Here is a 144,179-nt window from a genome sequence, read left to right as displayed (position 1 = left end):
ATTTTTTACGGTTGAATCCCAGGTTTCTTGATTTGATCGTCCGTGAACACTAAGATTGTTCGACAGAGAACTAAAGTCGTCGACATAGCTCAAAGAGTAAGCAAGCTGAAGTGGCAGTGGGCTGGCCATATATGCCGTAGGACTGACGATCGCTGGAGCAGACGGGCTCTCGAGTGGAGACCGCGCAGCGGAAGACGTAACGTGGGACGCCCTCTGGCTAGATGGTGCGATGACCTCCGCACGGTGGCCGGCAAGAAGTGGATGAGAAGAGCCATAGACCGGGCTCAGTGGTGTAGATTGGGAGAGGCGAATTTTTCTAATGAAATACGTACTCAACAAATGTTCACGATTGACTTCCACGGTGAAGGAATAACATCGTGTAATAAAAATCAAATCCGCAAAATTATAATTTGCGTAATTACTGGTGGTAGGACCTATTGTGAGTCCGCGCGGGTGGGTACAACCGCCCTGCCTATTTCTGCCGTGAAGCAGTAATGCGTTTCGGTTTGAAGGGTGGGGTAGCCGTTGTAACTAAAACATGAGACCTTAGAACTTATATCTCAGGGTGGGTGGCGCATTTACGTTGTAGATGTCTATGGGCTCCAGTAACCACTTAACACCAGGGGGGCTGTGAGCTCGTCCACTCATCTAAGCAATAAAAAAAAAAGGCCTATGTGCAGCAGTGAACGACTGTGGGCTGTTGATGATGATGAACAAACACTAAGAACACTGTAGAGCAGTTGTGGCCAACCGGTAGATCGCGATCGACAGTGTCGATCGTGGCTATTAGTTCAGTTGATCGTGGCAAAACAAAATATAGAACAGACTGCGCAACGTAATCACCAAATGCTTCACGCATCATCTTCATATTGTATCATTTGTTAATGACACATTATTTATGCTCTCTTCTACACAATAGTTCTCTTTTATTATATAACTAGCTGACCCGGCAGACTTCGTAGTGCCTCAATGAATAAAAGACCTAAACTTTTGTATAAAATAAACTTAAAACAAACAAAAGGAATGCGTCCGACGGGGGACACATCAAAGGAAAAACAAAATTGTTATTTTTATTTAATTCCGAGCATTTTCATATTTATCTACTTTTTAAACCTTCTCTGAACTTCCGCAAATAATTCAAGACGAAAATTAGCCAAATCGGTCCAGCCGTTCTCGAGTTTTAGCGAGACTAACGAACAGCAATTCATTTATATTTAAAGAGATAGATTTTAGATTTATTTTAATATTTTTAATAAAAGAATATATCCTACTTATTTGTATACTGAACTACATTGTTTCATTAAAATTCAAGAAAGGTCATTGGTAGATCGCGGAGTTTTTCGTCAGTAGACAAGTATATCTTGGTTCTAATAAACTTGACTACCCCTGCTGTAGAGTATTCGTCGAGTCTGAAATAATTAAATGACATTGAAAAAAATGTGAGCTACTGGAGCTTTTGGACTTCAACAACGTGAGTAGGTACTGTCACCCATTTTCGGACATAAGTTCATAGTTGTATTTATTTCCCTTGCTATTCACTGGTAGGCGAAGAGGCTATTCCAGATACACCCAGATGGGTAGATGAGCTCACTCACGGGCTCAACTTGAGAGAATAAGCTAACACTAGCCCTAGAAAGAGCAGTGCTTCACTGAATCTACCATTGGATCGGAATCGCGACCCACTTAGAAGATCCGGCGAGAAACTCAGTAGGCTAATAGCTGTACAGATGCCGAATGAACCTTCAGAATCGAATATTCACTTAATTAATTTTTAATCAATTATTAATTATCATTAATAAATAAAATAACGAACACTAGGTTCGGGGTCGCACTAATGCTGCGTTTTCATCGCTGAGTGAGTCTAATCGCGTCCGCCTGTGATCAGAACGCGGCTGATTACTGCCCAATCGCTGCGATACTGTACCGGTACCGCTTGCAAAGTAATACTTTTTTATGTATTTTTTATTTTTCGTTACCAAGCCTTCTATTATGTATGTATTTTAGAGTATTTTTAAAGATGTTATGTTATGTTATCCTATAAGGCGTGAAAATGCTAAAAAAATACAACAAAACGGACTGACTCAGTGGTGCAGTAGTTAGCGGCGCCGAGGGTCGTAAGTTTGATTCCCACATTGGACAAACATTTTATAATAAACAGGATTGTTTGCTCTTTCTTTGGCTGTTTATTATTTATATATGTATTTATTTAAACATATATAAGTATGTTTGTCAGTCTCTGGTAACCATAACACAAGGAACTCGCAATTGGGACCGGAAGACCGCGCGTGATTTGTTCACAACCATTGTTTTTATTGTTTATTATTATTAAAACCCTTATTTAATATTAAACGTTATGCAACTGATTTCAAGTGTTTCCCGAAGCTCATGAGATATTGTTATGCCGGTAAGGGTAATGCCGTCTATCGCCGAATAGTGGAAACACACATCAAAAAACTAGGAACATCGAGAACGCTCGGGAAGTATAACGCCATCTATTGTCATATAGTGGAAACACACACCAGATTTACTTGACTTGGCCAGAATGATCTCAATAAATCTAAGGAGGTCGTATGGACTATAAAAGCGTTGCATATATGGCATGAAGTCAGTCCGTAATCGGATCTACTCGAACTGAAACAGCGAACGGATCACCTGAAGCGAAGCGAAATTCTAAGAATTGAGAATTTTAAAGTGTTCTAAGTGTTAATACAGTTTTAATTTGTACTTCGGTAATTTTTTTATTTATCCCGAACCCCAGCGCGTAACTATATCAATGCGACCAGCTACCACAAGAAGCGTCCAAGTTTCAAACAGCGTGTTGGCTGTACTACGGCCAGTACGCGGCAGAAGTAGTGGTAGGACCTCTTGTGAGTCCGCACGGGTAGGTACCACTACCCTTCCTACTTCTGCCGTGAAGCAGTAATGCGTTTCGGTTTGAAGGGCGGGGCAGCCTTTGTAACTATACTGAGATCTTAGAACTTATATCTCAAGATGGGTGGCGCATTTACGCTTACATTTATTTTAAGGTATACAACTAGGAAAACCCTGTGTGAACTCATTTTATTTACTTTAGGAGTATTACCCCATATTACCTGGACTCGGCGTAGCAGGTCTTCTCACCATGCTGGATATGATATTAGTATGACCGATCACTAATCAAAGCGACGTCCTTATGATCCGCACCATGATTGATAGCCTTCATACTAATCGAGGGTTATAAAACTTGCCAACATCTGCAGCATCTGCATAGAAAGGGCAATTTTAATCATCTACACTATTTCACGATTTATTTTTGTTCCACTTCGAACGGTAAAAGTCTTATGGCCGATTTTGTTTATATCTCAAAATGAATTCTCATTATCGTTCGATACTGCACATATGCAAACTTATCTTTATAATGACTTTGGCCTGATTTAGGCTTTTCTCAATTATCTCCAAGCGTATAATAGGTACATACGGGTCAATATCGCGGATCTTCTCAGTGGGTCGCGATCCCCCGGTGGTAGATTCTACGAAGCATGTCTTTTGCTTGGTCTAATATTAGCAAGTTCTCCCGGGTTGAGCCCTACCGGTTCACGACTAACTGGACTTTAGTCGTCTTAGGTTAGTATTATAAGGTCTTTTCGAACACAAAAGGACACGAGAAAGTTTTTATTTAAGACGAACTCAAATATAAAGTAAGAAGGAGAAAGTAACAAGAAATAGATAGTTCAAGCAACACAAGCAGGTACACGAAACAAAAAGCAATACTTAAAAAAGGGCGTAGCAAGAAAAGATAATACGGGATGCGCGCTTGCAAGTCAGTTTTCGACTGGTGGTGGTGGATCGGTAAAAATGCGACGACCGGTTCATCTATGCACCGATGTACTAGCGAAATATTATCGCCGCCGTTATACTGCAGTTATCGCCCGACTTTGCTTGTAAATTTATTTTGTTTAGTGTAAATAATGTATTGTATGATTGTGTGATAAATGAATGTGTTGATATAAAATAAAGTATGTATGTGTTGTTGTGTAGTGTAATAATAATAAAATATTATAAAATAAATAAATATTTGTGAGTGGGTGACATGGACTAAACCCCTTATGCTACCAGTGATTCAGTGTCAGAAAAAAGAAATCGAAACATAGCGTAAATTAGTGCAATTAAAAAACTTCATTAAAAAACAAACGTAGTTATCTTCTGTCGGTACAACCCCTAACTAAAGCGCATGTAACCCCGCCTCGCCTCGTCTGTAACGGGGTACGTCGATAAAAACCATCGTTTGATTATGATCGTCCTTTGATGGTCTGCGTCGTGCTGAACTACAGATGACCGATTATCGGTTCGTTTGAATCGTTCACGAACTAGCCGGACAAGCGAACATGCGCGTTCACTCATCTAGGAGCTGTTGTTTCGGTCACGTGAGCCGTGTTTTTAATACGCTTTCATTAGCTTCAGACGTATGTATGTATGTTAGTATGTAACGGAATTCAAATCGGAAAGTCAAATTCAAAACGTCGAATTAACTCGAAATTTGGTATAGTCATTATTAATGACCGATGAAAATTCAATATTTAAAAAAAAATTGAAAAAAAATATTCCAAAAATATAAATTAAACAAAAAAAAAAAAAAATAGTAGTTAAAAAAACTAACAAAATAAGCTTTTATAGAAAATCCAACTAGAAAATAGAAAATAAATTTTATTTAAATTTTAATTAAAAATAGTGTAAGAAAAAATGATTTTATTGTAAAAAAAGCGTGGGGTGCATGGTTTAAGTAGCTATAAATATTTTATGAACAGATATGAGTAGAAGGGTTATTTTGATAATATCGTGAAATGCACCCCACGCTTTTTTACAATAAAATCATTTTTCTTACACTATTTTTAATTCAAATTTATTTTCTATTTTTTAGTTGGATTTTCAATAAAAGCGTATTTTGTTAGTTTTTTTAAACTATTATTTATTAACACGCCTGTATTAGCTTTTATGTTTGTTTGCGTGTAACGAGATCTTTGAACGTAATTTTCATTGACTCCAAGACGTCCGATTAACTTATAAATTCGCACACGCATCTAGAACTAACTAGAGGTCCCGCAGTAGTCGAAATTCGACTATAATTAATTGGAATTGTAAGTTTGTACACTACTATGATTGTATTTTATACTTCTATAATCACAAATTTCGCCAAGACTACACTATAAAAAATATTAACAAAGACAAACAATATTTAATCTCAATTTGACAACAGACGTCAAGAACAAAAGTTTGACAATAAATAGTATGCATGCGTGTGTGCGTCAAATACATGGTATGTAGTGTGTGTAATGTTTTCTTTATTTATTTAATGTATCTTTTAAGCATTATTTTAAAATATATTAGCATTGTGCACTTCTTCTGTATATTCTCTAGAAGTGTGGAAAATTTCATACTCCTCCGTCCGCGCAATTTTCGTATAAAGGGATACAAAGTTTTTGCTTCACGTATTAATATATAGATTACCATACAATAAATTCATAGCTTCACCCTAATATTCTGATCGGTATAGAGATGATAAAAAAGTGAAATTGTTAATTCAGCTTACTGTTTAAGCATGTGTTTGTTTATTTTAAAACTACATTCATTATTGTGCGGCTTTGATACCTTGATTCAGGGAAGCACTGCTCTTGCTAGGGCTAGTGTTAGCAAGTTAATGTGGCAAATAGAAATCGACGCGACGATAAATTATGTTTTCCAAAATCCAAAACTACATTAAAGATTAATAGTATATTAGGTATGAGCGTTAGGATATTTAATAAACTACAAAAGAAATTAAGAGACCTAGACGATTTTCATTTTAAGAAAAAACTATAAGATAATCTTATCAGTGAAAATTATTATCACATAAATGATTTTCTTAGGGACAACATATGACATGTCCTTCTTCAAACGAGTCTTGTGGATAGTATTAAGCGGTAGGCAGCGGCTTGGCTCTGCCCCTGGCATTGCTGAAGTCCACGTGCGACGGTAACCACTCACCATCAGGTGGGCCGTATGCCGGTCTGCCTACAAAGGAAATAAAAAAAATAAAAAAAACATTGAAAATAAATGGATTTTTTATTTATAGTTGAATTATGGATGAATGAAGAGACCACTTCGAATAAGCTTTTTATACTTTAAATTGTTTTATATTTATGTATTAAACTAGCACACTGTAAAAGTAATAAATGTTATTTACAATATATTTTTTTTTGTTTTCCTTTCTCTCAGTATTTATGACAAGACTAGATTTAGAAAATTAAATAAATAGTGATATAGATTTATGTTGCGTAATCTTTCAGATATTACAATAACTATCTGTCGTATTCGCGATTTGTTGTCTGCAGATGGGAGGGAGACCAGTCCACCTAACTAAACAACGCTAATTTATTTACCATAATATAATCAGTTAGATCGAAATAGTTGCTGCCAGTCGGACCGGGCTATAAACCTGGACCACCTGTTTAGCAGGTGCGCCAGCTGCCACTAAGCACGTGAAACCTGCTTAGGTTCAAATATAGATTTTACTGGTAGGACCTCTTGTGAGTCCGCACGGGTAGGTACCACCACCCTGCCTATTCTTGCCGTGAAGCAGTAATGCGTTTCGGTTTGAAGGGCGGGACCGCCGTTGTAACTATACTGAGACCTTAGAACTTATATCTCAAGGTGGGTGGCACATTTGCGTTGTAGATGTCTATGGGTTCTAGTAACCACTTAACACCAGGTGGGCTGTGAGCTCGTCCACCCACCTAAGCAATAAAAAAATATTTGCTGGTACAAACTTCGTTTCAACACCACTACCGGTTGATGTATTTGAGAAAGCTACGTCGCAGGGAGAAGTAATCAAATCGTAACAATAAGCTGCTAAGGTACTGAAAAGTTACCGCTAAGTTCAACGTCTGAAGGGGCACAAAGCCAAGAACCTCTCGTCTCGGAAGTCGGCTAAAAAAATGACATTATGATTATGTCAACTCGGTCCGTGACACGCGAAAGATCGAAAGCCCACATCGTGCGGAGTCGGTAAACTCAATTACGTGCGCCTGTGTGCTTCGCGTACAACGTACGTATGGAACGAATTTCAAGTTAAACACCCTCCGATGTACGAAGGAGGATAACTGCGAAATCATTATTTTTGCAACTTTCTTTTTGTCGTAGCGCCATCTATCGAAGGCACGGGAAAACTTCTCAACACAAACGGGAAACTTTGGAAGGCGATATACGAATAAACTTTTTTTTTCCTTTCTTTTCTCTCTACCTATGCTGATAGTCTTAAGAGGTTATATCGGCGTTAATCTAGCGTATAGGTGAGGTCTCGGGGCTCAAACTGGAGGTGTTGCTAACACTGGCCCTAGCAAGAGCAGTGCTTCGCAGAATCTACCACCAGATCGGAAACGCGACCCACTGAGAAGATCCGGCGAGAAAGTGGGCTGTATCTATCTGTCTGTCTTCTTAGTGGGTCCCGTTTCCGATCCGGTGGTAGATTCAGCGAAGTACTGCTCTTCTTAGAGCGTCTCTTAGGGAATAATTTCAGGGATCCGTAAGCTCACTCCCCGGTCGGGGTGAATCCACAATAGCTAATTGACATTACTGGCAGTAACTTAAAATAAAAAAGGTTGACTTTCATATCTGCTATACTGATCCTGAAAAACTTGTAACCTACCTAACCTTTTCTAGTGTTTGTACTTAATGTTACCTTAATAATATACCTAAGTGCTCGCAAATTAGCACACTCGCATACCTATTTTATAACAATTGCATTTATTCCTTCCTTTTATTATTCTTTCGCAGTTTTTTAGATGAGAAGATGACATCAAAAAAGTGGCGGGAACGACTTGGATGAGAAAAACGCAGGATGTAACTTTATGGAGAATCCTTGGGGAGGCCTAGGCTGTACCGCAGGACGTTCAAGAAATCGGTGTCGAATAATAAAACTAGATAATAAGTTATACTTACATATTTCAATTTTTAATATGTTGGCAGAGTGGTCGTGGTCACCATTTCCGATGGTGGGGCGTTTCACCAGACGTTGCCATTCCTCTCGTACCGCGGCCATTCTTGTACATTAGCTAACGGGACCCCTTAGAGCTGCCTTTATTTGGGCGGTCGCTAGTGACCTACTTATTAAAATAAGACGGAAAAAAGAAAACTTATAATAAATTACATTGTTAATAAAGGCTATCTTTATCTTTGTTCTTGTGCTCGGTGGTATATAACCGAACACCTTAGTCAGCATAATTGGCGTCACGCGTTAACTTTGTTCCCACAAATCGTCAGTGCACGATCAACAACCGCGCTACTCGGGTGCATTCATAATTTTAACATTTCATTGATTTATTTAATATTTTAATAATAAACATTTTTAAGTAGCATTTTTTTAATTCCTACCTATGCTGATAGCCTTGAGAGGCTATTTCAGCTTCACCCTAACGTATAGGTGAGCTCACGGGCCTCAAACCGGAGTGTTGCACTAGCCCTAGCAAGAGCAGTGCTTCACAGAATCTACCACCGGATCGGAAACGCGACCCACTGAGAAGATCCGGCAAGAAACTCAGTAGGCTGTATCTATGGGTTAATTCTCTCGTTGAGCCCTTCGTCGCAAGCAACAGGTTCGACGAGGACGGTGACCGGTGCTCGTGGTACCTAAAAGCACCGTTAATGGATCGGGAGGATCCGTAATTCCGTGTTTTGGGCAACGTCGACTGTTTACCATTCGATTTACAGGATCGGGTATGTAGTTTCCAGCGGCCACGACAAGAGGGTTCTCATTTCGTGCCGCCCTCTTAAAGTATAAACAATATAATCTTTGAATAACAAACTGACACTACACCCTACAGCCGGTCTCACAGACGCAACAATTATCACACAGAAGTGCAAATATTGCAATAAATTAATTATAAACTAATTTGCTGATTCCTTAGTTGTGGTGTTTCCTCGTTAGCCCGCGCTCCGTGTCGCCGGGGTGGGATCCGATGCGAATTCGTCGCGGCCTTGACGCCGGTCAACGACTGCACCGTTTTTACGAAACAACACGAAAAAGAGCGAGACGCACGCTAAATTATCAGTGTTGCCGTGTTTTCGTGAAAATTAATCTACAGTTAATGGGTTTGATTTGAAGAAATACTGTCGTAGCGTTTGTGTGACGTTTCGTTGCATGATACGCTACATATCACTGGTGGTAGGAGCTCTTGTGAGTCCACACGGGTATCTACACGTATCATATCTACCACCACCCTGCCTATTTCTGCGGTGAAGCAGTAATGCGTTTCGGTTTGAGGGGTTGGGCAGCCGTTGTAACTATACTGAGACCTTAGAACTCATATCTCAAGGTGGGTGGCAGCATTTACGTTGTAGATGTCTATGGGTTCGAGTTAGCCACTTAACACCAGGTGGTCTGTAGGTGGATTATGGTACATACCCGCGAGGACTTACAATCGACTCTACCAATACAAGTGATTACACAAATTTCGATTCTATTTAAATTTTTTACGCTATATTTTTCCATCAGAGTGGAAGGCGTTTGTGAACACGTGGAAAGTACATATTTTTTTATAAAAAATAGTACCTGTTTGCGGGATTCGAACACCAACACAGTGGTATCACTCGATATACCTATATAAATACACCGGGCTTCTTATCATTTAGGCCAAGACGACTAAATTCTTTTTTTTTATTGATTGGATGGATGGACGAGCTCACAGCCCACCTGGTGTTAAGTGGTTACAGGAGCCCATAGACATCTACAACGTAAATGCACCACCCACCTCGAGATATAAGTTCTAAGTTCTCAGTATAGTTACAACGGCTACCCCACCCTTCGAACCGAAACGCATTACTGCTTCACGGCGGAAATAGGCGGGGTGGTGGTACCTACCCGTGCGGACTCACAAGAGGTCCTACCACCAGTGAAATACATACATAAAACAATAAAACATAAAACATACATAAAATATTCTACGCCTCATATGCCTAACAAAAATTTCTCAACAATCCAGTTATATTTTTAAACATAGCAACCCATAAAATTGCAGTCCGTCTGTTCACACGATAAAATATAAAGCCACAATTTTTATGTGATTTCATGTTTGTAGATCATTTAATGTATATTTACTTAGTGCAACTAAATTATATTAAAATATATATTGTAGGGCTTCGGTCGTAATTAAACCGAAGTTATTTGTTTACATAATATATTAATACGCTTTTATTAGCTTCAGTCGTATGTATGTTAGTATGCAACGTAATCTTTGAACATGATTTTGACCCCCTTCAAAACGTCGGATTAACTCGAAAAGGACCGATGACAATTCAATACTAAAAACAAATATTGAAAAAATTGAAATTCAACTAAAAAATGAAAAATAAATTTTAATAAATTTGAATGCATGTTGCACGCTTTTTTTTTACAATAAAATATTTTTTTCTTACACTACTTTTAAATTCAAATTTATTAAAATTTATTTTCTTTTTTTTTTTAGTTGGATTTTCTATAGAAGCGTATTTTGTTAGTTTTTTTAAACTATTATTTATTTTTTGAAATACAATTTGAGACAAACAATGTTCGCTGATGTCATCCGCAGTGAGGGAATAACATCGGGTTGTTTAATTAGATTCGCGGTCCGATAGCCACAATGCCAACTGATTCCTTCGCTATTTAGGTCGTTTAAGAAACTGGTGGTAGGACCTCTTGGGAGTCCGCACGGGTAGGTACCACCACCCCACATAATGCGTTTCGGTTCGAAGGGTGGGGTAGCCGTTGTAACTATACTGAGACATTAGAACTTAGGTATATCTCGAGGTGGGTAGCGCATTTACGTTGTAGATGTCTATAGGCTCCAGTAACCACTTAACACCAGGTGGGCTGTGAGATCGTCCACCCATCTAAGCAACAAAAAAAAAACAGGTTGTTTTAAGAACGACCACATGGAGCTCAACTTCAACAATCGTCACTACACTCTTGGGAGATGGTAGTCGCGTTTTTTTTTTTTTTTTTTTTTTATGATTGAAAGTTTACTGGTGGCCCGAAGGCCTTTCCAGTTTCACCAGGACAGGTGGGCGAGCAAAGGCTCAGCCAAGAGGGGTGGAATTTGCTAACAACTGCCCGAGCGCCTCCGAAGGAGACCTAACAACTCAAGAGCAATTGTTTCGCGAATGAATCTACTACCGGATCGGAATCGCGACCCGCTGAGAAGATCCGGCGAGAAACTCAGCGGGATGATGCATGGGTTAGGTTGCACGTCGACCTCTTTGTCGAGTTCGACGAGTACGGTTACCGGGGTCCCTAAGCCTGCCCCTAGTATTAGAGCTGAAGGCATCTAATGCAAAGGTTATTGGATCTGATGGATCCGTAAGGACGTGACTAGGGCGTCGACGGTGACTGGCTCCTGCATGATCAGGATTCGGGGAGTAGTCAGCGGCGGCAACGATAAGGCGATTATCATGACGCATAGCCTTATCGAAGTATCATTCCGACGCTGACTTCATGTATTTCCGAATTGATTCGAGGCCCAGGTCGTCGTGTAGGTCAACATTCCTCACGAACCACGGAGCCCCGACAGCTAACCTGCAAAAGCGGGATTGTAGGGATTGGAGGGTGTCTATGTGTGTGCGGGCCGCGTGAGCAAACACCACACTCGCGTAAGTCATGACGGGCCTTATGCAAGTTTTGTAAAGTGTCACCTTGTTCCGAAGGGACATTTTACTCCGCTTACAGATCATGGGGTAGAGTCTACCGAGAATAAACGCGGCACGGTCACGGACTGATTTTATATGCGGGCGGAATGTCATCGATGCATCCAGGGTAACGCCCAGGTACTTGACCTTCCTGGCCCAGGGTATGGGTTGTCTAAAGAGAGTAATCGGGGGTGTGAGATTCCTCCTCCTAATCCGGGAGGAAATCCGTGTGGAGCTTCCCCTCTGAAATAGCACCGCAGTACTTTTCGCTGGGTTGATGTCTATGCGCCATTTTCGGAACCACTGTCCTAGGGCTAGGGCTGCGCTCTGAAGCTTCTTCGCGATTAGGGACTTATTTCTACTAGAATAGTAAACAGTCGTGTCGTCGGCGAATAAAGCTAAATGGGTCGGCGGCGACCGGGGAATATCGTTGACGAATAAGCTAAATAGGAGGGGTGAGAGGACAGAGCCTTGCGGGACTCCAGCTGTGAGAGGTCGTGGGGAGGAGCGGGTTCCCTCGACTCGATATCGAAAAGAGCGGTTCGACAAGAAGTCCCGTATGATGAGCACGAGACTATCCGGCACGCCCATGTTGAATAGTTTGAAAATCAAACCGTTGTGCCAGACTTTGTCGAACGCTTTTGCGACGTCGAAGAAGAGAGCTCCCGTGTATAACGGTTTTGGTCGATTAAGCCCCACAAGAATGTGCTCCGTGAGGCGGTGCACCTGTTGAACGCATGAGTGATTTGTACGGAATCCGAATTGTTCATCGATGAGAATGCCCTTGGATGAGACGAAATCTCTGAGGCGCTTGTAGAGCAGACGCTCATACAGCTTGCCTAGAGACATGAGGAGGCTAATCGGGCGGTAACTCGTCGGATGATTTTTTGGTTTACCGGGTTTATGTATGCCGATAACGTCCGCTTCTTTCCACACCGCGGGAAAGATACAGTTCGCCATAGCGGCATTGAAAATAGATGCCAACATCACGATAAGTTGGACGGGTAGAAGTTTAATAACGCGGTTAGATATACCGTCGGAACCGGGAGCCTTGCGAGGACGTAGGTCTTTGATCAAGTCTTTAACTTCCATCGGGGTGACGGGGGTAGTCGCGTGTTTAGTGATGGGTTTCACGACCCATTGCCACTCCTCGGCACGCGTCTGGTGTAACTATACTTGAGACTTTAGAACTTGTATCTCAAGGTGGGTGGCGCATTTACACTGTGGATGTCGATGGGCTCCAGTAACCACTTAACACCAGGTGGGCTGTGAGCTCGTCCACCCATCTAAGCAATAAAAAAAAATCTACAGGAGACAGTTTGTTACAGTCCTGATCTGATTAGTCCGCTTTGTAAGAGATTCGCCCTCCCTACCCGACACCCCTTACCTTTTTTTTATGCCCCTGTCATCACAGGGCATTGCTTCCTGCCTCCGACGTTTTGTCGGAGTCCGTTTTCACAATTATTCTTTCATTCAAGTTCACACTGGTTTTTTTTCTCGCGCTTTCCCGCTCATCCCGATTCTTTCATTCATTAATCGTCTTTCATTCTATCTCTATTACTGACACCCCTTGACTTACGCTGTACCACCAGGCCCTCAATAAAAAGATCTCAAGACAGCAGCCACAAAATCAGCGAAGAAACTCTCAACAAGGAGGGATTCTACAACCTAAGTCCGTTTTTATCGATAGACTAGCTGGTCCGGCAGACTTCGTAGTGCCTCAATCGATAAATTAAAGACCTAAACTTTAGTATAAAATAAAATTAAAACAAACAAAAGGAATCCGATTAGGGACACATCAAAGGAAAAACAAAATCGTAATTTTTATTTAATTCCAAGCGTTTTCATATTTATCAACCTTTTAAACCTTCTCTGGACTTCCACAAATAATTCAAGACCATAATTAGCCAAATCGGTCCTGCCGTTCTCGAGTTTTAGCGAGACTAACGAACAGCAATTCATTTTTATATATATAGACTAGCTGACCCGGCAGATTTCGTAGTGCCTCAAACGATAAATAAAAGACACATCAAGGGGACACATCAAAGGAAAAACAAAGTTATTTATTTTTATATAATTCCGAGCATTTTCATGTTTAACTACCTTTTAAACCTTCTCTGGACTTCGACGAATAATTCAAGACCAAAATTAGCCAAATCGGTTAAGCCGTTCTCGAGTTTTAGCGAGACTAACGAACGGCAATTCATTTTTATATATATAGATAGATAGATAGATAGATAGACAATGTTTTTGTTTCGTTTCATTTTCGTTTGCTAGTCGACTAACAATGCGTTTTTGTTTGTTCGCGTGCGTGTGTGTGTGCGGCGCGCTATAAGCGACACGGTCTGTTTTTAAAGAGCCGCATTTTGAGTTTATATACATCTATAGGTATTCGGTATTCTATTCGACTCACACGAGACGCAGACTCACAATAAGCACATTCAATTATCGACGTTGTTTATAGGACTGGCAACACAGATAAAATGTAACGTAAAAGATGGACGCTGAAGAAAATTAAAATGAGTGATTTAAGTATTCAATTATAGTTTTATTATAATCAAAACAATGACTGAAACATCCAACACAAACATGGTGTCAGGTGTGGGGTTCGAACCCACGCTCCCTCTCGGGAACCAGAGCTTAAATCACAAACAGACGTATAGCGCTTTAGTTGTCCGTGACCACGAAAACTCTGAAATGAGGCCATCAGCGCAAAAATGGCCTAACCCAGATTTTTTTATATTCAAACTTATATGACGTATATATTGGTATATGATTTTAAATAACAAATTTTTGATGCAAAACCGGCCTATCCATAGTTTCACCCATAGATAACGGATAGTTTTGTAAACATTATTTTTGCGCGGATTGTTATTTTTTTGTTTAATCAAATTCAAATTCATGAAAATTCAAACCTAATTGTCTCCATACTAACTATGGTAAGCTTTTTTTTTTCCACAGGAGAAAATCGCCGGATCCCCACCCGCGCGGCAGGTGGGGTATGTGGGAGTTGAACCTCACTAAAAACTCCTGCCGCTCACAACCGGCGCCCTACTTCGGACCGGGCCGGAGCCCAGTCGGAGCTATTGAAACGGCGGGACAGGGTTGACGCAGAGCACATTACATCCATCCCACCGTCCCACGGACGCCGGACCGGCGGCCACCAGCGACACGACCACCGGTTCCCTCGTAACTATGGTAAGCTTAGGCTGCTTTTGCGCTGACGGTCTCATATAGGTATAGAATATAATTTAATATAAATTTGCTTAAAATTATTTTAATATAAATAATTATTTTAGTATAAATTTGCTCGATAGACCCACAGATACATATACGGAAGCTTATCTTGAAAATGTCGTTAGCTAGATTCAGGCATCGGTTAAATATCTGGTGTTCTATGATGACAACCAGTTTCACAATAGGCGATAGGGACGAAGCGTGACCGGATTACACTGGTTAACTTAAAAATACAAGGTCATATCTAACATCTTCTTCATCATCGTTCCCTCACTGCTGAGGATTGCGACCACATGTGACTTTCCTCCACAGTGTTCGGTCATGGGTGTCATTACTTGATACAGACCATCAACCGCTTCCCTAACCAGATCTGACCGTCTGGCTGGCGTTCTGACCACGGCACGCTTGCCTTCTATGCGACCCAAAATTGGGTCTGGGAGACCGCATATGTAACATGCTAATTGCATAATAAATAATAATCAAATTATCATTAGTATTACGAGACAATTTATCAATAGCGATTTCTGATTTATGATAAAGAAAAACTACGTACAGATCATATATAAACTGAAGTTCACTTTCATTATTTCGGCCCACTGAGTTTCTCGCCGGATCTTCTCAGTGGGTCGCGTTCCCGATCGGGTGGTAGATTCTGCGAAGCACTGCTCTTGCTAGGGCCAGTGTTAGCAACACTCCGGTTTGAGCCGCGTGAGCTCACGTCAAGTAGAAGCTGAAATCGCCTCTCAAGGCTATCAGCGTAGGTAAGACAAAAAAAATTACATTATTTGAAACGTCCCGTTTGTGATAACGAAAGGAGTTGAATTGAGTTCATTGATACGCCCGAATTCTTCGAAAAAACCCTTTGTTTTCGCATATCATTTACCGAATATAATGAGTACAGACATCTTTTATCAGCCGCAGCCATGCAAACAACGTGCAAGCCCGATAAATGCTGACATAGGTCATGGTCGGACAAAAATTGCGAACGATAGGTGATTGAACTCTTCGAAGGGCTCAAGTGAAACGAATCCGTGCTCGGACATACAGAGCGACGATTGAAATAATCTATATATTAATACGTGAAGCAAAAACTTTGTATCCTTTTTTAAGAAAATTGCGCCAACGGAGGAGTATGAAATTTTCCACATTTATAGAGAATATAGAGGAGAAGTGCACAATGCTAATTTTTTTTTTAAATAATGCATAAAAGATACCTTAAATCAATAAAGAAAACATTACACACACTACATACCATGTATTTGACGCACACACGCATTCATACTAGTTATTTACAAACTTTTGTTCTTGACGTCTGTTGTCAAATTGAGAATACATTAAATATTGGTTGTTTTTATTAATATTTTTTATAGTGTAGCCTAGGCGAAATTTGGGATTATAGAAGTATAAAATACAATCATAATAGTGTACAAACCTATTATACAATTCCAATTAATTATAGTCGAATTTCGACTACTGCGGGACCTCTAGTTAAATTAAATTCATCTCGGTACTCGTCGCTTAGTATTCCTCTACGTAGGTTTTTGGAACGAAGCTCCTTATGAGACGATGCGGAGGGCTACCCGAACCGGGAAAAAACGTCCGTAACGTAAGATTTTTATTAATAATGCACGCAGTGTACGACTTAACTTAGTAATAGCGTACAAAAAATAACATATTTTTTATCATTCATTCACCACGATCTCAGAGCGTTCGTTTGCGCAATACACTAGCTCTTATGCAAATAACCGTGAATGAAGTGTACCACAATAAGTTCGCACGTTACCGAATGACCGTGGGTTGTTGCGAAACCTCCAGTTTTATTTTCTTTATACCACGAATAGAACTTAAAATTAATATTTTTATAATAAGAAACTGCGTTCCAATCCGGTGTCCCACGACACAACATATCTTTTTTTTTTACTGGTGGTAGGACCTCTTATGAGTCGACACGGGTAGGTTCACCATGCCGTGAAGCAGTAATGCGTATCGGTTTAAAGGGTGGAGCAACCGTTGTGGCTACACTGCGAACTTAGAACTTATATTTCAAGGTAGGTGGCGCATTTACGTTGTAGATGTGTATGGGCTCCAGTAACCACTTAACACCAGGTAGGCTGTGAGCTCGTCCACACATTTTAGCGATAAAAATAAAAACGTAGATACAGGGTAATGTTGATTGCGCGTCATATATCGTCCACAATTACGATTATCACATCATTATAAATCAGTAAGACTATCTACCGAATATTGTTGTGATAACGTACAGAAACACACAGCATTTTCTTGTCAATATGATTACTGATTGTTTTCGTCCAGCTAGTACGGTTATTGTTGTACATTCTTAGCATATGCATTTAAGTGAACTTTGGTAAAATTGTGGTTAGTACTTTCTCTTTTAGTATACCATTGGTCTCAAGAGGTCTCTATTCTCGTTATATCAAGTGAGCGTTATGTAAGTGAGCTCACGGGGCTCAGCTAACACTGGCCCTAGCAAGACTAGTGCTTGGCTGAATCTACCACGGAATCGGAATCGCGATCCACTGAAAAGATCCGATGAGAAACTCAGTCAGTTGTGTTTGTGGGAATAGTACCTAGACACATTGACAACTATAGCTTAAGTCGATTTCACCTAATTAATTATTCCAAATTTGTTATTCCCTTCAGATTCTGTGCATTGTCCTAGTCTGCTAAATTTTAGAACGTTATCGCAACTGCTTTCCATAAGTTCGAATTCCGACTAAGCCGGAAAACATTTGTTCGATAGTAAAATGGCGTTCATAGTCAAAAGCCCTCCTGAAGCGAACCTAACCGCTGGCTTAGCGAAATTCAATCGCTCTAGAGTAACTTTGGTGGACGCGGAAAGAATTGGCAACGCGCCCAAACACTCGACTATCAGTATATGGGACGTTCTAGAAACCATCTTCATAGGCCCTGACTGTTTGCTTTACGACATTTTTGCTTCATCAAACTAATTTGATAGAAGACTGTTTTCTCCACAGCATTTATCGGCGGTCTAAATTTGGGACGAAAGACACATCGGCATTGGATGACTCCACAGTCAAAGTTCTTCAAAGACATATCTTGATCTACGACCGACTTCTCCATTTACAATAATATTTAACAAAGATTAGCGCAATGAGGATACAATACATCGGATATTCATATGAAAATGACGGGTTTCAAATTAAACTATACCTAATTACATTTGTTTTTCTTGTATTGCAACCGTTTATGGAGAGACTTGTACAAAGCCTAAATTTCTTATAAACTATCAAATAATCGCATGTTTCATTCGTGCGTCTTAAACAAAGATTCGATTAAGATTTTTTATAGTCATATATCATACCTTTAACAAGTAACAAAAAGGCTCCTGGTCCTTCGGTCACAGCTTTCCAACTGAATTGGTTCTTAAATATTGAGTGGGTAAGGTTCATTTTTCCGCAGACGAGATCATAGGCCTCTGGTTTTTAATTACAGTTAGTATACCCTTACAATTAATTCCGTTTATTGAATAAAAGCGAATACGTGAACACACATACTACTGTTTTTAATATGTATAAAATTTGTTTTGTAAAAAAAACAGGTTTTATATACTTCTTCTTCTTCTTATCAGCCCACAAACGTCCACTGCTGGTCATAGGCCTCCCCCAAGCCTCGCCACAAAGATCGGTCCTGCGCTGTCTGCATCCAGCGGATCCCCGCAAACCTCAATAGATCATCGGTCCATCTTGTGGGAGGCCTACCCACGCTACGTCTTCCGGTACGCGTACACAGTCCGTTAATGTTTGTGAATATAATTAGCGCCGGCATGTATTAGCCACGCAATCGAACCAAACTATTTAGCGATTAGTATTTTGATAGGGAAATTTAGCGGATCTTGAAGGATGGGATAACACAGAAGTTCCCCTATATACCTACCTAACGTAGGTGAGAACTAAGGAAAGAGTTTGGAGATTCATTACTTTAGTGTTCTAAACAGTTATTGGGAGTTGGTAGAATGACATAAATATATAAAAAAAGCAATTTTAATTACCAGTAGATATGATATGCATACGTTCATGCATGTTCGAAGACAACGATTGAGGACTTAATAGTTAAATACCTTCTTTATTCTGTAACGTATTAATCAAAAATCATTGCCAAAGTCTTCAAAATATCGCCAAACCGTCTCCATAGCCGTATACAAATAAAAATCTAAATAAAGATATGAAATTTTGTTCTATCATTAAATCAGCTAGGACCGGTCTAGGCGGTGTTTGGACGTAGCGTTTTTACCGCGGCAGGTGGCGGATACGCACTCGTCTTATTGTGGTGCCGGTCAACCACCCTGTGTGAACACAGCTCTGCACTATTCACGGTAATGTGGTGAAAGGTATACTAGCTTGATGACAGCACGTCATTTTTAATATCAGACGCAATAGAATGGGTTCATTCGGCTCGGAGTCATTCGATATGGACGTTTTGAATTTTGGTAGGTCCTAAATGATATAGATATAGGTACGATTACGGCCTAGTGGATTTTTATAAGCTGCCGGAACCCGATCTATAAATAAGAAACCAAAATCTTCTATGATTCATTAGACACCACGATTGTTACGCTATATAAATGAGCCTTAAATATTTTGAAAATTATTTTTAACTAGGGCTTTATTCTTTAAAATTTTATGGTTATTTTTAAACTTTTTTGCTTTTATTGCTTACGTCGGCTGGTTTCAAGTCGTTACCCGAGCCCATGGACATCAACAACGTAATTGCCGCAACCAACTTGAGACATTACTTGTAAGTCAGTTCCATAGTACAACAGCTCTCTTAGTCTTCAAACCGAAATGCAGTACCTACCCCCAGTAAAAAAAAACTAAACATTACTTATGTACAACATCACACATTAACTTATACTTAATCTGTGACCTTCCAGCACCGAAGAAGTGGACAGGGGTCGACGGAAAACCATCAAAAAGTATTCTTGTCACAGCGAAATTTGAATAACAAACTTAAACAGCACTTAAAAAGGACGCATCTCTTTTCCGACAACCTTGTCTCAATCATTGTAGAGAGATCCACAAAACTTGCTCATAATGGTCAACTATTGCAATTGCTTCTTGAACGGCAAACGTGACTAAGCGACAATAACTGCTTTGTACATAAATGATAGGCAATTCGATGCGTAAAAAAAATACATTTCTAGGTCTATTAAAATCATTTCAATCCTATAGCTAGATTCGTTAAAATAGATTTTTTAGGTATATCTCAGAAATAGGTATTTCTCAGGTATATTCCAAATTAATTTCAACTTTAAATTAGTCTACTTTTATTTTTTTATTGCCTAGGTATGTGGACGAGCTCACAGCCCACCTGGTGTTAAGTGGTTACTGGAACCCATAGACATCTACAACGTAAATGCGCCACACACCTTGAGATATAAGTTCTAAGGTCTCAGTATAGTTACGACGGCTGCCCCACCCTTCAAACCGAAACGCATTACTGCTTCACGGCAGAAATAAGTGGGGTGGTGGTACCTACCCGTGCGGACTCACAAGAGGTCCTACCACCAGTAAAGTTCACGCATTGTCGCTTAGTCACGTTTGCCTTCCAAGCGTCGATATGTACCTATGTTGTTCTTTTCTTTTGTTACTATGTCGTTACTAACATATTTTCAAGAAATCACTGTTACTTACATTAATATGGATTAATATTTCATCTGAAATAAATTAATTTAATAATAATCATTTCTTCCTGCCAAACTTTCGTTTGGAACAATAATGAAACGGCAATGAATAATTTAACATTTCGCATCGGCCCAGACGGCGAACGCGCCAACGGCTATTAATTTTAAACGCTTAATTAAATACATGCAAATATATAACTGTTGTTACAATTAATTAATTCAAAAATGCATACTAGCCATCCGTGGCGAAAAAACATCATAAGACCATTGACCTTAGATTTGTATATTAAGCACTGAGAGAACGGAACATGTTAGCCCACTGAGTTTCTCGCCGGATCTTCTCTATGGGTCGCGATTCCGATACGGCGGTAGACTCTGCGAAGCGCTGCTTTTGCTAGGGCCAGTGTTAGCAAAGTCTCTCAGGTTGAGTCCGTGAGTTCACCCAGCCGTAGCTAAAATCGCCTTTTCGCATTAAAAGTGTCCACAATTTCCAAAAATATTCGAAATTGAGTTAACATGCGTAAACATTTGATGGTATGTCAAATTGTATGTCTAAGTCGTAAGCAATAGAAAAAAAAACAGTGCAAAAAACGTATTATATACCACATCCTTCAATACCATATTCAATGTAACGCGTTCGGAAATTGAAATGCTAAATCTATATATATATATAAAAGAAAGTCGTGTTAGTTACACTATTTAAGTATAACTCAAGAACGGCTGAAGGGATTTGGCTGAAAATTGGTTGGGAGGTAGCTTAGGATCAGGAGAAGGACATAGGATACTTTTTATCACGTTTCTGTGGGATGTGACATAAAACGTGGTAACTATAACAAAACGCAACTGACAGCTAAACTTAATATATTCTATGGTTAATTGTGTTAATTCTAATTATATTTCATCCCATATCATCTCATTTCATTAAATTTCATCCCAGTTGATTAATGTCTCAAATTAATCATCTTCATTTCATTTCACTCCATATTATCATTTTTCATAGAATTAAGAAAATAAAGTAAAATAAGACATGACTTAAAGGTCATAGTTACCAGGTCATAAAATCTCTTAAAAAAAATTATAGTAGAATTTTGAAGTTGCCTGTTTGATGTGTTTGAAACACACCGTGTGGCGGAACAAAGCTCGCCGGGTCCGCTAGTTAATAAAAAAACAAAATACTATTAGTGTGCCAAAAAATCCGATGGCATTAAGTGATAATACACACCTAAATCTGTTGAGGTATTCGAAAGCTATAGAAACTAACGTACGCCAACCCTGAATAAACAAAATGAACTCCTTTTAGGATTTAAAAAGTCATTAATAGATTCACAGTTGAAAGCGCGTCGATTTTCATTCTGGGCTCCGTTTTAACTGAGAAAAAAAATGAATTTAAAAAAGAACTTATTTCCGGACCATCGGGCCCCCTCCTAGATTGGCTATGAAAAAAAAGCGTATTGTTTAATGTTGCTACAGAGGGTGGCCCTATGATTTTAGTTAGAATGAGCCCCGCCAATAGACGCGGCCTCTGTCGGCGATAGATAGGGGATGATTTGTGTAAAACAAGCCTCAATCGCTTCATAGATACGTTCAGCGATTTATAGTTACGCTTTATAACGAAATAACAGCTATTTATTTTTGAAAATGAATCAGTATTCTTATAAAACAACTAGCGACCCGCCCTCGCTTCGCTTCGGAAACATTAAAACACACATGAAACCAAAAAAAAAAAAATAAAAAAAAAAAAAAAAAAGTAGCCTATGTTCATCAGGGACAATGTCGGCTTCTAATGGAAAAATAATTTTTTAAATCGGTCCAGTAGTTTCGGTGCCTATTCGAAACAAACAAACAAACAAACAAACAAATCTTTCCTCTTTATAATATTAGTATAGATATAGATTAAGTGCAATCAATCGTGTAATAAAATTGAAACCCGCAAAATTATAATTTGCGTAATTACTGGTGGTAGGACCTCTTGTGAGTCCGCGCGGGTAGGTACCACCGCCCTGCCTATTTCTGCCGTGAAGCAATAATGCGTTTCGGTTTGAAGGGTGGAGCAGCCGTTGTAACTATACTGAGATCTTAGAACTTATATCTCAAGGTGGGTGGCGCATTTACGTTGTAGATGTGGGATGCGAGCTCGTCCACCAATCTAAAAAAAAATAAAAAAAAAATACGCCGTTGATGTGTACTTACATAAAATCGATAAATGTTTAATTAAACACAAACAGAAATACACATCATCTATACTTAATAATAATATATAAATCTACAATGGTTTTTACGGATGTTCCGTTATAACTACTGAACCGTGCATCCGATTGACTTGAAACTTAATATCCGTGTAGAAGATACATGTACTTAATGGATAGGCTAATATTTATATGAGTATTGGACTTCCTAATAATAATGTCAATAAATAATAATGTTAATTTTAAATCCCCAGCGAAGCGGGCGAGTACGGCTAGTTGTTTATATTAATTTTGGACTAACAAAATATTGATTTAATTATTTGTAGAGTAAGTTACTGGACATTTTTGTATTTCCTACAGCTTACGAGCAAGATACATTCGAATCTTGGTCACAACTCTCAATGGACAATAATGCTACAGAAGCTACACTACATACAAAAACTAATTTAAAAATCAACAAAATTTACTTAAAAATTTACAGTTAGTCACTATCAGTTTTTTTCCTAAATTCATTCAGAGCTATACTCAACGTGCAGTTAAAATTTCATTGTACTTACGTAATAAGTCTTGAATAAACTTTTCAGAACAATGACGCGAATGTAAATTTGATTCATTCAGAATGACCCCCGAAATCATGTCTAGGTTTCTATCTATTACCTACCTATTTGTACAGCAACACACGAATTAAAAGATTACTAAGTGACACGCTCGAATGAAAAATCAATTATCTAATTAAAATGGCTACGTACAGATAACTTTATATTTTGCGTTCCCGCCAAAAAGTACACAGAGCATTTAAGAAGGCGATAATTTGATGTTGCCAAATTAAAAAAAAACAAAACAGTAAAAAAAGAACGTTCCGTTCTCCGTAACAGCTTCGGGTTACATCGCTTTTCGCTTTTATGTTAGAAACGCTCCCCTATTCCGCATCTAGGCACCACAATGAACGTTTACACACATTATTGCAGTTTGATGGATTGCTTTATGCATTAATACAGGTCGTTCAACTCTATATTTTTTATTAGCTTCGGTCATACTGTTGTTTTATGTTATGTATTTCGAGGATAAAACTTATTGAGCTATTCATAGCGGCCACAATTTCGGTGAATAAGCTAATTATTATTTTTTAAGTCGTCGTGGCCTAAATGATAAGACGACCGATGTAATCATATCGAACGACTCTGCCGGTGTTCGAATGCCGCAGACAAGTAGGTATCATCTGTTTTTATTAATATATTTACGAACACACGTTCAATAATTACTTACGAAATAAACAAAGAATATCGTGCTCCTTTTTTTTTGCTTAGATGGGTGGACAAGCTCACAGCCCACCTAGTATTAAGTGGTTACTGGAGCCCATAGACATCTACAACGTTAATGCGCCACCCACCTTGAGATTTAAGTTCTAAGGTCTCAGTATAGTTACAACGACTGCCCCACCCTTCAAACCGAAACGCATTACTGCTGCAAGGCAGAAATAGGCGGGGTGGTGGTACCTACCCGTGCGGACTCACAAGAGGTCCTACCACCAGTAATATCGTGTAATAAAATCAAACCCACAAATATCATCATTATAAATGGCGGTTGTTGTCTATACAAAAAAAACAACAACTAAAAAGCCTTCTTCTTAGACTTAGTGCATTACTTGGCAGATAAGTTGACCTGGTATTAATAGGTTAATGAAACCCTCAGACATCAGAAATGGCGTCACCGACCTGAAGACGGAACTTCGGAAACTTAATTTTTTATTTTTGGATGGAGGTTTTTTTTTCCTACCTAAGCTGAGCCTTGAGAGGCTATTTCAGCGTAACCTTAACTAGTAGGTGAGCTCGCGGGGCTCAAACCTGATGACGTTGCTAACACGAACCCTATAGCAAGAGCCGTGCTTCGCAGAATCTACCACCGGATCGGAAACGCGACCCACTGAGAAAATCCGGCGAGAAACTCAGTGGGCTGTGTCTGAGGGTTAATTTACTCGTCGAGCCCTTCGTGGCAAGCGACGGGTTCGACGAGAACGATGACCGGGGATGGAGGTATTATTGTTAGCCCAATTAACTAATAAAGGTGAGAAGAGAGGGATGTGGTTACAACTGCGTATGACGTAAGGCTAAATCAGTCTATTATTACAACACCCATGGAAAAAGATTACATGATTTATCCCAAAATCTTAACAAAAACTTTAGTCGATTCGTCTAGATGTGAACACAACAGATTGTAACAAAATATTAATTAACGCATCGTGTGAAATGTTTTGATAATTATAGCATAAATATATTTACCAATTTTAGGGGGGAGGTAATTAATTACCAGTGATTCTCAACCTTATTAGTCGTGGCACACTTTCAACGCTTTCAAAAATTAACGGCACGCAAAGAAAAGTATAAGCTTAAAAGTTGTTAGTTTACTTTATAAGTGACACAGTAAAATAATTAATGATGATCATTTTTGAATTTCAATTTGCCAGCATACAAATCTGCCGCGGTATAGCGGTTGAGAACCACTGAACTAGGCTCAGTCTTATCTAGGAAAATATGTGCATTCGTATATTGTCCTCTATGAATACTCAAACCATTCCTAAACCTGTTGAAACTTAGTACGTTTGTTGATGGTACTTCAGACAACCACAGTAATATCAAAGCACAGGAGGTGGCACGCGTGTACTTCTAACAAAACTGTTCATTTTCTACCTCGTTTATATATAATAGCGACCCGCCCTCGCTTCGCTTCGGAAACATTAAAACACACAGGAAAACAAAAACAAAAAAAAAAAGTAGCCTATGTTCATCAGGGACAATGTCGGCTTCTAATGGAAAAAGAATTTTTCAAATCGGTCCAGTAGTTTCGGAGCCTATTCGAAACAAACAAACAAACAAATCTTTCCTCTTTATAATATTAGTATAGATGACAGTCACCTGCCTGTAAAAGCATAAATATATGACAATATGAAATTAAAACATAATTAAAATGTTTAAAAATAAATTATCTGTACTTGTTGTTAGCTAACATTAGCCCTAGCAAGAGCAGTTCTTCGCAGAATCTACCACCGGATTGGAATCGCGGCCCACTGAGAAGATCCGGCGAGAAATTTAGCGGGCTGATGTGTTTATTTTTATTTTCACCGACTTTTTTTTTTATTGCCCTTGTTAGCAGACAAGCATACGGCCCACCTGATGGTGAGTGGTTACCGTCACCCATGGACTTCAGCACTGCCGGGGGCAAAGCCAAGCCGCTGCCTACAATTCAACAGACTTCAACACATCGCTATCTTTGCTCCAATACCCTGACCAGTATTAACGAATAGAGAAATGTGAGTATATTGTTGTCCCTATAGAGGTAGTGCCTATGGGCTAGTTCGCGTATTGGACTGTTTAGCGGTGACCTATGCTTGGAGAGCCCAAAAACACCAAGAGTCGACCTGAATGGTTCTATAGGCCATTTTTAGTATAACGACGATGGCTTTGCGTTGCCCAGTCCCCCTGGGTCGGAGATGTAGAGATGTTACTGGTGCGGGTAGGTACCACCACCCTGCCTATTTCTGCCGTGAAGCAGTAATGCGTTTCGGTTTGAAGGGTGGGGCAGCCGTTGTAACTATACTGAGACTTTAGAACTTGTATCTCAAGGTGGGTGGCGCATTTACATTGTAGATGTCTATGGGCTCTAGTAATCACTTAACACCAGGTGGGCTGTGAGCTCGTCCACCCATCTAAGCAATATTTTTTTTTTATTATAGCAATAATTTTTTTTTATTGCTTCACGGCAGAAATAGGCAGGGCGGTGGTACCTACCGGTGCGAACTCACAAGACGTCCTACCACCAGTAACGAGTAAGTACATCCAGTGTCCTACGTCTTCGTAACGGAAACGTCAAGCAGGTGTGACAAGGATATACGCTTCTAAGAACGCTCGATTAAGATCGAGAATCGAAAAACACTGCTTAAGTTTACAGTTGTTGTTACTGTTCACAACGGGCGATCCGTGAGAGATTATTGTCGCGTGTGTCAAATTCGAGAACTGGTCGTCTTAACTTCTACTAACTTCACACAACAAAATAAAATAAATCGGGAAACAAAACTTGTGGCGTAAGTTTAATTTTTATTTTATTCCCATTATAGGCTAACGAGCATACGGCCCGCCTGATGGTGAGTGGTTATCGATGGACGTCAGCAATGCCAGGGGCAGAGCCAAGCTACTGCCTACCTTTAAGTACTCTCCACAAGCTTCCTTTGAAGAAGGACATGTCATAGCGCTCGGGAAACACCAAAGTCGGATGGTACGTGGCAAAAAAGATCTCTGGAAATGCACTGTGGATAAATGCAGTGGCTCCAGGTAGTATGGATGAACTCTACTAATTCCACAATGCTATTCATGAAGCTAAGGATCGCAGCAGATGGAGGGAAATCGTACAGGAGAAACTGATGCAGCGGGGGAGTCATGACCCTCAGTAATGAGGAAAACGACGCGAGGAGGAGGAGGAGTCCGATGGCGGGCGGTGCGATGGTAAAAATGAGATGATGGGATCATCTCGAACAATTCCTCAGAGCACTCCCCATGGAATATACGATACAAAACACAGAGAGAAGTGAAGTCCCTCCGCAATCCCAAAGTTTCCAAAAAAAAAGTTGAACAAACTTTAACTTTATTTCGATTTAATTCACGAAGTTATTTCAAAATCTTATCAAACTCAATACAGTCCTAATTATTACGCAACGGAATCATTAATATCGAATAATTCAAAGTGCTCCGAAAACAGAGTTCATCCGCGGGATAATCTAGCAAAGCTCTCGTTTCCTGATTCCGAAAGCACATTGAGCTTTCCGATCGCGGTATTGACATTAAAAAAAAAACTGGTTCATTGAACTTGACAGTACGTAACTAACCTACAGCAAGACGTAGTGCGGCGGCAGTGTGTGCGTGCGCGTTCGTCTGTGTGCGCATTTCGAAGGTTCATTAACCTCCCCAGTTGGGGAAGTTGGGAATAACGAAGGAAGTCGAGTAGACGGTGTTTTTGTTCGTTTAATATTTTTTCTTTTAAATTAACTAAATGCTCTCATGGATGGAAATTATCATGGGCTTCCCCTAATCGGTTTCAGAATCGATTCTAATTTTTTATTTTTTTTTATTGCTTAAGTGGCTGGACGAGCTCACGGCCCACCTGGCGTTAGATTGTTACCGGAGCCCATAGACATCTACAATGTTAATGCCACCACCCATCTTGAGACATGAATTGAAGGGCTCACTTTTAACAGAACAACGCCTTCGGCTATTTATTCGAAAAAAAACCACGTGAATGAAGTGAAATTTCTTTTTCGGCGTGTAGTATTGTGGTTTTCTTCATTTTTCATCCTTAGATCGGATTGCTCTTGTAATAGGGAATGCTGTGTATAAGAGATGCGACGTCTTCAACATTTATATTAAACAATATAAAATATTTTGAATTATAGATAGAAAAATAAAGAGAAGTAATTAAATGTAGGTACAGCAACTATAAATATTTGGTAAGCCACAAAAAAGCAGCATTGAAATAATTTGGTCGGCATAAAAAGATTTAGTATGCAATTAAAAAAATCAGACAGCAATTCTTGTTCCGCAAATAATTTTGATAATGGTCAAAAAATTAAATCATAAATAGGCAGTGTGGCGGGTAGCCATCATACAACGCAAGATAATTGACAGATGCCTGAATCTCGCTTACGACATTTTCAAGATAAATCGCATATATACAAGTTCCGAACAACAACATTCGGACTGTCGGTCTACCGAGCAATATCATCCGCTCGGTGGAAGATCTTTCCTTTCGTCGTTCAGCATTCCCCAAAGGCCGCTTACTATAAAATGAGTTTGGTTAAAAAAACATTCAGTCCGCAAAATAACTATATGATCAGCAAGATTTCATAATTGATCATCAGAGAAAACATGTCTATATGCAGTATGTTTGATTGGTATGCATATTTAAAACATGGTGAGCAAAATAACTAATTGGATTGCGTTTTTTGTTGAAAAATCGACAATGTACGTTATAAGTGCGCGGAGTAAGAGCAGGCGCGTGACATGAGGAGCCACTTGCGTGCGATTATTGTCATCCGATGATTAAGCGGCGATCGACATGAGAACCCTCTTGTAGTGGCCGCTGGGAATTACATACGACGTCGCCCTAAGCACGTCATTGCGGATCCTCCCGATCCATTAACGGTGCTTTTAGTTACATCAAGTACCGGTCGCCGTCCCCGTCGAACCCATCGCTTGCGACGAAGGGCTCGACGAGCGAACTAGCCCATAGACACAGCCCACTGAGTTTCTCGCCGGATCTTCTCAATGAGTCGCGTTTCCGATCCGGTGGTAGATTCTGTGAAGCACGTTAACAACATCGTCATGTTAACAACATCGTCAGGTTTGAGCCCCGTCAGCTCACCTACTAGTTAAGGTTACACGGATATGGTCTCTCTAGACCATCAGCTTAGATAGGAACAAAAAAAAGCAATCTTGTTTGAAGTCGCATTAGAAGTTTCACTTCAAAAAGTTTTCTTACCAAAAAATATTGTTACATCAAAACCACTCCACGGCATTCGGTGTTCGTCCGATATTTAACCAAGTCGTAGAGTTGCATTTTTGCAATGCACGCACCCACACACGCACACACGCACGCGCGTTCTCGTCACTACACGCCGTGACCGTGTGGCGCGTGTGCTGTGCGTATGACGAATGACATTTTTTTAAGGTTGGTATTGAAACGCTTTATCTCGGTTATGTTGGTAGCCGATATTTTTAGACGGTACTGCGGTCTCTCAGAAATTTTCACGCAAACAAGTATTGCCAACAAAAATATATGTTTCTTGGGTGTTGGAAGTCTTCGTGGCCTAAAGCGATTGCACCGGCGTTCCAATCCGGCCGGTACCAATTTCATTGGGAAAAAATTTTTGAGAGGGAAATTCACACTTATATACGCGCATTTGCGAATAACTTCCACGACAATGAAATATATCGTGTAAGAAAAATTCAAATGGCAAAAATTATCATAATTTGCGTAAATACTGTTCATCGTCACGATACTCGCGTATCAAGTTGTATTTTTACTGGTGGTAGGACATCTTGAGTCCGCACGGATAGGTACCACAACCCTGCCTATTTCTGCCGTGAAGCAGTAATGCGTTTCGGTTCGAAGGGTGGGGCAGCCGTTGTAACTATACTGAGACCTTAGAACTTATATCTCAAGGTGGGTGGCGCATTTACGTTGTAGATGTCTATGGGTTCCGATAACCACTTAGCAAAGGGTAGGCTGTGAGCATGTTTGCCCGTCTAAACAAGAAAAAAAAAACAAGATAGGCTAAGAAAAAGAACTTTTCGATTCAGCTGTCTCATCTGCGAATATTACATAATTTAATAACATTCAAAATCCAATTTTTTTTTTATTGCCTTTGTACAATTAAAACAATGTTACGTTTTACACTCTCCTTTTCTATTATCCGTTTATCGGAGCTTCGGAAAAGATAAGCACAATGGTAATAACAAACCCGAGATAGCAAAACCGTAAAATATTTTAAAATAATAGCTACGGATCGGGAAATACGAAGGAAATATGTTCTTATCTGTTCACAGCTAAAAGTTCGTTCACATATAATCTTAGGCAATCTTCCTTAAATATTTGGGTTCACGAAAACATTAAATTCCAACAAAATACATCATCATTCTCCCGTCCTTCTCCCAGTCACCTGGGGTCGGTGCGACATGTTTCCTCCTTCTATACTCCTCTATCATATACCATTTCTCCGCTCACTCCCCTCTTACTCATATCGTCTTTCACGCAATCCATTCATTTCTTCTTAGATCTACCTCTTCCTCTATATCCTTCCACATTCATAGTTAACACTCTCTTAATAACCTCATTTTCATTTCGTCTCATCACATGTCCATACCATTCTCTGTCACAGGTGCCACTTTCAAACTTCCTCTAACATATTAAATTTCAACAAAAATATTCAAAGAAAATCAACAACATAAAAAAAATGATGAGTATATCGTCAATATAATCGAAGTAACACAGAAACTAGCGGTCGGATTGTGATAAATAAATAGGACCACGTGAGAAGCTGCTTCAAATAAAAAATAATCGAAACTGGGTCACTTAGAAAAAAACTTCTAAGCTACAAATCGAATGGAGAACCTACCTTTTTTGAAGTCAGTCAAAAACATCGTAAAACAACGAAGTGAAGTAAAATTCATATGCCGTTGACATTCCAAGTTCGTGGAAGATAGACAATGGGTGTGCGGATGTCAGGATGTACAGACGGATATCACGCCAGGGCACGTATTTGGGTAGACTAATGGGGGGTCAAAGAAATAGTTTTTTGAAGCTTAAAAAACTTTACACTCAATCATTTGAGACGATAAAATTAATGATAAGTTCGTTCAAAATAACACGTATATTAAAAACAAAAGCAAAAAAACACGCTTAAATAACTAATAGCGACAACAATATGTCCACCTTTCATTATTCTGTTAATACTGGTCAGGGTTTTTTTTTTCGTTGCTTAGATGGGTGGACGAGCTCACTCACAGCCCACCTGGTGTTAAGTGGTTACTGGAGCTTATAGACATCTACGGCGTAAATGTGCCACCCACCTTGAGTTATAAGTTCTAAGATCTCAAGTATAATTACAACGGCTGCCCCACCCTTCAAACCGAAACGCAATTGCTGCTTCACGGCAAAAACAATAAGGTGGTGCTAACTACCCGCGCGGACACACAAGAGGTCTTACTACCAGTAAATGGAGCAAAGATAGCGATGTGTTGAAGTCTGTGAAAATAACGTACAAAAACACATCAGCCCGCTAAGTTTCTCGCCGGATCTTCTCAGCGATCTCAATTCCGATCCGATAGTAGATGGATTCACGAAGCTGCTAACTTTGATATGTCAGTTCTTAGGATCCCAGCCCTCCTGACTAAGCCTGTGCATGCTCACCAGTCCTGGTGAAATAATCCAATAAGCACGACTTACTTTAAATGGAAATAAACAACACGATACGAATATTTCAACATGTGAACTAGCTCATAGATACAATTCACTGAGTTTCTCGCCGGATCAGTGGGTCGTGATTCAGATTTGATGGTAGATTCAGCGAAGCACTGCTCTTGCTAGGGCCGTTGGACCGTCGAAGTAGGAACAGCCCCTTAGGCTACCAAAGACTTGGTAGGGAATTAAAACAGCATGACGGTACCAATCTGTGCGAACTCATAACAATTGTCTCCTTATTGTGGGCTTGACCCCCCTTTTTTATTTTTCAAGTACGGTCCTCATAAACAATGTCTATCACGCCCAAACGGACATTACTCAGTAATTTACGTGTGGCCAGGAGTTTCGATTTCCGGATTCAGTTACCGAACGCATAAGGCTTTAAGTACACGATGAATAAATACGAAAGTATTCGATTACTTCATGATTGTAGATGTTGAAAACAGCTTCTTCAAACGAGACGCTTAGAGATGAGCATTGACTAAACCATCAAGAGAAATAAGTCGGCCTTCGATAGAACGATTCTTAATCGGCTAAGCGACACCGTCTTTCTTAATATGGCGCGAAAAATTCACATGTTCCGCTTAAATGGTGGGGTAATAGTTATGCAATACTAACGGGAACATGATCTGGTCTCGCCGTCATAAACAAGTAATGGCACTGTGAGTTTTTTTTTTCTCCCTACCTATGCCGATAGGTTTGAGAGACTATTTCAGCTTCACCCTAACGTGTGTAGGTGAGCTCACGGGGTTCAAACCGGAGTGTTGCTAACACTGACCCTAGAAAGAGCAGTGCTTCGCAGAGTCTACCACCGGATCGAAATCGCGACCCCGGCGAGAAACTTACTGGGTTGTGTCTACGAGCTAGATTGCATATCGACTCGTTAACGGTGACCGGTGCTTGGAGAACCTAAAAACACCGAGAGTGGATCGGGAGGATCATATAGGCCATTTTTAGTTTAACGGCGATTTTGCGTGTTAGCGGCCCTTCGTTGCATTTGTCGCGTTTGACGAGGATGGTGACCGGAGCTATGCCTACAAGCATCGAGAGTGGATCGAGAGGATTAGAATAAACTCAGCACATATTATAAAGCTGAAGAGTTTCTTTGTTTGAACGCGCTAATCTCAGGAACTACTGGTTTGATTTGAAAAAATATTTCAGTGTTAGATAGCCCATTTATCGAGAAAGGCTATAGGCTATATAACATCACGCTAAGACTAATACAAGCGGAGCACCAATAAAGAATGTTTCAAAATCGGGGTTACTTTTACCTTTTGAGAGCTTCGCTGCGTACGCTGCAGAAACGGTTAAAGTTTCGCTAAAATAATGTATGACAGAATTGTTCCCCTTTAAACGATCTAAAAAAAGTCTGCGACAGCATATGTCTATATGTTAAGGTTGGCTCACTATAACGTTTTTTATGCTAACTAAATTTGTTCTAAAATAAAGCATTATTTGTGAACTAATCCACGCGGACGAAGTCGCGGGCAAAAGCTAGCTTCATTATATCTACAACTACTGCGTTCATATCACTGGTTACGCTAGCGCTGTTGGACTGGATGGACTTTCAACTGGCCCATATATAAGACAGTCCTCCGTACATCTACCCTCGATACCAGATCCTTCTTCTCCGTGCGTCGTCTTCCTCAGTGCCGAGGGTCGTGATCTTTACGGAGCACTTTTGTCAGGCCTATGTTCCCCCATTCCTTCCTATCCTTCGCGCAGTGGATAGCGACATTGATGCTGGAATCCAAGGTCGTCTTAATCTAGTCGGACCAGCGCATGGGACTACGCCCCCTAGGCCTATTTCCTTCCACTTTGTCGATACTAGATAAAAAAAAGATTGCGTGGTTTTTATGAAACCACGGTAAAAGTGAAACTTTTTTTCACATTATAGACATTCAACTAAAAAAATTTGGAATAATGTTCCATTAAGGATATAAAAATCATTAATCTTAATTTAATATTCATACGAAATAAGTTAAATAATAAATTCAAGCACTCAAAATTGGAGTAAATCGAACTATAGGCGCCGCCATATTGGCTTTGGCTGCTCTGACGAGCGCCTTTCAGTTTATCTCTACTCCGCGGCCGACCGTCACGCGACATGCAACACACAGACGAAAAACTTCGAGACGATGTAATAAAAGTTTCACTTTAATAAGTACTAATACTTAAACTTCCATACGTGAGCCAGTATAGCCAGCGCCGTTCGACGAATTCTTGAAAACGCTCGAGTGTATTACAATTAAAAAGCTTCAGTCAAATAGTTAAGTACAAAACTACAGGGATCCGAACAAATTAGTGGGAGGTGTAAATATCTGTGTTCCCTGTAATTTCGAGACGAGTGGAAGCCGTGCATTGGCCTCTAGGACTCGTGGTGTGGTTCAAGTGAAACGAATACAGCGGAAATACTGGTAAGATTTTTTTATTGTTCGGATAAATTAAATGAAGACCCACCTGATGTTTTATGGTTAGCGAGGCCCATAGACATCACAAGGTATCTACGAGTATATAATATGAATACGTGAAGGAAAAACTTTACACCCCTTTTCATGAAAATTGCGCGCACGGAGGAGTATAAAATTTCCCACACTTTTATAGAATATAGAGAAGGAGTGCACAATGCTAATATTTTTTTAAATAATGCTTAAAAAATACATAAAACCGATAAAGAAAACATTAAACACACTACCATGTATTAGACACACGCGCATAGATAATATAGTTTGTTAATTGTTAAAGTCTGTGATCAAGTTGAGAATAGATTAATATTGATTTCTTTAATATTATTTGTCTACAGTCTTGGCGAAATCTGTGATTATAGAAGTATGTGACAATAGAACCATAACAATGTTCAAACTTATAATTTAAATTAATAATTATAATCGACTTTCGACTACCGGGTGACCCTAGATCATACAAATATATCACCACAAATTACCTTAGTGTATACCTAGTATTGTGTTGGGAAATGTCTCTAAAAAAATAATTAATTTGTTGTCTGTAAAGTTGGTTTACGGATGACAGTGTTACGTGTAACGTCAGTAGCAGAACTATTCGAACTGCTAGTTCTGACGTCACGCGAGATGAGAAATAAATGTGTCACAAGCCAACGCTCGGGCCGATCGTGCCTCTCTATCGCTTGTTCGGCGCTCTCGCTTGCACGCTCAGGCTCAGGCGGAACGTGACACCTAATTACCTAAAATATTCTTTATATCGCGTGCCCTGCGAAAACTATTGATGATATAATAAAATAATGTACTACGATTTTGTAGAACACATTATTATTAATATTTACAAAAAGTGTCGCGACAGCATATGGTTAACTATTATAGTTATGCCGCAATAAGTGTTATTTTATTTAAAAAAATAAGACAACGTCAAATATCGTTGAAATTTTTGTTAAAGACCCGGAGCCGGAGCGGGCCACTAGTCTATTTATAAGACGTTATCTTATAAAAAAAATTACGCGATAACTTTTAGTTTTAGGGCTTTTTTTTTGTTTGAATAATTGATTTTAGCAATTATAATCTAGGTGAAACAGAAAGGAATATCACAAAAATAAAACTTTGTGAACGAATGAACACGATAATTTGGAACAAGCTAGAAAACTTAAAATTTATTCATTTCAATTACCTAAATATTCAAACAGTTGCAAGTCCGTAACTCGGACCACAGAATTTCGGTCGCGAAACCCTTTATTTTAGGGGCCCTCGTATTTTGGTGCTCCAATTAGAGGCTCGCTCATTGTGGCGCTGCGAAATTCCGTACATATAAAAAAAAATATAGCAAAATTTGCGTACCGTTTTTTTTGTGTGGATACGATCCAAAAATGGCGTTATCACTCCTGGCACTGTCAATGTCCAAAACCGACATTAACCGTATATCAGATGAGTATTACCTCTTCTTAGATGATAACTTTAAATGAAACAATTTGAAATGTAAATCAAAAGTCTTAATTAAATAATAGAAGGGGCTTATAATATTTTTATTTCTTTTTTTTCTGACCGGGGGCTGACCTCCCTCTCTAGTACCGGCGTCTAAAAAAGGACTCTGTGCAATAGAGGGTAAAGACCAGGATCGAAGAAGGCAGAGGACCATCCATTAAACGATTCTCCTGCACTTTAGACCGACGCCCGATACCCGACCGAAACAGAACAACGGACAAAGGTATTTCGCCGTCAGCACTACGCATAGAATACCTAACAGCAGTAAAAATATTCGGTCACCGTCCTCGTCGAACCCGTCGCTTGCGACGAAAGCCTCGACGAGCGAATTAACCCACAGACACAGCCCATTGAGTTTCTTGCCGGATCTTCTCAGTGGGTCGCGTTTCCAAACCGGTAGTAGATTCTGCGAAGCACTGCTCTTGCTAGGGCCAGTGTTAGCAACACTCCGGTTTGAGCCCCGTGAGCTCACCTACATGTTAGGGCGGCGCCAGGCATCGCCGCCGCCGCCTGCCGCGGCGCAACGATCCGATTGCGTTCGCGGCAGCAGAGGCCCGGCTGCACGGCGCATTCCGCGTCGCGCAGAGGGCATTGCAGCTGGCCATCAGAAGAGCCAAGAACCAACACATGGAGGGTCTCTTGGAGACGCTGGATGAGGATCCGTGGGGGCGGCCCTATCATATGGTGCGCAATAAAATGCGCCCATGGGCCCCCCCGATCACGGAGCGTCTCCAGCCTCAGCAGCTGCGGGACATCGTCTCGGTGCTTTTCCCGCAGGAGCGGGAGGGATTTGTCGCTCCCGCTATGGACGCGCCGCCGGACTACGACGGCGAAGTCCCTGCTGAGGTGCCCCATATAACGGGGGCGGAGCTCCGTGTGGCCGTTCGCAAAATGTGCGCGAAGGACACTGCACCCGGCCCGGATGGCGTCCATGGCCGGGTTTGGGCCTTGGCTCTTGGTGCCCTAGGGGACCGACTCTTGAGACAACTCCTGCCTCGAGTCGGGACGGTTTCCTTCATCGTGGAGGACGGGCAGACTCGTGCTGTTGAGAAAGGAGGGGCGCCCGGCGGATACTGCCGCCGGGTACCGTCCCATCGTGTTGCTGGATGAGGTGGGCAAGCTGCTGGAACGCATTCTGGCAGCCCGCATCATCCAGCATCTGGTCGGGGTGGGACCCGATCTGTCGGCGGAGCAGTATGGCTTCCGAGAGGGCCGCTCAACGGTAGACGCGATCCTTCGCGTGCGGGCCCTCTCGGAGGAGGCCGTCTCCAGGGGTGGGGTGGCTTTGGCGGTGTCACTCGATATCGCCAATGCGTTTAACACCCTGCCCTGGTCCGTGATAGGGGGGGCGCTGGAACGACATAGAGTGCCCCCCTACCTTCGCCGGCTGGTGGGTTCCTACTTAGAGGACAGATCGGTCACGTGTACCGGACATGGTGGGATCCTGCACCGGTTCCCGGTCGTGCGCGGTGTTCCACAGGGGTCGGTGCTCGGCCCCCTTTTGTGGAATATCGGGTATGCCTGAGAGGTGCCCTCCTCCCGGGCCTGAGCGTAATATGTTACGCGGACGACACGTTGGTCGTGGCCCGGGGGGGGAGTTTTGCTGAGTCTGCCCGTCTTGCTACGGCTGGGGTGGCGCATGTCGTCGGCAAAATTAGGAGATTGGGCCTCGGCGTGGCGCTCAGTAAATCCGAGGCCATGTGGTTCCACAGGCCCCGGAAAGTGCCACCTGTCGATGCCCATATCGTGGTTGGAGGCGTCCGTATCGGGGTCGGGGTGCAGTTGAAGTACCTCGGCCTCATTCTGGACAGTCGTTGGACCTTCCGTGCTCATTTTCAGAACCTGGTCCCTCGTTTGTTGGGGGTGGCCGGCGCGCTAAGCCGGCTTCTGCCCAACGTCGGGGGGCCTGACCAGGTGACGCGCCGTCTCTATACGGGGGTGGTGCGATCAATGGCCCTATACGGGGCGCCCGTGTGGGGCCAGTCCCTGGCCGTGGGGGTGGCGAAGCTGCTGCAACGGCCGCAACGCACCATCGCGGTCAGGGTCATCCGTGGTTATCGCACCATCTCCTTTGAGGCGGCGTGTGTACTGGCTGGGACGCCGCCTTGGGTTCTGGAAGCGGAGGCGCTCGCCGCTGACTATAGGTGGCGGGCTGAACTTCGTGCCCGGGGCGTGGCGCGTCCCAGCCCCAGTGTGGTCAGAGCACGGAGGGCCCAATCTCGGCGGTCCGTGCTGGAGTCGTGGTCCAGACGGCTGGCTGATCCTTCGGCTGGTCGTAGGACCGTCGAGGCGATTCGCCCGGTCCTTGTGGATTGGGTGAATCGTGACAGAGGACGCCTCACTTTCCGGCTTACGCAGGTGCTCACTGGGCATGGTTGTTTCGGTGAGTTCCTGCACCGGATCACAGCCGAGCCGACGGCAGAGTGCCACCATTGTGGTTGCGACTTGGACACGGCAGAGCATACGCTCGTCGCCTGCCCCGCATGGGAGGGGTGGCGCCGTGTCCTCGTCGCAAAAATAGGAACCGACTTGTCGTTGCCGAGTGTTGTGGCATCGATGCTCGGCGACGACGAGTCGTGGAAGGCGATGCTCGACTTCTGCGAGTGCACCATCTCGCAGAAGGAGGCGGCGGGGCGCGTGAGAGACGCACAATCCCGCCGCCGTCGAGCGGGGGCCAGGGAGGCGGATTTCGCCCAAGCCCTGGCCCTCTAAGTGTTTCGGGTCCCCCTCACATGTCGGTCTGGGGACCGGCGAGGGGGGCCTAAGAAGACGACGTGCAAGCTGCTCTGCACGCGTTTTACGCAAGAGCATCCGGGTGATGGAAGGCCGGCTATCCTCGACCCACGCTGGTTCTGGCCCAGCGGGGTATTCCGTAGGGTAACCCACTCTAACCGGCGCCATCTAGGCGGGCTTCGGACAGTCTGCCGACCGAGAGGGCTGGTGGTCGTGGCGCCGACGACCGCCAGTCCGGCGTCCCGAGGGGGAGGGTGATGGGAGAGATGTGCTCCGCACTAAACGCTTCACTTTCCCCCCTTTGCCTTGTCATGAGTTCTGTCTCATGCGAGGTTTGGACGTTGGTTGTTGAGCGACAGGAGGTTTTAGTCAGTTCGACTCTGACATACCCCGCCCAGTATCCCCAGAAAAGGGCGGAAGTCCGGCGATTTCCTCCTGACCAAAAAAAAAAAAAAAAAAACATGTTAGGGCGAAGTTGAAATAGTCTCTCAAGGCTATCAGCATAGGTAGGAATAAAAAAAATAAAAAATAAAAATACAATATTTTTTTTGGATTTAACACTTTAGATTCATTTGCCTAACCTATCACTCGATTTTACGAATTGAAGTTTTTTTTTTTTAAATCGGTCTCCAGAGTCCTTTTTAGCAGTTTTTTTTTTTCGTTACTCCTCTCATCTTCGAGTTTGGTTCTCGACACCCTCCGAAATCGACATCCTCGAAAAATTCACTCCTTAATTACATTGTATACCTACGTCTATGGGTGACGTTGCTTTATAACGTATATTCAAGTTGGCAGAATTTGTACTTGTTCCGGTGCTGTTGATCAGAAGAATTAATCTGACGTTAGATTTATTGAGTTGAAGATCGGGAATGGCAACGGTATTTTCGACAGAAATCGCGTTCTTAGACTAGTCTATTTAAAAAAATGAAACACATATAGTCCTTTGATCAAACTATGCCTTGAGAGGTTAGTTTGTGTTTGTTAATAACTAAGACATCAAGGGGTATGTTAATGTTGAGTTTCATGTAGGAATTTATAATATTATTCATAAAGTAGTTTTGAATTTTGATCGAGCGCAAGAGAGAATTCGATATTCTCAAGTTCGTTGTCATTTCGAGGGGTGAAAGGCTGTTTTAAGTTTGAGCGACATTTTTGCAACTTTACAGTAGCCATTCAAAGTTTAAAACTTGGAAAAAATTACCGAATGGTAAACCGTCGACGTCGCCCAAAGTACGTCATTACGGATCCTCCTGATCCATTAACGGTGCTTTTAGGCACCACAAGCACCGGTCACCGTCCTCGTCGAACCCATCGCTTGCCACGAAGGGCTCGACGAACGAATTAACCCATAGACACAGCCCACTGAGTTTCTCGCCGGATCTTCTCAGTGGGTCGCGTTTCCGATCCGGTTGTAGATTCTACGAAGCACTGCTCTTGCTAGGGCAAGAGTTACGTTAATGTTAGGGTGAAGCTGAAATAGCCTCTCAAGGCTATCAGCATAGGTAGGAAAAAAAAAAGAAAAAATATCATGACAAAAGAAAACTTCTTGAGCTATTTGCATGGTGTAAACATAATTGAAGTTCGATTAAAAACAACGATTTGTTGATGCTAATTTCAAATAAAACGGGTCGTTAATTACAAAGAAAAATGTCTTGTATTAAGAAATATCGCTTACCTAAGCCTTCTTTCAAATATCTTATCAATTATAGCTGAAAATGTTTATATGTACGATACAAACCTTCATAAAAAAAGAAATAAACCAAAGAGAATATATTTCATCCGTCTGTCAAAATGACATAAACGTCACAAATACCGCCATTTTTCGTAGACTTAATTAATTCCAGTCTTATAATGTCGTCACGTCGGATAGAAGTACTGCACGAGGCAGCACTGAGTCAATTACTGTCTGATTCTGGCTTGGAGTGTATTAAACCGGATATAGCGTCGTCTGAATCTTCATCTTCACACGAGGACAATGAAGAACAAGGTACTTTACTTTGAGAGCGCCTTATTCGATGCAATAGCAAAGTTTTATTTACGACTATTCTATTTAATATTTTTCTGGAGTTGTTTATTTGAATTGGCTTAATTGACAGACACTCTCAACACGCCCTAAATAATTTTAAAGGATTTTGAATTTCATGAACATTTGTGCCTGGATTGTCTGATTGTACAGGCAAAGGAAACATAGGTAATGCCGTTAAGTATATTTCAATAAATAAAAACATTTTGTAGAAATTTATTTCCCAATAGGTAGGTACGTACATGACATTATTAAGTTTAGTAAAACAAACAAATGTATCGTCACATACATCATTTACATAAATAGGAATAGCATTAGGAGGTACACAGAGAAACTTATACATAATAATAACATACCACGAAATTTTACGCCGCAATTAAATCGATATCGCCAACCAACCCACCACCGGCACCACCCCCAAAGAATGCCAATTCCATCCTTCAAACTACATAGAACGCATCACTGTTCCACGACATGGTTATAGTACCTACCCGGTTGGTTCACATTACGGCTTGCCTCAAGTGTAATCAATTAAGGATATATTATTTAGGTAGGGGAAACGCGAACGCTGGGTAATGCCGAATTCAATGGTTCTAATATGTTAGAAAGATATATCCTAATTTTATTTGCCGCCATTTCGGAGATCACGCCACCACTGATGCCAGTCAATAACACAGGAGATGCGGACACACGTACTTAAAAAGGTATGCATTTTTCAATATTTTGTATGTTTTAGATGTAATTTTTTGGTAAATTCAAGTTGATGTAACTTTATTTCTATCTAGAATAATAATTCAGCTTTTACATAGTGGAATAATCACATATTACTCAGCTAAATGATAATGATGTAGTAGGCAAAATAAATTTAACCAAAATTGTTTTTTGACCTTTAATTATTTTCGATTCCGCCGGGTAAAGACGAACACTCCATGTCGGGCAATCTCGAACATTTGCCGTTACCCCACTCCCGTTTGTTAGTACCCCGTTCAACTTTTTTTTAAATATTATTACAGATTCTTTGTACTTACAAAAGAAAGACCGAACTGAAGGATAGTTTAGAAGGTCTCAAAAAGGCTATAGACGATGTTAAAACCAAAAACTCTCCCTGCGTAAAGTAGCAGAAATATATAATGTTCCAAAAACCACTAATTTTGACCATCTAATGAAAGAAGTGTTAATACAGCCATGGTTGGATGAAAACCTTTATTTACAGACGATCAGGAAACGTAAGAAATCAAGAAGACAACGGAAAGATGGCAAAAATTAACCCAAATAAAAAGACTGAAATGTAATGAGAGAACATCTTCAAACAAGAAGTATGAAATATTATTAAAGAATTTGAACAATATAAAAAAAAAACTTTAGTGACTCTAGTCAAAATACGAAAAAAAAAGAAAAAGGCGAAAAAGAAAATAAAGACTACTTTTGTATTTTTTGTAGAGATAAATATATTGATCCTCCCGTTGAAGACTAGATTGTGTGCTATGTGTGCAAAAAATGGGCTCACGAGAGTTGTACTGACGGACAGTCAACATCGTTGGGTTTTAAATATTGTGATCTATGTCGTTAATAATGTTGGTTCGTAATCACCCCACTTGGTGTTCGTATTTACCCGACTGATGTCGGGCAAAGCCGAACACTAAGGGTTTTGTTTTTCTTTCATATTTTTGCAGTTTATTAAAAAAATATAAATGATGATTAGTGAATAAGTTAGACAGATAAGTATACTTTATAATAAAAAAATAATAAAAAATCTGTGATTAAATTCCATTGTTTTATTTAAGTTTTCCCTTAGGTGTTCGTATATCCCCACTTTCCCCTACTACATACAAAGGTCTCTCCCTCTATGTAGAGGTATCTAGAAGTTTATCCAGAGACACCTAGTCTCTGGATAAACTACTAATGAAGATCACCATTTCATCTGGTCGATCTTGGAAAGGAGCGAAGGCCTGGTTGGGCTATCAGAGCTATGGTGGCAGGACCTCTTGTGAGTCCGCACGGGTATGTACCACTACCCTACCTATTTCTGCCGTGAAGCAGTAATGCGTTTCGGTTTGAAGGGTGAGGCAGCCGTTGTAACTATACCGTTGTACATATTAGAACTCATATCTCAAGGTGGGTGGCGCATTTACGTTGTAGATGTACCTATATCGGCTCCGGTAGCTCGTCCGCATCACTATGCAATAAAAAAAATAAAAAATCTTCTCTTTAATCTTGACGATTTTAATAGATTCTTCTTAACCAGGACTCCCGGAACAACACGAAGAAACAACACCGGTCAGCGTTCAAGAAAACGAGTCTACTGCGACTGTGCCCTCAGTGGCAGAAGAGACACCTCGCATATTCCCTTCGCCATCATTAAGGAGAATCCTGCCGGATAGCACCAGACTAATCGAAGAGCAGAACCGCATTCACGTTCTCCCTAAAGAATTCAAGAGTAGCGTCGATCCGGAGTCAATACCGAGAATCATTCGCACAACCCCGCAGAAGTACATAGATACTCTGGCTGATATCGTTGGCTGTACGGAATATAAGACGAGCCTGGCCGAATACTGGTTCCTGGATACTCTTGCTTGCTTGCTCAGGAGGGCTCAGGCGGATCTGATGGACCGACGTTAGTTTTGCTGTATTCTGTAAAGTCTAGGTCATGCTAACCTACCCTCTCAACAGTGTTTTTTTCGGATGTTCCGTTATAACTACTGAACCATGCATCCGATTGACTTGAAACTTGGTATCCGTGTAGAAAATACATGTACTTAATGGATAGGTTAATATTTATATGAGTGTTGGACATTTTAAATGACCAGTTAAGTGGGCGAGTACGGCTAGTAGGTATATTTACAAAACACAATGATAGCTTTTGCCTATTATAAATTTCGTCTATTAACAATTAGGATGTAGGCAGTATCGTCGTCATGGCCTGAAAGATAAAGTGTCCGGTGTGTTTGAAACGATGCCACTGTGCCGGGGTTCAAATCCTGGGCCCAATTTGTTTAAATAAATGTGTAGCAACTTAATTTTATGATATTCACTACGGAGGAATGTGGTTAATTCGCTTAGTAAAAATCGAAACTTTGTTTAATTTGTTTTATAGAGGGTATAGTTAGTCATCATCATCATCATCATCAGCCTGCGGCAGTCCACTGCTGGACATAGGCCTCCCCCAAAGCTCGCCACTGAACCCGATCTTCGGTTCTACGCATCCAGTTACTGCCAGCTGCCCTGCGCAGGTCGTCGCTCCATCTAGCAGGAGGGCGTCCTACACTACGTTTGCCGGTTCGCGGTCTCCACTCCAGAACACGTCTACCCCAACGGTTATCGGTTCTGCGACATATGTGACCAGCCCACTGCCACTTCAGCTTACTAACTCTGCGAGCTATATCGATCACTTTGGTCTTTGCCCGAATGACCTCATTGCGTATTCGGTCTCGCAATGACAAACCGAGCATAGCTCGCTCCATAGCTCGCTGAGTAACTTTTAATTGGTGGACTAGTCGCACAGTCAGTGTCCACGTTTCGGCTCCGTAGGTAAGCACGGGTAGGACGCACTGATTATAGACCTTTGTCTTCAGACATTGTGGTATGGGCGACGAAAAGACCTGACGAAGCTTCCCGAACGCTGCCCAGCCCAACTGAATCCTTCTAGTCACTTCCTTCTCAAAGTTGTTTCTACCTAGTTGTATGGTCTGTCCCAGGTAGACATACTCTTGAACAACCTCGAGAGGTGTACCGCCTACATCGATTGGTCTCGGAATGACGTTTCCGTTAAACATTACCTTGGTTTTATCCAAGTTCATTCCGAGGCCAACCCGTTGGGATGCAGTATTAAGGCTGTGCACCATTTTTTGTAGGTCCTGCAGCGATTCCGCCATGATGACGATATCATCGGCAAAGCGAAGATGTGAGATGTACTCGCCGTTTATGTTAATGCCACGTCCGTTCCAGTCCAGAGTCTTGAAGACGTCCTCCAGTGCGTTTGTAAACAGTTTCGGGGATATAATATCCCCCTGTCTTACACCTCTGCGCAGCTGGATTGGTTTCGTCTGGTCTTTCTGTACTTGGACGGTCATTGTAGCGGCATCGTACAGGCATCTTAGTGCATCGATGTATCGCCAGTCCGCTTGACACCGCTGCAAAGATTCCAGAACAGCCCAGGTCTCGATCGAGTCAAAGGCTTTCTCGTAGTCCACAAACGCCAGACATAGTGGCAGATTATACTCTTCAGTCTTCTGTATAATCTGCCGAACTGTGTGAATGTGGTCCACGGTACCAAATCCTCTTCGGAATCCTGCCTGTTCCGGAGGCTGGAAGTCGTCAAGTCTCTGAGCAAGACGATTCGTTATGACTCTTGAAAACAATTTGTAGACGTGGCTCAGGAGCGAGATGGGGCGATAATTCTTTAAAAGTGTTTTATCTCCTTTCTTAAAGAAAAGGACAACTATGCTCCTGCTCCACGTCTTTGGAGTTTTACCGGTAAAGAGGACAGTGTTGAAGAGCTTCTGGAGCTCCTTAATAACAGGAAGACCTCCTGCTTTCAAGAGCTCAGAAGTAACACCATCCTCCCCCGGGGCCTTTCCGTTTTTAAGATTTTCAAGAGCCATCCCGATCTCGTCTACGCTAATCTGTGGCAGCTCGTCGGTGTAGTGGCGGGACAGTGTGGCTCGGACATCTGCTGGGTCGGAGACAGGCTTAGTTGCTTTGGAAGTATAGAGGCCTCCGTAGAAGTCTTCAATTTCCCTGAGAATCTCCGGTTTGGAGGCGAGAATTTGGCCATCCCTTTTGGTCAGTTTTGTAAGGTGGCTTTTACCAAGACGCTGCACGAACACCTTGGCTCCTCGGTTTTGCTGGATTGCGTCATTGATCCGCTGAGTATTGTACCGTCGGAGATCGCGTCGTATCAGCGTCCTGATTTTCTTATTAAGAGCCACCTTCTCTGATTGTGTGGCCTGTGTGTTTTCTCGCCTTTCTTCCATTAGCCGGAGAGTCTCGGATGATAGCTTTGATGTTCTGCCTGTACGACCCTTTGGACACAGTCTCTGTCCCTCCTGTTTCAGTGTCCTCACCACGCCATCTAAGGCCTCGTCTACGTCTGTGGTGGTTTCCAAGGCAGCGAATCGGTTGTGGAGATCTAGCTGGAATTGCTCCGGATCTACAGCCATGTGATGTAGGCTGGGTCGAAGCGTAGACTTTATTAGACGAGTGCGTTCTAACTTGAAGTCCATATTCAGTGTGCCTCTGACAAGTCGGTGATCACTACCGGTATTGAACCTGCTGATCACAGAGACATCCCTGAAGATATGCTTCTTGTCCGTCATAATAAAGTCTATCTCGTTTTTCGTCACAGTGTCGGGGCTTAGCCAAGTCCACTTCCTTTGTGGCTTCTTTTTAAAGAACGAGTTCATTAGAAAGAGCCTCTCGCGTTGAAGGAAGTTGACTAGCATTTGCCCCCTGTGGTTCCTACATCCATAACCGAAGGATCCTAGCACCGATTCGTCGCAAGTCTGTACTCCCACTTTAGCGTTAAAATCTCCCATGACAACATTGAAGTGGGCTTTTGTGGTATCGTGCAGAGCCCTGGTGATATCGTCGTACACAGCCTCCACATCGTCATCCGAGTATGACGAAGTCGGTGCGTATACTTGCACCACCTTAAGGGAGTACCTTTCGGTGAGCTTAATTACGAGGTACGCTACCCGTGTTGACACACTGGATACCTCCACAATGTTGTCCGTGAGGATTTTATTGACGAGAAAGCCAACTCCACCTTGTCCAGGTTGGTCTCCTTCCCGGAAGTAGAATAGGTGGCCTGAGTCTAGAGTTATGACGTCCTCCCCCTGTCTTCGGACTTCGCACAACCCTAGTACGTGCCATCGTATCCTTCCTAATTCCACTTCCAGTTCCTCAATATGTTCGTCAAGCCGCAGGGTCCGGGTATTGAGAGTCGCCAGGGTCATTTGGTGGTAGCTGTCCGTAGCCCGGGGATTCTTCGCACCCCCTGCCTTACCGTTACCATGACTGCTACCGTAGCCAGGGATAGTAAAGCTGCCGGGAACTGGGGGCCGTGTTTTATTTGTAGCTGCCATAAGGGGGGGTTATGCCGTAATCGCCACGCTTGGCAGGCGGGTTGGCGATCGCAGTGCTCGGTGCCTTGCACCGGTAATGCTGCTGCCCGTTACCGGCCAGGAGATTTCCGCACCGAGCGGTTTTGTTGATGGTTATTCCGCCATCTATCGGTCACCAGAGCCCTGTCCGTCAATCAGCAGGATGCACCACGTGCAGGTAGGGTTGGCATTTGAGACAGTGTGGTGTTAATTTGCCCCATTACATCCCTATAGTTAGTAGATAGGTCAAATATTAGTAGCGCTGGATGTAGGCTGCGCAAGACCGGTTATTCTGGCGAACCTTGAGGGAGCCATATGTCCAGCAGTGGATTTGCGTGGGCTAAAAAGAAACGTATCGCTTTTTGCTGGTGGTAGGACCTCTTGTGAGCCCGCGCGGGTAGATACCATGCCTATTTCTGCCGTGAAGCAGTAATGCGTTTCGGTTTGAAGGGCGGGGCAACCGTTGTAACTATACTGAGACCTTAGAACTTATATCTCAAAGTGTTTTAAAGTCGTCGTGGCCTAAAGGATAAGACGTCCCTTGCATTCGTATCTAGCGATGCACTGATGTTCGAATCCCGCAGGCGGGTACCAATTTTTCTAATAAAATACGTACATAACAATTGTTCACGATTGACTTCCACGGTGAAGGAATAACATCGTGTAATAAAAATCAAACCCGCAAAATTATAATTTGCGTAATTACTGGTGGTAGGACCTCTTGTGAGTCCGCACGGGTAGGTACCACCGCTCCGCCTATTTCTGCCGTGAAGCAGTAATGCGTTTCGGTTCGAAGGGTGGGGCAGCCGTTGTAACTATACTGAGAACTTAGAACTTGTATCTCAAGGTGGCTGGCGAATTTACGTCGTAGATGTCTATGGGCACCAGTAACCACTTAACACCAGGTGGGGTGTAAGCTCGTCCACCCAAAGTATCACTCATATACGTTTCTGCCACAAAGCTGATATATGTTGGATTCTTTGGCCGTGAAAGAGAGGTTTTACTATACAGTTCGGATTTGTAAATCAATACAGTGTTTCGTGCTTGAATGTCTCGAAATAGATAACTACTAGGGCATTTAATTTAGAAGTCATCGTGGCCTAAAGGATAAGACGGCCGGTGCAATCGTATCGAGCGATGCAAATGTGCCGGTGTTCGAATCCCGCAGACGGGTGATAATTTGCTAAAGAACTAAGTAAAGTACCAGAATACGTATGCACGAGGAATAACATCGTGTAATAAAAATGTAACTGTCATCAATGTTTATTTACCTAATTACTAGAGGTTCTTCTTCTTGTGAACCCGTATGGCTAAGTACCACCACACTGTACACTGGGGGAATCGCCAGTAATTAAACTTTTCACGGAAATCACCTTTAGCGACACAAGCCGTGCTGATCCTTTGGTTCTGTGAGTGGATGAGAGAGATGCAGCGCTTCGATGCGGCTGACAGACAACGAATGATGAGGAGATTTGAGGTAAGCGTATTTGCGAAGCGAAATCAGCCCGCGAACTCTTGCATTTTTTTTTATTGCTTAGATGGGTGGAAGAGCTCACAGGCCACCTGGTGTTAAGTAGTTACTGGAGCCCATAGACATCTACGACGTAAATGCGCCACCCACCTTGAGACATAAGTTCTAAGGTCTCAGTATAGTTACAACGGCTGCCCCGCCCTTCAAACCGAAACGCATTACTGCTTCACGGCAGAAATAGGCGGGGTGGTGGTACCTAGCCGCGCGGACTCACAAGATGTGCTACCACCAGTAAAAATGCATGGAGCTACAAAAGCTTATGGAGAGTACTCAGAGCAAACTACATAATATACACCAGTAAGGGTTAGTGCGAGTTTTTTAACGTTCGATAGCGTAAAAGTTAGCTCAAATTTTGAATGCAGTTGGAACAGCGCCCCTAGCGGCAAACGTAGGCAAACGATCACGTTCCATACAAATTATATGAGCTAACTTTTACGCTATCGAAAACGTTAAAAAACTCGCACTAAGCACACTGATCCAAACAGTAAAGAGTCGACGTCGCCCTAAGCACGTCATCTCGGAGTCTCTCGATCCACTACCGACGTTTCTAGAAATTTCAAGCACCGGTCACCGTTCTCGTCAAACTCGTCGAATGCGAAGAAGAGCTCGACGAGCGAACTAGCCCATAACCAAACACAGCCCACTGAGTTTCTCGCCGGATCTTCTCAGTGGGTCGCGTTTCCGATCCGGTGGTAGATTCTGCGAAGCATTGCTCTTGCTAGTGCTAACAAAGTCTCAAGCTGAGCCCCAGTGAGCTCACCTTCACGTCTGGTGAAGCTAGCATAGCCCTTCGGGGCTACTATCAATTAGCAGCAAAAAACACTCTTCACTTCGTTTTTCTTTATCTATTTTATCGCCTTTGTAGGCAGACGAGCATGCGGTCCACCTGATGGTGAGTGGTTACCGTCGCCCATGGACTTCAGCAATGCCGAGGGCAGTGCCAAGCCAGGCCAACGCTCTATGAAGCAAAAATTAACCGTCTCTTTCCCACGGTCGATGTGCAATATTTATCGCCGGGTACTTTATCTTTGGAACAGCTCAGCTTTGATTCCATAAATATCTCCAGGATAACATGCTGTCAGCAGCACGTTTCGTGGCCGATAAGAACTTCCTGCCGACTCCAGCGCAAGCAGGAGTACATTTCGAGGAGGTGGAGGATGATTCACAGCTGGTCGCGGCTACCGAATCAAAGCACGCCGTAACCTTCGAAGGCGCCGCCTATGAATGCTCTTTACGAGACCTGACCAAGATTACACATTATATATATGATTTGTTGGTTTATATTTGTCTTTACTCAATTTCTTTTTGTTTAATGTGTGGACGAGCTCACGGTCAACCTGGTGTTAAATGGTTACGGAGCTCATAGACATCTACAACGTAAATGCGCCTCCCAACTGGAGATATAAGTTCTAAGGGTCTCAAGTATAGTTATAACGGCTACCCGGCCCTTCAAACCGAAACGCATTACTGCTTCACGGCAGAAATAGGCAGGGTGGTGGTACCTACCCGTGCGGACCCACGAGACGTCCTACGACTAGTAGGTAATTCAAAATTTAGTAATTCCATTTTCTTTGTTTTCAATTTGATTATTGTTGTGATTGTAGTTATTCTCTGTCTTCGCAAGTTGTAGACATAATTAAGACCACATAGTTAACCAGTTTAATTTCGCATTTTTTTATTGTCATTAAATTATTTCTGACGTTCCGACTATTTTAAAGTTTTCGTAGTCGCGAACGATTGAAATAACTACGGAGATTACACTGTAAAACTAGTTTTAATCACGGCAGTTGAGAAATTTAGAAAATTAACAGTAGTCATGACGGCCACAAGGACGAATCTTCCGATGTATTTGTATCCAACGATGCGACTATCCCAATGTTCAAGCCTAAGTTCAAGGCAAATAGTAATTAATTTTGTCAACATTAAGGAACAATTTCGTTTAAAGATACCTCGTACGACGATATGATGAGTACTAAAGTTTAACCCACTGAGTTTCTCGCCGGATCTTCTCAGTGGGTCGCGATTCCGATCCGGTGGTAGGTTCTGCGAAGCACTGCTCTTACTAGGGCTAGTGCTAGCTAATTCTCTTAGGCTGAGCCTCGGCTTACCTAACCATCTGGACGTAGCTAGAATAGGCCCTTAGGGCCGAGTCACACCGGAATGGCAGCGGCCGGCAGCGATGCCAGCGGCCCCCGGCCTCGCGCGGCCTTCAGGCTGCCCGCGCCTAGTCTCCTCTTGACTAGTTTAGTTTCTTCATTCGACAATGATACTCGTGTGTTTGGAGTGAACATGATGGAATTGGTTATTATATAAGACCGCGGTGCCGCAAGTGGGCTTGTGTCGCCGCTGGCAGAACCACCGACAAGACGCAAGTGGCGCGCGACTGTTCGCTTCGCCACGAGCGGGAGGCGGCTGTGTCGTGATATTTTCAAACGTTTCAAGCGATACTGATCTTTTAAGTATATAGATAAAGTTTAAAATTATTTAACGCTGAAAGTGCTCGCCGCGACGCTGCCATTCCGGTGTGACTCGGCTCTTAGACTACCAGAGAATAGGTAGAGGAAAAAAAACCAAAGTTTTTTGTCAAAGGGAACCTATAACTTGATCAACTTATCCGCGTTTTGTTCAGATTCGGCACGGACTACCAATACGAGTTGATACGTTCGATCTTCACGTTCACACCGGATTACATCCAAACCGATTCTCCGTATCCAATCCGCAACCCGAAGCGGCTGTACGCACCAATAAAACAGAAGCCGAAGAAAGATAAATCGCCGAAGAGAGATGCCAAGAGCGCTGGCAAAGGAAAGAAAAAAGACGTCGATACAGAAGAATATTTAGCTTTGATGATGGTAAGTTGAATTGAAGCACATTTCCATACCATGCGATGAGACCAAATGATAATGAGGTTGTTAACAGAGTTTTAAGTATGAACGTGGAAGGCTTTAGAGAAAGAGGTAGAGATACCTAAGAAAAAATGGATGGATTGCGTGAAAGACGATATGTGTAAGAGGGTAGTGAACGGAGAGATGGTGTAAGATAGAGGAGTATGGAAGGAGAAAACATGTTGCGCCGACCCCAGGTGACTGGGAGAAGGGCAGGAGAATTGTGATGATGAGGGTTAGTTGAATAATTCAGATTTTAATGGCTGCGGAATGTGTGGCTGCTACCAGCCGCCTCGGATGGTCAGGGCAGTAAAATCACATTTAGATACAATAGCTGTACCCGTCCGCTTCGCTGGGCATTTAAAATTAACATTATTATTTCTCACCCCCACAAATATTCTCATCATTAACGCCCCCGCAACTGGTGTAGGGAGGGAGTCCAACACTCGTATAAATATTAGCCTATCCATTAAGTACCTACGTGTATTTTCTACATGGAACGTCCGTAAAAAACCCTTTAGATTTAGATATTAGTATAGATTTAGAACTAGAGCTCACGTTCCTATGTGTGATAGTAACGTATGGAACTGAAGTCGTTTGCCTAAACATCAATAAAACAAAATAAAAAAAGTGTTAATATTTTATAATGAAGTAATAAAAATTCTTTGCTTCCGTTTTTCGTATTTCGCATACCCAGTGAAAATGACTTAAGTTTTAATTTAATCAAAGTGAGATTGGATCGCCAAAGTTGTTTTCAATACAGTATAATTTAATTTTCTTTCAACTTTTCGTGTATTATGAACCTGTCTTGTATTAGTTTTGATTTGAAATAGATTAAAACTAAAAATTTCAATGGCCCCCGCTCAATAGCCACACTTATTTAGTTCAAAATTAGCAATTGAATAAAAATACAAAAAGTTACATCTTTTTATTTTGATGTTTATCAGACAAGAATATATAAATGATGACGATTATAATAAAAATTAATTTCCTTTGTTTCAGCTCAAAGCAAAAGAAGAGAAAGAGTTGGAAGAACAAGAAGAGTTGGATAGAGAGGCCTGGAATCGAAAGAGTCACATACTGCCCCTACTCTACGCAGCTGACGATGGCTTCTTCGATAAGTACTGGCCTCCTCCGCCGCCCGAACCTGAACCGGTCGTCGAACCAAACCTTAAGGGGAAAACTAAAGGGAAAGGGAAGAAATAGCTGTACCCAGAATTGGGCACTACCATACCTTTAAAAAGTCAAATATCGCTGAAACTTGTCGCAGTTTCTGTCGCAAGCCGGCACTTTCATATATAAACTGAAATACCGAATATAAACATACCTTTTCTTTTTCGGACCGGGGGCCGAACCTCCTACGAGGTCCCCGCGCCTAGGGTGGCGCGCGGGGTATGTTGTACAGGTCCGCGGGCCCAAGGATGTTTTCAGGGCCCTACCCACTAAACGACTCCCCTGCACTCTTCGCCCAAGTGTCCGATCCCCGAGGTCAGAACCCGGATGAGGTAAGGGGATTACCGCGGTCTACACTACAACCAGACGGCGCAGCTCACCCTAAGATCGCAAGGCCGACGGAGCATTGGAGGCGAAGCGAAGGCTCTGAAATGTTGACCGTTTCGACACGGCAGCCCCTCGTTCATCCATACTACCTGGAGCCACTGCGTTCATCCACAGTGCGTTTCCAGAGATCTTTACTAACACATACCATCGGCTATGAAATGAGCTCCCTTCCACTGTGTTTCCTGAGCGCTGTGACATGTCCTTCTTCAAATTAGATGAAAATTAATTAACGGTAGGCAGCGGCTCTGAGCGGTATGAGCGACGGTAACCACTCACCATCAGGTGTGCCATGTGTTCGTCTGCCTACACGGGCAATAAAAAAAAAGAAACGTTTTGTACGGTATATGAACAAAATAAAACAATTCACACAACTTCGACCTTCGTGTTCTTCCCGAAAAGTCCGTTGTGTTCCATGGTAAGCAGTCGAGGTAGCCCTAAGCACAATATTTCGGATCCTCCCGATCCACTAACGGTCCTTTTAGGTACCTCAAGCACCGGTCATCGTTCTCCTCGAGCCCGTCGCTTGCGACAAATGTTTCGGTGAGAAAACTAACCCACAGACACAGCCCACTGAGTTTCTCGCCGGATCTTCTCAGTGGGTCGCGTTTCCGATCCGGTGGTAGATTCTGCGGAGCACTGCTCTTGCTAGGGCTAGTGTTAGCAACGCCTCCTGGTTTGAGCCCCGAGAGCTCACCTACACGTTAGGGTTACACCGACATAGCCTCTCAAGGCTATCAGCTTAGGCAGGAAAAAAAAAAGTTGTGTTCACAAATAACGTATTGTTTTCTATTGTTCAGACCTCAGAATACTATACTTGAGACCTTAGAACTTATATCTCAAGGTGGGTGGCGCATTTACGTTGTGGACGTCTATGGGCTCAAGTAACCACTTAACACCAGGTGGGCTGTGAGCTCGTCCACCCATCATGCCGCCCGCCCGTCTTAAAGTATCAGGTACCCACATTTCGAATAAAACCCATTCACGACACTATATCATTTAATTCTCTCATTTTTTATACATTTTCATTTTACTTAAAGATTAATTGTATAAGAATATCGACTTAGATCTTTATTACATACATTATTACGTGATAACTATAACAACTATAGATTCGGAATTATTCAAATAAATTTATCAACTATAATTAATACTACCCTTTTAAGATTTTTTTATGAGTACAATTGAAAAAATAGAGGTTTTGCGGGATATGATTTATCATTTTTAAATTTACCGGTGACAGGGAACCGGCCAGGTGATCGTTTTTAAAATCGCCCCGCAAACCACTAAAACTAGCTTAAAGGTAAATTAATTTCGTGTGACGTCATTTGGGGCCAAAATCCGAACTCACCGTTTTCCGGACACAGCAACTAACCACAAATGACGTCACTCGTAAATTAGTTTTTAACTTGACATGAGACTAATATAATATATATCTTTGATTTGATTAAAATACCTATATTACTAGATTATTTTGCTAACGGTGTCAGCTTGTCTATTGCAAAGCTTTTAATGATTCTGAGTTGCCACAAATCTAACTTCATTTGTATTGGCAAATGACCAATACCTGTGGCTTGAGATTTGCGAATACCCTCAAAACGTCGAAATTTCAGAAGAGTAAGGTCGTAACGGACACGGGATAAGCGAAAATAGCTTTTAATCGCCAACCAACGTTCGCCTTTTTCCTATTATACTTGCTGTATATTCTTAACCGACCTTATGCTTCTTAAGTCTCGACTTATAGAATCCTGAATGTTATATCAGGATAAATATGGCCACTAAAATGTTTTAATACTATTTTTCGAATAATGTATTCTATTAATTTGGCAAATTTATTAATATTCACCTTTTATCACTACCATTGTGGTTGAAGACACAATGATATGGCGCGATCGGATCGGTCTGATAAATCCGACATGTCTTAATTAGTACTCAATGGTTGATAAGAAACATTCTGGTTCGGCTAACGAACACAATCAGTATGATGTCTATTAGGGTCTACGGTAAAACAACGACTCATATACGTCACGTAGTGTGCGACAGAGATAGCGCTTTATGAAGCCGAGATTAGCCGATTGTCTCTTTTTAAGAGTCGATGTGCAAGATTTATCGCCGAGCACTGTATCGTTATAATGAGCACTATTCACCAGTTATCGTTAACTTCTTAATTCAGATATGACTATTCTGCTAGTGCAACATTAAAAATATATTAGGTATAATTATTCCTATATACGGAGGGAGGGGTAAATATAACCGAGTATAAAGATACATTAAATCTATTATTTGAAAATGCGTCTTGAGTGAAATTATATGGCGTTAATTTATTTTGTTAGATAAATATCATTTTGAGTTTTATTGTTTACGTCGTAAGGAGTACTTTAGTTTTTGTGTTCACGGACAACCGAGGTGTTTTTGTGACTACCGTCAAATCGGTTTTTTTCTCTATTTTTTATTGACGTTTCTTTCCAGTTTCATTTTTAAAGGACAAATGATTGGAAGTAGGGTCTTTAATGAATCTTTACTGTTTGGGAAAGATAACAATCGTACATATTTTCCTAGAACCATTTATAAACGGTAATGTATTTAGAATTTGTATTATAATACACGATCTTAAGATTAAAGAACGATACAAACTTTGGGTTTGTTTTTCTTTGTTTTTTTTTTACAATTTGGTTTTTCTTTTTTCTTTTTCTAATATATATTTACAGGCGTACACTAAGTCTTAAGTGACATACGAAAGATTATATTTTGGCTACGCTTCGAACGTTAATATTGCATACGGGCGTTTACGACAGCGTCGAATAGACGCACCGTCTTGTTTGCTTCGTGTTTACGAATCTCAAAAAAAACTAAAAGAATTTAGTTGGAATACGGGTAATATTTAATCAGTAGCACTACTGGCGTTATTGGCCTTAAAACGAACATCTCAAAAACCAAAATGATATGCTGTGGTGATAAAGTGGATCATATGAAATAGAGTGAGTGGAGGAGTGTTTATTTAGGACAGAACACCAGTCTCGATAGAACCAGCCAGGAACGGAAGGTAAAGAGCCGCACACAGCTAGGACGGGCTGCTTTCGGCAAGCTAGCTGACATAATAAAGGGTATCTATATTAATATATAATTCTAGTGTTTTTACGGATGTTCCGTTATAACTACTGAACCGTGCATTCCAATTGACTTGAAACTTGGTATCCATGTAGAAAACACATGTACTTAATGGATAGGCTAATATTTATATGAGTGTTGGACTCCCTACAACAGTTGCGGGGGCGTTAATGATGAGAATCTTTGTGGGTAGGTGAGAAATAATAATGTTAATTTTATATGCTCAGCGAAGCGGACAGGTACAGCTAGTATACCTATGAAAATGGAGCGTCGGACTTTCGAGCAATGTGTTCTGTGATGGTGTATGAGGCCGAAACATGGTCGCTCACAAAGCAAATTATGACCAAAATTCAAGTCACGCAAAGAACCATTGTAGGCTTAGACGACAAAAGGAAGATCTTCCACCGAGCGGGTGTTATTGTTCGGTAGACCGACGGTCCGAATATTGTTGTTTGGAACTTGTATATATGTGAGCTTATCTTGAAAATGTCGTAAGCGAGATTCCGGCATCTGTCAAAAACCTTGTGTTCCCTGATGGCTACCGCCACAGCCATGCAACGGGCTAGGTTAGGCATTTCTCTACGGGATAGAGTGAAGAAGATAGAGTAGAATACCGAAGTCCGAAGAAGAACTGGCTTGACTGACAGCCAAAGTGATTGCTCGGAAAAAGTGAAAGTGGGCCAGCCCTATATGCCATCGCACTGACAATCGGTGGGGCACAAAAATACTGGTGTGGAAACCTTGCACTGGACGTTGTAACGTGGGCAGACAGCCGACGAGGTAGACCGATGACCTGGTCGAAGTGGTTGGCAAGGACTGGATGCGAAAAGCAAGAGACCTAAAGAGAATGGGGTGGATTCGAAGAGACCTGCACTCAGCATTGGGTGGACATGTGTTGAACAAGAGACTATCAGCGTGGAGGATTTTAATGTATTTCATAAAATAAGTACGTTAGCTCAACGGGAATAATACACGATTTTAATAATCTAATTACACCTTCGTATGTGTTGTATTCCTGCTAAATTCGCCGGCTCCAGATGACTGGGACAAGAGCAGAAGAATGATGATGATTAACACGAAATCACTTTAAAGTCCCTCGCCACTAGAGATACATAAGAGAACTTAATCCTAGGATGTTATTTACAAAATTGCACTGTACCCAAGACGAGAGCGCGACTCGGCATTTTCATTTCATTGAAACCGTTACATATTACATTCATTAGTTTAAGCAGGTTGAGGATCGCATCAACAAACGAGCTTCAATCGGGAAAATAAATCTAAACGGCAGGGCAATAAGATCGCATTTGCGTTGATCAGTTAGCTTCTAATGCAATATATGGAACATTTGGTTTTCGGAATGCGATCTGTTTAAATAAACAAAACTACTCTCTAGGAAAAAAAATGCAATAGATATTTTATGAAAATGTAAATTCGACTATTCTCTGCTTGAGTCAAGATAATACATTAAGATATAATTAATAACCGGGCCAAATAAAACTTAGCTAGTTCCAAGTTTTGAAAAAGAAAAAAATGTAAACGTATGACCACATGTGACGTCATTTGGAGCAAAGAAACTCCATGCCAACCGCCTTAAATATAATCGCAGACAAAAACTAGCTCTGATTCGCGTTCAGCTTACCGTACAGAGGATAGAATCTGTTACATATTATTATTATTTTTCAATTAAAATAATCATAATAATAATATGTATGTGATTATTTTAATTTGATTAACGTTAACGCGTTCAGTTTTATCCTTTAACAGATTTGTTGGTCTCCGATTGCTTGTACTAGAAGCTTCCATGAATTCTTTCTCTCCGTTATTATTTAAGTTGATTTATATTTGATCTTTAAAACATTTTGAAGAGAAAATAAATTGAGCAATTAATGCCAAATACTTTAAAAAATGTAAATATAAAATTTGTATAATTGAGCGATGGAATGTAGTTAAACATTAAGAAGTAAAGTTTCTTTGAATAATAATTGTTTTGGTAAATATTTTACTAAATAATAGAAAAAAAACAAAATTTGGAATTTATGCTTCTTTTTTTTTTGATTTACATAATATACGAATCAGTCTTTTGCGTTATTAAATTTGATAATTTCCCAATGTTCTTTTTCAAGAAAAAACTTTGAAAACTTTGAGCACTGCCACGTTCCGCGCCCCCGCATAGTATCAGAACATTTACGACTTAATTTAGATCGATACGAATACCGTTTTATTGAATTCGGGGAACTCGAACTAATACATAATATTCATTAGTGATAGTAAAGTTTGAGAAGCGACGATATCGTCTGACGTATGAAGTATGACGACTTTTTAGCGAGAACGCGAGGAGTGAAGTTATGTGATTTGTTTTATTTTGTATATTTAGTGTTTCTTCTTGGTTTAAATGTGTAATAACGGTGGTTTATTAACTGTTTAGTATCTGTGAAAATGCATAATTTTGTAGGAAAATGAAACAAAGCCGCTGGACGTAACTTCTCGGGATCCTCAAAAAAAAAGCCACCGAAAAACTCTCAGTAAATGACCACCATTTTACTGAGATTATATTTCATCACATATTATCTCATTTGTAAGTTTAATTCGTTTTTAATCATTTATGTTAATGTCGCGATTAGTTTCCTTCGTTTTTTTATTATTATTCATAAACTGTAAATAATTAAAACGGCGAATTATAAAAATCTTATTACTTGACGCTGGCCAATGCACAAACCGTGCCGGAGCCAAAAAATAAAGAAGTATGAAACAAGTTTGAATGAGTGTGGCGGACACCCCGGGGGACAGCGTGGGGACACGCTCGTAGAAGCCGGATATCCGACCCGGGTTAAGGGGGAGTGCTTCTCTAATTACTGGTAGGATTTCTTGTGAGTCCGCGCGGGTAGGTACCACCTGCCTATTTCTGTCGTGAAGCAGTAATGCGTTGCGGTTTGAAGGGTGGGGCAGCCGTTGTAACTATACTGAGACCTTAGAGCTGATATCTCAAGATGGGTGGCACATTAACTTTGTAGATATCTGTGGGCTCCCGATTCCCCCCAATCTACGATAGCGTAAAAGTTAACTCAAATTAGTTTGGAGTTGGAACGTTTGCCTACGTTTGCCGCTAGGGGCGCTGTTCCAACTCCATACAAATTTGAGTTAACTTTTACGCTATCGAGAACGTTAAAAAACTCTCACTAAGCACATAGGCCTAATATCGTAAATAGAGTCACGAGATTCCGAAAAACGTATTATACAAATACTATTTTAGTTAAGTTCGATTTTCTAGATAATGTTTTTAATTGAATATCCAATTTCGAAAAGGGCACATGTCGCATATTTTGTCAAATACATTTTTCCTTATACATGTAGTTTTGAGGCTTACCTACACCCATTTTATAATAATTCCAGTTAATTTTCAATCGCTAATTAACACTAAAATATATCTCGAAAGTTAATATTTTAAATTTTACACCGCTTTAGAAAATAATCAGTTTTTTTTTTTCATTTCCTGAACATTTTACATTTTCAGAGATGTGCCCTTTCCGAAATTGCATATTCAATAAATTTTTTTTGTTTCTAAACTTTTCTATCAGCAAGTTTAAATGGCAGTATTTTGGATCCGAGTTAGGGTTGGCTCTACACGTATTTAAATAACCTACTAACTACAACTACGGTTATAATTAAAATAGAAGTTTCACCACAAATGTCTTGGATTCGGTATTTAAGAAAGTTCGTTCGCGATTGTTTCAGTACGCGTCCGGTGTAGAGAGCTCGGCGGTGTGTGCGGGGGCCGCGGGTTCGAGTCCCGGCTAGAGGCAGGCGCGCCGACCGTCCTCGCGGTAAGCGCACATCATGCCCCTGTTTCATGTTTGCCATCTGAAACGGACAGATTCTTTTAAAGTACAAAAAAAAAAGTTTTTTTTTTATCCTACCTAAGCTGATAGCCTTGAGAGGCTATATCAGCGTCACCTTAACTAGTAGGTGAGCTCACGGTGCTCGAATCTGATGACGTTGTTAACACGAACCCTAGCAAGAGCCGTGCTTCGCAGAATCTACCACCGGATCGGAAACGCGACCCACTGAGAAGATCCGGCGAGAAACTCAGTGGGCTGCGTCTGAGAGTTAATTTACTCGTCGAGCCCTTCGGAAGCGACGGGTTCGACGAGAACGATGACCGGTGCTTGAGGTGCGACGTCGACTGCTTTCCATTCTGTCCGCAGGATCGGGAATGTAGTTACCGGCGGCCACGATAAGAGGGTTCTCGTGTCGTGCCGCTTTATCGAAATTGGTACCCGCCTGCGGGGTTCGAACACCGGTGCATCGCTACATACGAATGCACCGAACGTCTTATCCTTTAGGCCACGACGGACTCCTATAACGGTACCTTGCTTTTTGCAGCTCTATCTGTCCCTCCAGGGTCTTGGCGAGGTATATAACGAAGAGCTGCATGAGCGCGCCCCCCAGCGCGACGGTGGCGATGGTGTACAGGTTGCGCTCGGACCACGACCGCACTATCTCCAGGCAGCCACTGGTCCATATGCGCTTACTAGCCTCCGCTACCTGAAAACAAATATAACATTTTTATTTATTTAACCGGCGTACTTCTCACCGTCTTTTAGCTTAAATATCTACAGTTCAAAAAACGGTATTAATCATATTTTAAATATTCGCGGTAGTCATTAATCATTAACTGAAGACGTCATCGGTTTTGAAAGAGATGACGTCATCAATGGTACTAAAGTTGACCTTTTTAAAAATTTTTTATTGCTTAGATGGGTGGACGAGCTAACAGCCCACTTGGCGGTTAAGTGGTTAGTGGAGCCCATAGCCATCTACGACGTAAATGCACCACCCACCTTGAGATATAAGTTCTAAGATCTCAGTATAGTATTACAACGGCTGCCCCACCCTTCAAACCGAAACTGCTTACTGCTTCACGGCAGAAATAGGCAGGGCGGTGGTACCTACCCGCGCGGACTCACAAGAGGTCCTACCACCAGTAGCCCCGAGTATTCAAATGTCGACGAATAACACGTCAATCGAACGCGCCCACTGAAACAGCAATGTACTTGGTACGTCGGAAATAATGTAATGACAATAAAGAAAAAGAGATTAAGCCGTATAAGCAGCTTTAATTATATTCTCACCCCCACAAACATTCTCATCATTAATGCCCCCGCAACTGGTGTAGGGGTCCAACACTTTATATAAATATTAGCCTATCCATTAAGTACATGTATTTTCTACATGGATACCAAGTTTCAAGTCAATCGGATGCACGGTTCAGTAGTTATAACGGAACATCCGTAAAAATCACTGTATATATTAGGATAGATCAGCGGTCGGGGAACCGGGGTAAATTGCCCCAAATGGGGTAAAATGAAATTTTAGGGGGTAAAAATGAAACTTTTGTGAGTAAAAAGTATATATGTATTGAAGTGAAACTTCTTTAGAATCGTTGTGATTTGAAACTCGATGAAACGAAAAAATAAGTCCATAGAGACAGACACAAACACATAAATGTATAGGATTCAGCCGGCGAGAGAATGAGATAGAACACATTAATTAATTATTGAATAAATAATGTTTAAATATTTTTTTTAGTTATTGTTTTCTTTTCAAGATTTTCATGGGGGCTATAATATGAAAGATGCTAAAAAGAAGCGATTTTGGTTTTTTTTTTGTTCTTCGCCATGGGGTAATTACACAAAAGTATTTTGAGATAATAATTAAAAAAGTTCCCCGACCGCTGGTATAGATCAATACGTACTCGACAAATGTTCACGATTGACCTCCACGGTGAAGGAATATCAGGAATATCACCCGTGCGGACTCACTTCAAAAACATACACACGTACCGGATAATTTTGCACTCCATAGCCGCACATGATGTTGACCAGCCCCGACGATATGTCGGTCGCGTTGATGCAGCACGAGAACGGAACCCCGCACCTCTCGACCGACGGCGACGAGCAATTGAAGTACTCGTTCTTGGCCCAGTCCATGTAACCGTCCGAAGTGATGCCGCAGCAATGGAACTGAAACAAAAACGTGATTGAGGGTAGGTCACTTTTTTTTTTAGAGGTTATGTGACTTTTTGGCGGGAACGCGAGGAGTGAAGTTGTGTGATTTCTTTTATTTTGTCTATTTTGTGTTTCTTCGGGTTTAAATGTGTAATAATGGTGGTTTATTAACTTTTAATATCTATGAAAGTGCACAAATGTGGGAAAATGAAACAAAGCCGCTGGATGTAACTTCTCGGGATCCTCCAAAAAGTCCACTGAAAAAATCTTAGTAAATGACCACCATTTTACTGAGATTATATTTCATCCCATATCATCTCATTTCATTTAATTTCATCCCAGTTGATTAATGTCTCAAATTAATCATCTTCATTTCATTTCGCTCTATTTTATCATTTTTATAAAAAAAGAATATAAATTAAAATAAGACATTACTTAAAGGTCTCAGTTACCAGGTCATAAAATCCCCTTAAAAAAAACACTTTATGCACAATATATGGGAGTAATTGTCCGAGTCCTCAGTCAGGTGAGCAAAGTGTAACAAATAAAAGTTTTTTTTTTTTTACCTAACAAATCATGCACTGAAATCCGGCCCTTATTTAGGATTTCCCGAGTATATATTATATATATATATTATCGAGCGCCAGAGACTGACATACATACTTATATACGTTAAACGCCTGGATAAAGAGTAAACCAACCTGTTCATCACACGAAGGTTTGCCCGATATGGGAATCGAACCCACGGACCTCTGCGCAACATTCAGGAGCGCTAACTACTGCACCAACGAGTCAGTCAGAATCTCGATAGTTTTGATATTACATAATCCTGTATCAAATGAAATAGCACCCGAGTCGTTTTGTTTTAAGTCCAGTTTTAATCAGTCAGATGCTTTAATACACAAACATGACTTTGTCTACAATTTATCACAAACCGCAACAAATTTAATTTGGTTGTTTGTTTATAGACAAAATGCAAATTATTTTTAAGGAAATATCAGTCATTATTCTTCTGTTCAGTTGACAACTTACGTCCCGCTGAGCGAAATCGATGAAGTTCTGCAGGTCGGTGTCGTCCCTGTACGCGTGGACCACGTGTTCCTTGAAGCTCAGCTCCAAGAAGCCTTGCAGCGAGCGCGGGAACACGAACCCGCATACAGCCCCGCCCATCTCCACCAGGAACAGAATCAGCAGACACAGGGAATACTGCCATGTGGATGATACAAAACACCACCATCATACTACGTCTCATATTACAGGCCCCAATAATATCCCAAGGCATCGGGGGATTTTCGGGGCACATTTATGTATTTTTAATACGCTATTATTACTGTAGCTTTAGACGTATTTATGAGTCGACTATTATCAAAGCCGGCAATGTGACTTTTGGATAATTATTGGTAAATCAGAAAAACGAATTATTGACTTTGTATTCCATTGGCAGTCACAAAACTCTTCTGAACGACATCTTAGATAAATAACAGGTTAAGTATTAACCTTTATTTAATGCAGGTTTTGAACCGTATTCTTTGAAGGAGACGATTATATTCAAATCAATCTGTATTGAACTATCAATAAATTTTTTTTGTCCAAATGCACAGATTGCCACCTTTGATAATAGATGACTCTTATGTTTGTAACGGAATCTTTTAACATGATTTTGACCCCCTTCAAACGGTCGGATTAACTCGAAATTTGGTATACTTATTAAGGACCTATGACATTCCAATATAAAAAAAAACAAAATTGAAAAAATTTAAATTCAACTAATTTGAAACAATAAATTGAAACAATAAGTTTTAATAAATTTGAATCAAACAGCGTGGGGTGCATGTATCAGTAGTTACATATATTTTATGAACAGATATGAGTAAAACGGTTATTTTGATAATATCCTGAAAAGCACCCCACGCTTTTTTACAATAAAATCATTTTTTTATCAAATATATTTAAATTTATTTTCTATTTTTTAGTTGGATTTTCTATAAAAGCGTATTTTATTAGTTTTTTAAACTATTATTTATTTTTATTGCCATACAATCTTATCACATGTCTGGTGTTAGGCAGTTAACGATCCAACAATAAACGCTGCAGCCCACTTTGAGTCATGAGGATGAACTGTCAATTCAAAAAGAGTTCCTCTTTCAATCTATTACCGCTTCACGGTATTCACAATAATGATGATACCTACATACAGGCTCAGGGCGTACCTGGAAACTGCAACTCTATTGAATACAAATAAATGTTTACTGGTGACAGGACATATTATCCCGAAATGGCCTAGGTATTTCGGTGCAATGCTATAATGCATTCTAATTTTAAAACTTAGAACAAAGAAACCATGAGCTCATCCATACAAGCAACATAAAAAAGCATATATATATATTTTAAGAAATTTGATTCGCAATAGTTAATTTAATATAATTTTGAACAATTACTTATAAAGCCCCTACGACAGACCCAGTCCTGTCGACGATAGTGAGAGATACTTAATAATACTTACAAATTTCAACAGACAAGTGTTCTCTCTCAATGCTCCAACGCATCCAGCAAAACTAACTATGAAGACAACCCCGCCAATTAGAGCTATCAGTAAGCTTATATTCAGAATAAAATCATACAGTGAGTTGAGCTAAAACAAAAAACATTGCTGTTATCATTTAATGTTTATTATAGTATATCTGTATATGATAGAAACTGGAACCAAAATGGGAAGAGTGTAACAAAACCTCTTTACAGTTAAAAAATATATCAACATACAAAGTGAAGTGACCTGTTCTGAATCTTCAATGGTAGTAGAAGTATTACCCTGAAGTAAGCAAAAAAGTGTTCAGATTTATTAAGTCGAATTTCCTTTATAGTGAATCAGGTATATATCATATCATATCATATCGTATCATATCATATCATATCATCCTATCATTTAATAAAGTTTGAATTGTTTACCCCAAAATTATTAGTATTATTGTGATGAATGGAATCTATAATAGCAAGTATTAGGCACAGATATTAACACCACAATCCTAAAGGGTAACAAGGTAACAACGTCCTTATTCTTTCATTGGAAATTACTCATGATATTTTTCCTATTTGATGTAGCCGTTTTAATTAGGTGTACTAATGAACATGAGTTCTCTTATCACCTTTGAAAATTGTGGGTGATTATTAATAGCACAGTTTCTCATAACAAATTCACTAAATTTGAGACTTGTTTGAGACATGAACTTGAGTATGAGGATTACTGACAGCCCTAAAAGACACTTTGAGGCTTTAAATTTATTAGCGTACTTAGAATGTCTGAGTAACATATTTCACAGTAAGTAAATGAGTCATTCAATTTTGCCAATTGTCATCTGTGCCAAAAGCTCTTTATTCATGTTTACTTTATTCACATTTTCACTATATTATGCAGATTAAAAAAAATGCAACCCAATTCCTATATTCACAGCTAAGGAATTCTTTATTCGGAGATCTAATCAGTACATTCGTACATACACATCGAAAAAAGGACTTCAATATGTAGGTGCCCAACTGAATATTCTTTGTAAACACGTCATCAGTTATCAATGTGGTCAAAAACCTCAATTAAATCAATTTATTTTATATGAGTCGTCTATTATCAAAGGTGGCAATCTGTGCATTTGGACAAAAATTTTTTATTGATATGTCAATACAGATTGATTTGAATATAATTGTCTCCTTCAAAGAATACGGTTCAAAACCTGCATTAAATAAAGGTTAATAGTTAACCTGTTATTTATCTAAGATGTCGTTCCGAAGAGGTTTGTGACTGCCAATGGAATACAAAGTCAATAATTCGTTTTTCTGATTTACCAATCATTGTTCAAAAGTCAGATTGCCGGCTTTGATAATAGTCGACTCATATATGTACTTGTTTTTTATTATATCATAAAAATGTATTACTTAGTCATTGTTCCAAGAGTGCAAGCAAGTAGGCCTTTAATCAAGAACTCAGAGCTTCAGTCATAGACATGTATGATGTTCACAGATGCTCAAGAATTGCATAGAAACCTAGGCATCTACCAGTGTGTGAAAAATTTATAATGTATAATATATACACGTAACCTCTATACGATTAATCCTTAAAGAGGTTAATATGTTATTTATATCATTCTCCTATAGATGACATAAATAGAATTTCGATTATTGAAACATTAGAACATTAGACATATAAAGAGCATTTTTGCAATATTAAAATATATAAAAATAATGGTGAAGCAATAGCTTTAAATGTTGTTTCTCTTTATAAGAGCAACTCAATTGCTATAGTTTTACAAAGCTAAACTGTATTTTGATTTAAATAAATAAATACATTATATACATATACTGTTAGATTAAATAATTCCTACATACAATTTTATGAATGGCAGGGAGAAAAAAATATTTAATAGATTCATGACTTTAATACCTTTATAAGTCCAGTGGCTTGCCATTTGTCAATAAATGAATATAGCCCGATTCCGATCAGCAATCCGCCTACCAACTGAAATTTAAGATTATTTTATTATGTTTACTTCTGTTGGATTTGGAGATATAAGGGTGATATTTTTTGACAAAAAATTCATTCAAAGTTCAATCACTTGACTGGAAAGGATGACGGTCGATATCTGTGTCGAATTTATTTAAAATATTTTTAAAGTTAATAGAGTAAAGAAGAAAACGTTTTTTTATAATATGCCCAAAAAAAATACTAGTTTATTCCACTGGGACATTGTCTGTAATACGAAGTAAAATAATTAATTTTTTTTTTTTTTTTTTTTTTTTCCTACCTAAGCTGATAGCCTAGAGAGGCTATGTCAGCGTAACCCTAACTTTAGTAGGTGAGCTCACGGGGCTCAAACCTGACGATGTTGCTAACACGAACCCTAGCAAGAGCCGTGCTTCGCAGAATCTACCACCGGATCGGAAACGCGACCCACTGATAAGATCCGGCGAGAAACTCAGTGGGCTGTGTCTGAGAGTTAATTTACTCGTCGAGCCCTTCGTCGCAAGCGACGGGTTCGACGAGAACGGTGACCGGTGCTTGAGGTACCTAAAAGCACCGTTAGTGGATCGGGAGGATCCGAGATGACGTGTTTTGGGCGACGTCGACTGCTTTCCATTCTGTCCGCAGGATCGGGAATGTAGTTACCGGCGGCCACGATGAGAGGGTTCTCGTGTCGTGCCGCTTTATCGAAGTGGCGCATGGACGCCGACTGCAGATACTTACTGATGGACTCTAAGTCCAGGTCGTCATGGAGGTCGACGTTCCTGACGAACCACGGGGCTCCGACGGCTATCCTGCAAAAACGGGATTGAATGATTTGGAAGGATTTTAAGTGTATGCGGGCCGCGTGAGCGAACACTACACTTGCATAGGTCATGACGGGGCGTATGCAAGTTTTGTAGAGTGTCACCTTATTTCTAAGGGACATTTTACTTCGCCTACATATCATCGGGTAGAGACGTCCTAGAATGAAGGCGGCACGATCGCGTACCGTCTTGATGTGGGGGCGGAATGTCATCCTACTGTCGAGGGTGACGCCTAAATATTTGACCTTCGGGGCCCACGGTATGGGCTGGTCGAACATCGTGATTGGGCGAACGGCGGGGGCGGAGGTGTTGACGCGCCTAGTCGGGAGGGGGATGCTCAGTGTGGTGTTCGGAGGGCGACCCCTTTTGAAGAGCACCGCTGTGCTTTTCGTGGGGTTGATGTCGATGCGCCACTTCCGGAACCACTGTCCCATGGTGGTAGCTGCAGTCTGAAGTCGTCGATGAAGCAACGCCTTCTTCCTACACGAGTAGTAGATGGCGGTGTCATCGGCGAAGAGCGCCAGATGGGTCTCCGGAGACCGGGGTATATCGTTGATATACAAACTGAATAGTAACGGGGAGAGGGCGGAGCCTTGCGGGACTCCGGCTGTGACGTGACGGGGCCGGGAACGCGTTCCCTCGACTCGATATCGGAACGAACGGTTCGACAAGTAGTCTCGTATGATGAGCACGAGTCTGTCTGGCACTCCCATGTTAAATATTTAAGTTCACCAAACTGACTATGGCAGAGTGCGTGCGAAAAGATTTTACTATTACGATAACAATGGTACGGGGAAAAAAATGGGCTAACGTAAACCGACTTTCAACGCTCTCCATTATAAGTTTTAACTATACTATACATTGTTATTTTCACTTTTGGAATTAATTAATTACAGAAACTTACCCAAAATAAGAAGTTTATCACAAAAATCATGTATTTTACACAACCGCTCACATACGTAAAGTTCGGTGCTCGACGCCGATGCATTTTTATTTTATTTTCAATTAAATTCTTACTTAAAGTTTCGATCGTATGTTTTTATTATGCTTTTATGCGAATACTCATTCTGGTTTGAGTTAGACTTGAAAAAATAACATCTAATGAGTCAACCACAGCCACCATTTGTCAGTTATCAGTTGTTATTGTCAACTCGCTTTTTTTTTGTTGAATGCAAAGGGAATCTATCTCCATATGACTATGTTACCTTTTGCGATAAAATTGCCACATACAAAGTAGAATGGATCAAATTGAAAAAATTAAATTGTTCATATATTTTTTTTAGTTTCTTTAGTGAGTATTTTTTTTTAATTTCAATAAAGTCATTTATTGGTTTATTATGATATTTTTCCCACTCTCCATAGTGGTACAGCGAAGTAAAATACCTAACTAATGAGTACTATCAGTAGATCAGTGACTGTTGGTATAGTTTGTCTTTTTGTCGATCAGCTGGCGATCTTTTTGTAAATCTCACTAACTGGTGGGTTGAGGCCGGAAAAAGCAACGGTAATCCTCACATTTTGAACTTTGTTGTCTGCATCAGTGTTTAGCATATGACGCTTTTGAAGTTATCTACGGAATCTCCGAGCAACTCCAAAAGTTGATCACCTGCTTTCAATCTACTTATCAATAGCATGCTATATATTTATTAATGGCAATAATATCGACCAACAAAGTTTCTGTCGGATCGTAATATGAGAAAGGCAATTAATGAAAACATGTGCTTGGAGTGTGCGATTATCTGGATGTACCCCTTTGTTATAATGCTGCAACTACCAGGAGTATCCCTACAGTCTTCCGAGGGTATAGGGATTCTTAGGTCCACTATTTCGCTGTTCAATGTCAGTCTTTTGAAAGATAAAGCCAAATTGACTTATAAAATGCTGAGAGTTTTTAACGGAGCGAAGTAGCATCACGCTTGAACTTAAGTTTAACAAAGCACAGATTTGACATCGGCTAGAGTACTACTCCGAAATTTGAACCGGGATCCCATTACACCTACTTCCTTTTGACTCTGCATAGAAGAGAGCCGTTCGGATTGTCGATAAAAAAATTTTATTGCTTATATGGGTGGACGAGCTCACAGCCCACCTGGTGTTAAGTGGTGACTGGAGCCCCTATACATCTACAACTTAAATGCGCCACCCACATTGAGATATAAGTTCTAAGGTCTCAAGTATAGTTACAACGGCTGCTCCACCCTTCAAACCGAAACGCATTACTGCTTCACGGTAGAAATAGGCGGGGCGGTGGTACCTACCCGTGCGGACTCACAAGAGCTCCTACCACCAATCATTACGCAAATTATAATTTTGCGGATTTCATTTTTATTACACGATGTTATTCCTTCACCGTGGAAGTCAATCGTGAACATTTGTTGAGTACGTATTTCATTAGAAATATAGGTACCCGCCTGGGATTCGAACACCGGTGCATCGCTTCAACACGAATGCATCGGACGTCTTATCCTTTAGGCCACGACGACTTAAATTGAATTGCGTCGTTTGGAATCTCTGGGTCAGCAGAGGGACTTCACTTCTCTTTCTATTTTTACCGTTCTATCGGGAGTAGTTGAAAGAGTTTTTCAAGACAATGCTGTCATCTCAGCATCGCACCACCCCACCCCACTCTCCAATAAGTGTGCCGTACGATCGACGACCTTAAAAGCCGCCGTTTTTACTATCGCACGGCCCGCTATCGAATAAACCGAAGATAAAAACCGAAAACCGCGTCCCTGATGAAGGATATTGTAAGATCACATGAGCGCGTAACACCACCCTGCCCGTTAATTCTGCCCCTATGCTTAAGTTTCCGTTTCAAAGTAATAAACCGACAAATCAATGGAAACTTTGACCTCAAGTCACGAGATGAGTGGTGACATTGCAATTGTAAAGTTTATGAGCTGCGGTAATCACTAAATACCACTTTGGTTGTTTCAGTAAAAATATTGAGCCTATTTTTCACCACTGAAGCCTGTAATGAATGATCGGCAGGAATGGGTTGATTTGTTAACCGTTAAACAAATAAAATAGTTTCCAATAATCACGGCTAGATGTCGCTACAATATCTATATATATAAAAATGAAACCCGTTTTCCGTTGTCACGACATAACATGAAAACGGCTTGACCGATTTGGCTTATTTTTTTTTTGTAGTTTTCTAATAGTCTGTACAAGGTTCTTACTTAAACAAATATTAAGAAAATCTCTCAGAAAGATTGAAAAATATACATTTAATTTTGCATATTTTAAAAAACGCGCGTAACGAATGTCAACGTCATTCAATTTAAAACAAAAAGTCTGTGGTAATCTGTGACACCACATCGTATAACCGCGCTAACAGACTTTTTGGCGGGAACGCGAGGAGTGAAGTTGTGTGATTTGTTTTATTTTGTCTATTTAGTGTTTCTTCAGGTTTAAATGTGTAATAATGGTGGTTTATTAACTGCTTAATATCTGTGAAAGTGCACAAATGTGGGAAAATGAAACAAAGCTGCTGGACGTAACTTCTCAGGTTCCTCCAAAAAGTCCACTGAAAAAATCTCAGTAAATGACCACCATTTACTGCGATTATATTTCATCCCATATCATTTCATTTCATTAAATTTCATCCCAGTTGATTAATGTCTCAAATTAATCATCTTCATTTCATTTCACTCCATATTATGATTTTTCATAAAATTAAGAATATAAAGTAAAATAAGACATGACTTAAAGGTCTTAGTTACCAGGTCATAAAATCTCTTAAAAAAAACCGCGCTAACAAATGTCAACGTCATTCAATTTAAAACAAAAGAATCTGTGGTAATCTGTGACAACACATCCATAGGACTTTTTGGCGGGAACGCGAGGAGTGAAGTTGTGTGATTTGTTTTATTTTGTCTATTTAGTGTTTCTTCAGGTTTAAATGTGTAATAACGGTGGTTTATTAACTGTTTAATATCTGTGAAAGTGCACAAATGTGGGAAAATGAAACAAAGCCGCTGGACGCAACTTCTCGGGATCCTCCAAAAAGTCCACTGAAAAAATCTTAGTAAATGACCACCATTTTACTAAGATTATATTTTATTCCATATCATCTCATTTCATTTAATTTCATCCCAGTTGATTAACGTCTCAAATTAATCATTTTCATTTCATTTCACTCCATATTATCATTTTTCATAAAAATAAGAATATAAACTAAAATAAGTCATGACTTAAAGGTCTTAGTTACCAGGTCATAAAATCACTTAAAAAAAAAAACAGATTTTTTTTTTGGCGCGTAAACGTGAAAAAATTTAGGCGCACTGAATTTTAAAATTTGTTTTAAATATTTTTAACATAGTAATTTAGTGTATTGTTTTGTAAAATAATTTCATAGTATATGGTGGATAAGTTTGTATAAATAATTCGCTATGAGGAGAAGCGGGAAAAGGAAAAAAAAGAGGAAGGAAGATGAGAGCGAAACGGACGAAGGGGAAGAAAATTGTTTCTTTTCCAATACTTCGGACTTAGAAAGTTTTACACCAGAAATTGATCCGTATAAACCTTTTCAGGTTGAAAATTATCACAGGAAGTATCCGGATAATTCCACAAAAATGAATTTATCGTATTTCTTTCTCATATAGTTGATGATCGCACATTCACTGACAAAGACCGCATGTATCTTTCTCAATGTGTTCGCAAACACGGCGTCTCAGGTGTTTTACATTTGAGAACAATCAATAAATTTAATGTTGGTATTACTTTTGACCTGGCCAATAACGCAAATGTTTTCTTACAAAATAAGAAGCTATTAGAAGAGCTTCGGTTAAAAGCAAGCATACCGGCCTCCGATACTGAAATTACTGGAGTGTTAACTTCAGTACCAGTAGGATTATCAAATAAAAAAATTTCAACTTTAATAGGTAGCTCTCGAAATATCATTCAGGTTCGTAGGTTTATGCGTAGGGTCAAGAATGACAACGGGTTAGTCACATTTCAACCAACACAGACAGTGGCAGTGACATTTGCTTCGACACAACTCCCACAGTACGTATACTTGGATTCTTGGCGACATGAGGTATCTCAGTATATTCCCCAAGTAAAACAGTGTCTAAGATGTTTGAAGTATGGTCACATAGCTAAATATTGTAAAAATGCAGAAGTATGCTCAATATGCACGGAAAACCATAACTTTAAATCATGCACAGTGGCAATAATCAATGCCAAATGCGTAAACTGTGGTGGGAACCACGTTGCCATCTCATCTCAATGTCATATTAAAAAGAAGAAAGTAGAAGAAAATAAAATAAAGTCTAAAACTGTTACCTATGCAAATATATTTGACGAAAAATCTTTTCCACAACTTACGAACAGACATATAGAAACTCAATTACAAAACTTAACTAAGTCCGAAATTTTTATGAATCTTTTAACCAAATCAATTCTTAAAGTAATTAATGACCAAAAAAATGATATACCAATTAACACTGGTTCCATACGTAACATCCTGCTTGAAACTTTCAGTCAAAAAACCTTATTTCCTTCTTAATGGATCATTTAAATATATTACAATGGAACTCACAAAGTATTCTTTGCAATAGATTATATTTAACACATTTCTTATACGAGCAAGATATTCATTTAGCAATTATATGTGAAACTTGGCTTCGTCCAGAAACCGTTTTCAAAATTAAAGGTTTTAACGTTGTTAGACATGATTCAGGCAATACGCACAATGGAGTGGCCATTTTAATCAAAGATACTATTCAGTACAAGCATTTGCCAACTTTTTCAGACAATGGTCTCCAAAACATATGTGTGACAATTTTTCTTAATAATAAAGAATTAAGTTTAATTAGTTGTTACTGTCCTACTCACAGTCCGTCAGCTTTCTTAGCGGCCAATGCCAACAGTGGCAATATCTGCGAAAATGAGAAAGCGCTCTACAAAAGAAGCAATCAGCTATAATTTTTTTTAAGGGATTTTATGACCAGGTAACTAAGTTTTTTTAATAATGTCTTATATTTTAATTTATATTCATATTTTTAGGAAAAATGATATTATGGAGTGAAATGAAATTCATGCCAGTTGATTAATGTCTCAAATTAATCATCTTCATTTCATTTTACTCTATAATATAATTTTTCATCAAAATATGAATATAAATTAAAATTTTATAAGACATGACTTAAAGGTCTTAGTTATCAGATCATAACATAGATTATACACTTAATGGATCATAAATCACTTTTAAAAAAAGCGATTGTCCCGAAATTTTGGAGTACATACTTTTTTTAAACTTATTCGATTTACATACTAGCTCGATTGATTGTTACTTTTCGCGACATTTACGCTGTTGTACAATACGACCGACGTAACTTGGCGAGTCCGAACTTCGCGCAGAAGGCTGCGCACAAACGTTTTTAGGAACCAAATGGTGGTATGAGCAACGTGCGCGGGGCGGGGTTCTAGGCTAGGGATTGACTCTATGTAAACACAATCGTCCCTTTATTCAATCAAATATCGCAATCGATTTTTATCGATTTGGAATTTATTGATTTTTGTTTATATGATACACTGAATCAAATAGATTTACAAACATATTAAATGTTGTCGTTAGTAAACGAGATTTCGACTTTATATAAAAAAAAACGAATAACATTTTATTTTCTTGGTTGAAAGACATGATTTAGTTAAATATTAGTTAGTTATATACGACTACTACAATAGGGACTGTTTGTGAATATTTTAAACCTCTTAAAAAATGGAACATAAATATATTTTTTTATTTCAATTTCAACCATTTTGAAAATTAATCGATTAAACAATATCCTCAGACACGCATATTGTACATCCCTTTTTCTTGACATCGTTTATATTCGTGCATATTCGGTAATTCTCGGCATGCGGTAATGCATCTCAGTTACTCGTTAGCATTGGTGTTGTGTTCGTGTCGCTATCTCTGTTCTTGAGTACGGGCGGTTACAAAAGGTTTCATTGATCGTTGTTATTTTTTATTATTTTACAGTTAAGTTTTGTTTAGTGTTCAGTTTTTTGTTTAGTTTTAAGTTTGTTTTAGTATCAAGTGTCCCTTGGTATTTATATTATTTCGCAACAAAGATGCCACCAAAGCATAATAGTGTTTTAAATCGTCAGGCGAGAAAAATTATTTTTGATTTAACTCAGTATTTTAAAAAAGAAAAAGAAGAAGGCGTAAAAGACGTTGACAAAGTTTTTTAAGAGTTGCTAACGCAACTGGTGTGTCGCAACGCACAGTACAGCGGATCGCAACTGAAGGCAATATTTCGGGCTTACTTTCGGTATTCCGCACGCCTGGCAAGAAAAGGTCTAGATCAAAGCCTATTACTGATATTGACAATTTTGACCAAGGTGTAATTAAAAGATGCATACACAACTTCCACCATACCGAAAAAGAAATGCCAACAATAAATAAATTATTAGCGAAACTCAAGCAAGACGTGAATTTTCAAGGAGCTAAAACGAGCTTACAGGCTATTGTTAAAAACTTGGGTTTCAAGTGGCGAAAGACCGAAACCAATAGAAAGATCCTTATAGAGAAGACCGACATTCGCCTAAAGAGGATATTGTACTTAAAAGCAATAAAAAATACAGGCATGAAGGGCGACCAATCGTATACACTGACGAGTCTTATGCCCACTCATCTCATACAAAAAGTAAGGCATGGTCAGATGGTTCCGCTAAAGGACTAAAGTGTCCTATATCAAAAGGTCAGAGGATAGTTATGGTGCACGCTGGATCAGAAGCAGGATTTGTTCCGAATACCCTGCTGATGTTCAAATCTGGAAACAAAACTGGAGACTATCATGATGACATGAATTTTTCAAATTATGAGAAATGGTTACGGACTAAATTGATTCCAAATTTGAGCCCTAATTCGGTGGTGGTTATCGATAACGCTCCATACCACAACAAAATTTTGAATCCTGCCCCTACATCCAATGACAAGAAAGCAAAAATGGAATCGTGGTTAGCAGAAAAGGGTATACCATATGAAAAAGACATGCGTAAACCGCAACTTTATGATTTAGTAAAAAAGAACAAAGACGGGCATAAACAATACGTGATAGATGAAATGTTTAAAAAATACAACCATGATGTCCTTCGATTACCGCCTTATCATCCAGATTTAAACCCCATCGAGATGGCGTGGGCTGCTATTAAAGGGCACGTAGCGGCTAAAAACGTCGGCTGGAACGTAACCCAGACAATGGAGCTCATCCAAGAAAAAGTAAATTTAATGGGTCAGGAACAATGGAGTGCTCTATGCAGAAAAGTGCAAAAGGTCGAAGATGAATATGCGCAGAGCGATCATATTATTGACGAAATGACGGAACAATTCATCATTAATACAGGTTCAGACTCAGAAAATGAATCTGAAAGTGAGAGCGACGACAATTACGATGACGAACCTATGCCTAGTACCTCACAAAGGACGCAAGAGGCAGATGACTTTATGTTAGGCATTTCCACCTTCAGCGATAGTGATTAAGTGATAGTGATAGTGAATAGCAAAACGTTTGACTGTAAATACTATTCCGTGTGATTGTGATGAAAATCTACTACTATCGAAAGGTGAGTGAATCCTTAATTTATTACGTTATTTTTATAGATTTGTGTCTCATAGCGTTATGATATTCATTTTATTTGTACTTGGTCCCTGTATACGGAAATTTTAACTCGTATTTTTATTTAAAAAAATGAATGCTAATAACACTTTTTTTTACAAGTGTACATGCGCGAAAGTTGACCTGCGGCTATATTCAGACTCGCCAAGTTACGTCGGTCGTACTGTACTTTGCCAAAACATGGTAGGGAAAGGAAGTGTAAAATGCTCAAAATGCGGCATAACATCAAAAGAAGATTTTTCCTTAACCTTCCATAGGTTTCCTCTTCCGTCCAAGCATGGGTCTCTGAGGTAAGTAGATGAAACATTTACTTTAGATATACGTCCTCCTGATTTTACAAGTTCTCACTTTTTGCACGATTCCGACCTGAATTATGCAAAAAGTGTACTTACTTAATATTATTTTGAAGATTGCTTAGAACTTTGTTTTTTAATTTTAAGTAAAACAACTTCATACTTTATACCTGTGTACAATGAAAGCATTATTTTTTAGGGCTAAAGTTTGGGCTAAATTTTGTTTTCCTGATGGTGATTGGACATCCAATGAATCATTAGAAAAGTTGAACGCGCAGCATAAGATGCTATGTGGCAATCATTTTGATGATTCTGCATTTACCAGCAGCAACAGGAAAAGGCTTAACAAGTTTGCTATTCCATTTGAAGCTCAAAGTATACTTTCCCAATTAAGAGATGAACAGTGTAGTCCATCTAGAGCAAGTCATGACATCCAAGTGAGTATTTAAGTACATAGTTTACTTTATAATCATAAAAGTATTGCTATAAAAATTATAAAACAGTTTAAGGGCATTAAACTTCTTATCTCGTGATAATATTCCATTACAAATAAAAAAAAAATATTTGTATCCTTTTCATATTGAACGAAGTCTTCTCCCAAGTAAAACATATTCACTTATCCTATATAGACTAGGTAGATATGTTAGGATAGTGTTGGGGGATGTAGATAGTTAATTTATTCTGATCTAGTTATATCACAATGGTTATCTTGACATAGTAATTGAATTTCAAATTGTGAAAAATAAATGAACATTACTTTAAAGAAAAAAAAATAACCAAAATAATAATAACATGTAAATCTACATAGAGGTAGACAGTACGGTTCTGAGGAAGATTAAAAGTTTTCAATTTTCTCCATCTACTTATTGGATTTATTACCTTCTTCAAATTTGTCATTTAATTATTTTTTGTATATTTTCCAGGAACCATCAACGAGTAAAGGTATTTTGAAGGACTTGGATGTGAAAAAGATCACTGAACTTACACCTAAAAAGCAAAAACTGTATAAGAGATGCAAAAAAAATCTAGCTGAAATAATGAGGCTACGAAGAAAGTTTAAAGGTGTTAAAAAGTCCAAAAGATCTATATTAAGTGTACTAACGTCAAATGAACATACTAATGAATTATTAAAAAGCAAATTAAGTAGTTCATTTTGTTTACTATTACAAAGCCAACTGAAAAGCGTTCCAAGAAAATTAACTGGACGAAGATGGACACTGGATGATAAAGTGTTAGCCTTAAGCATTTATAAGAAATCAAACTCTTGTTATAAATTATTGAGTAGGTTATTTTGTTTGCCTAGTGTCAGCTCTCTCAAGGCATTATTGAACAAAATTCCTATGATATGTGGAATCAACAGCCAAGTAATACAGACTTTAAATGAAATCACAAAAGACCGAGATGTCAATGATAATTTATGTATATTGGCTTTTGATGAAATGTCAATAAGAAAAAATTTGACATATAATGTAAAACTCGACCAATTAGATGGTTACCAGGATCATGCAAGCCAAGGCCGTACTAATGTAATAGCAAACCATGCTTTCACTTTCATGGCTATTGGTGTTCGAAAATGCTGGAAACAGCCAATAGCATTTTACTTCTCAGGAGATTGTGTCACAGCAGACAGATTAGCAGTTCTTGTCAAGGAGGTAACTCTTTTTTTAGAATATGATACAAAATGTGTTTGAATATTATTTTTTTACAAATTTTAATTTTGCAGGTTCTGAGTGCTTGTTTCTCTGCTGGATTGACAGTTATTGGCACAGTATGCGATTTGGGTGGTATTAATATACGTGCTATAAATTCATTGGGGTCATTAAATGATCAACCCTACTTTTACCATGAGGGACATGAAATTGTTACTATTTTGGACCCACCCCACCTATTAAAATGTTTTAGAAACAATTTTTTAAAACATGATATCCAATTTACACAAGATGTACAAATAGACGGAAAACGAAACATAGGTTGGTATAATTAATAATTTAATTAATTGGGCCACCAAAAAACATTAAAACTTTTTATGACCTGGCCTTGAGCTTTATTATCTGCATGCTATAATCCTTTGAATGGCAAGTGGCCATGTCTCAACTGATCGATATACAAATGTTTTGCCAATTATTTCCCTGCAACAAGTAGTTCTATTGCCTTCCCAGATTCACTCAAGGTAATTTAAATTAGTGATAATTGCTGCTCTCCCTCCCCTTGAGGCACCTCTGCTGCGCCGTATTTTTTTTCTTATTGCCGCCGGACCTCTGCTTGGTTAATATAATATATTAATCATTTTGAGAATAAGATTATAATCTTCTGTTGCAGGTATAGCAAAGTGGAGCCACATAGTGGAGTTTTATAATAAAGATCGCGAGAATCCGAACTTTGTGTTTGCTCCAGCTTTAACCCAGCAACACTTACAGCCGAATGGCAAACAGAAAATGAAAGTGCGTCTAGCAGCTCAAGTTTTAAGCCATTCAGTTGCAGCTGGAATATTTGCAAAAGTAGCCCAAAGTAAGTTCCGAAATTCGCACATGCAATTTTTTTATTCCCAAGAATATATAATATACAGACACGTGGAATTTATTAGTGTATTATTAAACTTGTCGTTTCTAATTGTAAAATTAGGTACAAAATACTGGAAAAATGAAAAACAAAATCAATTTACTGTCATTTATTTTACTTTCAGATGAATTACCACAAGACGCCATTGGAACAGCGACAGTTGTTTCACATATAGACAAGCTTTTCGACTGTATGAACGGAGATACGCCCGACAGGAAAAGAGGAAAGCAGTATCTTACAAACATGTCGCCAACCAGTTCTCATGTAGATTTTTTCAAAAAAATTAAACCTTTCTTTATTGAAATGAAATTTTTAGGGGCAAGAAGTAGACCCCCATCTCAAGACGGCTGGTTGAGAACACTCAATGGGATAAAAAGATTGTACAGTAATTTAAAGACATATAATATTATTACCTTATCTGTGAGAAGACTTAACCAAGATCCACTTGAAAACTGTTTTGGGTGTATAAGAAGTAATTGTGGATGTAATCCAAACCCCACATCAGTCCAATTTATTGCGGCATTAAAAACTAGCCTAATAACAAATTTAATTAATAATAATAAAAACAGAAATTGTCTGGATGATAATAACGTCATATTAGACAATTTTAAAATATTTCTCACCCAAAAGTCTGATGTAAATTTGGATATTTCATCACCAAATCCAATACATATTTTATGTGAAAGTAACGAAGAGTTAGGAGATATGCCTCCTCAGTGTTCTGGTGAAATGCAAGCATGTGGTTATGTTTGCGGATTTATTGTAAAAAAGATGGCACTCAATTGTACTCTTTGTAAAAGTATTATGCTAGCAGATCAGAACACTGAGGTATGTCATTTGTTTACATCGTTCAAAGAATATGACGATATTCAATGTAGTTTAAATTACGTTCAGTACAGTTTTCGTAAAATGGTTGAAAAGGCTGCAAATTTGGTAAACAATTACCTAAAAGATCATAGTCACACAGAAAAAATTAAAATGAATTTATATACTTTATTATCTGAAAATTTGGACAAAGATTGGCTAAAGGGATGTGAAGAACATTACGCAGTCAATATTGAAACAATTATTAAAAGTACAATTGCTATATGTTTAAAAAGATTTTGTAAAATAAAAAATGATGAATTTATGGAAGAAGCGTCCAAAAAATCATGGAAGAGAAAAATAAATATATTGAAAAACGTTTAATATTAAGTTGTGATGATGTATGTAAAGTGTAAATCGATTAAATATTCAACCATTTCATTAAATTATAAAAAATGCATTAATTTTATTGCAATTAACTTATATTGCAACTTAACTATTAATTGCAGTCCTAGTTAGTGGTAAAACAATTGCAGTTAACTCAGATTGATGTCAGATTATTTACAAAACATTTATGCTCAACACATTTGTAAAGAACAATGGCAGCTTTCTATACAACATTTTACCTGATATCTATTTGAGGCGTCTTGAAACAAAAAAATACTAAAACGATAGGAATAACATAGCTTAAGCTTAATCAGAAATATTTTTGGTATTAGAAAGTCACAAAAAAAGATATCAACGTGTTTACTTTATAATTTGAGGTTATCTATCAATAAGAGATGTCTCTGATTTTTGTAGGCACGGACTATAACAAATTGAAAAAATAAGTAAACGATATGTTTAAATAACATTTTTAGTTTCATTATCATAGACGAACCAAGGATACACCTCTAATAGTACTCGAGTAGGTACCCTTAGCAATTGCAGAGCTACCTAGGTACATATACATATTATATAGTGTGTTCTTTCTTCTTTGTAAATGTGTAAAAATGTGTGTCAGAGATAGGTACTTTTAACCTTTTGAACGAATTAGTCACATATTTGCGACAAACGAAGGCTTGCAAAGCTAATTTACTATACCTAGTAGAATTATTTTGTCCATGCAGTTTGGGACGTTTGGGTCATAAAAAATCGGAGCGGTGAAGCGAGTATTTCCCTCTCTCTTCCACTCACGAGCCTTATGGACGGGCACAGTGATGCGCATTATGTCAGTTGTCATACTGTAAAAATCATTTCATCTGCAGTGCTGCCATTACTATTACATATTTAGTTATTTAATTAAGTACTAATTGTAACAAAGGATAATTAATATTATTATTTTCATTTTAAATACTGAATATTATTAATTATCAAAAAATATTGCTTTTTTGTGCCAATAGTATAAATGCCATCCTTTACAAATGTATTAAACCGGAAGTACACAAAAATCGAATTAAAAGCTTATTAAATTAACATTTTTTTGTGGCTTTGCCACGTAAATCTAACATCGTATAAAAAACGAGCAAATAAAATGATGAAGTTTCATTTATGTCTTAATCTTAGACGCCTTTTAAAACATTCAGGTAAAAAATTGCCATTGTTCTTTAAAACAATACTTAATTGTCAGATAACACCTTTTCTAACTCTACAAGTAACTAAAATTAGTATGTTTCGAGTTTAGGAGTCATTACTTATCAATGATAGGTTTTTATGTTTATAAGTCATATTTCTATTCTAATTCTAAATCTAAAATCTAATCTAAATTTAAATTTTATATCGGCCGCCACGCGCAGTGCTGTTTATAATAAATACTTTAATTGTTAATAAGAACATACATTAAGACTTTTTTGTTTTTAATTGTTGTAGTTTAATAAAATTGTTACCCATGTACAATCCTTGTTTTATTTCTCTACACGAAATCAAATAATTCCTTAAAATTCTGTACTTGCATACCATTTTAAATTCTCGCGCCATACGTTAGTACCGGTGGCATTAACTGGAGCGTTGGTGTAAGCATTTTTTTACTATGAAGTTGTTGTTCTTCTTCGCTAGAAGTAATAGTGTTCTGTGGTCCTACTTATAGTTATCCCAGATTCGATAAAACTAAATTAGATAATCTCATAAAATCTATTCCACATCCTTTTATTTTGGCCGGTGATTTCAATGCTCACAATACATCTTGGGGTTGTAATTCAACATCACGTCGTGGTAGAGAGATTTTAGACGTCATCAATGATAATTGTCTAGTTCTGTTGAATGATGGGCAGGTTACTACTGTTGGATCTTCATCATGGCGTCCAAATGCATTAGACCTTACAATAGTTTCTCCAGAACTTGTCATGTCTTGTGAATGGTCTGTACATAACGATCCTCTCGGCAGCTATCATCTTCCAGTATTAATTAAATTCCATTTAACAACTGCAACTGATATCCACAACACACTTCATGCAACTCTTCCTGTTTATCCAAATTACAAATGTGTCGATTGGAATTCTTATAAAAATCGTGTAGATGTTGGTCTTCAAAAAATAAATTTCAGCCAATATTCATCTTTAGAAAGTTACGATATATTCTGTAAATTATTGGTCGATTCAGCTCAGGCTTGTAGTGGCGTTTCTCGTAGTAAACAAAATATATCATCTCGTAAAGGTCCTATTCCACGACCTAGACTACCTTGGTGGAATTTGAAATGCTTTGATGCTGTTGTAAAATCTAAAGAGGCATATGTGAAGTTTAAAAATTGTCCATCACAAGAAAATTATATAAACTTTAAAAAACAACAAGCTTTTAAAAAACTTACATTAAAAATAGAAAAACATAACAGTTGGGTCCGTCTTTGTGAATCATTCAATCGCTCAACACCATTGTCTTTGATCTGGAAACATATGAGGAAATTTGGTAAAATTTATAATTCAAAAGGAGAGCAAGATGGTTGGGTTTTGGAGTTTCTTGAAAAATACAGTTCTGTTTATCAAAATCAGCTACAAATTGAAAATGTTTTGTCAACTAATAACAACAGTTTTTTATGTGATTCTTTTACTCTCCAAGAGTTAAAATCTGCAATCGCTTCTCGTAAAGATACAGCATTCGGTTTTGATGGTATTCCATACATTTTGTTTAAAAATCTCAGTGATTCTGCTCTGAGAAAAATATTGTTGATTTTGAATGAATTGTGGTTAAATATTGAAATCCCAACAGACTGGAAAATTGACATTTTAGTACCTGTATTAAAACCTCAAAAACCTAAATACAATGCTAATTCTTATCGCCCAATAACTCTCACTTCATGCGTGGGTAAACTTTTTGAACAGTTGTTAAAACAAAGATTGGAATTTTTTGTTGAAAAATATAATTTAATATCTGACAATCAGTATGGTTTTCGTAAAGGTAAATCTGCACATGAAAGCTTCTGTCAATTGCATTTAGATATTTGTAATAGTGTTGTAAATAAAGATTGTCTTGTTGCAGTATTTTTTGATATTTCTGGAGCATTTAACAGTGTTGATATTGATGTCCTCTTCAACGAACTGTGTGGTTTAGGTATACCTGTCAAAATTGTAAATTGGGTTCATAATTTCTTACTAAATAGAAAGGTTTATGCTAAATATAATGGTAAAATTTATGGTCCTATGTCTTCTTCAACAGGTGTTTGTCAAGGAGGAATATTGTCACCCCTGTTATTTCTTTTGTATATACACAGATTAAATGAAATATTAGGCACTAATATAAAAAACTTACAGTTTGCAGATGATTTAGTAATATACGCTAGTGGGAAAAATATCCAGCAAGTGATTGCTGATATAAATTTAGCTCTAACAAAGTTACATGAATATTTTAGTTACTTAAAACTTGAAGTTAATGCGGCCAAATCAAAAGTTTTGGTTTTTGGTAAACATTCTTCTATTCCTCCCGTAGTATACAACAACTTACCATTGGTTCTGTCGTTAGAGGCTAAGTTTCTTGGTGTTTTATTCACAACTTCATTATCCTGGAATGAATATGTAGAATTAATTATTGCAAGAGCCAATAGAGCTTTGAATATATTAAAGAGTTTGTCAAAAATCAGTTGGGGAGCAGACCCTAAAATACTGCTGATGTTGTACAAATCATTGGTCAGAAGTCATTTTGAATATGGTTTTTTGTGTTTTGGTTCAGTCCATAAACTTGTTGATAAACTTGATAAAATACAAAACAATGCCTTACGCTTAATTACTGGTGCATTTAAAACCACACCTATTAATGCAATGCAATTAGAGTGTAATTTACCACCAATCAAAATCAGATTAGAGCATCTAAAAGAAAGATTCATTTTAAAAATATATACAAATAAAAACAATACATTACTTAATTATTTGTCATCTGCTTCTTCTACTTTCTTCAATAAATGTCCATTTGTTCTTGAAAATATATCTGGGTTTCTTCAATTTCTTCATGATGCACATATTTATTTTTTTTTTTTTTTTTTTTTATTTTTTTTTTTATTTATTTAGACACACCAACAGCAATACACACAAAACATTCAAGCTTAAAATTAACATGTATAAAATTAAGTACTGGTATGTAAGCCAGTTACAGGCATGTACAGCAATCTCCTATAACACACTATGACATGTTACAGCAATATATATATTTGAAAACAACATGAAAACAAGAGCTAACTACACACACTACTAACTTTACAGATTACTAAATAAGAAATAGTGCACATATTTATATAGTAAAAAATTATAAACAAAAATTATAAAACTATAAAAAAATTTAAAAATTTAAAAAGTCGAGCGCGGCAATGCAAAAAATATAAGTACATAGAACAGACTGCGCAATGTAATCAGAATGACATTCTCTCATCAATTATAAGCATCAATCATCAATCATCTAATATTCAGCGAAATGAATCCCATTTTCCTTGTTATCAAGGTGAATTTGAAAGTAAATACCCTGATATAAATATAGTAATAGATTCTGAATTACATAGAAAAGAACAAGTATATGAAAAATTTTTTTCTTGGCGAGATCATAGATTCATTTATACAGATGGGGCTAAAAATGATATATGGGCATCTTTTGCTGTTTATGATAGTGTCCTGAAAGATGGACTTGGATATAAACTTGATAACAACTTGAGCATATATTCTGCTGAAGCTGTTGCAGTTCTGTCTGCATTGCAACATATAGATAAGCATAAAAATACTTGTTCAAAGTGGGTTATTGCCACTGATTGTATGAGCCTATTAAAAAGTCTTGAAAATAATGTAAATAAAACAAATGTAAATTATTTAGTGTATAGTATAAAACAACTTTTGTATTATTTGAATGTAGTTTGTCATGTAAATATTGTACTAGTTTGGGTTCCATCCCACATTGGCATATTGGGCAATGAAAAAGCCATTTAGCAACCATGATAACAAATTATAGTGCGGGTTCTGTCCCATATTTTGAAGTTGGAATTCCTTTCACAGATATTCATAGTTGTCTTAAAAAAAGAATGTGTGATAACTGGAAGAAACATTGGGATCATTCTACTCAAGTCTTATCTAAGGGTACTTGGTACAGTCTTTTGAATTCTGAAGTAAATAAAAGACCTTGGTTTTGTAAAGGAGAATATGTAAATAGAAAGTTTTATTCTATTTTATGTCGTTTGAGGTTTGGTCATTGTCGTCTGAATTACCATCTATATCGTATGAGAATGATTCTCAGTGACTTGTGTGATCGTTGTGGAAATGCTGAACAACAATCTATAAACCATATTCTATTTTCTTGCCCATCCTTTAACATTCAGCGCCTTGTGTTAATGGATGAGTTACAGGACGTTTATGGATCTTCAAATTTGGTACCGCGTTGCATACAAGATCTATTGAAGAATGAGTCTATAGTCGGATTTTTAATTAGACGAAGCCAGCTGACAGTAGCTAATGTCACTTTGTGAAATAATGTTGCTATATTTAAAGTAATAGTGATGCGTTCAGTTCTCGTTCAATCACATAAATGAACAATGAGTGTGAAGAGTTACTCATTAATTTCAAACTATAAAAGAATATTATTTATATTTTACAATAAAATTGTATTAAAGTGATCCAATATAATAATATGTTACTAGTAGTATGTAACTACAATCAGTTTTTTTTTTATTTTCATTACCTATGTACCTATAATTGTTATATTTTATACATCTATAGTTTCAACTATATGATGCATTGGAAATAGGACAGTCTTACAAGCTTCCTCGCAATGTTTTTCTTAATGTTTAAAACACTCGGTATTCAGTACAGGTAGATACCATAGGAACATAATGTTTCGTCGAAAACTCGTTGGTATGTACAAAACACGGCTAAAATTCGAACCCGTGCCCGATATCGGCAGTTCGGCACACTAACTATTCACTAGACAATCGAGGCAATTTCATTAATTCAGGAGTTTTTTCAATCGTTCACTTTGTCACAACACTATTTTTATTTCATCAAAAACTGACAACACAGTAAACGTCAGTTTACTTCGTCTAATAAAAAATCCGACTATACATACCAGTATATTTGCAAATTTTTTGTAAATACTGGAATAGAATTTTAATCTAAATTGGCGATCTGAATTATAAAAAAAAAAAAAAAATTCAATTTGACATATGTCAGTATATTTTCAAGGAAAAGATTACAGGACTTGACGTACCAACTAAGAATACTATGGACTGTAAACACTCCCGGATTATGAAAAATGAAAATGTAGAAAATGAAATAACGGAAGACAATACATTGTTACTTAAAAACTTAAGACTAATTTTACGAAAGACGAGGCTGTAAGGACTCAGTCCATTGCCTGCTTGCAAGAGCAAAACATTAAAAAAAAAAAAAAAAAAAAACACATCCATAACCGCGTTAATAATAATTTTATTATGTTTTTAATAAAGTTCGTTTTGTTTTAAAGACTAAGAAGTTTTTTGTTTGCTAATAAGTGTTTGTTAATCACGGTAAGTTCACTTCACTTCATATCGTTTTTTGGTAACTTTTGGTGACTACACAATATTACAATTTTACATGTTTATACAGAAAATATATGAGATCTTTTTAATTTCAGTTGGATTTTCGTTTTTAACAATGCCACCAACCAGACGTACAAACTTAGGCCGCAGAACTCGAAATACGGCAAGTCTAAGAAATATATGAGCAAATCAAACTGATGAGCAACGCGAAGCGCGAAATGAACTTCAACGGAATCGAAATCAACATAGAAATGTTGTTTTTAATCCCCATAGAGCTGCATTCAGTTATAATGTGGCAATTGATTACAGTTCAGAGCAAATTGTTGCTATTGGACTAATGAATATTGTGTGTCCTTTCACATGGCCAATTATATGTCGCCTGTTCCAGTGTCGGAAAACCATCAACATTATTTATTTACGCGCCAGAACATAAAACTAAAAATATAGTTTATCAAAAAGCATTAGAACAGAGAGAAGCAGGTGAAGGGTATAGAGGCTATTAGTTGCTTTCTAGAGCGCGCGTGGTGTTGAGCTCATTTTTTACTTCAAAATGTAAAGTTGTTCAATAGCGATTTGTAAAAATATGAGTGAAATTGAACCCTATGGAATAAACATTATTATGAAAATATATATGTTGTTTTTTTTTATTTAATAAAAATTAGTAAAGTCCTCAGGTATGGCGAGACCAGGGAAATAAGGATTCATTTTTATATGGAGGATATTATAGATTCCAGTTCAAATTGAATAGGTACTCATACATAAGATAGGTCAGCTATACAAAATAAAGTAGTGCATCAAAGCTAGGTTAAGGCGGTACGAAGTTCGCCGGGTCAACTATCTGAAATAATTTGACATGATAGACGTTTACGTAAACTTTACAGGAAAAATAAAACGATGTCTCTAGGTAGCAGCACTCTTGACAATTATATATACTTGATTGACGAAATTTTGTTCAGAACTCTCCAACTCTCTCTTGGTCGGTTTTGTGACTATTGACGATGATTTGACATTCGACTTCTAGGCGAAACAAAGTTCGCCGGGTCCGCTAGTCATATTATATAATGTCATCATCTGGACGACAAGAATCTGATAAAATGAGTAGGTATCTATAATCTTGATATTATCATCACTACAACATTATTATGTAAGTCGTCTGTCTGGCTTTAATATTTTTTCTTACGTAAAATAATAGTCTTGTAGTCCACCGCCATATCGGATCTATGCGACGGAGCAAAAATACCCAAAAAATATGTTGTTAGATCCTCCCGATCCGTTATCGGTTGATTTAGGCTTCTCAAGCACCGCCGTATCGCGGAGACTGGCGTCGTTGGTAGTTGACTATCGCTTGGACGACCCATCGGTCGGGCGTGGTATTGAGAGCAGGAACCTCCTACTCTGATCGGGTTTAAACCCCGAACGGAGATCGGACGTCAGGTGTAGGAGTGCAGGGGAGTCGTTTAGTGCAGTAGGGCCCTAAAACTCCTGGGGCCCGCTGTCTGCTCCCAATATCTGCAGATCGTCAAGTCCCACATAGCCCGGGCACCCCCCTAGGGGTGGGGACCTCTTAGGAGGCACGGCCCAAAAAAAAAGGCTTTTCACCGTCTTCAACGAACTCGTCGTGTACGACGAAAGCTTCGACGAGCGAACCGGCGGTAGATTCTGCGAATTACTGCTCTTGCTAGGGCTAGTGTTAGCAAATTCTCTCAGCTTAAGCCCGTGAGCTTCTTTATCTGTCCGTGCGTAGTTGGAATAGCCCCTTAGGCTACCAACGAATAGGTAGGGGGGAAAAAAATCGGTGGTAACTCATGAAATGTGAAAATTGTCGTAAAATGCTCGTTAAATAATAACGTTTGGAAAGTCGGACTTTTTAAACGAGAAGTCTGCTATCTATACTTTCTATACTAATATTATTAAGAGAAAAGATTTGTTTGTTTGTTTGTATTGAATAGGCTCCGAAACTACTGAACCGATTTGAAAAATTCTTTCACTGTTTGGAAGCTACACTATTCCAGAGTGACGTAGGCTTCTTTTTTGAAAAAATTTAGGGATATTTACTAAAACTTCAATAATGTAACCCAAAGTGTAAAAAAATTACCTAAAATATTCTTTAAATCGCGTGCGCTGCGAAAACTATTTATGATATTATAGAATAAATTAATGTACTACGACTTTGTAAAAAACATTATTAATTACAAAAAGTGTCGCGACAGCATGTGTCTAACTATTGTAGTTAAACCGAAATAAGTGTTCTTTTATTTAAAAAATAAAACAACGTCAATTTACGTTGAAATTTGTTGTTAAAGACCCGAGCGGAGCCGGTGCGGGCCGCTAGTCTGCTAGAAAGACAACAAAAAAATAATAATAATTGAAAAGCTAAATTATTTGTACGTACTCGGTTACATTTCTAATACACGTTTAGAATTCCATATAAACTTAAAGTGTGTTTTTATTTGTAAAACGCTTCACAGCGATTGCGTAAATAGAAGATTCATCTTGTCTCGATAATCTCGGGTCTGTCAGTTGAATGATAATGGCCCCACGCGATTGATGGCACCAGATAATAGATAAACCTGACACTTGACAGTAAACATTTGAATAACACAAACACTTTATGTTATTCAACAACACTTGTGAAAATTATTTGGGTTCATACATCCATATTTTGACCACCGATAAAGCAGTTATCTCGCTTAAGAAAACCCAAGTATTTTTCGATAGAATAAAAAATATTGTTCGCTATAACCTCAAAGAAAGCCGCTGAGTTAGCTTTTTGCTGTTGAAAGAATTTCTTCATCTTCTATCTTCTATATATAAAAATGAATTGCTGTTGGTTAGTCTCGCTAAAACTCGAGCAAACCACGCCCGATCATCCAGCCCAATTTAGGATTCCCTGTGTTGTGGGTACCAGAGACTAACATATTATATACTTATATAGGCTATATATTAATACGTGAAGCAAAAACTTTTTTCAAGATTTTGGTTCAAGCTGTCTTTTCGTTGTGATATTGGACTTCGTCGTAAACCACATAATATCAGGGCCGTAAGTTCGTGGGCTCACCTAGAGTTATAAAAAATAGTCTATACCATGATGGCAGTATGGTGGCGGTAAAGTGGGTCATTTGTCTTGAAAATCATTGCTAAGACATAAAATGTTATGTACAGGTATTTTTCAGGTTAGGCATGCCATAAATAACGCGCTTTAATATTTAGGTAAGAGTTTTTCAAAATCCATTTCAGCCTACACTTGAATCGCGCAAGATAAAGTTTTGGCATCATTTTAAATTTCAAGATAATAATATGATTGATAAAATGTTTGAAGGCTATGGTGATTATTTAACACAGATAACCCCCATCTGTGTTATTTAACAACACTTGTCCTGTTTGAATTTTATTATGGCGAAAAGTTGGTTAATTGGCTACCGCCTTATGGCATACGGATGTGACGGCTGTTCAGATTTTGGGTTTAAAACAAAATTGAGAATAGGTTGCGGTCTTCGTTTATCGAAAACATTTATGTACTTTATAAATACGAAGAAAACTCGCCCTTAATCACATTAAAATTGACAAGATACGCTAATCATGACTCATTAACGCCGGATGTTTTTATTATTTATTTGATTTCATTTTTCGAAAAAGTGTACATTTGAATGTATTGAAAGTAAATACAATAAAAAGTTTCTAAAATACTCTTTACCTTTGTAATTGAAGCTCGGGATCATGTGAACCGCGACGCGGTGTAGTACACGTTTTAAAAAATTAATTATGGTATGTTTTTATCATAAATACGAATTTAAAATACAACAATTAAACGGATAAACGTCATTTTTTCCATTATATCGTAAGAATTTATCGTAGTCACGTCGAAAAAGGAGAGAAACTGTTAAATATCGTCAAAATACAGTTTGTATGATAATGCTTTTTTATAACTACTGGTAAATTAGGTACTGTCGCTTCTACAAATCCAGTGTCATACATTTCGGTGATACGCCAGCGTTTTCACACTTAATACTCATTAGAACGAAAATACAATACAATTCTATGAAACGTTAATATGTATTGCGTGAATATAAGGTTGGGAAAAAAGTTTCTTCGCGTTTATTATGAAAATTCACAACATTTTTTAATATAGATTATTCACATTTAACTAAAGTATGCTCTTTTTTTGTGCACTGCAGGGCAGGTAATAAAAATATTAAGAACAAGAAATTATAAAGGACTTGGCTTCGGCCTTAATGAAATTTTCATTTCAGGATATATAAATCACATGAGACCTGGTTTCAGCTTTTTTGAAAATTTATTTAAGAAATTATATAGAACAGACAAGGTCGTATGGGCTAAAATCCCCTTGTCTTTCATAATAATGGAAATTGTACCAAAAAAATTTTTTTTTGCCTGGATTGCGAAATTGGAGTTTTGGCGCCAATGTGAAAAAAACATGTCGCCTCATTGTACATACTATTTTCTTTAACTTGTGTATGTAATATAAATGGTGGATTTTTTAAATAATTTAATTTTCGTGAACGTGCTTCTTTGACGATTTGTAGTAAAACTTGAAAATATTTAAATACGTAATATGGGAAAACACAAAAAAGGGCGACGCCAAAATCCTCTCAGGAAGATAGCTTAAAAAAGTGAATAAAATTGACACAACATCCGATTCGTTCACTAAACTCATACAACACAAGGAATTTCGTTATTTTTTCAAAGGTTTCGTAATTTTCTTGTGGTTTTGTCGAATCTCCGGTCCTTCTGTGTCGAGTCGACATTACTTTGTCCTCCGCAGTATCTACTTCGAGTATTCTGTGAATATTGACTGTTGTACTGATTGAATATTATGGCGTTGCCGAATCGCCGTGTTAACTGCAGCATAAGGTTCAATAACTACCGGCAGCTATCTAAACAAGTGCTCAGTTTAGATTCACCTCTGCAGGAACTATTGACATCTTGGACACTCGTAGAGGTACGTGGCTTTAAAAATTACAACCAATTATTATATCTGTTTTGCAATAAATCGGTGGCTTTTTTTTTTCCTACCTAAGCTGATAGCCTTGAGAGGCTATATCAGCGTCGCCTTAACTAGTAGGTGAGCTCATGGGGCTCAAACCTGATGACGTTGCTAACACGAACGGCAAGAGCCGTGCTTCGCATAATCTACCACCGGATCGGAAACGCGATCCACTGAGAAGATCCGGCGAGAAACTCAGTGGGCTGTGTCTGAGGATTAATTTACTCGTCGAGCCCTTCGTTGCAAGCGACGGGTTCGACGAGAACGATGACCGGTGCTTGAGGTACCTAAAAGGACCGTTAGTGGATCGAGAGGATCCGAATTGACGTGGTCGGTGGCACGGCACGGTAGCCTTTTTATTTTTTTTATTGCTTAGATGGATGGAAGAGCTCACAGCCCACCTGGTGTTAAGTGGTTACTGGAGCCGATAGACATCTACAACGTAAATGCGCCACCCACCTCGAGATATAAGTTCTAAGGTCTCAGTATAGTTACAACGGCTACCCCCACCCTTCGAACCGAAACGCATTACTGCTTCACGGCGGAAATAGGCGGGGTGGTGGTACCTACTCGTGCGGACTCCCAAGAGGTCCAACCACCAGTGATTACGCAAATTATAATTTTTGCGGGTTTGATTTTTATTACACGATGTTATTCCTTCACCGTGGAAGTCAATCGTGAACATCCATCCATCATACCATCGTTGCAGTACGCTCGGCGGTGGAAACGATGACAAGTGTCATTTTTAAGCGTCCTTAGAGGCTGCGCGGAATACTCCTGGCGACTATGCCGTCGATTTACTGTCAGTTCAGCATCGTGCATATATTATGTTCTGCAACTCTCACAGATACTGCACCAGGTCCATAAACATCGCAAATTTTTTTCGCGGCCTGCTTTGCATTTTTACCTTTTTGTAGTAAAATGTTAAAATGTATCGAATTTCTTCATTAGATTCACTCATCTTGACAGTACGTACAATAAATAAAAATAACACCTTTTCCCTAATTTGAATTTGGAATTATCTTCTTTAAAATTTCAACTTTTAATGATAGCAAAACCAGCCAGATACAAATAGTATAGCCAAATAGATTTTATTACAGGTTCATACATACTATAATGCGAAAAGACTTTTCCCCAGCCTATTAATACAAAAAGGCGCGGTCTTGATTTTTACGCAATTAGCAATTTTGTGATGATTATAACAACGACAAATTCTATATTCAAACAAATGGAATTACTGCGAAACAATTCATGAAAACTTGAATAATATTCAGAATAAATATTTGAATTTTACCATACCATTTACTCTGACGTGATTTATTTTACATAAATTAATTGAAACTATTATAAGTAACCTATACACTATCATTAACCAATCTGATAATAGATGGCGCCAACGACATGATTTGCATAAACAATCAATATTTATTCAAAGTATCAGTATGTAACACAGTTTATTTCTATTAGTTAAGCTTATTAATATTTGAGTCATTTGTGTTTTTAAGCAATAAATTAAGCATCTGATTATTTTCACATCAAAACCGTGTCCACTAAACATTCTATTTGCACGTCAAGTTAGTCCGCAACCGAGCAGCGATGTTATTCGGTTGTCTCTACCCCATGATCGACGTACAACTTAGTTCATAGATACAACTCACAGAATCTCTCACCGGATCTTCTCAGCGAGTCGAGATTCCGATCCAGTAGTAGATTCAGCATAGCAATCTCTTGCTGGAGCCGGTGTTATCAATTCTGTCAGGTTTTGCTCGTGAGGTCGCCTAATAATTCGCGCATAATTGGAATAACTCCTTAGGCTAACAACGATTAGGTCAGAAAACAAAAGTGCTTGGGAAGCTTAACGACGGAGGGAAGATCTTCCACCGAGCGCGTGATATTGCTCGGTAGACCGACGGTCAGAACTTGTATACATAGTCAGGTCATAAATTCTGTCACATGTTTAATGTAAAATAATTGAAACAAGTTCATTCATTATGTAACCATTCATATACCAAAATGAACGTAACAAAACATAGATTCTTATGACACTAAAGTTTATTCAAAATGACCTCCGTGATTTTGAATACAGGCCTTCAATCTGCGCGGCCAGTCGTCTATCGCAGCACGAACGAGGTCCATGTCAATATCGGCGGCTGCCTTAATCAAGGATGTCTTGAGTGACTCCAAATTGGGATGAGGCTTTGAGCACGCCTTTTCCTCCAAGTGTTGCCATATCTTGTAATCTAACGGATTCAAATCTGGACTGGAGGAGGGCCAGTCTTCGTGCCAGATGAAGTCGATTTCATGCGCCGCCAGCCAGTCTTGTGTGCTCTTCGCTCTATGAACTGGCGCCGAATCTTGTTGGAATACCCAGTGCATGTTATTGAACATGGTATGAGAAACAGGTTCCACAAGGTTCGTCAGGACTGTATTTTGATACACAACTGCATTCGTTTTTACACCTTTCTCACAAAAATGTACCTCTGTTAAGCCCCAATAAGAAACTCCCAACCATACCATGAGCGAGGATGGAAAATGACCTCGTTGGACACGCGAAATACGGTTGCTCGCTTCTTCACTACTGTGTGCGTACACCTTATCATTTTTTTGTTGTAGCTCTATTCTACGGTAAAAATTTTTTCATCCGAAAAAAGAATTTCCCGATATTTCTTTCCCGCGTACCGCTTCAACAAAGCGCGGCATCTCTTCAGTCTCAGGTCCATTAGACGAGCATTCAAACGATTTCCTGTTTTTCTTCGATATGCACGAAGCCGTAAGTCTTCATTTAACACCCTTTTCACCGTGGTTCTGCTTAACCCCATCTGAAGGGCCAACAGTTTCTGCTTACGTTTGGGATTTCTTTAAATTCGCGCCTTCACAGCTTTTATCACTGCTGGAATCCTAACAGACCAAGGGCGACCACTCCTTGACCTGTCATCTACACTAGAGTCTTCATTGTATCGTTTGATGGTACGATAAACGAATCTTTTGGTTATATTCAAATTTTTCAGTATGTTAAAAATTTGAATTGGCGCATAACCGCAACGATGCAACGCAATAACTGCAACACGGTCTTCTTTAAGCGTCCACTCCATATTTAAAAATGAGTAAAATTCTAAATGTATACTATTTTTATTTTCATGAACAATTCGAAATTCGAGTTCAATAAACTTTTTTGTGGCCAGCATTCTAAAAGAAAAGTTTTTACTGTGTGACAATACTTATTACCTGACTAGGTATATGCGAGCTTATCATGAAAATGTCGTAAGCGAGATTCAGGCATCTGTCAATTATCTTGCGTTGTATGATGGCTACCGTCACAAGTGCTCCGATTGTAATCATGTACCTAATAATTTAGGACGATGAAATTCAGATATCGACCGTTCTGATGATAATGAATACCGCAGCATTGAGTTGGAAACGGTAAAGATCTTTTTAGGTAGCTCAGTGTCTAGCAGCTAGTTATGGAAAGGGCTATGCTCGGTGTTTCTCCATGAGATCGAACCAAGAATGAGGAGATTCGTAGTAGAAACAAAACTGCTGACATAGTCCGTTGGATTAGCAAGCTGAAGTGGCAGTGGGCATCTCACATAGCGCGAAGATCGGACGGAGATCGAATGAAGAGGCCTATGATTCGCAGAGGACAGCTATAGGCTGAGATGATGAGTCGGAGAAGTGGGGTTCATGCTACTATGCCTGAAATCTTTACATTTTCTTTGAATGAAAAAACGAAAACTAGATACGATTCATTTATTTATAACGCGTTATAACATTGTCGCTTGCACAATACTGTCCTAGTGTCCCTCGTCGATGGTCATGACGGTAGTGTCCGGCTCGTAGTCGTGGTCGATGATCCTGCTCCTCAAGATCTCCTTGTAGACGAAGGCGGACTTGCGCGGGGTGCGAGGGCGGGCGGGATCCGAAAAGTCAACCTCGTACAAACCGAAACGTTCGCTGTGGAACACAAAATGTTTGATCTATCTTTATTTTAGTTCAAAGAAAGTGTTAATTTCAATCAAATCTAACAGTCTACGCTTTTATACACTTCGGCAAATAAACCACAAATATCTATACCAAAATTATACTATTGTTTGCAATTAACAAATAAATTACCAGCGACAAATTGCACAAAGTCACTTGGCCTCAAACTAAAACCCCTGTTCTATGGGAACCAGAGATTGGTATATGACGGAGGAGAAACGCCGAAGGAATGTTTTTAAAAAGTGTGACGTCACCATTGCTGACGTCACGGTCAATAAGTTCTCGATGATGACTCATATTTGGGCTTCCAAAACAAAACTTCACGAGAACTGCGTATATTGCACGAGAAGCATAACAACGTTACAGAGAGATCCGTACTGTACTACGGCTCGGACACGAATGAATCAACGCTAGACAGCACGGCCGTATTTATAGGACTTTACACGTCAGCGTGTTGACAAGTATTAAACACGTGAGCGTGTTTACAAGATTTTAAAGTATTGAAATTACAATAAAAGGGACTGTTTAACATCAATTTCTTATCACAGAGTAATTAGTTTCATATTTGCGCCGACACGGCCATACTGACAGGCGGTGCGCGCTCTGCACCGGCCTCGTTGATTCTCGTAGGTTTTTTCTTTGATTCTCATTGACCTGCAGAAATAAAAAGTTTCTCTGAGTAGCGCATCTGTTATACTTGCGTTACTTGTAACTATGTAGGTTTGAGACTTATTAATGCGATTTGATTGTAGGGTTCTCGGAGGGTATCGTAGGGTTCTCGGAGGGTATCGTAGGGTTCTCGGAGGGTATAGTAGGGTTCTCGTAGGGTATAGTAGGGTTCTCGTAGAGTTCTCGGCGGTTCTCGTAGAGTTCTCGGCGGTTCTCGTAGAGTTCTCGGCGGTTCTCGTAGAGTTCTCGGCGGTTCTCGTAGATTTATTTAAGGTGTTCGGATAAGGATGTTGTGTAGTGTGATGTTGTGGCGTACACTGTGGTACTTATGTAGTGGGCGTACACTGTGGTACTTATGTAGTGGGCGTACACTGTGGTACTTATGTAGTGGGCGTACACTGTGGTACTTATGTAGTGGGCGTACACTGTGGTACTTATGTAGTGGGCGTACACTGTGGTACTTTTGCCGAGGCGTACACTGTGGTACTTTTGCCGAGGCGTACACTGTGGTACTTTTGCCGAGGCGTACACTGTGGTACTTATGTGGTGGAACTTTAGTAATCAAAAATAAAAACTTATCTTTGAGTGTTGATTTTGTTGCTCGACCATGCTGATTTGTGAAGTAGATGTATAGGCTCATCGGCTGTTGCTGGGGGGTAGTCTTCTTCCGCCGATACGGTTATCTGGTCACCAGGTTGTTGCTGAGCGGAGGCGGCGTGTGATCCCGCTTCTGATGTCGGAGGAGAAACGCCGAAGGAATGTTTTTAAAAAGTGTGACGTCACCATTGCTGACGTCACGGTCATTACGTTCTCGATGATGACTCATATTTGGGCTTCCAAAACAAAACTTCACGAGCACTGCGTATATTGCACGAGAAGCATAACAACGTTACAGAGAGATCCGTACTGTACTACGGCTCGGACACGAATGAATCAACGCTAGACAGCACGGCCGTATTTATAGGACTTTACACGTCAGCGTGTTGACAAGTATTAAACACGTGAGCGTGTTTACAAGATTTTAAAGTATTGAAATTACAATAAAAGGGACTGTTTAACATCAATTTCTTATCACAGAGTAATTAGTTGATGATCAGTAGGTAAATAGTCATATTTGCGCCGACATATATTATACTTATATATTCTAATACATTTAAATATATACATAACATATAACACCCAAGTTAAGAGCAAATAAACCTGTTAACCATAAGTATGTTTGCCGGCTTCATCCCTGCCATTACTGGTTTCCATGGCCGGTGCCTACTCACCAACAAATGGTTCACAATGCCATTGAAGGTAATATAAATACTACTTGATTTCTAATTAATTAATGAATAGAGTAAATCTCACGTGTATCCTGCCATCCATTCATAGTTATCCATCAGACTCCAGGCCATGTAGCCCTTGAGCCTCACTCCGGCATCGAGACTATCCAAAATGTTCTCTAGAGCAGCTCTGTAATATGTAATCCTGTCGTCATCTTCCAGTCCAACTTCAGGAGAAGTCGCCCACCCGTTCTCCGTGACGTAAAATATGGGATCATTGTATTTGTTCTTGAGATGTGTCAGCACGTCATAAATGCTGTTTGGCATAAGCTGTAAAAATAATTTTAATTCAGATTCTTCAGTGATCACCAAGTATGTTTTAGAAAGTAAATCGTTTGAAGAATCATTGTGATCACACTAACCGTCAACCAGGGTGCAGCTGATTGCAGCCACTCGGGCGGGCGGTAATTTCCTACGTTGATGTCACTGAACAAAGATACCGTAGAATATTCAGGAATGTGTTTCGTAGCGGACACCAAGTACCCAGTATAGTGGTTCACTCCAAAGAAGTCAGCGGTTCCTCTGATCAAGACTCGTTCTTCCTCGGAGAGCTGCGGGAGTCTGGTGCGTGGATAGCCGTGCTCTGCGCTTTTTTCAGCTACTCTGGCAACTAATTCTTTCGGGAAACCACCTTCTTGAGAAAATATAGGATGGACATAGATACCCCACTGCGAATGTGATTTATAGGTCATTATTAATTGACGAAGCTAGTTGAGAAATGAACAATAATGCACCGAAATTTCAAAATTTTTGCATACTCGATAATCCTAGGCCTAAGACCTACGGAGTGGCTTGTAATATGTTGTGTGTAACGTTGTTTTTGATCGAATGACCCATGGGGGTACGGGAACGAGGTTGGAAGAGCCCTCAGCGTTAGGTGACGATCATTAGGAATGACTACTCACCGTGAGTTGGTTCATAGGTATGCATACACCTATGCCTCTGAAGACAAAATTAAATAATATTATACTCAATTGCCGATTAATTAGTACGGTATGTTGCCTAGGAAAACCAATCACTCTTTGATCTATTAGCGTTACAAAGCTTTGATTAACATCGAAAACAATCGAAAATCTACCTCTGCTTGTCGTTTCAGTTCAGCAGCTGCGCGATCTTCCTCAGAATCAGTCAGAGGCTTGAACGAATTTACATCGAAGGTGATACCGCACTGTCCCCCTTGCTTCGTCTTGAACTCGTTGTTGTACAAGTGGTACGCCTTGGCGTGAGCTAATAAAAGATTCCTGGCACACATATACGTGCCGACGGCGGTGGCGTTGAGCATCGGGGCTTTATCTGTGGAACCGTAGCCTTGGTAGCAAACTACTCTGGGTTCGTTGAAAGTAATCCAGAGCTTGACTCTGTCACCCAATTTGGCGAAAACCACGCGTACGTAGTCTTCAAACCAATCGGCTATCAGTGGATTGGCAAAACCTCCCAATTCCTGCAACTTTTGAGGCAAGTCCCAGTGATACAGAGAAATCATTGGAGTAATATTGTATTTCAACATCTCGTTGATTAGCCTGTTGTAGTAGTCGACTCCTGCTTCGTTGACTTCATTGGCGAATCCTGAGGGTAAGATCCTGGACCACGAAACCGAGAAGCGATATACATCAAGACCCAGCTCTCGCATCATCTCCACATCTCTCTCCACGTTGTGGTAAGAGTCGGCAGCGATGTCACCATTGTTTTCATCGGCGATAACTGTTGGGTTGTTGTGGGTCATGTAGTCCCAGATATTTTCCCCTTTTCCTGTAAAATTGATTAAACAATACATTTTGTGTCCAAATTGAGAGAGTTACATTTTTTTTATTGAATGAATCGTAGGCGTCATAGCATGAAATACCATCTTCATCCCAAGCTCCTTCGATCTGGTATGAGGCTGTGGCTGTCCCAAACAAAAAGTCATCTGGAAACCTCCTCTGCTGCTTGATCGACAGTGCAGAGCAATACACCCCCAACAACCTATTAAATAAAAAGTCTGTCATTTGAAGTATTTAATATGATTTTTTGGTACTAACGAAAATAAAAAAATATACATTTTCTCGACAATCATTTATAATTCAATAATGTTAATATTGTTCATTTTATTAAATGGTATTTCTGCCATTGCTCCGAAACGGCTACATGGGTCAGAATAAAATCTAGATTGAAGTCTGGATTCTTCGGTTTCTGTTATAAAAGCGAACGTGATCATTAATATATAGAATGTAATTTTTAACAAAACATGAATCTCTTAATTTCTACATCTATCAGAGATACATATACGTGTATGTACGTATAAATAAAATTTTTGCTTGCTTACTGGCGCAATGCTTGACAATGCCAGGCTCTTATTTTTTTAGTTCGTAATAATCCGATTAAGGTTTGTAGAAGCCGACTTAACCTAATAGGTGTATGGCTCTAATAAAGAATAAATAAAAAAGGTTTGTAGAGAAAGAATAAATTGTAAAAATTTGTCAAGGAAGCCAACTCACTTAAATGAAAATTTTAACCAGAGAAAAGGATACCCATTATTCGGCGAAATAAAATGAGAGTATCATCAAAGTAGTCGAAATCAATTAAACTTGCATCGTTAAGAATAACTCAAAAACTACTACTCAGATCTTGATGATACTTAAATGGATCCCATTTAAGTATTACACATTAGGAGCATCAGCTTTGGAATGAACCAGCAAATAAAAATCAAAATCGATTCACTTAAAAAAGTACTAAAATAACATAAAAATACAGTCGAATTGAGTAGCTCCTCTTTTTTTATAATGCAAAAACTACTGAAAATAAACGGATATTTAATTTTAGACTTCGGGTCGGCTCGGGTGTTACGTAATGTGACGTACAATAGCGTAAATCAACATCACTTACCCTAACAGCAGGAACGTCTTCATATTGTTTGATAAATTAGAAAGCTAACGACGACTTATATACAAATGTGTTAAATACTTCAAGTGTCATTTTTATCTATTTAAAATGGAACTAAAGACTCGCTTGAATTTTTATCTGGATATTTGATGACATTCGCGTTGAAGAGAGGAGAGGTATTAATAATCGTCGGATGTTTTTTGCAAATCTTGCTGAGCGCACAAGCTCTCCGCCTGGTGTTCGAGTGTGTGTGACGTCACCACTCGCATGTCTCTACTTACCTTGAGACATGAGTCTGAATTGACTTTTAGAACCGGTGTTGTCAACTTCAAATTTACCTATTACTATAGGTAAATATCTAGTATTTAAATAACAACTCTAGGGTCGCCACTCGAGAACTTTTTGGCTTCATTATCATTTGGCTTTTTGGCCTCAATTTTCTTACTTATTTTTATCCCTATCTATTTGCTGGTAGCGTTTCTATTTCAGCTATGCTATGTCTGGTAAGTGAGCTCACAGGGCTCAACCTGAGAGAGTGTGCTAACACTGGCCCAAGCAAGAGCAGTGCTTCGCAGAATCTAGCACCTGATCGGAATCACTGAAAAGGTCCGGCGAGAAACTCAGTGGGGAACCACGCCTACCTACCGTGCGCGTTGTTGCATCGTGAATAGAGCCATGAAGCGGTCCGAGCTCACTTCCCAGGACCCGGAGTACCAACCTGTGTCAGTTTTGTGACGCAAACGACACGGTACGAAGGGTTTTTATTCGTAAAAACAATCTAGTGACATAATAGAACTAATAATAATTTTATCTAACATAATTGAATGTAATGGTTGGGGACAAAGTCTTTTCGCATTATAGTATGTATGAACTTGTAATAAAATCTCTTTGACTATACCATTTGTATCTGGCTGGTTTTGGTATAATTAAAAGTTTAAATTTTAAAGAAGATAACTCCAAATTCAAATTAGGAAAATGTGTGATTTTTATTTATTTTTCGTACTGTCAAGATGAGTGAATCTAATGAAGAAATTCGATACATTTTAAAATTTTACTACAAAAAAGTTAAAAATGCAACGCAAGCCGCGAAAGAAAATTGCGATGTTTATGGACCTGGTGCAACGTTTGTGAGGGTAGCACAAATTTGTTTTAACTGTTTTCAATCCGGAAATTTTGATCTCAAAGATGCACGTTGCTCTGGTTGCCCTATTACGGATAAAATGGATGCCATTTTTGAAAGAGTGGAGCAAGATCGGCATATCAGTAGTTACGACGTAGCTGAAGAACTGGGAATTGACCACAAAACAGTTTTTACGTATTTGAACAAAACTGGGTACACAAAAAAGCTCGATATTTGGGTACCTCACGAGCTCACTGAAAGAAACCTAATGAACCGTATACTCATTTGTGATTCTTTATTACGACGCAATGAAACCGAACCATTTTTGAAGAAGCTGATAAACAGTTATATAAACGTTTCGTTTATATAAACAGTTATCAGCTTCTTCAAAAATGTGGTGGGATTGGAAGGGCATTATTCATTATAAGCTGCCACCACCAGGCAGGACCATCTATTCTGAACTTTACTGCCAACAACTGATGAGATTAAAGCAAGAAGTTGAGAGAAAGCGGCCGCAATTAATCAACAGAAGGAGTGTGGTTTTTCATCCTGATAACGCTAGACCTCACCCATCTTTAGCTACTCAGCAAAAGTTAAGAGAGCTTGGCTGGGAGGTGTTAATGCATCCGCCGTATAGTCCTGACCTTGCACCTTCAGAATCCCACCTGTTTCGCTCTCTTCAGAATTTTTTAGGCAGTGTTAGGTTAACATCACGAGAGGACTGCCAAAACCAATTGTCGCGGTATTTTGATCAGAAGCCCCAAAATTTCTATAGCAATGGGATCATGTCTCTACCTACAAGATGGCAAAAAGTTATTGAACAAAATGGTATATACATAGTTTAGTTAAATATAAATAAACTATATTAAAAAATGTTGTAAATTTTCTTAAAAAATGCGAAGAACCTTTTTCCCCAACCTATTATATCATGGCGGTACTGATGGCGCTGTGTTGTTTTTAAAAATGGTCAGCAACGCTGACGTCATTCTCTTCATTATTTCCATTGCTTGCCGTAGTGACAGTAATGCGTTTCGGTTTGAAGGGTGGGGTAGCCGTTGTAACTATACTGAGACCTTAGAACTTATATCTCAAGGTGGGTGGCGCATTTACATTGTAGATGTCTATGGGCTCCAGTAACCACATAACACCAGGTGGGCTGTGAGCTCGTCCACCCATCTAAGCAATATGGAAAAAAAAATTAAAACTTACTTTAAAAAAATCCTTTTATCAAGCTTTAAGTGTACAACAATTAAACAATTACAACGTGGAGGTCCACCCCGTTCAGCTGTTCGAGCCGGAACGTGTGGTGGGTATTCTTTTTCTCCTACCTGCTGCTGGTATTCTCGAGCATAGCCCTATGTCAACTTCACTGAACGACTAGGTGAGCTCACGGGGCTCTAACCTGACGTAGTTGCCAACACTAGTCCTAGTAAGAGCAGTGCTTCGTAGAATTCTACCATCGGATTGGAAACGCGACACACTAAGAAAATCCGGCGAGAAACTCAGTGTGTGGGTTAATTTGCTCGTCGAACCCGTCGCTTGCGACGTAGGATGACCAGTGCTTGAGGTACCTAAAAGCACCGAGAGTGGATCTGGAGGATCCGAAAAATGACGTGTAATAGTAGGACAATGGCCACTCGTATTTATAGTAGAAAAGTGGGGGTTGTTTGTAAACGACATAAACAATTATTTTTACATATGTACGCCTTATATTTATAATAATTACTAACCAATAAAATCCAATAATTTTAATATTAAGGAAAGGGTTAACTTTAACTAATTTTAGTTAAGTAAATAGTAGTGTTGTACCGAAATACTCGTTTATATAAGACCGGCAATGCACTTTGCCAGTTAGAAGAATCGTAAAAAACTCTTTTCCAAATATGTGTGGGTTTTTTTTCCATAGTAGATAATCGCCTGATCCCCAATGTGTGCCTAGTAACATTTTGTGTATTGAGGGGTGATTGATTTCACATTCCACGTGTTCGAAGACATGAGATCGAAGTCTTATTATTTGACAACTATTTGAACAATCATTCAATTATAACACTAAATCCTTAAGAATAACAATACAATAGTTTACATTTTATAAATAAAATTATAACCTGAGTGAATCTAAAAGTGAATTGCTTAAATTTTTAAATGAATTATGTCTTTTCCTCTCCTCTTTTATCTTTTGGTTATTTTTGTTCGTTCTGTTATACGGAATTGAGAAAATATATTTTTAAAAAATATATTTCGATAATAAAATAGACATAATATAAAGATTTACGACGACAATGACGGCAACCGTGCCGTGTGGAATTAGGAATAGGACTGACTGGATAGGAGGTGATTGCTCTCTAATAAAGGAGTGCTGATGCTATTCGGGAAAAGTGATGAAGCAAGGCTAGGAACCAGAGGGTATCATAACAGTTGGAAAGAACAGCTCTTAGCCCACTGAATTTCTGATGAGTGATACGATGGTGGATTCCGCGAAGCACTGCTATTGCTAGGGCCAGTGTTAGAAACACCTCCGGTTTGAGCCCCAAGCGCTCACCTACACGCTAGGGTAAGGCTGTGATATAGCCTCTCAAGGCCATCAGCATAGGTAGGAAAAAACTTATTAAGATAATAATGAAAGAAAATAGGTAATGATTCAATTTATTTATTTTACTTTCATAATATTGTCTCAGTGTCCTCGTCGATGGTCATGACGGTGGTGTCCGGCTCGTAGTTGTGGTCGATGACCCTGCTCCTCAAGATCTCCTTGTAGACGAAGGCGGACTTGCGCGGGGTGCGAGGGCGGGCGGGATCCGAAAAGTCAACCTCGTACAAACCGAAACGTTCGCTGTGGAACACAAAATGTTTGATCTATCTTTATGTTAGTTCAAATGAAGTGTTAATTTCGATTAAATCTAACAGTCCACGTTTTTATACATATACTTCGGCAAATAAACCACAAATGTGTATAAAAAATGATACAATCGCTGCAATTAACAAATAAATTACCAGCGACAAATTGCACAGCCACTTGGCCTCAAACTAAGACCCCTGTACTATGGGAACCAAGGACTGGTATATTATGTATATATTCTAATACGTTTAAATATATACATAACATATAACACCCAGGTTAAGAGCAAATAAACCTGTTCATCATAAGTATGTTTGCCGGCTTCATCCCTGACATTACTGGTTTCCATCGCCGGTGCCTACTCACCAACAAATGGTTCACAATACCATTGAAGGTAATATAAATATAACTACTTGCTTTCTAATAATTAATTAGTGGATAGAGGAAATCTCACGTGTATCCTGCCAGCCATTCGAAGTTATCCATCAGACTCCAGGCCATGTAGCCCTTGAGCCTCACTCCGGCATCGAGACTATCCAAAATGCTCTCTAGAGCAGCTCTGTAATATGTAATCCTGTCGTCGTTTTCCAGTCCAATTTCAGGAGAAGTCGCCCACCCGTTCTCCGTGACGTAAAATATCATTGTATTTGTTCTTGAGATGTGTCAGCACGTCATAAATGCTGTTTGGCATAAGCTGTGAAAATAATTTTAATTCAGATTGTTCAGTAATCACCAAGTATGTTTTAGGAAGTAAATCGATTAAAAAATCATTGTGATCACACTAACCGTCAACCAGGATGCAGCTGATTGCAGCCATTCGACCGGGCGGTAAGTTCCCACGTTGATGTCACTGAGCAAGGATACCGTAGAATATTCAGGAATGTGTTTCGTGGCGGACACCAAGTAGCCAGTATAGTGGTTCACTCCAAAGAAGTCAGCGGTTCCTCTGATCAACACTCGTTCTTCTTCGGAGAGCTGCGGGAGTCTGGTGCGCGGGTAGCCGTGCTCTGCGCTTTTTTCAGCTACTCTGACAATTAATTCTTTCGGGAAACCACCTTCTTGAGAAAATATAGGATGGGCGTAGATACCCCACTGCGAATGTGATTTATAGGTCATTATTAATTGACGAAGCTAGTTGAGAAATGAACAATAATGCACCGAAATTTCAAATTTTTGGATACTCGATAATCTAGGCTAGGCTCACGGACCTACGGAGTGACTTATAATATGTTGCGTGTAACGTTGTTTTTGATCGTATGACTCATGGGGGTACGGGAACGAGGTTGGAAGAGTCCTCAGCATTAGGTGACGATCATTAGCGATGACTACTCACCGCTATGACACTGAAGACAAAATTAAATTATACTCAATTGCCAATTAATTAGTACGGTATGTTACTTAGGAAAACCAATCATTCATCTATTGGGGCTACAAAGCCTTGCTTAACATCGAAAGCAATCGAAATTCTACCTCGGCTTGTTGTTTCAGTTCAGTAGCTGCGCGATCCTCGCGATTCCTCAGAATCAGTCAGAGGCTTGAACGAATTTACACTGATGGTGATACCGCACTGTCCCCCTTGCTTCGTCTTGAACTCGTTGTTGTATAAGTAGTACGCCTTAGCGTGAGCTAATAAAAGATTCCTGGCACACATATACGTGCCGACGGCGGTAGCGTTGAGGATCGGAGCTTTAGTTGTGAAACCGTAGCCTTCGTAGCACACTTCTCTGGGTTCGTTAAAAGTAATCCAGAGCTTGACTCTGTCACCCAATTTAGCGAAAACCACGCGTACGTAGTCTTCAAACCAATCGGCTATCAGTGGATTGGCAAAACCTCCCAATTCCTGCAACTTTTGCGGCAAGTCCCAGTGATACAGAGAAATCATTGGAGTAATATTGTATTTCAACATCTCGTTGATTAGCCTGTTGTAGTAGTCGACTCCTGCTTCGTTGACTTCATTGGCGAATCCCGAGGGTAAGATTCTGGACCACGAAAGCGAGAAGCGATATACATCAAGACCCAGCTCTCGCATCATCTCCACGTCTCTCTCCACGTTGTGGTAAGAGTCGGCAGCGACGTCACCATTGCTTTCATCGACGATAACTGTGGGATTGTTATGGATCATGTAGTCCCAGATATTTTCCCCTTTTCCTGTAAAATTGATTAAACAATTCATTTTGTGTCCAAATTGAGAGAGTAACATTTTTTTTATTGAATGAATCGTAAGCATAGCATGAAATACCATCTTCATTCCAAGCTCCTTCGATCTGGTAGGAGGCGGTGGCAGTTCCAATCAGGAAGTCATCCGGGAACCTCCTCTGCTGCTTGGTTGACAGTGCAGAGCAATACGCCCCCAACAACCTATTAAATTAAAAGTCTGTCATTTGAAGTCTATAATATAATATTTTGGTACTAACGAGAAGAAAAAATTATAGATTTTTTTCGACAATCATTTATAATTTAAATAAAGCCCCGTGTGGTATTGTTCATTTTATTAAATGGTATTTCTGACATTGTTCCGAAACGCTTTCATGGTCCAGATTAAAATCTAGATTGAAGTCTAGATCCGTCGGTTTCTATTATAAAAGCGAACATGATCATTAATAATTATAGAATGCAATTTTAACAAAACATGAATTTTTTTTTTTTTTTTTTATTGCTTAGATGGGTGGACGAGCTCACAGCTCACCTGGTGTTAAGTGGTTACTGGAGCCCATAGACATCCACAACGTAAATGCGCCACCCACCTTGAGATATAAGTTCTAAGGTCTCAGTATAGCTACAACGGCTGCCCCACCCTTCAAACCGAAACGCATTACTGCTTCACGGCAGACATAGGCAGGGCGGTGGTACCCACCCGCGCGGACTCACAAGAGGTCCTACCACCAGTAATAAATATCTGAGATATATAAATTAAAATTTCACTGTACTCGTTGGTGGCGCAATGTTTAAAAATGCCAAGACAAATATGGCACTTATTTTTAAAGTTCGTAATACTTAATCCGAATAAGGTTGTTAGAGAAAGAATAATTGGAAAAAATTGTCAAGATTGAAAACTCAAAACTAAATTTTAACCAGAAAAAAGGAAACCCATTATTGGGCGAAATAAAATGAGAGTATCATCAAAGTAGTCGAAATCAATTAAACTTGCATCGTTAAGAATAACTCAAAAACTACTACTCAGATCTTGACGATACTTAAATGGGACCACATTAGAAGCATTAGCTTTGGAGTGACCAGCAAATAAAAATCAAAATCGATTCACTTCGAAAAAAAGTACTAAAATAACACAAATAAAAAATACAGTCGAATTGAGAGGCCAATCTTTTTTTTTTGTAATTCAAAAAACCATCGAAAATAAACAGATATACCTATATAGACTTCGGGTCGGCTCTGGTGTTACGTAATGTGACGGTACATAAACAATCAACATCACTTTACTGGTTATTTTTTACTGGTGGTAGGACCTCTTGTGAGTCCGCGCGGGTGGGTACCACCACTCTGCCTATTTCTGCCGTGAAGCAGTAATGCGTTTCGGTTTGAAGGGTGGGGCAGCCGTTGTAACTATACTTGAGACGTTAGAACTTATTCTCAAGGTGGGTGGCGCATTTACGTTGTGGATGTCTATGGGCTCCAGTAACCACTTAACACCAGGTGGGCTGTGAGCTCGTCCACCCATCTAAGCAATAAAAAAAAAACTTACCCCAATAGCAGGAACGTCTTCATATTGTTTGATAAATCAGAAAGCTAACGACGACTTATATACATATGTATAGACTTCAAGTGTCATTTTTATCTAAATAAAACGGAACTAAGGTCTCGCTTAAATTTTTATCTGGATATTTGATGACATTGACGTTGAAGAGAAGAGAGGTATTAATAATCGTCGGATGTTTTTTGAAGATCTTGATGAGCGCACAAGCTCCGCTTGGTGTTCGAGTGTGTGTATGACGTCACCACTCGAAAACTCGAATGCCCCCCCCACCTCACCTTGAGACATGACTCTAAATTGAATTTTAGAACCGGTGTTGTCACCTTCAAATTTACCTATTACTCTACGTAAATATCGAGTATTTAAATTACAACTCCAGGGTCGCCACTCGAGCACTTTTTGGCCTCTTGCTGGTAGCGGGTCTATTTCAGCTACGCTATGTCTGGTAAGTGAGCTCACGGGGCTCAACCTGAGAGAGTGTGCTAACACTGGCCCAAGCAAGAGCAGTGCTTCGCAGAATCTACCATCGGATTGGAAACGCGACCCACTGACAAGATCCGGCGAGAAACTCAATGTGTGGGTTAATTTGCTCGTCGAACCCGTCGCTTGCGACGAAGGGTGATCAGTGCTTGAGGTACCTAAAAGCACCGAGAGTGGATCTGGAGGATCTGAAATGTCGTGTAATAGTAGGACAATGGCCACTCATATTTATAGTAGAAAAGTGGGGGTTGTTTGTTCATGAATTATCTTAAATACCGTCGCCTAAAACAATTGTTTATACATACGCATATGTATGCGTTGTAGGTACTTCTAATCATTACTAACCAACAAAATCCAATAATTTTAATATTAAGGATTTATTCTTTAACTATAACTAATTTTTGTTAAGAAAATAGTAGTGTTGTACCGATATATATATATATTGCGTATCGTGAATGAATACTTTGTGCTATAGTACCTACTGTCACGTTGTTGTCTATGGGCTTCATTAGGAGATTCATAAGTTTATTTAGCCATTAAATTGACGCAAAGGTTTGCAATGCACTTTGCCAGTCAGAAGAATCGTAAAAAACTCAGAGCTTACTCTTTTCGAAACATGTGTGCCTGTATAGTAACATTTTGTGTATTGAGGGGTGATTGATTTCACATTCCACGTGTTCGAAGACATGAGATCGAAGTCTTATTCTTTGATAACTATTTGAACAATCATACAATTACTTAATTAATTATCCGTAAGAATAACAATACAATAGCTTACATTTTATGAATAAAATTATAACCTGAGTGAATCTAAAAGCGAATTGCTTAAATTTTTTAATAAATTATGTCTCCTCCTATCCTCTTTTATCTTTTGGATATTTTTGTTCGTCCTGTTATACGGAAGTGAGAAAAGATCTTTTTAAGAAAAACGATTTTAATAATGAAATAGACATACAAAGATTTACGACGACAATTCCGGCAACCGTGCCGTGTGGAATTAGGAATAGGACTGACTGGATATGTGATTGCTCTCTAAAAAAGGATCATGAGTGCTGATGCTATTCGGGAAAAGTGATGATGGAAGCAAGGCTAGGAACCAGAGGGTATCATAACAGTTGGAAAGAACAGCTCTGAGTTTCTGATGAGTAATACGATGATGGATTCTGCGAAGCACTGCTCTTGCTAGGGCCAGTGTTAGAAACACCTCCGGTTTGAGCCCCAAGCGCTCACCTACACGCTAGGGTAAGGCAGTGATATAGCCTCTCAAGGCCATCAGCATAGGTAGGGAAAAACTTATTAAGATAATAATGAAAGAAAATAGGTAATGATTCAATTTATTTATTTTACTTTCATAATATTGTCTCAGTGTCCCTCGTCGATGGTCATGACGGTAGTGTTGGGCTCGTAGTCGTGGTCGATGACCCTGCTCCTCAAGATCTCCTTGTAGACGAAGGCGGACTTGCGCGGGGTGCGAGGGCGGGCGGGATCCGAAAAGTCAACCTCGTACAAACCGAAACGTTCGCTGTGGAATGTCATGTACAGTTTTAGATTTGCTCATAGCATTTTAAAACACCGTTGTCCACGTACTATGGCAAAGCTAGGGTACAACGAGAACCACAGGAGGAAGACATGTCCGTTAGGACACACCAGAGCCCCGAAAACGTAGCGTGAAAGAGCGTAACGGTGCCAATAAGTAGGGACATACTCCGATCCAGACTGTGCTATTTTTGAAAAGTTTAAAATCATAATTAAGACAGAACTCACGTGTATCCTTCCAACCATTCGAAGTTATCCATCAGACTCCAGGCCATGTAACCTTTGAGCCTAATTCCGGCATCGAGACAATCTAATACACTCTCTAAGGCGGCTCTGTAATAACGTATTCTGTCGTCGTCAAGTAATCCGTTCGTAGGAGGAGAGGACCAGCCATTCTCAGTAATGTAGAAGATAGGATCATTGTATCTCTTCTGGAGATAAGTCAGCGTGTCGTATATACTGTCTGGGGATAGCTGCGGAATAAATTGCTGAGGTGAAATTCAGAATGTTTATTGTTTTAGGCACGTTAATTGTTAAATTATTTAACTTTTTCTTGGTTAATTTTGAAGGGGGGCAGTCGCTGTCTTGTTTCTGTAGTCCAGTAACAGCTTAACGAAAAAAGAAGAGTAAAGACCTTTCCCCGATTAGAACTAATAAAAAGACAACACGCTGTCACCAAGGGAGTTAAATCTGGCGTCTGCAATCAAATAGTCCTCACGGTAAAACTTACTGTTAGCCAATACGAAGCCGACTGTGGCCATTCGGGGGGGATGTAATTTCCCACAGTGATGTCAGGGAGTATAGGTATAGTAGGGCGATCAGAAATTTGCTCGTTGGCAGACACCAGGAAGCCGGTGTAATGGTTGACCCCAAAGAAGTCCGAAGCTCCTCTGACCAATTCTCGTTCTTCGTCTGTAAACTCCGGAATTCTGGACCACGGGTAGCCTTCTTTTGCACTTTTTTCAGCCACTATTTCAACTAATTCCTTAGGGAATCCACCTTCTTCAGAAAATATAGGTTCTGCGTAGAGGCCAAACTGCAAATACATTTTATATGTTAAATTATAATAGGGCGCACAAAAGTGTATTATTAAAGGCATCTCTAGCCCATTTAGCGCCTTTGTGCAACCATTACGCTACCGCCCACTAGTAAGCAACCAAACCACACCCTGCGGCATAGGTAAAGAGTTGCCTGTGTGTAATATGTCAATACAAGTATGAAATATGTAACATTACTTTGCTGAAGCTGCCCCCTTTTTGTTTTCTTCGCGTAAACTTTCCCTGAATAGTCCATCACACTTAAACAAAATCTCAAGATAATACGGATGTGATTCATGCTCGATTGCGGACAAACAAACAGACATATATTAAACTGACAAATGCATGTAAATTCCTAGATTTATACTTTCGTAGCGCGGCTGTTGGATTAATTATAAATTAACTATTCCAATCGAACAAACCTCAGCTTGCCGTCTTAGTTCAGTAGCTGCGTGATCTTCCTCAGAATCGGTAAAAGGCCTGAACGAATTGGCACTGATGGTGATACCACACTGTCCTCCTTGTTTGTCCTTGAACTCATTGTTGTACAAATGGTATGCTTTAGCGTGGGCTATCAAAACATTCTTGGCACACAGATATGTCCCGATGGCCGTGGCGTTGAGGATAGGTGCTTTATGAACAGAGCCGTAACCCTCGTAGCATATTTCTCTAGGCTCATTAATGGTGATCCAATGTTTGACTCTGTCACCGAAATTCGTGTAGACCACGCGCGCGTAGTCTTCAAACCAAATGGAAGCCAGTGGATTGGCGAAGCCTCCCAGTTCCTGCAGCTTCTGAGGCAAGTCCCAGTGGAATAAAGTAACCATCGGGGTTATACCGTACTTCAACATCTCGTTGATTAGCCTGTTGTAGTAGTCGACTCCTGCTTCGTTGATTTCATTGGCGAATCCTGAAGGTAAGATTCTGGACCACGAAAGCGAGAAGCGATATACATCAAGACCCAGCTCTCGCATCATCTCCACGTCCCTCTCCACGTTGTGGTAGGAGTTAGCGGCAATGTCACCAGTGCTTCCGTCCCTGACTGCTGCCGGGTTATTATGAGTTAGGTAATCCCAGATATTTTCTCCTTTTCCTGCAATAGTTTGGTAAATGAAGTTTTTCACATAACTTTTGTTACTTGTACAGATTTCGGGAAGAATACATAAAGTAATAATTAATTATAAACTAATATTATTATTTTTTAAATACCATCTTCATTCCAAGCTCCTTCTATCTGGTAGGAGGCGGTGGCAGTCCCGATGAGGAAGTCATCCGGAAACCTTCTCTGCTGCTTGGTCGATAGTGCGGAGCAGCACACCACCAAAAATCTGAAAAAATATTTATTTTTAATTATCTGTATATATATAAATATTTACGTACCTTCCATTGAAGTTCACTTACCCTAATGCCAGAAAGAACTTCATATTGTATTATGAAGGAGCGATGTTGATGTCCACTTATATACGCAGCTACTGCCATCTTTATCTATATTAACTATCTGTATTGACAGACGAATCACTTGAGTCTGATATTGAGATGTTTGTTGACATTAATGCTGAAGGGTAATTCTTTGATTGTGATGAAATTTTTGTATCCAATATAACCAAACTGTTGTATCCAACTTGTATCTCGGTGAACCGCTAATCAGCCATAAATACCGGTTGAAGTCTTCAAGTTACGATTCCCTTTCAGATGAAAAGTGGTACATACTGAGGATATAGTAAGAATAGTCGATCACACTTTCTACAGTTTGTCAACATGTTCCAGACAGTGTCGCTGACCGCCTCATAAGATTTGACAAAATCCAAATACTCGCTAAAGGAGACCCAATTTATTCCACGTATCACGAGCGAGGCTATTGAAATAAAGAAAGACTCCCCAAAGGACATGCATAAATTTTGTTCCCACATCGGACATGTTAAATATCTTTAACTTCGAAAACGAGTATGCTTTAAATAATAATAATGAAAGTGAATATGATCGTGATAATTGTTTAGAGATGGTTGAAGTTATAGGAATAGCTTGATTAAAAAATAAAAGAATCCTTTTGTTTTTTTTTTTCTTCTTTAAAATAAGTAGAAACTGTTTTGGGGGTTTTTTTCTTCAAAAAGCATATTTTTCGGGGGGTTTTCGAAAAAATTTGGGGGGAAATTCACACGGTCATCTGGCAACACTGACCGATCCACCGCCACCAGTCGAAATCTGACTTGCGAGCGCGCATCCCGTATTATCTTTTTTTGCTACGCCCTTTTTTTAAGTATTGCTTTTTGTTTCGTGTACCGCTTGTGTTGCTTGGACTGTCTATTTCTTGTGTACTTTCTTATTCTTTGTATATTTTGTCTTCGTCTTAAATAAAAACTTTCTTTGTCTCCATTTGTGTTTGGAAGGACATTAAAATACCGACCCCAAGGCGACCAAAAAGCGTAGTTTTGTTTTTGAATATGTTCAATAATTATTGATCAATGTAATGATTTATTCTACGGATTTAAAAGTATAAAAATAGATTTTTGTTTAGATATAATGTTTTATATTAGTTTTAAAATCCATTAATTAAATATGTTAATATATTTTGCTATTTTTTTGGAATGTAATGTCTTTTTTAAGAAGATTGTTTAAAATATAAATATATTTTACCTATGGCAACTCCTTCAATATTATCAATGTAGCTTAGTCATACTAATTCCTTTTTATTTATGATTTTAATTATCCCACCATTAAAATACCCTTAAATTTTATAATAAGTATGTAAAAATGAAATGTTTTTTTCTATAGATATTTCGTTCGTGTCCTTGAGAGCACGAGTAGCTGGGCCGAAAATGGCCCATGTCCTTTAATATACAAGATGGTTCCCGCTCATCTAACACACTTGAAATCCTCTTATCGTGAAGATGAAAACCCAAGTCAAACAAAGTCACTGACCTCGGATAGACTTAACCAATTAGATGTGGCCTAGGAATTGACCTAGGAAAGATTGGGGAATGAAGAGGATAGAGATTGGTGAATCTAGAGATGGATGGAAATAAAACACTGTCAGTTCTATTATTGTGAAGCTTAACATACTAATAAATAGTTTTTTTTCTTTTATTTTAAGGCAGACAACACTATATATGCCACTGAAACTGAACGGTCGGTTCTTGTTGGGTGCTTGGGTTTCTTAAATAACATTTCCAAATCGATTTTGAGCTTGTATTTTCTTTATACAGGTTTTTCATAATTTTTATGTTGCGAACAAATTAGCTTGGCACGGCGATTTGAAGTGTAAATCGTGTAGGTAAACATAAATGAAAATTTCAATATTGCTCCTTAAAATTTCGTAGGCGTTAACAGTTCTTTCTTTTGTCGTCTATTATAATATGTTCGGTCAATTCGTTCCTTGTCGTCTGGTTCGTGTCCCTTTTAGGAAGTCAAAAAAAGGACTGCCTTACTCTTTAGTTTTGAATTCTTGTCAAGTGTCTGTTTTAGTCTGTCTCTAGTCGTTGTAGGTCTTATGTTCTGTCAAAGAGATTGCACGCCACGACAGAAACTAAAAGAGCACATTAAATTTAATGTAGGTATATTTACTGGTGGTAAGTCGGGTGGTAAGTCGTTCTGTGAGTGATACCACTATGGTTGAGTACCCTGCCTATTTCTGCTGCCTTCGATTTTGAAGGGGAACAATGACTATACTTTATAATTGAGATATAAGCCTCACGTCTCAAAATGACCTACTTTCAGGCATTCACACAATGATAATGAAATACGTACTCAACAAATGTTCTCGATTGACATCCACGGTGAAGGAATAACATCGTGTAATAAAAATCAAACCTGCAAATTTTAATTTGCGTAATTACTGGTGGTAGGACCTCTTGTTAGTCCGCGCGGGTAGGTACCACCACCCCGTCTATTTCTGCTGTGAAGCAGTAATGCGTTTCGGTTTGAAGGGTGGGGCAGCCGTTGTAACTATACTTGAGACCTGAGAACTTATATCTCAAGGTGGGTGGCGCATTTACGTCGTAGATGTCTATGGGCTCCGGTAATCACTTAACCAGATAAGCCGTGAACTCCTTCTGGCTAAGGCCTGGTCCAGAAAGGGCGAATTCACCACGATTCTCTCGTGCGTATAACGCGCGACCGTTTCGCCCAGAAAGAGCGTACCTACGCGTGAGCAATCGGGGACGAATTTAGTCAGTAGGAAGCTTACCGTCGCTAGAAGAGACAAAAACGGAGGGAAAATATAATGTATTTAGTACATGCAATTCACAGAATGACACATAGTACGTTTGTCTTTCTTTTTTCCTCGGAGTCATCATCTTTATCAGAAAATATTAACACCAATTCTTCCCAAGATCTACGTTTTAAAATTCTCTTGGCATAATTCGGTGATTCCAAATCCCATATCGCCGGTCGTTTTTCTATTTCGTCTATAAACAATTCCATAGGTATCAAAATTTTGGCGCTCCATTTCCCTGAATACGTGCACTCTCTCTGGGTTCGCGCGTTAGCTGGGCGCAACAAGGCGTCCCTGGTATCTCGACTCGCTCGCATTACGCGCGAAACACGCGCGAGTCGAGAGTCTGGCGTAGTGCACGCGATTTACGCGCGTATTTTGAATTCGCGCGATGCTTGTGGACGCGATGTGTGCCTAGTACCTTACTGACGCGCGAATGATTTCGCGCGAAACATTTCGCGGCGAATTCGCCCTTTCTGGGCCAGGCCTAAGCAATAAAAAAAAGGTCACCCATCTCTACAGAATGCACCTCGTTATCGCAGAGCATGAATTTACAAAATATTTAAATCTCCCGTATCATTTATCTCTCTGCACGAGAGCTGACGTGGGTCTAAAAATTGCTTCTCATTCAGATAAGTGTTTTCAATACACTTCAAATCTGACAATCTATTTAGTACCTACATACCTACTAAAGATTTATCAGTATTCTGGTTGCGGTTGTAATTCGGCAGGCTGGTTCGATAACATACAAAACTAGTGATAATAATATTTGATAACAAAAAAATATTTTGGCCTAAATTAGCGCCCCCTAATCGTGGTTGTGGTAAGAAGCTGTTATACGGAATTGAGAAAAAATCTTTTAAAAAAATATTTTAATAATGAAATAGACATACAAATATTTACGACGACAATGACGGCAACCGTGCCGTGTGGAATTAGGAATAGGACTGACTGGATAGAAGGTGATTGTTCTCTAAATAAAGGATCATAAGTGCTGATGCTATTCGGAAAAGGTGATGATGGAAGCAAAGCTAGGAACCAGAGGGTATCATAACAAAGCGAAACGACTCTCCTAGTAGTAAGACGTTTGATAGGGTTTGACTGGAGGTGGCATCCTAAAAATGCTTCTACTCTTACTTCTGTAAAAGAGGATATTTATTTATGTATTATATTTATCTGGTTTTTACCAACAAAGTGATCATCAAAACAAAACCATTTTACTGGTGGTAGGACCTCTTGTGAGTCCGCACGGGTAGGTACCACCGCCCTGCCTATTTCTGCCCTGAAGCAGTAATGCGTTTCGGTTTGAAGGGTGGGGTAGCCGTTGTAACTATACTGAGACCTTAGAACTTATATCTCAAGGTGGGGGGCGCATTTACGTTGTAGATGTCTATGGGCTCCAGTAACCACTTAACACCAGGTGGGCTGTGAGCTCGTCCACCCATCTAAGCAATAATAAATAAAAAAAACATCGGAGTATTGACAAGAATTATAATAGGTTGGGGAAAAGGTCTTTTCGCATTATAGTATGTATGAACTTGTAATAAAATCTCTTTGGCTATACTATTTGTATCTAGCTGGTTTTGGTATCATTAAAAGTTTAAATTTTGAAGAAGATAATTCCAAATTCAAATTAGAAAAATGTGTGATTTTTATTTATTTTTCGTACTGTCAAGAAGAGTGAAAATAGTGAAGAAATTCGATACATTTTAAAATTTTGCTACAAAAAAGGTAAAAATGCCACGCAAGCCGCGAAAAAAATTTGCGATGTTTATGGACCTAGTGCAGTATCTGTGAGGGTAGCACAAATTTGGTTTAAGCGTTTTCAATCCGGAAATTTTTGTGTTAAAGATGCACGTCGCTCTGGTCGCCCTATTAGGGATAAATAATATGCCATTTTTGAAAAAGTGGAGCAAGATCGGCATATCGGTAGTTACGATGTAGCTGAAGAATTTTTGGAGAAGCTGATCACTGGTGATCACTTACAACAAGAACGTGCGAAAAAGGTCGTAGGCAAAGGCCGGTCAGGCTACACAGACTGTGGCGAAATCCGGGCTAACTCGCAACAAGGTGATGCTGTGTGTGGTGGGATTGGAAGGGCGTAATTCATTATGAGCTGTTACCACCAGGGAGGACCATCGATTCTGAACTCTACTGCGAACAACTGATGAGATTAAAGCAAGAAGTTGAGAGAAAGCGGCCGGAATCAATCAACAGAAGGGGTGTGGCTTTTCATCATGATAACGCTAGACCTCACACATCTTTAGCCACTCAGCAAAAATTAAGAGAGCTTGGCTGGGAGGTATAATGCATCCGCCGTATAGTCCTGACCTTGCACCTTCAGATCAGGTCAGGTTAACATTACGAGAGGACTGCCAAAACCAATTGTCGCGGTATTTTGATCAGAAGCCCCATTTGTTATTGTTTAAAGTCTGTGGTCAAATTGGGAATAGATTAATATTGTTTGTCTTTAATATTATTTACATATCTATTGTGTAGTTTTCGCGAAATCTGTGATTATATTATAGAAGTTTAATAGTATTTGACAATAGAACCATGATAAGGTTTAAAGTTATAGCTTCAATTACCTACCTAATTATAGTCGAATTTCGACTACTGCGGTACCACTAGTGTCTATAAATACACAAGTATTCACGAAATCAGTGTTATCACTACTACATATTTGTTACCTATTCTTTATCTGTGAACTAAATAGATAATTTGTAATACAATTAATTATGTAATCGGTCGACAATTACTGTCAGTGTGTACACTCAGCGCAGCACCGATTTGCAATTAGTGGTTTTTATGCAAGAATATTTGAGTGAAATGAATTTTGTGTTTATTATACTATGTGTCTTGAGGTATGATTTTTAAAAATAATAAGTTTTCACTGTGTTGAAACCCTAAAGGATAGAGATGATAATAGCAAATTGAACAAGGTATTTTATTGTTATTTTTCCTTCTGAAAACGGGGTTTGCGCCTTTCGGCTTGGTGATAGCCACGAAACACGCGACCGGCGCACTACTGGGCTGTTTAAAGCCAAACAAGGCATACTTCATCTGTAAATAAAACGTACCTAATAATATCTAATTTTACCTTTTATTAAACTATGGCCTATCTATTATATTAAGATCGCTTAAGTGAGATTTTCACGCGTATTACAAAGCCAAAATCTCGTGCGTTAGTCCGTAATAGTTTTTTGACCAGCGCCTGACCTGGATTTCTGAATGCAGTAATTATATAAATATATATACATAGGTAAGGTAGGCAACGGCTTGGCTTTGACCCTGGTATTGCTAAAGTCCATGGGCAACGGTAACCACTCGCCGTCAAGTGGGTTGTATGCTCGTCTGCCTACAAAGGCAATAAAAAAATAAAATAAAAAATGCAAAGAAAATGAACTTCGTTTAACGTAACTTTTTTCCACGGTTCTGTTGTTTGATAAACAGTTCGTTTTAATATGGAAAGTCAATAAAATAGCTGTAACGGAGATAGAAAAATATGAAGTTATAAAATTAGTTTCTACGCGGAATAGTAAATGTATTTACTGTTAAAATTTAATCTTTAACAAATGTCGTCGCTTTGTTTTTATATCACAACATATCGAAGTCTTATTTAATATTATATTATCTAGGTGATGACCATTATAACGCCATATTGTTGTCTTTAAAGCCGTTAGTTGCCCTCAATTAAGAAAAATAGTATTATTATTCGTCAATAGATGTCGGGAAGAGTCATAAAGTTGATTATCGATAAAGTTGATTATTGAAAACACGAATAAAACTACATTTTCTAAAAATAAATCGTAGCTAGATCGACTTATCGCCCCGAAATTCCCTGTATACTAAATTTTATGAAAATCGTTGGAGCCGTTTCCGAGATTCAGACTATATACATATATATTAATATACAAGAATTGCTCGTTTAAAGGTACAGTTAGAAGCTTATAGATCTGATACATATTTTTCTTTACGTTTTTTGCTAAGCCATACATGAGAAGCATAAATAATGTTTTTTTTTCTTTTAGGAGTAAAATTAAAAAAATAAAACCATTAGACACGCATTTATTTGTAACTTTGTGCTTTCATGCTTCGTACATTGAAAGTGATTCACGCAGTAAATTAGTACCTTCAAAGTGTCGATATCGTACTAAAATCACTCATATATCTCGTTGCAGTACGTCACACGTTAGCTATGGCTACACGGACAACAAAGTGAGGAGATTCAAAGACGGCTTCATGTTTGGTGTTGCGACATCGGCTTACCAAATCGAAGGTGCTTGGAATGTAGATGGTAAGTGCTAAGGTACTTCAGTATTGAACCAAGTGAGAGATGCTTAGCCGTGTCTAAGTATACAGGCACGTGGATTCGTGACTCAAAACAGCTACGTCCTAAGTCGAACGCGAGAACGCTATTTGAATATCGGATTTACATTAAACAAATTAAAATTTAATAGATTTACATTTTTACTGGTGGTAGGACATCTTGTGAGTCCGCACGGGTAGGTACCACCACTCTACCTATTTCTGTCGTGAAGCAGTAATGCGTTTCGGTTTGAAGGGCGGGGCAGCCGTTGTAACTATACTGAGACCTTAGAACTTATATCTCAGGGTGGGTGGCGCGTTTATGTTGTAGATGTCTCTGGGCTCCAGTAACCACTCAACATCAGGTGGGCTGTGAGCTCGTCCACCAATCTAAGCAATAAAAAAAGTTTGTTTTAGTTCAACGAAACTATTAACCATCGCATTGAAAACATTAAGTATTTAGGTCTAATTTAAACTATTTGAAGTCAAACTTCCTTGGAACGTTGAGAGTAAAATTTAACTCGTTACGGCTAGAGAGAAAAAGATACAATTTAGAAAGAGCGAGAGTGAGAAAATAGACAGAGCGTCTCGCGAATAAGTCGACCGTGGATGGAGAGAAAGGAGAAAGCGGTCGTTTGCTCTTATATACAACATTCCCTATTACAAGATAAATTTGATTTAAGGATGAAAAATTAAGAAAACTACAATACTTACAGACAGCAAAGAAGTTTCACTTCTTTCACGTACACCGACTTCACTCGCACTTTTTTTATTGTCACTATATTAGTTCCGAAGCTTTGGATACTTTACAATCGCCATGTTTGTGAACGACTCGGCTTTGAAGCCATAAAACTAGTTTTAATTATGACACGTGAAAACTGAAGAAGATACTTGTGTTAAAAATGCTTTATCTACAATATTTCTCTCAAATACGTCCCGTCTTATTTAGGTTGGATTGAATGTTTCTTGATTTTAGGTAAATCGGAGAGCGTATGGGATCGATACACGCACGCGCATCCCGAGGATATAGCAGATAGAATAAACGGTGATGTTGCCTGCGACTCTTACCACAGATACAAGCGCGACGTGCAGATGCTGAGGGAATTAGGAGTTGACCACTACAGGTTCTCCATAGCTTGGACGAGGATACTGCCTACCGGTAACACTATAACTTCACAGCTTTGACTAGAATTCAGTGAGATCGCTCTGATTAGCAACACTAAACACTAAATGAGTCAATCTTGCCCACCAAGTTTCTCTCTGGATCTACTCAGTGGGTCGCGTTTCCGATCCGGTGGTAGATTCTGCGAAGCACAGCTCTTTTTAATACGCTTTTATTAGCTTGAGACGTATGTATGTATGTTAGTATGTAACGGAATCTTGGAACATGATTTTGACTCCCTTCAAAACGTCGGATTAACTCGAAATTTGGCATACTTATTAAGGACCGATGACAATTGAATATTTAAAAATAATAATTGAAAGAATTTAAATGCAGCTAAAAAATGAAAAATAAATAAATAATTTACAATAAAATCATTTTTTCTTACACTATTTTTAATTCAAATTTATTATAATTTATTTTCTATTTTTTAGTTGGATTTTCTATCAAAGCGTATATTTTTAGTTTTTTAAACTATTATTTATTAAAGCTGGTGTTAGTAACATCTTCAGGTTGAGCCCGTGAGCTCACCTACCAATCCAGGCGTAGTTGAAATAGTTTCTTAGGCTATCAGCGAATACGTAGGGAAAAAAGTCAATCAAATACCTAAATAATCATTTATCCTTGCAGGGTTCAAGAATGAAATAAACGAAGAGGGTCTGCGATATTACGAGAATTTGATTGACGAACTCTTAAAATACAATATCCAACCTATGGTAACGTTATACCATTTCGATATGCCCCAGAGTCTCCAAGATTTGGGAGGTTGGACCAACCCGCTGATCGTAAATTGGTTCGAAGATTACGCCAGAGTGTTGTTCGATAGATTTGCGTCCAAAGTCAAATATTGGATCACGATAAACCAACCCAACTCTGTGTGCGTAGACGGGTTTGGAGACCCCGCTCTTGATGTCAAAGAGAATGGCGACTACACATGTGTCAAATATATTCTGCTGGCACACGCCAAAGTCTATAGATTGTATGAAAACCAATTCAAGTCTAAACATAAAGGTACCTAAAATCTATAATTACAATTTTAAGAACTACTCGTAGTTTTCCAATTACAGCACAAGAGCGCATTATGCGGCATAATGCTCAACTAAGCTTCAGCATAATTCTAACTACCACAGGTAGTTTTACAATTATTGGAAAACTAATTGTATTAGTTTTCCAATTACGAGTAAATTAACCCATAGACACAGTCCACTGAGTTTCTCGCCGGATCTTCTCAGTGGGTCCAAAAATTAACAAAGTAAGAGCAATTAATTGTATTTCACTGTATTGCGTTTACTACGAAATAAATTTCACTTATACTTATAGCCTCAGCAACACGTGTGTTTAAGCCATTAAATTGTAGCTTATGTGAAAGGTTGGTATTTTGAACACAGCGCCATCTATGAGATATTAATGTCAGTCTGTAAAACCTGATTTAAGGCGCCATCTGTTTTAGACTTATGAAACTTACAATTAATAGCAATAATCAACATAAGAAATCATTTTATTGTTAATTAATAAATATTGCGAACATTAATCGAAATAAAAACCATCCTATGGCCTAAGTTGGAACAAAACACATATTTAAAAAAAAAGAAGTTAAAATCGATTCAGTAGTTTAGGTGTCCATCGCGGACAAACAACATGACACGTAATTTTTATATATATATTAAGATGTTTAAACGTTTATTTTTCATACTAGGTTCAGTTGGTATATCCCTTGACATAAACTGGATCGACCCTTACAATAAGACCACTGAAAACGATGAAGCTGCCGAAAGGGCTAGGAGTTTCAAGGTAAAGTACGTGTGCCGCGTTCCGGAAATTAGTTTTAGCGCGCCTTGTACGTTAAACGCGCAATGTAAAGCAAAGCTTACTTCGTTGTCCTGATTGTTTTTATATTGAATATTGGAGTTGATATTTATGTCAGTATTATTTTACGGTTAACGGTGTATTTGATTGTCATGTTATGGTTTCCGACGTTTCCAATATTTTACAGTGATTGTTCGACGACATTTGAATACATTGCTGACTACCGTCAATTTGTTTATAGAAACAATTCTAGACTTTTACATTTGATTTAACACGGTACGAACTAACAGTAGCTTGTAGTTATTTTGTTTGACATAGATATAAAAAAATGAGATATATTTAAATAGAATTAGGGATCGTGACGCTTTGAATAAAACTATTCCACTGTTGCGCTTTTATGGTTCTCTTCCTAAATCTTCTCCGTTGTTATAATTAAAAAATAACTGACATCTTTTTTACGCCTTGCTCATTCAATCGTCTTCACCATCTTGCTTTCTCTATCGTTCTCTTTTCCCTTGCTCACTTTTCCCTTTCCCTTTCTCTTGCTTTCTCTATTGTTCTCTTTTCCCTTTCTTGCCGATTAGTCTCACTCACATCTTAACGCTCTGTTCCACACTCATTTCATACGTTCCATTGTTAACAGTCTTACATATATGAGTATGTATCAGTATTACATGTTTATTTTCCTAAGCTAATCCATACGTCTCACAATCAATCATCGTCATATTTTCGTTATTTATTAGTTAATTCGACAGTATCATAGTAAACGCAACACATACCACACGTACACACGTATTTCTAGGAGCTTCTCAAGCCAATCGAAAATATAACTTGTCAACTCATCGTCAATGAATAATCTAATCTTAACAGAGTTGATAAATAGCGCGATTTCGTTGAAACATTACGTGCTGATAATACGCTTACGTGCGGACAATATGAGTGCATGTTTTTTTTTGTGGTATTGATTTTGGTTTCAGAAGACAAGATCACGATAAATAAATTGATAGACCGGACGAAGGTTCTTGATACGCCATGTTGTTTACCATGTACTTAGCAAATAGTCAGTATTGAATTATTATTTTTATTGCATGTGGGTGGACGAGCTAACAACCCACCTGGTGTTATGTAGTTACCGGAGCCCATAGAGATCTATAACGTAAATGTCGCGCGCACCTTGAGATATGAATTGTAAGGTCTCAGTATAGTTACAACGGCTGCCCCAGCCTTCAAACCGAAACGCATTACTGCTTCACGGCAGAAATAGGCAGGGTGGTGGTACCTACCCGTGCGGACTCACAAGAGGTCCTACCACCAGTGATTACGCAAATTATAATTTTGCGGGTTTAACTTTTATTACACGATGTTATTCCTTCACCGTGGAAGTCAATCGTGAACATTTGTTAAGTACGTATTTCATTTGAAGAATTGGTACCCACCTGCGGGATTCGAACACCGGTGCATCGCTACATACGAATGCACCGGACGTCTTATCCTTTAGGCCACGACGACTTCAAAAACCTTGAGATATGAATTCTAAGGTCTCAGTATAGTTACAACGGCTGCCCCACCCTTCAAACCGAAACGCATTACTGCTTCACGGCTGAAATAGGAAGCTGGTGGTATCTACCCGTGCGGACTCTCAAGAGGTACAAACCTACCACCAGTAAAAATGAATGAAGGAATGTGTTTTTATTGCCTAGAAGGTTGAGCGAAACAGTTCACGGCCCGCCTGATGTTGATTGATTAGCAGAGCTCATAGACACATCACAACATGAATTCCGCCACTTACCTGAAGACATTAATACCAACCCATGTGAGTCTGCAAGTCGCCCTACCATAACTAAACACAAAATTTCCCCTGCTCTTTGATGTCACACTCTAGCATTAAACAGTTTATTTTTAATCATCAGATTGGTCTATACATGAATCCCATATGGTCGAAACACGGGGACTTCCCCGACAAAGTGAAGAGTATAATCGCGAAGAAAAGCGAGAAGCAAGGACTGGAACAATCTAGATTACCCTCTCTGAGCGCCGACGAAATCAAACTGCTGAAAGGTGAATCGTGGAATTGATTAAAAGTTAAGGTAACGCGGGCTCTTCGAAACCTGGCTGCGGGAAGCCGTGCGTCAGAGGACCCCCTAAGGAAATTCCCTAATACATGGGTTGCTGAATTCATTCAGGATCATCTCGGGCCTCTTCGAATCTGTACTAATATACCTAGTCTTGCCATAAATACTGAGAAAAAGAAAAAAAAAATTCTATTGCAAATACATAACAACTATTAAATTTACAAAAAAAAAGACGTTGAGTCCAGTTATTAATAGAAGCACGCACTCTTTCCATGGGAAAAATTTTCACTGCCAATCGTACGGATTGTTTTAGGGACTCCAAATTATCATAGCGTTTAGAGCAAGCCGTACTCTCTAAAACTGACCATAAATCATAATCCAGCGGATTAAGATCGGGACTAGACGACGGCCAGTCTTCAGCTCTGATGAAGTCCGAAACGTTCGTTTCCAACCAACACTGCGTAGACCGAGTTTTATGACCTGGCGTCGAGTCTTGCTGGAAGGACCATTCTTGATTATTGAACATGGTGTTGTTGAGGGGCTTCACTACCTTCTCAAGAATGGTATCTTGATACACTTGTGCCGATGTTTCGATGTTTCACCGAAACTTTGTGACGTTTCACCGAAACTTTGTGACGGTCATCTAAACTCTGTGACGTTTCACCGAAACTTTGTGACGTTTCACCGAAGCGCTGTGACGTTTCAGCGAAGCGCTGTGACGTTTCACCGAAGCTCTGACGTTTCACCGAAGCACCATGACGTTTCACCGAAGGGCTGTGACGTTTCACCGAAACTTTGTGACGTTTCACCGAAACTTTGTGACGGCCATCTAAGCTCTGTGACGTTTCACCGAAACTTTGTGACGTTTCACCGAAGCGCTGTGACGTTTCACCGAAGCGCTGTGACGTTTCACCGAAGCTCTGACGTTTCACCGAAGCACTATGACGTTTCACCGATGGGCTGTGACGTTTCACCGAAACTTTGTGACGTTTCACTGAAGCGCTGTGACGTTTCACCGAAGCTCTGACGTTTCACCGAAGCACCATGACGTTTCACCGAAGCTTTGTGACGTTTCACCGAAGCTCTGTGACTTTCATCTAAGCTCTGTGACGTTTCACCGAAACTTTGTGACGTTTCACCGAAGTGCTGTGACGTTTCACCGAAGCGCTGTGACGTTTCACCGAAGCTCTGACGTTTCACCGAAGCACCATGACGTTTCACCGAAGCTTTGTGACGTTTCACCGAAGCGCTGTGACGTTTCACCGAAGCTCTGTAACGTTTCACCGAAGGTCTGTGACGTTTCACCGAAACTTTGTGACGTTTCACCGAAGCGCTGTGACGTTTCACCGAAACTTTGTGACGTTTCATCTAAGCTCTGTGACGTTTCACCGAAACTTTGTGACGTTTCACCGAAGCGCTGTGACGTTTCACCGAAGCTCTGTGACGTTTCACCGAAGGTCTGTGACGTTTCACCGAAACTTTGTGACGTTTCACCGAAACTTTGTGACGTTTCACCGAAGCGCTGTGACGTTTCACCGAAACTTTGTGACGTTTCATCTAAGCTCTGTGACGTTTCACCGAAGGTCTGTGACGTTTCACCGAAACTTTGTGATGTTTCACCGAAACTTTGTGACGTTTCATCTAAGCTCTGTGATGTTTCACCGAAACTTTGTGACGTTTCATCTAAGCTCTGTGACGTTTCACCGAAACTTTGTGACGTTTCATCTAAGCTCTGTGACGTTTCACCGAAGGTCTGTGACGTTTCACCGAAACTTTGTGATGTTTCACCGAAACTTTGTGACGTTTCATCTAAGCTCTGTGATGTTTCACCGAAACTTTGTGACGTTTCATCTAAGCTCTGTGACGTTTCACCGAAACTTTGTGACGTTTCACCGAAGCGCTGTGACGTTTCACCGAAGCTCTGTGACGTTTCACCGAAACTTTGTGACGTTTCATCGAAACTTTGTGACGTTTCATCTAAGCTCTGTGACGTTTCACCGAAACTTTGTGACGTTTCACCGAAGCGCTGTGACGTTTCACCGAAGCTCTGTGACGTTTCACCGAAGGTCTGTGACGTTTCACCGCAACTTTGTGATGTTTCACCGAAACTTTGTGACGTTTCATCTAAGCTCTGTGACGTCTCACCGAAACTTTGTGACGTTTCACCGAAGCGCAGTGACGTTTCACCGAAGCTCTGTGACGTTTCACCGAAACTTTGTGACGTTTCACCGAAACTTTGTGACGTTTCACCGAAGCGCTGTGACGTTTCACCGAAACTTTGTGACGTTTCACCGAAGCTCTGTGACGTTTCACCGAAGGTCTGTGACGTTTCACCGAAACTGTGTGACGTTTCACCGAAACTTTGAGACTTTTCACCGAAGCTCTGTGACGTTTCACCGAAGCTCTGTGACGTTTCACCGAAGCACCATGACGTTTCACCGAAACTTTGTGACGTTTCACCGAAGCGCTGTGACGTTTCACCGAAGCTCTGTGACGTTTCACCGAAGCACCATGACGTTTCACCGAAACTTTGTGACGTTTCACCGAAGCTCTGACGTTTCACCGAAGCACCATGACATTTCACCGAAGCTCTGTGACGTTTCACCGAAGTTCTGACGTTTCACCGAAGCTCTGTGACGTTTCACCGAAGCACCATGACGTTTCACCGAAACTTTGTGACGTTTCACCGAAGCGCTGTGATGTTTCACCGAAACTTTGTGACGTTTCATCTAAGCGCTGTGACGTTTCACCGAAGCGCTGTGACGTTTCACCGAAACTTTGTGACGTTTCACCGAAGCTCTGACGTTTCACCGAAGCACCATGACGTTTCACCGATGCTTTGTGACGTTTCACCGAAGCTCTGTGACGTTTCACTGAAACTTTGTGACGTTTCACCGAAGCGCTGTGACGTTTCACCGAAGCTCTGTGACGTTTCACCGAAACTTTGAGACTTTTCACCGAAGCTCTGTGACGTTTCACCGAAGCTCTGACGTTTCACCGAAGCTCTGTGACGTTTCACCGAAGCTCTGACGTTTCACCGAAGCACCATGACGTTTCACCGAAGCTCTGTGACGTTTCACCAAAGCTCTGTGACGTTTCACCGAAACTTTGTGACGTTTCACCGAAAATTTGTAACGTTTCACCGAAGCTCTATGACGTTTCACCAGATGGCACTCGATAATGAGATTTCAGCCATTGGTAGTAGCTTGACTGTGCCCCTGATAACCAACAACCATCAGTTTGGCTTTAAGCTAATTATACTTCTTTTTGCTTCGGTTTCCACAATATTGAGGATCGTGACCACCTGCTCGCAACAAGTGTTTATTCCGGACCATTCCACGCTATTTGCCTCTATCTACCGCCGAGTGTAGAGCATCGTGAACTGTGGTGTCGAGGGTAGTAGTTTTTTTCGTTCACCTTGCCAGTCACCATTAGCTTCTCCAAGCTGCCGCGATCCTTTCTTGCAATGTGGCCAAAGTATTTCCAGAGCTCTATGTAGGCAGATGGTGGAAAGCCTCGTCTTTAATTTCTTTACTCTTTTAAAGCTAATTATGCAGCAGGCAATAAAAAACCACCCCAAAAAATTTCAGGATCGGCCGATTTCTTAGGCATGAATCATTACACGACGTTTCTCGCGACACCGGCCAGAGACGAACACAAGTCACCGTCGTTCGCTGATGATCTCGGAGTGCACCTCACGCATGGGGCCGAGTGGATAGCCTCCAAATCACCGTGGCTAAAGGTAAGCGTGGATGCTGGTTAATAGGTGACAATTTGGACCTGGTTTGTCAAGTGATGCAATCTGGCACACGGTCTTGCGGACTTGCGGTTCAGGCAGAGGCCCGCGGGCTCGTTCACCAGGTACGGTGAAGCCAGAATAGCCTCTCAACGCTACTGATAAATTGGTAGGGAAAAAACCATACTCCTCCTTTTAGCGTCGTTTTCCTTAATGATGAGGGTCTTAAGGTCTGAGGCTTACAACTTTTGGATCACTTTCTCTCGTACAATCTTTCTCCATCTGTTTCTGTTTCTGGTGACGTGGAGGAAAAAACAGGAGGAGGAAAAACAACACGCTTTATCTTAAAAAGCTGGTATTCATTGTTTACTCGAATGCCGTTGAAGGCTGAAGATAATACGGCCTTCCTGTTGCCGAGTGATTCCTATGTGTGAAATTCAAATAATAAATCCGTTATCGGATAAGGTTTTGTTCGTAATCAGTTCGCGATGTAACAACAACATGAGGATTTGGACGGCTTTTAATACAGATAGTGCGGAATCGAAATAGTACTTGGTACCGGACCTAACCTAAGCATCAGCCCGCTGAGCTTCTCGCCGGATCTTCTCAGCGGGTCGCGATTCCGATCCGGTACTAGACTCATCCGCGAAGCAGCTGCTCTTGTGTTGTTAGGTCTCCTTCGGAGGCGCTCGGGCAGTTGTTAGCAAATCCCACCCCTCCTGGCTGAGCATTTGCTCCCCACCTGTCCTGGCGAAACTGGAGAGGCCTCCGGGCCACCAGTAATCTTTCAAACATAAAAAAAACTTGATTCCGGTTCGCTTAAGATGATGTGAATGAATTCTGTTACTTCCAATAGCACCGTGAGTGTTATTTTTTCGAGAAATATTCCTGTCTATCAAACTTGCACATGAATTCCGGTGAGAGTTTTCAAAGCGGCAGTCTTTAAGTTACATTTGTAAATTCGAATCTACACTAGCGCCGCTCGCGTCAGAGCGGTAGCTTGTTGAACTAAACGAGCCTGAGTTTTTGACATTTAACGTAATAGATAACGTTTGATTGATTCTGTAGGGTACTTATTCACTACGCATGTGGAAACTAGCGACATCTTGTAGCGGATGCCCCTAAACTTATATGTTCTTAATGTTAAGGCATTTAATTATTGTATAACTAAACACAGAAAAAAACATACAGGTCTTTATTTGTTAAAGACAAATTGATTAAATTTTATCAATTTGTAGTATCTGAAAAATTTACAAAATCCTTCATTAAAAATAGAATATAGGATAGGTAATATGTGAGTGCCATCTACAGGAGCAATGAGAAACTAAACGAAGCGAAGCCATCTAGTGGCCGACGCCCGTAAGCATTTTTGTTGAGTGCTTGAGTCATCGATATATTACCACTAGATCCCGCGTAAAGGCGTCAAAAATAACCAAACAAAACAGTGCTTAGATTCATATTAAGCACTGTTTTGCCGTCAGTGTCACGACTGTCACGCCGACCGTCGAGTGGAACGATCCTAAAATGCGCTGTAAAAAGATGTAAAAAACACGCTTATAAAGAGAAAACAACATGAAATTTAGTATTTTTGGTAAGTTTTATAATTTTTATTAACAGATAGTGATAAATATTTGAAATAAATCAGCTATTCTTACCAAATTAGTACTTCTAGAAATTAAATCCTATTATTTTGCTTCGCAGCTATTTCTTTCGCACACATAATAACAGTTACATGCAAGACAAGGATGAAATAGGGCTATTTCCGAATCTGACATGTATTCTATACTTAATATTATAAAGAGGAAAGATTTGTTTGTTTGTTTGTTTCGAATAGGCTCCGAAACTACTGGACCGATTTGAAAAAATATTTTTCCATATAAGCCGACATTGTCCCTGATGAACATAGGATACTTTTTTTTAAAAAAAATTTATTTTATTTTTTTGGTTTCATGTGTGTTTTAATGTTTCCGAAGCGAAGCGAGGGCGGGTCGCTAGTTAATAAATAAAACAATTTGATGGGGATTATGTTGTTGTGATTTAAAAAGCTCTTATCCATTTTCCCCGTAGATGTGCAAGGTACAATATAACTAACGCAGGTATAATTATCTATAGTTATACAATATTTGTTGTTAATCATTAGGAATTAAGTTGAAAAAATTGAATGAATATGAATTAAAAAAACATACTTAATACAAAATAAATTACTCGAAATATTCTTACAAAAAAAGTATAAAGTGCGACTCCGTAATACTCTGTTCGGAGCAGTAAAGTCTTAATATCGTAAGCTTAAAAGGGCGTAAGTAAAATGCTGTGCGTGTAAATTTTTTCTTTATTTTTAAGGAGATAAGGTTAAATTTGGAATAAAAGTTATTGTAAAAAACTATCTTTTTCTGTCATTCATGGCGTAAGGTCGTAAGTGAATGTTAAAATAATCAAAACTGCACTTTATTACTTGGGGAAAAGGCATAGTTTAGGTTACAATTATTATATTATACATCGTTTTTCTCCACTTGATGGTGTAGTCAGATCAGTTAGTCGATGCCATTTTTGTGTTGGGTTTTTGTATGTGATGCGTTATCTAGTGGTAATATATCGATGGCTTGAGTTGCTTATCTATAACTAATTTATGTGTCTATGCATGTTAACAAATCCCACCGCTCTTGACTGTGCCTTTGCTCGCCTATATGTCCTGGTGAAACCGGAAGCGCCTCCGGGCCACCAGTAATCTTTCAAAGAACAAACAAAACATGATCACAAAACAATGTGAGGTCGTGAAAATTTCCAGAACGCCCCGTACGGGATCTACAAGGCCTGCGTGAACATTAACCAGGAATACGACTACCCGCCCGTGTTCATTACCGAGCACGGCTGGTCCACGGGCCCGGGGCGGAGGGACACGCGCCGCGTCACCGTGCTGAGGGCCTACCTGGCCGCGCTATTGCTGGCCGTTGAGGATGGTACTGAGCTCAAGGGATACACGGCCTGGAGCCTCATGGATAACGTGGAGTGGCGGGCTGGGACGAGGTGAGCAGCTTGGCACGGGTTGCTTAGATGGGTGGACGAGCTCACAGCCCTACTGGTGGTAGGACCTCTTGTAAGTCCGCGCGGGTAGGTACCATCTGCCTATTTCTGCCGTGAAGCAGTAATGCGTTTCGGTTTGAACGGTGGGGCAGCCGTTGTAACTATACTGAGACCTCAGAACTGATATTTCAAGGTGGGTGGCGCATTTACGTCGTACATATCTATGGGCTCCAGTAACCACTTAACACCAGGTGGACTGTGAGCTCGTCCGCCCATCTAAGCAATAAAAAATAAAAAAATAAACTCGAACTAAGCACACTGTTGACTGCAGCGAACGTTTCGGCTTGTACGAAGTGGATTTCGATTCCGCGAACAGAACGCGTTTGGTGCGGACCTCGGGCTTGGTCTACAAGCACATCATCGAGTCGCGGGACCCCGGGGACGGCTGGATGCCCTCCAGCTATAGGATCAACGTTAGCGATCGACTGCAAAAACGTGAAATTCGGGAGGAACTTTAAAAAATAAATGATAGTTTAAAAAAAACTAACAAAATACGCTTTTATAGAAAATTCTACTAAAAAATAGAAAATAATAATAATATAAAATAATTTACTGGTGGTAGGACCACTTGGGAGTCCGCACGGGTAGCTACCACCGCCCCGCCTATTTCTGCCGTGAAGCAGTAATGCATTTCGGTTTGAAGGGTGGGGCAGCCGTTGTAACTATACGGAGACTTTAGAACTTATATCTCAAGGTGGGTGGCGCATTTGCGTGATGTCTATGGGCTCTAGTAACCACTTAACCCCAAGTGGGCTGTGAGCTCGTCCACCCATCTAAGCAATAAAAAAATTATTGAATTAAACAGTGTAAGAAAAAAATATATTGTAAAAAAGCGTGGGATGCTTTTCAGGATATTAATTAAATAACCCTTCATAAAATATTTATAACTACTGATACCAAGCACCCCACGCTTTTTTTACAATAAAATCATTTTTTCTAATACTTATTAATATATAAATAGTTTTTCATGAAATTTTGTTTTTCAATTGCTCAATCTAGGATGTTCGTTGGTAACAACGATTAAAATAAATGTAGTACAATATTTAATCAATTTAAAAGCAATCTAAGACATGAAAAGTCTTGCGTAAAAACGTATTACAGCGACATCTATATATCAAAGTACAGACTTCGTAGTAACCAAAAGTTTTCTCATTTTCAATTTTGTTTTAGAGAAATTGTTTCGTCCAAAAGTTACTTATAAAGATAATAGATGGCGCTGTAAATAATATCAAAACAAAATACTAGTCTTCCATAGATGTCGCCACGTGTTCAAATAATTTCTTTTTCTAGTACTTACTATTGGTATTGTATAATAAATTATAGTGTTAAGCTTAGTACCTGCCTTTGTTTATATTAAGAATAGGTATACAATAAACTACGCATTTGATACGAAAAATTAAAATAAAACATTAATTCGGAATGTGGTTTAATTTCTTCTCGTATATGGTGATTTTGTGATGAGCGATCTTTTTTTTTCTAACTATGCTGATAGCCTTGAGAGACTATTTTACCTTCTCCTTAACGTGTAGGTGAGCTCACGGGGCTCAAACCGGGAGTGTTGCTAACACTAGCCCTAGCAAGGGCAGTGCTTCGCAGAATCTACCACCGGATCGGAAACGCGACCCACTGAGAAGATCCAGAGAGAAACTCAGTGGGCTGTGTTTGTGGGTTAATTTACTCGTCGAGCCCTTCGTCGCGAGCGACGGGTTCGACGAGAACGATGACCGGTGCTTGAGGTACCTAAAAGCACCGTTAGTGGATCGGGAGGATCCGTAATGGCGTGCTTAGGGCAATGAGCTATCGAGGTTAAGCCTTCGAACTGTCTTTAGTATGCAGTCACCTGGACCATAATTTCAAAGTAAACAAGCATATGCCCAGTGTCGTCCTCAACTTTCGACCTTATTATGTAAGAGGGGTTGCAAAAAACCTTAATGGTAGTCAACCTAGGTATACCGGCCATCGACTAGACTATCACTAATCGATCTAAAATCCCCCCCCCCATCCCTTTCCTAAATTATTCATGGGCAGCGGAGTTCTCTGATCATCAACAGACTCTTTTCGCCAGACGGCATTTATATTGACGCTTCGGCCTCAAATCTTGAGGTGAGTAACGGCATTCACGTGCGATGTCTATGCATCCTGATATCTATTTCACACCAGAAAAGATTTTTAGTTCGTTCGTATAAAAAGCGCCTGCTTATTATTTTTTTATATTCTGCTATTATTTAAAAACGCAGATACCTCCCTCTGCGCAGTAGCAGAAGCGAATCGTCGTCGCTCACGCACGATAATCTTAAAAACGAAACAAAAAGATTCTAAATCTTACTTCTGTTTATACGAATATCGTATTAATGTTAAATGAAATTAGAAACATATTTGTTTGAATTCACTCAGTGATATACGTCATTATAGATCGCGATGTCGTATAAAAAAGCAAATATATCAGACAATGCTTCAATCCAATTTAAAACTGTAATTTTCGGTAGTTCTACTTTAAAAAAAAACCATCGACAATGGATACATTGTGTAAATGCTTTAAACAAACACAACGGGTGGTCAAGTATCAACAATAAAGTAACTGCATAACCTTTATTCTTTGAGGCATAAGGTTTATAATTCAAAAACCGTATTTATTTATGCGAGCAGCAATTAGTTAGATTTAGGCAACCCTATTGACAAAGCGCTAAGGTTGACACTTTATGGTTATTATTAGAAAAGCTAAATGAGTTTGTGTAATTAAAGACACTGTATTTTTCGTGCTATCGGTAAGTATGTTTAGAGTATATGCGTAAGCTCTAAGCCGGCAGTGGCCTCGACATACAGGGTGTCCTAAAACTTAACGCCAACTTCGTACCAGCCGAGAGACCAGGTTAGACCAGTTCATTATTTATGCCGCATCATTCTTTTTGGCAAAAATGAGAAATACATTTTTTTAATAGAAAGAACTGTGTGTGTGTTGCACTATTTTGAAATTTTGACTAAATGGATCATCTTTGGAAATAACTTGTCAGTTGAATTGTAGTAGTTTATTTGTTTTCCAAAATGAAGTGTCAAAGATAATAGGGAATATTTTTAAAAATCATGACATAATGTAAATAACTTAATCCCTGTCTGAGCCCTTGCTCGCCCACCTGCCCTGGTAAAACTGGAAAGGCCTCTGCGCCACCAGTAACCTCTCAACATAAAAAAAAAAAAAAAAAAAAAACTTAATCATTTTACTACAGTACCAATGTTTATTACGTTAATCTATGAGCTCGATTAATTATTCACAATTATCTCAGACTAGAGGTCCCGCAGTAGTCGAAAATCGACTATAATAATTAATTGGAATTGTTAGTTTGTACACTACTATGATTTTAATTTATACTTCTATAATCACAAATTTCGCCAAGGCTACACTATAAAAAATATTAACAAAAACAAACAATATTTAATCTATTCTCAATTTGACAACATACGCCAAGAACAAAAGTTTGACAATAAATAGTATGCATGCGTGTGTTCGTCAAATACATGGTATGTAGTGTGTGTAATGTTTTCTTTATTGATTTAATGTATCTTTTATGCATTATTTTAAAAAAAATATTAGCATTGTGCACTTCTTCTCTATATTCTCTATAAGTGTGGAAAATTTCATACTCCTCCGTCCGCGCTATTTTCGCAAAAAGGGATACAAAGTTTTTGCTTCATGTATTAATATATAGATTATGTCATTAAAAAAATCACTACAATATTGGGAAAATTACAGTACTTAAAGTTCGAATTTTTTTTTTTTTTAAATAACAATTTTCAATCTGGTATAACTTGAACTCTCAACTTATCCTTGGCTTCTCATCCGGTACCAGGCTATCGTTAAATTTTAGGACACCCTGTATATGTCGTAGAACTGACGATCCTGTAGAGCAGACGGGTTCTTGACTGGAGACCGCGCCCCACCAAACATAATGTGGGACTTCCCACGGCTAGGTGGTGCAATTGCTTACGAAGAGTACCAGGCAAGAAATGGATACAAGAGACCCGAAGAGTAAATTGTCAAAGGCCCATGTCCAACAGCGGTCTATGGGCTGATGATGAGACATTTTTAAAGGAGCCGAACATGTGTCGAATTTTAGAAGTCGTCGTGGCGTTCCTTCTGGTGCATTCGTGTTGAAGCGATGCACCGGTGTTCGAATCCCGCAGGCGGGTACCAATTGTTCTAATGAAATATGTACCTAACAAATTTTCACCATTGCCTTCCACGGTGAAAGAATGAGATCGGCAATAAAAATCAACCACGCAAAATTATAATTTGCGTAATTACTGGTGGTAGGACGTCTTGTGGGTCCGCACGGGTTGGTACCACCACCTATTTCTGCCTATGTCTGCCCACTTCTGCCGTGAAGCAGTAATGCGTTTCGGTTTGAATAATAGCGTTGTAACTATACTGAGACCTTAGAACTCATATCTCAAGGTGGGTGGCCATATTTACGTTGTAAATATCTATGGGCTCCGGTAACCACTTAACACCAGGTGGGCCGTGAGCTCGTCTACCCATCTAAGCAATAAAAAATAATAGTGCGTGATATAACATATATTGAACATTGTAAAAATAGAATTAACAACACACAAACTGCATGGGTCACATTTCACCTGCCACGTCAGGTTGAGTGAGCGCGGTCATTGGCTCCTAGTACCTACTCGTCGAACCCGTCGCTTGCGATGAAGGGCTCGACGAGTAAATTAACCCACAGACACAACCCACTGAGTTTCTCGCCGGATCGTCTCAGTGGGTCGCGTTTCCGATCCGGTGGTAGATTCCGCGAAGCATTGCTCTTGCTAGGGCCAGTGTTAGCGACATCGTCAGGTTAGAGCCCCGTGAGCTCACCTACTAGTTGGTTTATGCTGGTAGCCTCAAGGGGCTATACCAGCTATAGCCCCTTGAGGCTACCAGCATATGTAAGAAAAAACGGCTCCTAAAAAAGGTGTATTTTCCATTATCGGTTCACGAAAACCTAAAAAACTTGTAGTGTCGTTTTAGAAAGCAACTTTTTCGGTTAATTGTAGACTAATTACAACTTCGCGAAAAATCCCCTTACAAACTGTATATACCTACTTTATTGAGTACTTAATTCATTTGCTTGGCACTAAGAATAATTACTTGAATAATTATTCCGAATACAATACACCATATATGTATCTATATATAAAGCGAAGAGCCAACCCCGGAAAAAGCTTATTGAGCTTAAATAAATACGTGAATACGTTGAATGTTATTATACGAAATTCCGCAAGTGACAAAGAGAGTCTCTTTTATTCCATTTGCGGGATTGTGTGAAAAATCTACCGTGTGCTGCCAGCTCACTTCTATATGTGTGCGGACGATTGAAACATATGGAAATGGAATTTTATTATATTTAGTTCAATCAGTAACGCCATCTAGTTATCCTATCGCAAAATGATTACTTATCTAGCAAATCAAAACCTTATTAACCAACAACTACCCATCATAACCTTATTTGAGATCATTGCATAACAAATATAATCTGTGACAATTTGAAAATTGCCGCCAACAGAAGCGAGAAAAATATATTTTTGGCGCAACGAAGGAGCGAAGTTGCTTGCATTGTTTTATTTTGTTAGTTTAGTGTTTCTACAGGTTTAAATGTGTATATCGCGGTATCGGCTATAAAAGCGTTGCAGAGATGGCACGCATTTAGTTAGTAATCGGAAGTCGGAACTACTCGAAGCGAAACAGCGAACGGATCACCTGAAGCGAAGCGGAAGAAGCGAATTGAGAGTTTTATAGTGTTTGTTGAGTGTTTTAAGTGTTCCAAGTGTTGAATACAGTTTTTAATTATACTTTGGTGGAATTTTATTTATCCCGAACTCTAGCGCGTAACAATAAAAAAAAATCTTCTTCAGCTATTTGAATGGAGTAGACTTAAATACTAAATATAACGGACCTTTAATTACAAAGATAAATGTCGCGTATTAAACGAAATATTGCTTAAACCGCCGTTCACCCGTCTATATAAATAATTATTGAAAACACTGCCAAGTTTGTCGGAATGTTAAAAGAAATCGCCCTCCATACTTATCGAGCCCAGTATTATACGTACCTAATCTCCACACGTGACGTACAATGATACATCCCGATGCGTTCGCGTTCATCCCTCAAAACTTCAACCCCTAAGAAATACGCTAAGTAACTCCCTACGTATACACATCAAATAGAAATTTCACTGAATTTTTGTTCATTGAAATTTTTCGTGGCTGCTTTGGCTTGACAGAAGATCTTGTAAGTGTTTTTATGGTGATTGGTAAAACCTATGACTCTTACAGTTTGATGTCGCCACCCAAGAATTATACAAATGAATGTAAGTTTCACAGGTTTAAGTTTTATGGCACTAATACTTAAAGCATGATTTCCATAGACAAAATTGGAACATATCTGCGGAATATGAATACCGACATAGCCATTTATTTATAGGGCTTGATGATCTGGGAAATATACAAAAAACTACTGAGATATCATTTATATTGCGTTTTTAATAAGAAAAAAAATATTGCTAATATTTATTCCTCATTAAAAACGATGATCTGATAAGAAAGCGTTTAGAAAAATCTACTAAAAAATCTGGTGGTAAAAATGCCCACAAAACGTAACATTTCACGATTTGAGTACATTAATACCACTTTAGATATTAAAATTAAAATTAATATTAATAATAAAGGAATTCAAGGAAAGGTAGGCAGCGGCTTGGCTCTGCCCCTGGCATTGCTGAAGTCCATGGGCGACGGTAACCACTCACCATCAGGTGGGCCGTATGCTCGTCTGGCTACAAGGGCAATAAAAAAAAAAAACAAGAGAGCCCGCGTGCAGGACACTAGTAGAATTATGTTTTATGAAATATCCAAATCCAATTTGGTAATATCAGCGCTGGTAACTCGTATTGTGGGCGCTTTCATCCATTCCCTTTGCATGTACCTATACATATCTGTTTGAATTCGGATAATCGATCGGGAAGGAATAATTTACTTTGTACGCTAATGTTTTATATCGATCATTGTGGAGCTTGGGTTGGTTGGTAGCCATCATAGAACACCAGATAGTTGACAGACGCCTGAATCTCGCTAACGACATTTTCAAGACAATCTTGCATACCTACATACAAATTCCGAACAACAACATTCGGATTTAGCCCGCTGAGTTTCTCGACAGATCTTCGCAGTGGGTCGCGTTTCCGATCCGGTGGTAGATTCTGCGAAGCATTGTTATTGCTAGGGCCAGTGTTAGCAACACTCCGGTTTGAGCCCCATGAGCTAACCTACATGTTAGGGTGTAGCTAAAATAGCCTCTCAAGGCTATTAGCGTAGGCAGGAAAAAAAATACATTCAGATCGTCGGTCTACCGAGCAATATCGCCCGCTCGGTGGAAGATCTCTCCTTTGTCGTTAAACCTCTGAAAAGTTTAGATTTTGATATAATTCTCGTCGAATATAACCCCTAGATTATGTACCTTTCCTATAGACATTAAGACGTCGGAAATTATCAAACCTATTCGTGAAAAGAATGTTCGCCCGAAGTGGGAATCGAACTCACAAATCTCAGCAGAGCAGGGCTACTAACTCATTACCGGTATTAAAAATATTATAAGACTAGCTGATCCGGCAGACTTCGTAGTGCCTCAATCGATAAATAAAAGACCTAAACTTTTGTATAAAATAAACAAAAGAAATCCGTCCGACAGGGGACACATCAAAGGAAAAACAAAATTGTTATTTTTATTTAATTCCGAGCATTTCCATATTTAACTACCTTTTAAACCTTCTCTGGACTTCTACAAATAATTCAAGACCAAAATTAGTCAAATCGGTCCAGCCGCCGTTCTCGAGTTTTAGCGAGACTAATGAACAGCAATTAATTTTTATATATATAGATAGATGTATTAACTCCAATCGGGAATCGAACCCGTATTAAAGTAGTGAGAGCACTGATCGCTAGACCAACAAAGCGATCACTTAATAGCTTGTAAGCTGACCGTGTACCGAACGAAAGCCATTTTATAAGAAACTTTTATGAAATTGCGGTAACATAAAAGCTTCTTAAGCTACAATAAGTTCTCGAGTACTTCACAATGAGTGTCGGTCATCACAAAGCGCGGATAAAAGAATTAAGTGTTAGTTGAAAAGCTTTGTTGTTGTGATCCACGGCAGCCGATAATCTTATTGAGAGCTTTTTTGGGGAGATTTTGAGGAGATCGGACAGATGAGTTCACGGCCCATCTGGCGTTAAGTGGTTGTTGGAATTGCTAAGAGCCTCAGCGTGGATACCGCCACCTACCTTGAGCTATGAGGCTGAGACCCCAGTTTTGGACAACGGAAGTCGTATTTTGTGGTTTAAATAACCAGGTCAGCGCTACTTACCCGTGTGAGATTTCGACCTGATGTCCCAAGGCTAGTGACCGCGCTCATGTTGTGATGCTTAGAAGCCCCTTTTTTCCCCTACCTAATCGTTGGTAACTTAAGTACGTACGCGTTTGGTGTGTCGTATCCAAGACAGACTTTAACCAGAAAATGAATCTGTTAACAAATCAAAGTAAATGGTCCGCACAAAACTCCCTTTATTTGAAAATTTATTGTGTACGCGACAAACGAATGTAATGATGCCGCAGGAAAAAGAAGAGAAAAAAAATCGCGGGAAATTTGACAGATGTCAAATTCTAGCGCGTTCCGATACACGGTGTCTCGTGTCAAGCTGAATTAAATAAAATAAAATCTTTCTTAACAGAATCCAAATCGATACATTAATCAGACTGTACATACGTACATATAGACGCTTGAAGGTCAAACATGACTAAGCGACAATGCGTGAACTTTACAGTAGACTAATTTAAAGTTGAAATACCTGAAAACAAAATTTATTTTAACGAATCTAGCTGTAGGATTGAAATGATTTTAATAGACCTAGAAATATTTTTTTTTGCGCATCGAATATAGTTATTGCCTATCATTTATGTACAAAGCAGTTATTGTCGCTTAGTCACGTTTGCCTTTCAATCGTCGATATGTAGTTACAAGGCGATCAATCCATCACAGTCCTGAGATTTCGTAAGGACGTCTTGTCTAAAACAAAAATAATTATTGTCAACGTGCCTATGTACCTACATTCTTTGCCTAACAACGCTAATAGAATACCACTTACCAACAAGCAAGCCGTCAGCACGCCCACCAAAAGAAAAGACTTAACAAAACACATTGTTACGATCTTACCAAGTAACCTATTTCTCGAATTACAAAACATTTTTTTGTAAGCAAGATTAGGATTGTTAAGTGGCGATTCTGAAAGGCACAATGGACACCCCGGCATCGCATTAACATCACACTTCACTGATTATTAAATTGTATAATCCATAATAGAGCTTTTATTGAAGCTTTCGTGTTACGTAATCCGTAGGTTCTGGGAGAAACTTTGTCTCGTCATCCGGATTCTGTTAAACAAACTCACTATGTGGCAGCGCTGAATCCGCGGTGTTACTAACTTACTCCTCGCGACGCACTGAATGCGGAGTCATAGTCGAAACAATACGAATTATTGTGAAAATAGACACTTTGAGAAGGCGGCACGACATGAGAACCCTCTTGTCGTGGCCGCTTGAAACTACATACCCGATCCTGTAGACCGAATGGTAAACCGTCGACGTCGCTCAAAGCACGTCATTACAGATCCTCCTGATCCATTAACGGTGCTTTTAATCCATAGACACAGCCCACTGAGTTTCTCACCGGATCTTCTCAGTGGGTCGCGTTTCCGATCCGGTGGTAGATTCTGCGAAGCACTGCTCTTGCTAGGGTCAGTGTTAGTAACACTCCGGTTTCAGCCCCGTGAGCTCATCTACACGTTAGGGTGAAGCTGAAATAGTCTCTCAAGGCTATCAGCATAGGTATGAAAAAAAAGAAGTAAAAATAGAGTAGAACGCTAGAGGCGCTGTTCCAATTCCATACAAATTCGAGTTAACTTTTACGCGATCGAGCACGTTAAAAAACTCGCACTAACCATACTGGTCTATGTTACGACAGCATCTAAAACCTTGCATACATATTTACAGTCTACAGGTGTACTGTACCGAGATATAGTGATTGAGTCTTACATACGAAGAAATACGCGCATTATCATTGATGTAGGCGCTTTACAAAGCTAACTATTTGCTCGCACCGATGACCGTGTCGTCACACAGTCGCCGCTCTGACGCACACTCACAATGCTTCGTCTAAATCCTCACTTGACAATTCGCTTTCACTCACTTTAGGGATCCTCGTAAGAAACGCTGTGTGACAAGTAGCTAGATCTTCAGCGGATTGTTTAAATCGCGGACTAAACCAATAAAGAAAATATATTTTTGACGTGACAACGTCTTATAATTCGATGGAGCCGGCTGCACGCACTAAAAAACATGACTCATGCGGCGTTATCTCGCTCTGAGGCGTTCCATTTAAGGCTTGAAGTGCAAGCGAAAGCGCGCAACGAACGACAAAGAGACACAATCGGCCTCCGCGTTCGGCAGCGTTCGACATCTGTCTCTCTCCTACTTGAGTGAGCGATGCATCCGCGTGGACAGCTGCTATACAATAATACATTTACATGTTTTCGTCAAGTATGAAGTTCAGTGAAAAGTGAATGTGGTGTCAATTGTCCATACAAATAATCTCTCAAACAAATAAAATTATCTTATGACGTTGTCACGTTCAACTATCGTCAGTAGATCTACTTTACAGACAACCGATTTTTTTATTGGATACGTGGACGAGCTCACAGCTCACCTGGTGTTAAGCGGTTACCGGAGCCCATAGTTGTAAATGCCGCCACCCACCTTGAGATATCAGTTCTAAGGTCTCAATATAGAAAATAGAAAAAAAAAAAAAAAAAAAAAAAAAAAAAAAAAAAAAAAAAAAAAAGGCCGCTGAGTTTGTTTCGCCGGTTCTTCTCAGGACTGTGGCTTTTTTTGGAACCGGTGGTAGAGTTAACATTTTCTTGTACATTTTGACATTCAACAAGTGTGTTTTTGATGACATCCAAGTTGAAATAAATGATTTTGAATTTGAATTGAATTTGAATTAGAGGCTCAACCAGGAGGGGTGGGATTTAGGATTAGCACAAGCAATGCTTTACAGTTTCAAGGTTCTTCCTCATGCGATAATTCAGACTTCGACGCGAGGTTCCTGGGCGAGGCTTTGGTATTCACGTAGTCATGTTTACTGAGACCTTAGAACCCATATCTCAAGGTGGGTGGCGGCATTTACGTTATAGATGTCTATGGGCTCGGGTAACCACTTAATACCAGGTGGGCTGTGAGCTCGTCCATCCATATATGCAATAAAAAAAGACGTCGGATATACCTACTTCCTTTGGTTGAAGCGGTAATGCCGGGTTCAAATTCAGAAGCCGCTACCAATTATAAGTAAGTATATAACGATATCAAATACCCCAGACGATGAAAAACTTACCTACGTTTTCTGTAATATAAATATGAATTTATTAACAATATAAATTCAAAACTATAATAATTACATCTAACAAAATATTCACTTGCCTGTTATATAAATATACGAATAAAATATTTAAAGCCCTTAATATCTCCATTTAAATTAATGTTTTAAGCAATATGATTTTAGTATGATTGAAATATTCTCTTCATCGAATGAAATGTGAATGAACTTCTCTTTTTTTTTTGTGGTCAGGAGGAAATCACCGGTCTCCCACCCTCCACTGGGGATGGAGGGCGGGGCATGTCGGAGTCGAACCGACTAAAACCTCCTGTCGCTCAACAACCCACGTCCGAGCCTCGCATGAGACAGAACTCATGAAAAGGCAAGGGAAGGAGAGTGAAGTGCTTAGTGCGGAGCACATCTCTCCCATCACCCTCCCCCTCGGGACGCCGGGCCAGCGATCGTCGGCGCCACGACCACCAGCCCTCTCGGTCGGCAGGCTGTCCGAGAGTGAACTTGTCTAAAAAAATGTTTTTAAAACTAAAGAGATTTGGTTTTTCTTTTCAAATATTTGTCTAAGACGCTTTTCAACTACTTTCTTAACATCTAAAGGCACCTTCATTGACTTATCAACAGATCACCGTGTGATCTCATCTGAGTAACAGAAACGATAAAAAAATGCTACTTTACTTTTCAAATTCCGTCTAAAAAAAAAACTTTAAAAATTATTTTACTTCACGACGTAATCCCTGAGAGCGTTAAATCCGAAGCATTCTGTTGATTCCAACAAAAAGTGTATTAAACAAACATGGGTGTCGCGTTACCTTGTCGAAAGTGTCGTCCGACACCGATCTACAGATAAGGGACACCACTCAAACTGTATTGTGTTACGTCGGGCGTGTTTATTTACTAAACATCTTGGTTCCGTATTTAATACGGTCAACAACGACGATTATTTTAATATATAAACTAGTAGCTGGCGGGTACCAATTTTTCTAATGAAATACGTACTCAACAAATGTTCACGATTGACTTCCACGGTGAAGGAATAACATCGTGTAATAAAATTGAAACCCGCAAAATTATAATTTGCGTAATCACTGGTGGTAGGACCTCTTGGGAGTCCGCACGGATAGGTACCACCACCCCGCCTATTTCCGCCGTGAAGCAGTAATGCGTTTCGGTTCGAAGGGTGGGGTAGCCGTTGTAACTATACTGAGACCTTAGAACTTATATCTCAAGGTGGGTGGCGCATTTACGTTATAGATGTCCATGGGCTCCAGAAACCACTTAACACCAGGTGGGCTGTGAGCTCGTCCACCAATCTAAGCAATAAAAACTAAATAAAAATAAAAAACATTAAAAATCAGGCGGGCCGTGAGCTCATCCACCCATCATAGCATAAATAAATAAAAAATTTATGTGTGGTGTCGTGGGACACCAGATAGGAACGATGTTTCTTATTATAAAAATATTAATTAATTTTAAGTTCTATTCGAGGTATAAAGAAAATAAAACTGGAGGTTTCGCAACAACCCACGGTCATTCAGTAACGTGCGAACTTATTGTGGTAC

At 39.4% G+C, this 144,179-nt stretch overlaps 6 protein-coding genes, 1 long non-coding RNA gene and 1 pseudogene across 9 annotated transcripts; 3 read left to right on the top strand and 5 right to left on the bottom strand.

The window, feature by feature from the left end:
* The first annotated feature begins 40,263 nt into the window (after positions 1-40,263).
* On the top strand, positions 40,264-57,448 carry LOC114241441 (uncharacterized). The gene is made up of 6 exons (XM_028172263.2): positions 40,264-40,431; positions 42,713-43,081; positions 47,948-48,045; positions 49,166-49,371; positions 50,729-50,951; positions 51,987-57,448. The coding sequence occupies exons 1-6, from the start codon at positions 40,296-40,298 to the stop codon at positions 52,188-52,190; spliced, it is 1,236 nt and encodes a 411-aa protein (XP_028028064.2). The 5' UTR covers positions 40,264-40,295; the 3' UTR covers positions 52,191-57,448.
* LOC114241549 (tetraspanin-33) lies at positions 53,526-68,140 on the bottom strand. The gene is made up of 7 exons (XM_028172408.2): positions 67,872-68,140; positions 66,084-66,158; positions 64,158-64,286; positions 62,687-62,860; positions 61,490-61,669; positions 60,016-60,191; positions 53,526-59,507 (listed from the first exon to the last, which is right to left on the bottom strand). The coding sequence occupies exons 1-7, from the start codon at positions 67,953-67,955 to the stop codon at positions 59,495-59,497; spliced, it is 831 nt and encodes a 276-aa protein (XP_028028209.1). The 5' UTR covers positions 67,956-68,140; the 3' UTR covers positions 53,526-59,494.
* A 6,553-nt stretch (positions 68,141-74,693) lies between these two features.
* LOC149499805 (uncharacterized) lies at positions 74,694-75,461 on the top strand. The gene has a single exon (XM_089738756.1). It carries the CDS (start codon positions 74,694-74,696, stop codon positions 75,459-75,461), a length of 768 nt encoding a protein of 255 aa, XP_089594882.1.
* A 3,082-nt stretch (positions 75,462-78,543) lies between these two features.
* Positions 78,544-84,055, bottom strand: LOC114252329 (uncharacterized). Of its 2 annotated transcripts, XR_016325494.1 has the most exons (5): positions 83,580-84,055; positions 83,166-83,223; positions 82,036-82,781; positions 80,731-81,947; positions 78,544-80,144 (listed from the first exon to the last, which is right to left on the bottom strand). It is a non-coding gene; the product is annotated as an uncharacterized LOC114252329 (long non-coding RNA). The 2 variants fall into 2 exon arrangements; XR_016325493.1 differs by having other exon boundaries at positions 78,544-81,947; positions 83,580-84,053.
* A 10,923-nt stretch (positions 84,056-94,978) lies between these two features.
* Positions 94,979-100,286, bottom strand: LOC114241448 (myrosinase 1-like). Its single transcript, XM_089738795.1, has 6 exons — positions 100,051-100,286; positions 99,032-99,150; positions 98,267-98,937; positions 97,551-97,856; positions 97,214-97,458; positions 94,979-95,164 (listed from the first exon to the last, which is right to left on the bottom strand). Exons 1-6 carry the CDS (start codon positions 100,071-100,073, stop codon positions 95,005-95,007), a joined length of 1,524 nt encoding a protein of 507 aa, XP_089594921.1. The 5' UTR covers positions 100,074-100,286; the 3' UTR covers positions 94,979-95,004.
* A 3,527-nt stretch (positions 100,287-103,813) lies between these two features.
* Positions 103,814-107,904, bottom strand: LOC114241449 (myrosinase 1-like; annotated as a pseudogene). Its single transcript, XR_016325492.1, has 6 exons — positions 107,704-107,904; positions 106,243-106,361; positions 105,474-106,151; positions 104,790-105,095; positions 104,458-104,697; positions 103,814-103,997 (listed from the first exon to the last, which is right to left on the bottom strand). The product of XR_016325492.1 is annotated as a myrosinase 1-like (transcript).
* Positions 107,905-109,514: 1,610 nt separating this feature from the next.
* On the bottom strand, positions 109,515-112,239 carry LOC114241450 (myrosinase 1). Its single transcript, XM_028172271.2, has 6 exons — positions 112,167-112,239; positions 111,975-112,093; positions 111,188-111,858; positions 110,459-110,764; positions 109,957-110,201; positions 109,515-109,714 (listed from the first exon to the last, which is right to left on the bottom strand). The coding sequence occupies exons 1-6, from the start codon at positions 112,187-112,189 to the stop codon at positions 109,555-109,557; spliced, it is 1,524 nt and encodes a 507-aa protein (XP_028028072.2). The 5' UTR covers positions 112,190-112,239; the 3' UTR covers positions 109,515-109,554.
* A 5,519-nt stretch (positions 112,240-117,758) lies between these two features.
* Positions 117,759-131,951, top strand: LOC114241546 (myrosinase 1). Its single transcript, XM_089738758.1, has 9 exons — positions 117,759-117,839; positions 119,157-119,272; positions 120,260-120,442; positions 121,076-121,456; positions 122,142-122,236; positions 124,162-124,309; positions 127,914-128,065; positions 130,845-131,083; positions 131,412-131,951. The coding sequence occupies exons 1-9, from the start codon at positions 117,784-117,786 to the stop codon at positions 131,596-131,598; spliced, it is 1,557 nt and encodes a 518-aa protein (XP_089594884.1). The 5' UTR covers positions 117,759-117,783; the 3' UTR covers positions 131,599-131,951.
* Positions 131,952-144,179: the final 12,228 nt, after the last annotated feature.

This window comes from Bombyx mandarina, chromosome 26 (assembly GCF_030267445.1).
Source record: "Bombyx mandarina strain Sakado chromosome 26, ASM3026744v2".
NCBI classification, from domain to species: Eukaryota; Metazoa; Arthropoda; class Insecta; order Lepidoptera; family Bombycidae; genus Bombyx; species Bombyx mandarina.
This window is presented reverse-complemented; position numbering and strand designations above follow the sequence as displayed.

What these genes read in the sequence shown, in the direction of transcription:
- LOC114241441 (XM_028172263.2), top strand. Translation starts at nt 40,296, where the DNA reads ATGTCGTCACGTCGGATAGAAGTACTGCACGAGGCAGCACTGAGTCAA. An exon ending in CGAGGACAATGAAGAACAAG is followed by an intron (nt 40,432 to 42,712) that starts GTACTTTACTTT and finishes CTTCTTAACCAG; the next exon opens with GACTCCCGGAACAACACGAA. An exon ending in AATATTTAGCTTTGATGATG is followed by an intron (nt 50,952 to 51,986) that starts GTAAGTTGAATT and finishes CCTTTGTTTCAG; the next exon opens with CTCAAAGCAAAAGAAGAGAA.
- LOC114241448 (XM_089738795.1), bottom strand. Translation starts at nt 100,073, where the DNA reads ATGAAGACGTTCCTGCTGTTAGG. An exon ending in AGGAGCTTGGGATGAAGATG is followed by an intron (nt 98,938 to 99,031) that starts GTATTTCATGCT and finishes TCAATTTTACAG; the next exon opens with GAAAAGGGGAAAATATCTGG. An exon ending in AACTGAAACGACAAGCAGAG is followed by an intron (nt 97,857 to 98,266) that starts GTAGATTTTCGA and finishes TCACATTCGCAG; the next exon opens with TGGGGTATCTATGTCCATCC.
- LOC114241450 (XM_028172271.2), bottom strand. Translation starts at nt 112,189, where the DNA reads ATGAAGTTCTTTCTGGCATTAGG. An exon ending in AACTAAGACGGCAAGCTGAG is followed by an intron (nt 110,765 to 111,187) that starts GTTTGTTCGATT and finishes ATGTATTTGCAG; the next exon opens with TTTGGCCTCTACGCAGAACC. An exon ending in GAATGGTTGGAAGGATACAC is followed by an intron (nt 109,715 to 109,956) that starts GTGAGTTCTGTC and finishes GACATTCCACAG; the next exon opens with CGAACGTTTCGGTTTGTACG.
- LOC114241549 (XM_028172408.2), bottom strand. Translation starts at nt 67,955, where the DNA reads ATGCATCGGCGTCGAGCACCGAACTTTACGTATGTGAGCGGTTGTGTA. An exon ending in ACACTTGTCTGTTGAAATTT is followed by an intron (nt 62,861 to 64,157) that starts GTAAGTATTATT and finishes TCCACATGGCAG; the next exon opens with TATTCCCTGTGTCTGCTGAT. An exon ending in TCGATTTCGCTCAGCGGGAC is followed by an intron (nt 61,670 to 62,686) that starts GTAAGTTGTCAA and finishes TTTTTGTTTCAG; the next exon opens with TTCCATTGCTGCGGCATCAC.
- LOC114241546 (XM_089738758.1), top strand. Translation starts at nt 117,784, where the DNA reads ATGCAAGAATATTTGAGTGAAATGAATTTTGTGTTTATTATACTATGT. An exon ending in ATTATACTATGTGTCTTGAG is followed by an intron (nt 117,840 to 119,156) that starts GTATGATTTTTA and finishes ATCTCGTTGCAG; the next exon opens with TACGTCACACGTTAGCTATG. An exon ending in GAGTGGCGGGCTGGGACGAG is followed by an intron (nt 131,084 to 131,411) that starts GTGAGCAGCTTG and finishes TGTTGACTGCAG; the next exon opens with CGAACGTTTCGGCTTGTACG.
- LOC149499805 (XM_089738756.1), top strand. Translation starts at nt 74,694, where the DNA reads ATGGTGCACGCTGGATCAGAAGCAGGATTTGTTCCGAATACCCTGCTG.